General features: G+C 34.5%; 4 protein-coding genes and 1 non-coding gene across 19 annotated transcripts; 3 read left to right on the forward strand and 2 right to left on the reverse strand.

Moving 5' to 3' along the window:
• Nucleotides 1-5,637: 5,637 nt before the first annotated feature.
• Trnam-cau (transfer RNA methionine (anticodon CAU)) lies at nucleotides 5,638-5,710 on the reverse strand. Its single transcript has one exon. It is a non-coding gene; the product is annotated as a tRNA-Met (tRNA).
• A 1,633-nt stretch (nucleotides 5,711-7,343) lies between these two features.
• Nucleotides 7,344-8,252, forward strand: LOC128984918 (uncharacterized). The gene has a single exon (XM_054404287.1). The coding sequence runs from the start codon at nucleotides 7,344-7,346 to the stop codon at nucleotides 8,250-8,252; it is 909 nt and encodes a 302-aa protein (XP_054260262.1).
• A 3,438-nt stretch (nucleotides 8,253-11,690) lies between these two features.
• LOC128987974 (calcium uptake protein 1 homolog, mitochondrial) lies at nucleotides 11,691-62,779 on the reverse strand. Of its 15 annotated transcripts, none has more exons than XR_008490307.1 (16): nucleotides 62,622-62,778; nucleotides 59,669-59,770; nucleotides 53,756-53,916; nucleotides 50,028-50,208; nucleotides 46,328-46,502; nucleotides 43,384-43,421; nucleotides 39,079-39,108; nucleotides 29,911-30,025; nucleotides 19,924-20,084; nucleotides 19,414-19,530; nucleotides 18,720-18,844; nucleotides 18,346-18,473; nucleotides 17,407-17,496; nucleotides 16,590-16,851; nucleotides 12,896-12,951; nucleotides 11,691-11,864 (listed from the first exon to the last, which is right to left on the reverse strand). XR_008490307.1 is itself a non-coding variant. In XM_054409130.1 (16 exons), exons 2-15 carry the CDS (start codon nucleotides 59,768-59,770, stop codon nucleotides 12,936-12,938), a joined length of 1,572 nt encoding a protein of 523 aa, XP_054265105.1. In that variant the 5' UTR covers nucleotides 62,622-62,779; the 3' UTR covers nucleotides 11,691-11,864; nucleotides 12,896-12,935. The 15 variants fall into 15 exon arrangements, 7 of the variants coding, with proteins under 7 accessions (XP_054265105.1, XP_054265108.1, XP_054265104.1 ...); XR_008490304.1 differs by having other exon boundaries at nucleotides 14,760-16,851; XM_054409130.1 differs by having other exon boundaries at nucleotides 16,719-16,851; nucleotides 62,622-62,779.
• Nucleotides 21,578-29,075, forward strand: LOC128987976 (carbohydrate sulfotransferase 11-like). The gene is made up of 6 exons (XM_054409136.1): nucleotides 21,578-21,724; nucleotides 22,718-22,884; nucleotides 23,783-23,990; nucleotides 24,608-24,821; nucleotides 25,403-25,574; nucleotides 26,286-29,075. The coding sequence occupies exons 2-6, from the start codon at nucleotides 22,720-22,722 to the stop codon at nucleotides 26,523-26,525; spliced, it is 999 nt and encodes a 332-aa protein (XP_054265111.1). The 5' UTR covers nucleotides 21,578-21,724; nucleotides 22,718-22,719; the 3' UTR covers nucleotides 26,526-29,075.
• A 49,379-nt stretch (nucleotides 62,780-112,158) lies between the features above and the next one.
• Nucleotides 112,159-117,032, forward strand: LOC128987271 (gastrula zinc finger protein XlCGF8.2DB-like). Its single transcript, XM_054408031.1, has 2 exons — nucleotides 112,159-112,922; nucleotides 115,654-117,032. The coding sequence occupies exon 2, from the start codon at nucleotides 115,984-115,986 to the stop codon at nucleotides 117,019-117,021; it is 1,038 nt and encodes a 345-aa protein (XP_054264006.1). The 5' UTR covers nucleotides 112,159-112,922; nucleotides 115,654-115,983; the 3' UTR covers nucleotides 117,022-117,032.
• The last annotated feature ends 9,350 nt before the right edge of the window (nucleotides 117,033-126,382 follow it).

Below are 126,382 nucleotides of genomic sequence, written 5' to 3' on the forward strand. Positions count from 1 at the left end.
AAAAATGTTTCATTGCGTATAAATTACTAAATTATTAATTTAATACTAAATATTCTCCTGTATTTATTAAAGGAAAAATTTTGTTTTGATACTTTAAGTTGGCCGATTTGCATGGGATGAACATAAAAATATATGTTTTGCAATAACTTAATATATATTATTAATAAATATATTATTTTCCGATACAACGATATATAATTTCGATATATACGATATATAGTTTGCCTAAATTGAGACAGCGTAGGGGTTGGGCCGTGCGGCGCGCGCCGCACCGTGTGAATGCTCCCATAAGAACCAATGCACCTTCACCGAATTGTGCGGCGTGGACGCCGCGCGGCGCTGTCGTCCGGCTCAAGGTGCATCCGGCGGTAACTCGAGCGCCGTGCGGCGAATTCGCCGCGCGGCGCGCGCCGCACATAGTGTGAAAGGACTCATATACTCCCATAGCCCTACGCCGGATCCGGCGGGCGCCGCACGGCGCGCGCCGCGTCGTGTGAAAGAGGCGTAAGCCCTTTAAACTGATGTGCATATTGACCTATGCTTCTATTTAAGATTTCCTTCTGACTCCTTGTGGGACGTCCCCATGATATGACAGAAAATTGATAGTTCCTTAAAAAAGTTGATTTTTAAGTGTGGTGTTGATGTGCAAAATATTATTGATTTATCTGTTGTCGTTTAGAAAATATTAAACCGGTCCGGGACTTTTGGGACAGTCTGTATAATAAGTGAAGGCGATTTCTACAAAACACTACTCCTCCGTTAATAATGGACGGATTTTTACAAACGAAGTGTCAAAATAAAGTATTTTTTGTGTAGATGCCCCCTTTCACCAATTCATGTAATAAAAACTCTCGGGCTTTGGCCCACCACAGGCCATCAGAGTTGGAGTTTCTCCCATAAGATTAACATGGGGGAATCTAAATATTTAATTGGAATCTTTTTCCCCACTAATTTGAGAGAACGGCTGGGCGTAGAAACTTGGTAGATGTGTCCAATGAAAGGTCTTGGTCTGTAGATGAGTTATCAAAAGAAAAACTAAGCAAAATCCCGTAGGACTCTGTCCCAGAAGCCTATAAAGATCCCTCCCCAGAGTTGTTTACATTTTGGTCATGTGAATAGTACTTTTTAATGAAACAGCTGTTCATTTTAAATTGTATTTCAAACAACACATACTGAATTCAACCAAATAAGTATTTGCAATGTTATTTTGGATTTTAAAATTAGTTTTCTTCTTTATAATGTCATGTTTTTCAATATAACGTTCCATTACGAAATCAATGGAAAATCCTTTCATCACAGCAATTCTTAAATGATTTCTTAATGAATTATCTTATATCTATTGTAAGGGTTGGTGTCCGCCTTTTTCACCACTTTTGCCTACATTTAAGTATTATTCTACACATATCAAATATTTATGTAGAAATATCTGCTCTTATCGTGTCTAATAAAATCCAAACATAGAAACCTAGCCTAAAATGGTACCCATATTGAGAAATTATTTGCACCTGCCTATATTACGGACTTTGGTGCACTGGTTTGGTAACATTATTGAAAATAACACGACATTTTGGCTGTAAAATATGGTACAAAGAGAAAATACTATTTAAGCAGCTACTGTCATGCCAGAAAGGTCATATACCTTTTTAACTAGATCACATAACCCTTTATAAGATAGGTTGATTAACAATATGTAAACGTCAATATATACATAACAGCCAATTTACAGTATTTTTGCTTTTTGGAAATGTCCCATTGCTATGTCATCTGCATTATTTGTTGCCAATGAAGCCGCAGGACCATATAAACGAGGAGGTCCCCTAACCGTTCAAGAATAAAAGCCACCTTCACTTCAAGTATATTCCAATACACCTAACATTCCGTAGAGAGATTATATTGACAACTTTTTGTAATTGATAAGGCTAAGACAACTAACTGACATCCCCCCTGCATTAAGGAATTCTAGCTTTAACAGTAACCCCAAAACCAATTTCTCAAAACTGTGCTAGAGGGTTATTCATTGGCACAGAAGTACGATATGAACTGACGCGACTTGACGAAGGAAAAATCAAACTTACACTGTACGTTTATACCTCCCTTTGAAGTTAGAATATGTCTTCCCAACAAACAGATTTTTTTCTGAAATAAAATGGGGATAGATTAATCTGCGTTACACTGATGAAATCACGGAAGTGTTTAGCTACAAAAGATCCACCAATACGATTTTAATACTATTTAAAGATTCTTCCAAAGGAAGAGATACCAGATAACATACTAATAATAACTCCGATGACGTACAGTATGAGAAATATTTTATTCATTGAATGATCAACCATATTTGGTAACTAACGTAATTAATATCATTATTTTTTTACACTTATTACTCTTTCAACAATGCTATAAATGCTCAAAATATGTATATTTTTACTTAATTTATTGCAGTAAGGCTAATGAATTGGCGTAAGGCTTGAAAGTAACCGTCGATTTCGACGGGTTTCACCTAGTCTCAATAAATATTCCGTTACAAATGTTTGGTTATAAATGTTATAGGAAGGTTTCTATCGCATTAGCAGCTTGTGTCTTTTGTCAGCAGGCAGACAAACCGTCAAATAACTAAAAGAATGTCTTAAATATGAAACATGATTGAATTTTCAACTGATAAATAAAGAATAAATACTTTTCCTACAGTTTCCTAACAATGTACATGTTCTCTCACTGATTTGAGAAAGCAAAGTGGCCAATTCGCTCATCAGTGAGACAATGTTAACATTTTCTCACTCTAATTACTTTGTCTCACTCCAGATTTGCAACGTGAAGGCACGAAATAGTGAGCGCGTAACATGCAGGCAACGTCGTATGCGCGCGTAATACGTTGGCAGCACTGGCTGTAAATCAGCTGGTCAGCTGTTGTACTGTTGTATTTGTCACTTCACATTGTTATATTTAAAGTTCACTTCTGTGTAAAAATAGGCTATGTTTCTTCACAAATATATTTGTTTTATGGTAACTGTAGGAAAAGTATAATGTGCATCAACTCGAGTTCAAAGTACAATTGCCTAACTCGAGAAACCATTCCTGAGTAATGATTTCTCGGGGATGATGAAACTGCCCCGATATTTTAGGTAAGTTTTAAATGCTGAAACTGCCCCGCTCATAACAGAGCATCAAGAAGGGTCGCCTCGCCATACCAGAAATGCTGAAATCGCCCCGAGCACCCGGCTAGGTAGCCGCTACGGGTCTGGGAGAAAGGGAATTGTTGTTGTCCCTGCGTTCTGTCAGTGACTGCAGTCTTCTTATAACTACCACAAAATATCTGGAATTACTAGCTTATTTTAGGTTAGGTATTGGTACAGAAACAAAAAGAGGGGATTATTGTTGTTCCTGCGTTCTGTCAGTGACTGCAGTCTTCTAATAACTACCACCAATATCAGGAATATCTAGCTTTTTAAGGTTAGGTTAGGTTAGGTTAGGTTAGTTTGGGTTAGGTTAGGTTAGGTTGGGTTAGGTTAGGTTGGGTTAGGTATTGGTACATAAACAATTGTGGCTTGGCAGGAAAAAGTAGTCGACGGCAGCTTTAGAAGACTGCAGTCACTGACAGGTCACAGGGACAAAAATAATTCCCTTTTATCCCCAATCCTGTAGCTACTACCTGGCCGGGTGCTCGGGGCAATTTCAGCATTTCTAGTCTTGCGATGGGACCCTTGCTAATCCTTTTTAATGAGCGGGGCAGTTTCATCGTTTCAAAAGTACCCAAAACGTCGGGGCAGTTTCAGTACGCCCGATTTCTCTCGAGTGAGTCAATTGCTCACTTTTCTCACTAGTTGCACAAATAACTATTTCACCTCAAATATAATATTTTAAATATATATTTACAGGTATTACTGTATATTTACTTATATACAGGTATTTTTGCACGTAAAATATTATCCATCTCAAAAATATATAACTAAAATAAACTAAATATAACTAAAATATGTAAGCATATTCATATATTATCAATATTTTAGGTAGTTTGGTTTAGGTAAAAATTTTTACAAGGGTTAGAGACAAAAAGTATGTTTTGTTATAGAGAAACTTTTTCGTAAACGTGTTTAAAGGTTACTAGGGAAGGGACTATTTGAGCAAATATGTTGGTTTTAAAACATGGCATGTATGGTATACAATAGTTAGAAAACCTACGGAAATTCTAAGTTTGAATACACGCTGTAGAAAGACTTGCCAAACTGTTTGATAAACCACTAGCGCCTTTCGATATACTAAACGCATCACACTGAACTCAACTGCTTAACGTACAACATCATCAGTTTGAAGGCGTTACTAGAAACAGTCGAAACCTATTTGTATTTGAAAATATTTTGTTGATCTTTGGCTAACTAAAGTTTATTGCCAAAAGTATAGGCTTATTTTATTAAAATAGTACTATGTGATCGATACAAATTTTATTTTGGAATAATGATATGTTACAATATTTGAACATATTGATCAACTAATGCAGTAGGTAATTTGTAAGCTAAGAATTTTCTGCTCTTGGGATTTTGTCCTGACGTAAACAAATTAATGTTTAGGAGTTTGACAATTAATTTACCATAATTATGTATTGTATTTATTGATCATGACCAGTCGGTTCCTTTGGGATTTGAAAGAATTTAAAATGCCATGAAATGAAATATAGATACAACACAACAACTTAGGTATAACGAAATAGAAATAGACGTACCCCGTATTTGAAAACAAAACCATTGCTCGACCGACCAGTTAAAATTCATGATAAATTTATTGTTAGTTTATGAAATTTATCGTAAATTGTGGTAATTTAATTATTTCTGGAAAATTCACCTATGCAACTATGAAAACAAAAATCTTAAAATTAAAATAGTGTATATACTACAGTGTATGCTATATAATTAATTATTCTACGATACTCACCCATCCAACCGATCCCGCCATGGCGCCCATGTGCGAGCGGCCGGTCTAGCAGACGACTTTATCAGCTGGGGAAAGCTTAACAGCTGATCAACTGTGACTGCATAATTAATTGGTTACATCTTACCTCATGTGATGAACCAACAAACTGAAATCGTCTATGTGCAAGGCCGTTTACGCTTCATGCAATAATTGCAATCGGGTTTGCAATTTGTTTGGGTGAAACCATAGACTGACTATATATTCCCTTGCAGCCTATGTCTTAAAACTATTTTTGTTGTCACTCGTTTTATACTAGTGCTGTTTTCGGGCAAAGTGGTTGTTATGAATTTTGTTAGTTGTTGAAAATGTATTAGTTGTTATGCCGAATTCGCTTATTAACGATTTCGGGATCCGTGGGTAAGGCTATAAGTTTACAAATAACTTATACAATTAAATCAGGAAAATAACGACGATTTGTACCCAAATGAAATTAGTTAGTCGATATAAGTGTAGACTGATGAAATTTTGTACAATTCTGTAAAGTTACGGACAAAACATTAAAATAGGCTACGTGTTTTTAGGGTATAAAATTGAAAAAGTAATAAATGTTTTCTGGTTAAATAGTCTATAATACTACTGATTAGTACAAACTTTTTCCTCTTTAAAAAAGTCAATGAAATTTTAATTAACTACACAGTAATCAATTGGAAATGTTTTCGGTCATCAAAAAGTTCATGCCCCGGGTGAGGATCGAACTCACGACCTTGAGATTATGAGACTCACGCGCTGCCTACTGCGCTACCGAGGCGATGAGGTGCGAGGCAGGAATAGTCAATTTTGTCCTTGACCAACAGGCTTCTGACTGTTTGTTTCAGACCTGTTTGCTCAGACGCTCAGACAACAGGGCTCGGATAATCGAAATAAAGGCATTTAATATCAGAAATTCTTTAATATTTTCTTAAGGTATTCTTCATAATAATTTTGAAAGGAAATAAAATAATATTTATTTACCTGTTATCTATCTATATATTAATAGGCAAGCATGTTTCTTTCAAACTTTTTTTCTCAGCTTGTGTGCATCGCAGAGAAAATCTACGCATACTGTTGGAAAGATATTTTCCTGTAGATGTGCAGAACCCTTTTATAAATTAAAATAGGCTCAAAAATAAGCACACAAAATGAGTTTTAAATTTTGGAAAAATTAACATATATGGATCTAATGGGTTGCCATGCTGGTGACTAAATAACAACGAAAAACATAAAATCTAAACAAAAGGAGAAATAACAATCACATGTTTTATTTACAGCGTAGGGTGAAAATAGGGAAGCCTGTATTTGACTTACCATCCCCATGTTAAAGTTGTCGCCAGGTTTAAAATTAAATTAGTCGTAGTTTAAATGTATTCGCTTGTACAGGAAATACATTCCCTTATTGGGTCTAATAGCCAGACCCAATAAGAACCCTAATGATTTCGATTGAAGGGTCCAATCGAAATCGATCACCACTTACCATCTTTTTTGTATAACCGTCTTGTGAGTAACAGTATAAGCGTAAATATATGTTTCAAGTGTTATAAGACGAGTTTCTTTTATTTACTTTCCGGATCTTTTTTACCAAGTCAAACTTATGTAATGACTTATTATATGAGCTATAGCAACTGTTATGACCAATCAACTTTGTCAGAAGGAAAAATAAGGTAGAAAATATGATTTTTGACATGAATTTTGTGACTGGCTCATTCAAATACATGTTTTTTTGATAAAAAAATGTGACAGCTGATCCATTGAAGGAATGTCTACTTCAGTCTCCTATAGTCAAGTGCACATTACATATTTTTGGTTGAGTTTTCGACCACTAGTATTTTTTTATGCAAGCCTAAAACTATTTTTTTTCCTAATTGATGACTACAGTACACAGTAAGTCACCATAGATATAGATGATTTAACCTTTTTGTCAGAGGATTTGTAATTTCCTCTAGTTGATAAGGTGGTGTTTCATATCCTTTGTAGCCCATCATAATGTATGATATCGATATTTATAATATTTCCATCTTTTCATGTTATTTTAAATACTATCTACTGTATTTGAAACTAATAAAAATAGTACCATACAATTTATTCTTAAAAATGTATGTAGGTAAAGGGTGGTCCACGGGAAACGGACGTATTTGAATCGCGCGGTACTCGGCGACTGGTGGAGGGGGAGACTCGCGGTGAAGGTCATTCGACTCCCTACTCCGCGCCATTTAGTTGCCATCATGCCGCTGTGGACGAAAGATCATCGCGTGTTTGTATACGATACCTTTGTTAAAAGTGGTGAGTCTGTTATCGAAACTCAACGGTGTTTTAGGCGTCATTTTCGTATTGGTCGTCATGGTGAAGTCCCAAGTCGGAATACAATTTTAAGGTGGGTGAATGCATTTAGATCTAAAGGATCCGTAATGAAAACAAAGCCACCCGGCCCTTCTCGCACTGCACGTACTCCACAAAACGTGGATAGAGTGAGAGATGCGATTCAGCGCAGTCCTGGCCGTTCCGCAAGGCGTCACGCAACGGAACTTGGGCTGAGTAAGAGCACAGTGAAACGGATATTACACAAGGATTTAGGGTTTCATCCATATAAAATTATGATTGTACAGAAGTTAAACGATGCTGATTATCAACAACGCGTTATGTTTGCTGAAACAATGTTAAACATGTTTGAAGAGAATGACGACATAAAAATTTTAATGAGTGATGAAGCCCACTTCCATTTGGATGGGACTGTTAATAAACAGAACTGCCGTTATTGGGCCTTGGAAAACCCTCGTGAGCTACATCAGAGACCATTGCACAGTCAAAAAGTCACCGTTTGGTGTGCTGTAGGGAAATTTGGAATTTTCGGACCATTTTTCTTTGAAGAAAACGAAAGAACTGTGACTATAACTTCTGAACGATATGTCAATATGATGACAAACTTTTTCATTCCGGAACTTGAAAGACAAGGAATCGACCCCGATCATGTATGGTTTCAGCAGGACGGGGCTACTGCGCATACGGCCCGAGCCTCTATGGCAGCAGTTCGAGCATTGTTCCCAGGGCGACTAATCTCACGGTTCGGTGATGTTGCGTGGCCACCACGTTCACCGGACTTATCAATGTGCGACTTTTTTCTTTGGGGTCACCTGAAGGCAAATGTTTACAAAGAAAAGCCACGAACTCAAGAAGAATTGAAGAATGCAATTCGGTACCAAATTGAACTAATCAATGAACAGTTATTGATAAAAGTGGAAACCAGTTTTCGAGAAAGACTCAATATGTGTGTCAATTCAAATGGCCGTCATTTGGGTGATGTAATTTTTAAAAAATGAATCAAGGTACTTTTTGTAAATGGCATAACTTTACCTTTATTTCTGTACTAATAAAATTTGTTTATGTTTCTAGCTTTTAGAGCTATTGTTTTTTTAAATACGTCCGTTTCCCGTGGACCACCCTGTACTTGGAACATTTTTGTCCAAAATAAGTTTAAGTATATAGAAAATATTATATTTGATAGTCAAATCACATATTTATCTTCTGGTTCAATGGAGAGCTTAATTTACTTTTTTTCGACACAAGGAATATAGACTAGGCCCGTTTTCAAAAAAAGGCAATGCAAGAAGCATTTCATGTAACAATTGGGGAAACAACGTTTTTAGGGTATTTCGACCCTGCTGAGTACGAATCTGCCTGTTGCCAACGCGAAATTTGAACCGGAAGTGCGGTATCCAAGATGGCGGCCAAAACTCTGTTTGCCCCATATCTCCCTTGTTAGTTGGCCTAAAATAATGGTTTAAACGTGTATATAGGGGGTTTTCAGATGCCAAGCACATTAAAACACTCAAAATTAACTTAAATTAAGTTTTGAGGGCATATCTTCCAAAATGGCGCCCAAGATGGTCGCTAAAAACTCTAATTTACGCATATCTCCCTTGTTTTTTGGCTTAAAATAATTATTTAGACGTCTGCATAGGGGTTTTCTCGGATGCCAAACACATTGCAACACCCAAAATTTACTTACATTAAGTTATGGGGGCATATATTCCAAGATGGCACCCGAGATGGCCGCCAAAAACTCTTATTTCCATATATATATATCCCTTGTTTGTTTGTTTAAATTAATTATTTAAACGTCTACAAAGGTATTTTCTCGCATGTTAAATCACATTGCAACACTAATTATTTACTTTCTTTGAGTTTAGATGTTTCTAAGATGGCAATAAAAACATTATTGTGCTTACGTGATCTCCGTGCGTATTATTGTATTTAGTGTTTAAAACCAGTCAGATATCTATTAGTGGCTGAATATTTGCTACTATTTTTGAAATACTAATTGAAATTTAGCAATGTCAAAGTAGAAGGCAAATTGTTTAATGTACTCTGGTGGCACCGTAGATAACGCGTAGTATAACAGAACCTGTAATTAAGTAATTGTAGAATTAATTGTGTATGATGTTGACGAATCTATCACTTATTTAAGGTGTCCAGTTATGTAAATATATTTTAATTGTAAAATATAACGATGCCATACGTATGTTTTGTATGTTTTACGGCAATAAATAATTTGATTTGATTTGATGTTATTTGAACGTTTAGTCCAACAGAACCTGTAAAAATTATTGTTTAGACCATACCTAAAATATTGTATTTATCTTGTGGTACCACCCATCAATGGAGGTTTGTTTACCATGGGTCTCAATGGATGAAATAGATTTTTTTTTAGTTTTTTTTATGGCAGCATTGTGTTGGCTGCTCTGATCAACATTATTAGTAAACAATTCTTATTCTTTTTAATATCTTATGTTGGCCAACCGTCTATAAAAGTTAGTTTATGAAGAGAAAGTAAACAATTGTATACATGTGTACAAAATAATTGTTAATAAGGTAACATCTTTTGTTTTCCAACCGTCTATAAAAGTTTGTTTGTGAAGAAAAAGTAAACATTTGTAAATTTCTAAGAAATAATCATTTGACGTAAGTACAATTTGTATTAAATCCTAAGTTCATTCAAAATTAGCAATAGGGAGTTTTTGAACCCTTCGTTAAATAATCACGGTAAACGCAATACGTTATTTTCACATTTAATAAACGAGAAAACATAACGAATAGCGTTTACCGTGATTATTTAACAAATGGTTCAAAAACTCCTTATTGATAAGTTAAAATAAACTAAGGATTACAAATTGTACTTACCTCAAATAATTATTTCGTAGAAATGCATACAGATGTTTACTTTCTCTTCACAAACAAACTTTCATAGACTGTTGGGAAACAAAAGATGTTACCTTATTAACAATTATTTTGTACACATACAATTGTTTACTTTCTCTTCATAAACTAACTTTTATAGACGGTTGGCCTACATAAGATATTAAAAAGAATAAGAATTGTTTGCTGATTAATGTTGATCAGTGCAGCCAACACAATGCTGCCATAAAAAAAACTTTAAAAAATCTATTTCATCCATTGAGACCCATAGTAAACAAACCTCCATTGATGGGTGGTACCACAAGATCAATACAATATAACAGTACAGTATCATTGTTAATATTGTCACCAAATTGTTTATTAGGCTATTATTTATTAATGTGTTATAAAGAACCTTTGTTTAGTTTAATTTACATGCACCACCTCTTGCGGATTTTAGGTATGTTCTAAAAAATAATTTTTACAGGTTCTGTTGGACTAAACGTTCAAATAACATCAAATCAAATCAAATTATTTATTGCCGTAAAACATACGTATGGCATCGTCATATTTTACAATAAATATCTATTTACATAACTGGACACCTTAAATAAGTGATAAATTCGTCAACTTCATACACAATTAATTCTACAATTTCTTAATTACAGGTTCTGTTATACTACGCGTTATCTACGGTGCCACCAGAGTACATTAAACAATTTGCCTTCTACTTTGACATTGCTAAATTTCAATTAGTATTTCAAAAATAGTAGCAAATATTCAGCCACTAATAGATATCTGACTGGTCTTAAACACTAAATACAATAATACACACGGAGCTCACGTAAGCACAATGCAGTTTTTATTGCCATCTTAGAAACATATGTCATCTAAACTCGAAGGAAGTAAATAATGAGTGTTGCAATGTGATTTAACATGCGAGAAAATACCTTTGTAGACGTTTAAATAATTAATTTAAACAAACAAACAAGGGATATATATATATACGGAAATAAGAGTTTTTGGCGGCCATCTTGGGTGCCATCTTGGAATATATGCCCCCATAACTTAATGTAAGTAAATTTTGGGCGTTGCAATGTGTTTGGCATCCGAGAAAACCCCTATGCAGACGTCTAAATAATTATTTTAAGAGAAAAAACAAGGGAGATATGCGTAAATTTGAGTTTTTGGCGGCCATCTTGGACGCCATTTTGGAAGATATGCCCTCAAAACTTAATTTAAGTTAATTTTGAGTGTTTTAATGTGCTTGGCATCTGAAAACCCCCTATATACACGTTTAAACCATTATTTTAGGCCAACTAACAAGGAAGATATGGGGCAAACAGAGTTTTGGTCGCCATCTTGGATACCGCACTTCCGGTTAAAATTTCGCGTTGGCAACAGGCAGATTCGTACTCAGCAGGGTCGAACTACCCTAAAAACGTTGTTTCCCCAATTGTTACATGAAATGCTTCTTGCACTTTATAGAGAGGGATTTTTTAATTTTGGGCCTGGTCTAATAACCAAAGAATCATATCGAAACACAAATTGAAATTTGTAGCAGGTCTCAAGAATAAAATGGGTTTGTGGATAGTGAAAAATCTTTATTCCACTAAATTCATTAACAAGGGTAAAGTAATTCTTATTTACAAATTTTCAGCATAACTGTCGATTATAATAGCTATTTGCTAATAATTAATTTTCAATGCCTATATAAGGAGGAAACACGCAAACAATCCATTGAGTTCTTCTCTTATCTGAAATACAGAAAATAAAGTTAAATATAAGTTATAAGATCTAAATTTTCATTTATAAATAATGTATAATGTATACATTAAAATTTGTATTAAGTAACATTGTACTTATCATGAATAATTTTTACATCTTAAATCTTAACTACTAACAAGCGTAATCATTATCGTTTACTACATAAATAAATACTACGATGCTAATGTAAATAAATTTACATTGGAAAAATGTAAATTTGAAAATTTCATTATCAATGTATCATATTTATGTTCCATGATTTCAATAACTAGTAGATCCAAATGTGAATTTACTGGATTAATTTTAAAATAGGTATAAACCAAGTTTTAATTAGTGTTATTAGTTAAATTTGATTACTTTTGGCAGAGTAGTACTGTAATCAAAGGCAACTTCAGAGATTTGACGAACAAATTTTAATAAGATTGCTTCTATGTATACTAACTTAAATAAATTTAAACAACACAAATAATAGAACAAAAAATTATATTCCGGTAAATGAAGTAATACACCTCAGAACTTAAATTAAATTGTTAGTATACTGATGATTTATAACTATAACTAGAGACTGATTTTCTTAAATATAAACTTGACTACTAATTAAATTAAAGAAGTGGTAACACCCTTAGGTTTTGTGACTATGAAAATCCAAAAGGAATTATTAAATGGATGCATTCACGGATACTAATTTAAATATTTCTGATTAGTCTAGATTAGATCTTCAACTTTGGGAATTATAGGTCCTTAAAAAAAATTGTGATGATGTACTGACACAGATTTTTAAACAATCCATAATAGCAAACATTATTTGACTTTTGAAACAGAACGAAAGTATTATTAAAGTTTAAGAATATTTGAACAAAAATAGTTTTTTAGGATACAAACCTCCTAACAGAAAACTGCCTCTATCTGTCCTAATCAAATGGGAAATTGATCATATTAATCATATAATTATTAATACAATAGGTATAGGCTGAGTTTAAAAATGTAGAATGTTTGCAATAGAAAAATAAAATCAACATACTGCACTCACTGCACACCAGTTTGAAAGAGGTTTCAAGTTTTTAGCTTCTAAGAAACCTAAAAATAACAAAAAAAAGTTATATTCTCAGATTTAAGCCACTTGAATACTCAACAATACAGGACAATTATGATTTACCTAAAAAATAACAGACAAAATTTATTTAACAGGATATAGGATAGTTCATTAGAAATTGTATTTAAAGAGGATGATGCAACAGGATAATATACTTTGTGCGATAGTAAATAGTTAAATACAAATAAAATTAACATTACCTTTAACAACATTATTAAATAACTTCTCACTGTTATAGTCGCTGAAAAAAATAAGCTTAACTAGACTTTTAAGATCCGACATTTTATTGAACGGTATGACTGATAATCATGCATTTACATAGAGGATGTTACATACACCATAGTGCAAAACATGCTTACACCAGATTTCTTAATACAATTAAAACTTAACAGGAAACATTAACAAACTCAGCATACAATGAAATAGTAAATCACAGTTCATCCAGATGTATTTTCTATTTTTGGATTGTATTTTAGTGGTAAAGTTACATAAAGTATTTCTTTCTTTTGTTATTTATTAATGATTTTTTTCTTAGGGGGGCCAGATTTTTCAGTTTTAGGCTTTAAAAATACATGTTTAAGTTTGGACTAAAGCTTTGATTACAAAGAACTCCGTACAGCTTAAACACTTATGCATTTTTTTTGCAAATTTACGACTGTTAATTGCTACTATACTCCGTTCACAAAAATTAGGCGGTTTGGGGGGAAGCGATTCCATTCCCTCTACCTCAATCTAACATTGAAACACCAGCCGACAGCTGCTCAGCTGATGTATAAGCTAAAAACATGGAGGGGAGACTCAAAAAACCTTCCCCTTAAACCACCTAAATTTTGTGAACAGAGTTTCGTTCAAAAATATATTTTATTTATGAGTTCAAAATTCTGATAATACATTCTACATAATCATTCTGATAATACAAGATATTTTAAATTTTTACCTACTTTAGTGTCAGTTGTTCAAGTTTTTTTATCCAACCACAATGTTTGTTTACCTAATGTGCTGTTACCCACAGGCTTCACCCCGTTTGACTTGATAAGTATGTATTAATAAAACTATTGATTGGATTGGTTAAGTTGCTGAAATAAACAAAACAGAATGCAGTAATACAAACAAATAATCACACCTGATTTAAATGAAAAGTTCCCTGTATTTAATGTGATTTTAATGAAAAGTAGAAAGGAATTACGACCTTAAAGGGCAATTTATGAAATAATGGATAGTTTTGCGCAAGGTTTCTCGTCATGACGAGAGTATAAGTATATGGCGAGTTTTTAAGTATATGGTTTATGGGGTTGCGACTTGTAGTTTTCTCAAAAGTTCATGGGTACTTTGGGATTTATATATGGATGTACATCTAATGTATATGTAATGAATGTATTGGTTTAACTAACTGATTTGAACCGTATTAATCTTTTAGTGTCGTTAGGTTTTTATTTTAAACATCAAAAAAAAGGAAAAAGACATACAAGCCTGCTTTGCGTTGGTATTCCACATAATGTAGAAAATCATTGAATATATCATTTGGATGAACTGACGTTTACTGTAAAATAAATTATGGTAAAATAAATAACACTTACTAACAAGTTGGGAAACAATAAGGATACCCCATAAACATACAAAATACTCCAAACATTCGCATACTGTAACATTAGGTATGAGAAGATGATGTAACAATTCAGTTAAGATAAACATATACAATGCAATGTAAGATGTGGCCAATAAATTATCCTTTAGGTAGAAGTATTTAGTTCCCAAGTATTACTCGCAATACATCGAGCCCTTACATGCTTACATGACAAAGGTACGTCAACTCTTCAACTGTGCTTTCTTGACAGTGAAAGCAATAATGTCTCCGAGATAATAGCTAAGCAGTAGCGGTACCTACTTAAGTTGCGGAGAAGACTACAGGGGCTAAAGCTCCCCCTGGACCTGAAAAAAACTGATATTTTGTCCTAAAAACGTATCGGCTTTTTTTGGACACAGATCTAACCATTTTGTTAGAAAACAGTTGTGTCAGATGTTACAAATAGCTTTAGAAAGTCACCAAATAGCTTTAAACATAACAAATTTTCTGAAGGGGGAACCCCGGACCCCCTTCTTTTTTCCCACACCCCCTGGTAGCCCCCTTCACTTGACAAGGTCCTAGAACCACCACTGTAGTAATTATTATTATTAAAGTGATTATTATACAACTTAGAGGGTTAACATTTTCAAAACTTATTGGTGGCGCTAATATTTTATGAATTATAATACTCACTAACTGGCAGAATTTTTAAACCAAGGAATTTTTGATTTGAAGAGAGAGTCCCATATAATAATATTGTCGGTGACAGTATACTATTTAAGTTTGTGTGTATAGTATACAGTTTTGTAGAAACTCTTTCCCATTCTGGTAAAAGCCTGCTAATCCTCACAACAATCCTAAAAGCCCTTAACCTGGTAATGAGAAATCAGTTTTTTTTTAAAACGTCTTGAAAATTTTAAACATTTAAAAGTGCATAGCTTGATCGCTTTATGGAGTAATAAAGTGCTGAAAGACATGACAATTGTCATATTTGGGTGAAAATATCCACCTAGGTGGCGTCCCCATCTCAATTGATATTGCATAAGGTGAAGGATGGGTATATTTACAGACTCATTTATCAAAAGCCCAATGGTCCACATCTGGGTCCAGTTTAATAGTGTCTGTATATCTATTATATTATTAAAGTGATACAATCAAATTTTATGTAAACGGTTAAGGTCATTTACCAAATAAAAATATAGGCATATGGCACATCAAAATGAAGCTTAGAGTGTGTAGATTTGCCGAAAAGTATTGATATGGACGAATTTCCTAAGGGCTCTGCCCCACAGGCTAATGTCCAAAGGGCTACCCCTGGCATATTTCCAAAGTTCAAATGATATAATTCAATTTAGTTCATGAAACAGCTGGTCAGTGCAATAAATTAATGTTTGTTTATTTACTAGAAAAATGAAGATTGAGGAGGGTTATGTTTGGTTTTAAAGAAAGGTTGTATAAGTTTAGTTTAAGTATTGCTCAAAGTTTTCATTTTGTAATTTATATATTAAGCTACATGGAAAGAGGCTTGACTAAAATTGAAGAATTATGGTAAAACATGTCATTCATGAAGCAGCAATATGAAGAAATTGATGCTAAGGTATGTGTCCGTATGGAGGTATGTTCTTTTGGATCTATTTACATCAAAAGTAGGGGTTTGAAAGTAGGATTACACTTTTAAATCAGTTTATATTTTCAAACTAAATCATAGAGTTGCTGTATTTTAAAACACACATCAGCACCACTTGAATAGCTCTCTAGGTCACATTTTCTTCCCATTGCAAAGCACGGGTATAGCAGCTTGTACAAAATTAAACCGTTTTACATTTTTAAATGAAAGTACCGGTATCACAAACGTTTTTAAAGGAAAGCAGTCTCAACTAGTCAAATGTTTTGTAGACCTGCTGAGAATAAAATCTGCCCCTCTTGCACCGAAGGTGGTAACTAATTGGCTAGCAACAGCAACACACCTAAATCAACCATCGAAAAGCTACTGACTTTTCTCACAATCGAATCCACATCCTTCCACTAGGTAAGCCTTACACCCATCCAACTACCCACCTACAGTTTAAAGCTGGGTTAGCTTAAGCGAGCACATAGTAATCTTTCAGGGTACAAACGAGTGTCAAGAAAGCACAGTAGAGGTACATGTAGTAGTACACAAGTGTCTAGATGTCAAAGAGGACCGGCCTTGCTTCCTTGGCACACTTCACCACAGATTGGATGAGTTTTACAAAGCCCGTGTCTTTAGGCTTCTCCAGCCCTCGCAACAGCCTGTTCTTCATCACAGCCACAAACTCTCTGTTACTAAGCTGCCCGTCCACTGAAACAAGCAACAGTCATGAGTATAGCAGTAAAAGGTAACAGTGTGGAGGTTTTATGCTAGCCTTATTTCTAGAAACATATGGACGTTTAAGACCTCACAATTTACATAGGCTAATTCTGATCTTGAAATATTAAACACCAGCAGTATTGAGTTGATTCTCAGTACAGTACTTCATTACTTTGGATTTGATATACATATTTTTAAAACGTTTTTAACATTATTCATCTCCTAATAATCATGATAATGTTCAACAATAGTGACAACATCATAATCTAACAAGGTTGAGGGGAACTCGTCAGTTTTCAATCACGTATATTTAGAAGAGATCTTTCTTAATCATGTTTATAGCACAGATTTTTATCCTTGTGTTTATCTTCGGGGATTGATGAGAAGTCCACAAGGACAAAATATTTTAAGCTCGCTGAAAATTTGTGTATGTATAACAAGCTTGACTCTAGATTTATCAGACATCAAACTAAATTCCATCAGTTAAAAATCATACATTTGATAAACCTAATAAGTATATGATTCAACAAACTCTTATCCACTTACTGTTCTCATCAAAGATGGTGAAGACGACGTTGATAACATGATCGCTCAGATCAACGTGTGCTACAGTCTTGGCCACATGCTTCAGAGTAGCTAAAAACAGAAATAGATTGTGAAAACTTGATCATTGGAATTGAAAATGCCTATGGGAAGTATATATATATATACATTTATGTTTTTTATTAAGGATATCAGAAACTTATGTAAGAAGATCCAAAAAAAATATCTAGTTAAAAATGTGTTGGACCATTGTACCATGCGACCAGCATTTGTCATAAAACTTAGGGCAATAGGCATTGAGTGGCAAAAGATTACATGAAATGCCTGTCATGGAAGATACTCCACCTTAATTTAGCATTTGACCTATTTCATAATACAATTTTTGAAGTTAGTCAACAATTTGATCTAATATTTCTAAATTGTAAAATCTTCAATAAAGTCAATTTAAATTCTCATTCTACATTTTAAAAATAACAGTCAAAATACATTTTTATTACCTTATCTTATCATCTAGTGCTGGTAAGCTATATATTAGCGACAGCAAATGATTTAAATAAACCTAAAAATGTGGGCTTTAAAAATTGTAGTCCGTTATAAAATAGATTATTGAAAAAAATACATTATTAATCAAAACATAAATTAAATAATTTATAAATGAAATATAATTAAGATGAGGTAGGCAAACATCTGAATCAAGAGAAGTATACAATGAGAAGGGTTACAATATTACCAAAAAATGGCAAGAAAACATGAAAGAGGACATGGTGCTGAAAAAAAAATATTTTCAGCAAGCAGAAGAAGAGGATTTTTATTTAGAGAAACGAGGATGGAAACACTGAAGAACACATTAGGGAAATTGGAGCTACTAAATTGATGAAGATGAAGAAAATTAATAGTAATTGATCTATTGCTAACCACGCAAACATTACAATCTAAGCTGACCTTGATCTATGGATGCACCCGCGATGTGGTAGAACGTCAGGGCTGTGTCCACGTCATTGATGTTGTTGAGAAAGTGGAAAAACTTGAGGTAGTCGTCTCTGCTGATACCTTGGGCGTTCTCTCGAAATCTGTGGAAAAAGCTATTGTAAATTAAGGATTTTGGAAAAATGGGAATTACCTAGACATGAACTTCAGAACGATCATATAAAATAATATTTACTTTGAATCTCTGGTCCAAGACTAAAAGCTCAAGTAAAACATACAGCCCTGTTAGAGTAAAGAAAACCCCAATTATAAAAATTAAAAAAATCATACATACATGTATTTTGTTTAAAAAGTCTTGAGATTGATAATGACTACAATTTAATACTTACGTTTTCTTTACTCGTTTCAGCATTCTTGCTTTCTTCTTCGGTGCGTAGCCAGCATATGCCAATAGAAGTTCAGTAAAGTCGCCTTCTGAGATGTTTCCATTCTCATCTGGGTTCTTGCGTTGAAACTAGAAAACACATGGCACAGTTTGATAATCAAATTATAAAAAGTAAAAACTTTATTCAAGCTTTGAAGTAAAATAGAACAGAGGAATGTGTCATGCAGTTGGTTGTAATGTGACTATAATTATTTTAAACTATTGTAGAAACTGATATGATTAAAGAACATATATTCCATTTGAATCTGATTTATACAGTATTTAGGGAAGTGATAGAAGTTTTAAATTTATACTTAAAGTCCTTAATAGTAAGATAGGTTTAAACTGCTGCAGCAAATGTAACAACAACAAAGTATCTCTAGATTAACCTAATTCTGAACACAAAATAATTTATGAGTGATACTTTTAAGCGTCTATTATGAGCTCACACTAAAATACTAATACAACTTAGAAATTCAAATTCTTCATTTCTATGTTTCAAACTGCAAAATGTACTGTTCCGTATATTATTTTCTTTAGTAACCAGAATATTTGTAGCTAAACATGTACGCCCCTGGAAACCAGGATATAAAGCATTTGAGCTCTGGAATATTAGCTGAAAACGACCAAATGAAAATCGCTTTAAGTACACCACTAACCTCCAAACTAAGGATTTCTTTTTGCAGCTGAGCCTGGAATTCTAGGAACTTCTCTATGGTCAGCTTTTGGGTCATGTTTGGACCAAAAAAGTAAGTGGTCAGAGCTGAATTCACTCCCTGAAACAATGTAAATATAAAAATTCTAATTTAAATTGTTTGGCATAACACTTTATACTATTTTAACTGCTTAAATTTCACTTGAGAAGGAATAAGAATTATAAATCATATACACTGAGGAAGACTTTTATGTTTTATTAAACTAATAAATTTTCCAATATTTTAGGGTTGCTGAATCGTTCTTCATAAAGACATGTAGCTTTAAATTGGTTCAAAACTGGACCCAGCAGTCAGTTATTGTTACGGGGTAATTAATGGGCTAAAGGACTAAACTAGTCTTATTCGGCAACAAAGCTCCACAAGACACACTCTTAATTCTGCTCAAAATGACTGCCATTCTAATAACAAGTACAAGATTGTGTCATTTCTTAGTGTCATCTGCAGAAGACTTACCTTGAAGGTGTTTCCAGTGTTTGCGTGGTCACGGTGACGACTGCCAATGCTTGTTTGTTGCCGTATCAGCGTTGCAACCTTCTCAAACTCTTCTGAGTCCACGTCACCGTCGCCGTTCAGGTCAAACATGCGGAAAGCGATCTCAAAATGTCTACGAGAAGCTGTGAAAAGAAGGTAATTTTTATTTTATTTATTTATTTTACATATAAGGCTATGGTAATGTAATATATTTCTATGTAGTAACAGTTCTGTTTAATTATTTATTCTCTTTTAGCGAATTTCCCATATAGGGAATAAGCTATTACCGTAGTACTCATGGTAAGACCTGGACCCGAGACCGATCTAATTTTTCATTTTGAGGTCCCTAGAGGCCAAAAACACCATCCGTTCAAATTCATATATATATATATATTTATATATATATATATATGTGTCCGTTAGCGCGATAACTCGAGCAAAAATTATCCGATTTTGATGAAATTTGGTACAAACGTGTAAACCTACGTTTATTCGAACGAGTTCGCGATCCAGCATAATCGGACCATGGGAACAGGGGTTTATGGGGGGTTTTATGGGGTAAAAATGTGTTTTTCCCATTTTTTACCCTAAAAACAAAAAATTTTGCAATTTCTTTCTAAACCGTTTTGTAGAGCTTAAAAAAAGAAATAATTTAGTATATTGAAGCGCTGTTGTATGCCTAACGGTCACGGAGAAAATTAAAAAATAGTTTAATTTAAAATTCCCATGTTATTCTTATGGAGAAAATAAAAATTGTTGTAGTTTACTTGTTTATGGATATATATTGATAAAATTTGGCAAATTTATTTATTTCATCCCATACTATTCACGTATGATCAAAAAACACATTTTACCTTCCCCGTAGCAGCAAACCTAAGCACTTGTTAAATCTAATGTTATTTAAATAGGGAATAAATATGTCTTATTTATGGAAATATTTGAGTAAAAATATAATCAGACGAGTTGAAATTCGCTTAGTCTGCAGGTTTGCTGCGGCGGGGGTATTATTTATCTATATTAGACAAATTTTACCACATATTTCCCTCACTTGGAATTGTAATGAAAGATGATATAGAATTTTATATGAAGAAAAATGTTAAGATAAGGAGAATATAGTATTTTAGTCAGCTGATATTTAAAGCGATGACGAGATTTTGCTGACTGGACACATTTAAAAAAGAATAAACAAACAAAAAGTAGAAGATTCTTTTGATAAAACAAACTATATTTATACATGTACAATCATTAACATACTAGTATTTAGTTTTCATTAAATATACCATAAAAGCTTAACTTACACTTTTATTACGTAACTTTTTCTAAATTGCCAGAGTAGAAGATTTTATTGTGAATTTTAGCTATTAAAACAATTCCACCTCCCTCCCCCTTTATCTAAACCTGAGTATACCCGTGTTAAATATAATAATAAAAACCTTTGTAGTAATCAAGCTATTTTTGAACAAATAATAACTCAAATTCCCCTAAAACATCTGCAGAATAACTATACAAACTGTCAAGATTTGACAAACAGTAAATGTGGCCAAGTTCTCAGATTGTCTACCAGAGTGTGCTGAAGTAGGTGAATATATGGGTGGAAAATAAGGGGGTGAGAGGGAGTCGGAGGATAGGAGGGTGGTTTATTGATCATTGTCAGTAGCATCCACACTTAGCCCTAGCCTAGCCTAGCATCTCACCCGTAGGACTAGAACACATGTGAAATCCCTTCAAACTATGATCCTCTACACGTAGAAATACACTTTCACATTCCTATTTTTATGTTATGGTGAGTCATATTACATTTTCATTCATTGATTTGAGAACTGACCAAATTTAATGTTTTGGTGGTCAACAATCTTTTTCATGTTTGCCACAAAAAGTATTTTGTAAAGGTTTCATCAATTGAGATACACAAATTATTTAATAATTTAATAATTGGCATTGACTCTTAAAATTTACTGGACTTTGAGCAACATTCCCCAGTAAGGTAGTGGTTTTTATTTTTCATTGTATTCATTACGAAGATAAAATTTGTAATTCAATTTATTTTTTATTTAAGTAACATTGGCAAAAACATTCAAAAATTAACCTATACAAGACGGTTTTAAACAATCAAGACAAAGACAAAAATACACGGCCCTGATTTTTCACCTTGTTCTGATTTTTTATCCGAGGACGGAATTATATTCCAGATCCCAAAACGTGAAAATGTTTTTAACTAATCCTGAAGGAAAATATCCGCAATAATCTCTTTTAAATAAGAAAGAGATCATGTCATTACGACCATAAAAAATGTGTTTCTTAGTGTTTACTAACATTCTTATACCTAATTAATTAATGAACATGGCTAGTACAACTACATGTAGAAATAAATCAAATAATTGTAAAATTTTGCAAAATTTACCACAGCACAGGAAACCTTGAGCATAGAAGTGAGTGAGGCGTTTATTATTATTTTAAAGTTCTTGTAAAACTAAAAAATATCACTTTTAATAAAAACATTCTAAGGTTCTTTTCTTATTAGAAAAGTTTAAAATCAACCAATTAGACCCCAAAAAATAATTGATTAATTTTAGTCCTTTAAGGTTAAAATTAATCAATTTTTTAAGGGGTCAGTAGAAAGAATATATTTTGTTTTATCGTTTGATCTTTTTATTTATTCTGCGCTTGCAGTATTTTGTCCACAAAACATCTTATTGACTCTTCAGAAATATTTTCACTGTGGAAATCGAGTCAGTGATTTTAAGCCACGTGTACAAACAACAGTTACATGTTACAGGGATGGTAGTTAGATCTCGAAGATGTTTCCAGTTGAGCGCATTCTTCAAGTTTGTCCTTTTCTTCAGTTTCACAATAGTCTATTGCTACTTTGCCTACATTACACTACCCTCTACCAAACCGACCAGACCAACGATCACGTTCGCCACACGAAACAGGACTAAACATGTAAGATTGATAGAAAACTAGAGTTGAAATCGATAAAAGTATGAATCTGTATTGAGGTTAAGTTAACAGATGTTGAAGTTAATATAAAGATGATAGACTAACATTACACTATGTTACATTATAATATGTAAAATTATTCTTTGTAACATTATACTATGGGGAAGTAGCTATTATTGTAGGTGACACGGTAAGACCTGGAGCCGGGACTGATATACTTTTTCATTTTGATGTCCCCAGAGGCCAAAAACATTATTCTACCAGTTTTTAATAATTTTTATGTATAGCCTATATATATACGTCCGTGACGTACATATAACGTATGTGGACGTAACTTGAGTAATTTTTGTCCAATTTTGATTAAATTAGGTTTTAAGATGTAAGGCGGGATAAACTTGAATGAATTCCTGCAGGTTTGCTGTGGCGGGGTATTATTATATGTAACACTATTCTATGTTACATTTTACTATGTTACATAATACAACGTAACATTATTAAAATAAAGACCATCTTAGTCTTGCATTTTAAATTGTATAGCCTCCCTATTATGCTTACTGCGACTCTTCGATCTGTTAATTCCTAATCCATTTCTCACTTTACTCTTAATGGCTTTAAAACATATCATTTCTCCAGCTTGTAATCTGCTGTACTAGTGTAAAAATGAGCAAAACAGTGAGTGAACTCCTGTTCTGAAAATTCTGAGACTAGATAGTAAAAATATAGGCCTATGGATAGATTTAAAGAGGTTAACTTGCAAAATCTTTTCTATAAATAAAATGCATTTTGGAAAACACTACTTTCCAAATACCCAACAACTAGAACAACTTTAAAAAGTAACAATGTTAACAAGTTTTACGTTTCAACCACTGACATAACTGAAACATTGTTTATGCACATTTAGGTGAAGGAGCAAGACAGATATGATTGGACACTGGTAGAGCGAGATTTGAACGATCGTCGCCTCACACTTCAGGAGGCGTGCCTTAATGCGTGGCCCCGACTACCACCAAACGCCTGGGAGTTTGTGATTGATGCTCACCATAACCTCGTCTGGTGCAATGTGTTTAAAGCTGCGAGCTCCTCTTGGATGCACAACTTCAACCTTCTCGGTACTCTCATCAACTACAAATGTCTGTTACATATTGGAAGGTGGACAGAGGAGTTTTAAATAGAACTCAGGAATGATTTTGAGACGAATTGTGTGATGCATTTTTGGTTTAACTGTTTAACCGATTGAAAATATTGGTGTCCTTAAAAAAACAAGTTTGTTTGTTATCACTGAATGTTCTGGAATGGCGACTTTAAGATAAGGACAAAAGCTGGTTTTTTACAAGTCTTGCTTTTAATCGGAATTGTATAATAACAATTGGCTGGGACATAACTATTTTTCAAGACCTAAAACAGGTTAAAGCTTATCTAGTGAATGGGAAATATTAACACAGAAGACACTCAAAAATCAGTACTGTTATGTACGCCGTACAACCAATCCAGATTTCCTTGAGGAAATTCTGCACGGATACATCAATATAAACTACAGTATTTAGCATAAAAGCATATTATAGGGCAGTATTTCCATTAACTCACTGACACTTTTTAACACTAATACCCTTTTTACAAAATTTGTTTTATGTAGCCTACATGTTTTAAAACACTAGCAATTATCTATTAATTTATCAATTAAAAAGCGCTACTAGTAAGTTTGATATCGCATGTAACTTCTTGACAGGAGGATTCGCTGAGAACTTTCTCAGAGTTTCGCACAAGAACCCGATAACTCTGATGAGGTCTCGGTTCCCTCGACCCTCCGTGTCACAGCTGCTTGCGTCATGGCCGACCTCACTGTCGTTCCTCATCGCACGAGACCCCCTTCACCGACTGTTGTCTGCGTATCGCAACAAGATCGAACGAGTTCACTCCCAGTACTACAAGCGACTTGCAAGGTACACAATTTCAAACACTTCCGAGTTCACTCAGATGTAGATTTGTAGTAAGAACACACAATTATGATAATATTGCCCAACGGTCTATGAGAAAGTTCTCCAATCACTCCTAGTTAGATGGACCTAATCATCAACAAAAATTATCAAATAAAAACAGCTCATCCTGAATTTATCTCACATACAATTATGTTTTCTAATAGCTTAGTAGCAGTCCAGCAGATTCCCCCCTCTACATTACATATAGCTCAATAAATCAGATATACAATCTGATCTGTTGGTTTTTAAGCTGCTAAATAGCTTATGACTTCCACATCAATTTGTAGCATAATGCTCAGACAAGCCTTGTTGTGCTGTGTGTGATTAGTAATTATTATTGTTCATCTAATCTCTTAAAATATTTAAGTTTTGGTATGAACTCTGCCTACATTTTTGTGACACAGTCGCCAACAACTACACTGACACTGTTCATTGCGGCACTGAGTTGGTATTAATTGCACACATTTTGTATCAACTATTAGTTTGTATGATTAAGACTGAGTAAACTAGTAATAATAGTACATTTGAGCATCCTTGGTTTGCAGAGCAATCATTGTTAGATTCAGAGGCAAACTTCCTAAGGAGGATCACATTGGACCAACATTTGAGGAGTTTGTTCGCTACGTTACCGAGTCACACGGCCGTGCGGATGAACATTGGGCTCCGATCTACCAGTTTTGTACTCCCTGTTCCCTAAACTTCACTGTTATTGCCAAGGTAAGTTTATTGTTCAATGATTGTCAACCCTTTGTAATAGGTTAGTCAGTTGTATTATTTAGTGTTTGACGGGAACATCAGAAAAACTGTTTTTCCCTGGCTTTCTTTGTGCCAGATCAGAATTATTTAAGTTTAACCATAAAATCAAAAACAGTTTTGTAAAAAATTAAGTGTTTTGGCCACTAATACATGCTTTCGAAGTGTTTGATTGGTTTTTCAGTTGTCGGGCCACTCAAGTTATAAAAACAACCGGTGCAACCATTACTTCAGCTACTGTCCAAATATAGTGACCACTACACAGTTTCTTACAATACAACTTTCAGACAATATAATCTTTTGGATTGCAAAGGTTCACCATTGGACGAGTTTTAAACCCTCATTAGTGAGTACGTCAATGATATTTTTGCAAAGTACATAAAACCAATTTTAAGATACCTGGACAGACATTCCATTTATATGGATCAGCAGGAGCAAATTTTTTATTCAAATGGAATAGGTATAGTAAAATGAGCCACTCATAGAGTAAGCTTCCTTAAAAATTACATTTTCTCTCTTACTTTTTTTAGACTACAAACATTTTGAGGTTAAAAAGTTGGTGTAGACAACAGGAATCAGTGACATCAGCACATTTGTTCAACTATGTTTAATTTAAACTGGTTGGAAATGTTAAAGTGATAAAATATCTAGTTATATCCATTCAACTTTTTCCAGATGGAGACTCTTTCTCGAGACCAACAATACATAATCAACAAGGCAGGCATATCGGACATCCTGACGCCCGGGAGGATGCAAGCGCAGAACCGAGCGAACGAGGGACCTCGCACGTCGGAACTTGTAGCAAAGTACTATAGCAAGCTGAACAGAGAGCTGGTACATAGGCTGGTCCACATGTACACAATGGACTTCGAAATGTTCGGCTACAACTCCAGCCAGTATTACGACATGGTCTGATAAAACTGGATTTCACCCTGAAGTAGACATCCCATCTTAATGGACCTGCTGTAGCCAAGTTTTACTTTCTTCCCCTACAGCATATTGTTTTTGTAAACATTTTTGAGTTTGAGTTTTGGGTGGATATATCCATTTTAGGTCCCCCTGAAGCCAAAAAAGCGGTTTTTGGGGTGATATATTTGGTCTGTCTGTGTGGATGTGTACAGAGGTACATATCACACCTTTGGGTATAATTTTAATTTAGATTTTTAATGGCAATTTTCCCAAACAAACACATAAAACAACGGAAAAATCTGAAAAATATGATAATAAACGTAAATCAAATAAAATAAAAGAAAAATATATGGTATATCATTTTAAAATTTATTTTAAGTTTGCATTTTGTGGACAATATCTACATTGACAACTAAATGGGTATTGAAAAAAAATATTCAAGGAAGGGTAAATGAGCTAAATGTATTTGAGAATCGTAGACAAAATGTTCAACCTAGAGAATGTGAAAACAGTAAAATTTAATTTAAAAATAATTAGTTAAGGTAGGCTACATTTTATAATATGATTTGTATAATTTTTAATCGCATATTCTTACATTGGTTTAGAATACAGTATTTTTGTAGGCCTACTTTGAAAACTGTTAAGTCAATTATATACTACTCCTCAATTAATTACTATGTTAATGTTAGCAATTTATTCATATTTATATAGTTTTAGTAAGAATTCACAAGTTTGATTTTTAGAATCATGAAGTTGATTTTTAACAATTAATGCACATAAGTGTATTCGTGCAAGCACAAACAAAAGAAGATTGCAGAATTGATGACGTAAAATCATTACTTGATTCAAGCCAAAGATCTTTAAAGATTTTGATTTAAAGGTCTGTGATCTATAGCACAACGGTAATAATTAATTGAACGTGTTATTAAGCAATAATTTGAAAACAATTTGTTTTCGACTGTACTTTTGTCAATTTAATTTAGCAAGTATATAGGAAGGAAAAACTTACTACCATTTACTATTATTAATTTAAACTTACAGAACCCCCCCCCCCCCCACCAATTTAAGAGACTATACCAACAACCAAATGGAACACAACAAAAAAACAGATTGTCAAAGGAACATAAATGAGAGTACGAAACGAAAAGTAAAATATAACAGTTAAAAAGGCAATAAACCCATTTATCGTGATGTAAATTAAGTGTAACCATATTTATAATTTAAATACAACAACACTGGCGACTTTGAATTGTAACAGAAGCACAGCAAGCGTTTGGAAGTGGTTGAAAATTATGAGAATCAATAATTCCTCGGAAAAGGGGGTTCTGGTAAAGGCCTACCAGTTGTTTATATTATTAATCTCTTGATATTGTTAGAATACTGTAGTAGTAACCAAATATTGTTGTTTAGCAAATAAGATAAACATTATTGTTGTGTTGATGTCCATTTTTATATAGACATAGTTAAGTAACAATGTAAACACATTCAAATGACTCCATAGAATAGTCTCGCTCCATTTTGCACACACAAATGCCTTGCAATTCAATGTTAATTAATTATGGCTGTGATTACGTTAAATAGGCTTATGGATGGTGACGTAAGATCAATTTATTAAGGTCATCGTTTGATATAAAATAGTTTTTTTTTTATTTAATTTATATTGTACATTGTTAAAAAATAGGACACAATTTTAATGCTAAGGGTTTTGTTTGTTATAATTTTTATATGGTTATTATAAATTATAAAAAGTGTATAAAAATAGGTAAATGAAAAGCCTTAATGTACAACTATCAAATTGTTATATAAGCAGAAAACAGGTTACCCGGGAGGCTTGTAATAGTGTTATATTTTGGATAACATGTTTGTTAAATAATTGTTAGAAACTAAACAATATTTATCCAACAATTCAAATTTTAGAAATATAAGTTATTCTTTGACGGAATGTTTAAATAGTTACTGATTTCCTAAAAACTTCTGCAGTTTCACTTTTTTACTAAAAACATTGCTCATAACAACTTCTAAAAGTATTTACAACAAGTCTTTATGAGTGAGGACAAGGGCCGGATTTAGCGTTTTAACTTTTAATGCTCCAACAATTTTTCCGCCCCTAAATCTAGTTAAATTTACTTTCCTACAAACCTTTATTAAAAACTGTACTAGTATCAGGCTAATGCAATTTTATCATTGTAAGCTTTTTGAAGAATTTACTTGGTTCTGGCCTTTACAAAATGCCGTCTTACAGATAACGAAAAATATTTAGGCTGTTATAATACAATACATGGTAAGACTGCTGTAGTAATATTTTTCTTTCACTTATTTTAACAAATCAAAGGTTGATTTGTACTAACATTACTCAAAAAATTCAACTTTTTAGTTATTTTACACTAAATATTATTGTGAAATATTAATTTTTAATTAATTTGTTATCAATGGGTAATTAAAGATAGTTTACGTATATTGTGACAAAGAGTATGGTTAGATTTATTAAAACTATTTAAAGAATAAGACAAATTCACTTATATGCTTTTCAATTTTGTTTTATTATAATAGGCCTATCATTAAACCCAAGAGTAATTAATGTTGTTACTTTTTGTTATTAAATAAAATTTGTTTTTATGACTATTTCAATTTTGAATCCTTACCGAATCTTACATTATGGAGTATTTATCAATATTTCCTTTAAGTGCAGCAATGCATTTAAGGCACTTATGCCAACAGATGCATGTACAGTGTACATCCAATTTTCATCCCATTATACCTGCTGTTACCCTCCCACAATGAAATAAACACTCAATCCAACAACGTTTAGTTCTTAAAACAAGAAAAGTGTGATAAAACTTATGTTGATAAATTCTAAGAATTACCTGCAAAGCATTTCCCACAACTTTACAAAACGGAGCTGATGGTAATTTTTACAAACAATCGTGTGTTGATTTTAAACAAACCTCTTTATTGTGAGGGTTTGGGCCCCAAGAGTGAATTCATTTATTAACTCTTTACCGATGAGTACATTTACCTATTTTTACTGTGCTCTCCCATCATCTCATGAACTTGAACTAAGTTCTTATAAAACTAGTTTAAGTTTATCGCGAACACTGGAAACAAACAATCAAGAAAGTAAAAATTTTGCAAAACCGATTAATGTGAGGTGCAACTTATGAAGATTCCACCCATCTCCTTGTCAGAGACACACACAAAAAATACTCTTAAAGGTATTATAGTTGTTAACCACTAAACATTTGGTAAAATAACATGTTTGTTACCCATATATATTTAGAGGTTTGCACAGTTTTCCTTTAAAAGCGTTTATGATTCATTCATGCAAAATGCCACTGGCCTATATAGTAACAAAAAATACACATGACAATCAAAATATAACAAAAAAACTTACTCGATAAAACGGTGAGAAGAAATATGTAATCGGAGAACGTGATCAAACCAGAACTGCCTAACTTGTAGAATATGCTGTCTTCATCTAGCGCCAACTCCAGCTTCATGTGTACGTTCTGACACAAAGACAAAAGTTAGTTGAATGTTCAAAGAGCATAGTTCTAAATAGTTGGAGGTTTAAATAATCATGATATTAAGTCATGGTAATTCAACTAACATAATGTAAACTGTAGCTCGTAAACAAAATTTAAGCGGTTTAAGGGGTTAAGCGTAATCTTTATATCAGCTAATTAGCTGTTGTTTCAAAGTTAAGTTGAGGTGGAGGGGATCGAATCGCTTCCCCTCAAACTGCCTACATTTTGTGAGCAGAGTATAACAACACTACTCATTGATAATTATATACGGTAGACTCTCAATCAAATATTCGTTAAGAAAATCTACAGATTAATTGAGCATCTTTATTAAGCTAGCCTATATATCACCCAAGCCTCAGTAGTTTAGCAACTTAATAGATTAGGTTAATCTAGGCGAGATAGGTATAATTGATAATACTAAAAATAATTTAAAAAAATTATCCAGCCTCATAAATATACTACTAAAAACACAAGTAAAAGAGTGTTTTTAAAAACAGAATGTATTATCAAATCAAATCAACAAGTTTTAATAGTTTGAACACTTTTAGCCTTATGTTTTACAATCGGACATTACAGATAGGTTTAAAATGTTTCTTGCAGTTTAAAATCTTGATTTTATCCACTTTATATAAATTATTAACACTTACATTTCTAGTAAGAAAATACATCAGTACCTAAAGCAAATAGGGACATCGGAAAGACAAAAATAGGAACAAAACTGGAATCACTTTTATCATGCATTTAGCTCATGCATTAAGTTTATAATCCTAAGCTATTTACACAAAATTCCTAAATGGTCTTGACCAAACACAAAAACAACATCTGTCCGATATTATATCACAGGTTCTCTGCGGAACTGTATCCTAAATCACTATTTAGAGACGGGTAGGCAAACCAGGCAAGTCGTAAACAAAATATGCATGAAAATATGAGTTACAAGTCAGGAATGATTTAATTAATTTTGTTGTCTTACTGCAGCACTGCAAAAATAACTGTTCAATACATGTGTTGCGGGTTTAAAGCAGCTCTTTTTCCCTTGGGAGTAAAAAGCATTTTTAGTTCCTATGGAGTAAAAGTCAGCTGGTGTTAACTCAGTTGTTGATTTTGACTGTAGGCAACCGCATAATAAGTTGAGAAAGTATGTATCGATTGTTCCAATCGGTTGTAGCTTATTGCTTACTTGTCAATAGTTTGATATATCGATAGTATAATGAATACTAACACAATTGTAATAGACAGTTGCTTGTTGGGTTGGTACTGCAGGGGTGCCCATCCCCCACTACGCCCCCCCCCAATTGAGCAACAGCCCCCCCCCCCCCACCATAAATGATGTACACAACAAATGAGAAACATTATTCCCCCACCCAGCACTATTTTTAAAACTATAAAAGAAGTTTTATAATTTTTTTAGATATTTAAAATTCAAACCCAGTTAATCTATATGAAGATATGAATAAAGTTATAGGTTTGTCTGTACATTGCTCAGAATTATACATATTTTGGGTTATTTATGTTTTATACATTGAAGAAGTTGAAACAAGTCTTATCTCAATTTATGTCCGTCTGTCACGGCCCAGAAGGCATTTTATGCAGCCTACTCTAAAGAAAACTAGAGTACCGATTATGATTCTAATGGTTTAATTGTATCCACAGGATTGGCGAGAGAGTCCTTATAGCCATTAAAATATGGCCTCACTATTTTGGAAATAAAATAACGGACGATCAAAAACACAATTTTGTGTGATTTTTCTAGTTTATTTTCTCCATGTTTACTACATACATCAATAATTTATGAAATACTAATAATCTGTTAAGATAATTTCAAAATTACGAACAGCTGTTTTGATAAAGATTCCTTTTCCTAGCTGTCACTGATATGTTTAAATAAATGTTGTTGACAAATACTGTGTAGGCCCTAACCATTTCCGATCACGTTTGTAACCATTTACGATCACGTTTGTAAGCAAATCCAAAACCAAGTGAGATTAATAGTCGTGTGTGATTTGGCTTACATAACGGGTTTGATTTATCACGGGTACTAATATGTAACTGTAAATTAAATTAAATAACTAGAGCCATCATCCAGGTCGGGAACCGGAGATTCTGTGTGTATCAGGTTGTACTTGAATTTTGATTACAGGGAAAAGACCGTGAATCAGTGTTGTACAGGACTGGAAAACTTATCTTTCTATATAAATAAAATTAGAGTTTTATAAGTCACCACAATTTAAGGAATTTTTTATTGCCAGAATATCCATATAGCGTTCGTAACCTCTGCTTAACGAATTGTCAGCGTCTTTTCTCGATATAACAATCCCCTCTCCCTCCCTTTTGAAACATCACAGCTCCTTTGGTGAAAATGAAATGGAAACAACGCTTGCGCCAACAATCGTCTGCTCCGTTTTACACTTCTGTCTGATGTGCGCTATGTTACAACAGATGTCAGATACAACAGCTGGGGAATGATGACGATATAATGCTTAGTAAACTGTGATTGAGTGATTTTCAACCATGGTAACTTTAGTAAGGCTGTGATTGGCCAATGAGTAGGCCTAAATATGGCGACTTGTTGAATTTGTGTATGAATTGAAGAGAAACCTATTAAAGAACAAAGAAAAAGAATAACAAGATTGTTCTCGTTACATTCTTTTTTAAGAGTGTTTTAATTATCTCTAAATATAATTTTACACTTTTTTATTACTTATCTATCAATTCCTATGCTGTGATACAGCACCTATCGGTAGCCTATCTGTCTATCATGAGCAGAACCTTATAACACTTTCTAAAGGTTCCTTTAATATTTACGTTATTTATAGCAATGCAATGTTTGGCTAGTGATTAGTTGAGTTTGAGTTAGCTATAATTTTAAACGTTGCCGTTTGGACAACTGAACCAAGATAAATGATTTGAAATTTACAATAACGAGGTGTAAGCCCGTCCTACGTACGGGAATTCAGTAGTCAGTTAAAACCGTGTACAATTCAGATCAGCTAGTTTACACATATAAAGACAAAGTTTCTTGCAGTTTTAATGTGAAAAATAATCTTGTAAACAAATGTTGTGTGACCAAATATGTTTTTATTCCATCATAGGCCTATACGATATGCATTTTAAATCAGACAATTTTACAATAAAACAGCAATTCTGCAATGTTTACGATGTGAAAAGCGTTGAAGTGAGATTTGCAGCCGATTCGCACAGACGCACACTGATACACTGATTATAAGTAGCCTACAGTAGAGAGAGTAATAGTCAATTGAGAAGTGTATAGACCTAGTCAACGATACCGCCTTCCATAGCATACCTGCCTCTTCCATAATTATTATCACCACAATACAACTACTATACACAATTTCCAGTAGGTCTGAATAGAAACGACCTAGAATAAAACGATAATATCCAATAAAATTCACAGTACACATAATTTAACTTTGGTGTCCTAAAATCAAAACTAATCGTCACACCTATCCTTTAAATCAATTTCACTGCATTAATTGCTAAATAAATAAGTGTAAACAAAGAAAAGTAAAAACAATAACAGTTTGTTTTGAAACAGCTGTTTGGTTCAAATAACATTCATTTGAAAAAAGAACTGGTCACATGTAGCAGGAATATAAAAAGTAAACACGCTAGTAAAGCTAATGACGTAATTGTCAATGTTTATTATCCATACCGTTATCAGTTCTATCCTTGATAATTACCCACCCTTATTGAATAAATGTACATCGTAATTTCCCATATTAGTTAATTTAAACTACAATATATTCATGGTTGAAATAAAAGTGATATTTTCACGTTTGGGGGCGCTGATATAGGCGGTCCAAACGTAACCACAACTTCGTAATATATTTTGGATTGTCATCACGTTGAACACTGTTGCAATTACCTTTAGCCACCCCCCCCCCATTTGAATTTTTTGAGCCCCCCCCCCCCAAGAATTTCAATGACGCAGTCTGCGTCACAGCCCCCCCCTTGTGGGCACCCCTGGGTACTGTATTAGCAAAATTGAAAATAAGTTGGAAGTCGTTTTGAGAGGTTATCTTTACATGAAAAGTATTTTTGTTTTCTAACTTGAGTTTGTTAATGTTGTAATATGAAAAAACATATAGTTCATCACAAGGGGGAAAAGGGTCTTTTCAACCTTTACTCATTTTCTGTTGAGCTCAGGTTGATAAGATTCACTTTACGCCCTAGTGATGATATATACTATTTCTATCAGTACTAAGACCAACTGATGCTTTGGATAAATGCTTAAATTGAAAGCTCATAAACTAAAGACAGCTGGGTCCAATTTCAAAGCAGCAAAAGTCAAAAGCTTTCCTCAGGATTGAAAATCTCTTTACAAAAAGACAACCTCCAAAAGTTAAAGAGACAAATCATTCAAAGAACTTGCTAACCATTTCAAATCACGTACCAGATTTAGCCAATCTTTAAGACAAATTAGTAATTATTTCACCTGTCAAATAAAGAAGTTTTATATTGATTAACAATTTTTATCTTAGGAATAAAATGTTACCAACTGAATTATTTGTAAATACAATACAAAAACAATCTCCAGATGATCTTAATAATAACTAAATAAATATTAAAGAACAACAAACATATGACATCTTCTCTTCCCTTTTTTTAAAGACATGTTCTTCTTGGTGGATTTATTTGTCTACCAAATGAGGAAAAACAATTAGGCTCAGTTCCAGGGTCATCAGATGTTTTGGGTTGTAGTTGTCTTAGCATTACCCCGTTGCGACGTAACATGCCTTCGTTTGTCTTAACTGTGTATGATCTTGGAGCTACTTTATTAACTATCTTCCCATCTTCTCTCCTATCAGGAATATACACGTTGCATCCAATAGTGAATTGCTTTTCATCTCTCACTCCATGCCGTTTATTGAAGTAATCTGCTTGAGTTGCTCTATATAGTTTGTCCAATTCTCTAAATGTCTTGTGATCTACCATTTTAGGCTTGAGATCTTTCGTCAATGACGGTAGTCAGGTTCTTAGTCTTCTTCCCATCAACAATTCCGAAGGGCTGTACCCTGATGGACCTGGTGTTGACCTGTACTCCAGTAATGCAAGAGTGGGGTCTTTGTTCTTTGTAAGCATCTTTTTAAGCGTTTGGACTGCTCTTTCAGCTTCACCGTTTGCCTGATGGTGTAAGGGACTACAACAAATAGCTTTAAACCCAAAATCGGCTGCAAAGGCTCTCCATTCTGAGCTTGTAAACTGTGAGCCAGAATCAGAAATTACGATTTCAGGGATCCCATATCGAGCAAAACAGGCTTTCATCTTCTTGATTAGTTCATCTACAGTCATTGTGGACACATTTATCATTTCCAAGTACCGTGAATAATAGTCCACAACAGCCAATTCTTTGCCATGGATAGTCAGGAGTGTCTGATTGAATCATTTTTTCTGACTTTTGGTTTTGGTGTTTAGCACAAGTGTCACAATTTTCAATCAAGTTATGTATCTCTGTTGTAATTCCTGGCCAAAACACAGATTGTTTCGCTCGGAGGACTGTGCGTGTAGACCCGAAATGACCATCGTACAGTTTATTAATGATATCTTTTCTAAGTTCAAATGGGATAATAATTCTTTCTTTATAACATATCAAGTCTTCTATTATAGATAGGTCGTCTTTAAAGGTATACCACTTTCTCATACTCTCTGGCACATCCTTCTTATATTTAGGCCATCCATTTTCTGTGTATTTCACCAACATCTGACATTCTTCACACAGGATCTGGGCATTCTTTATTTGTTCCAATCTTGACTGTGTTGCTGGAAAGTTTAAAGATATTACCTTAATGTGTGCCTCTACCTCTTTTGTGAACTCATCTGTAGAATCTGGGATCGGCGCTCGGCTTAATGTGTCTGCTGTAAACATTTCTTTTCCGGGAATGTGTTTGATGGAGTAGTCAAATTTCATCAATCGCATTTTGAATCTCTGAATCCTAGCTGGTATTGTGTCTAGGTCTTTGCTTCCAAGGAGCGAAACTAATGGTTTGTGGTCTGTTAGGATTCTAAATTTTTTTCCGACTAAAAACTTAGAAAACTTTTCTGCGGCCCATGCACATGCAAGAGCTTCCTTTTCTATCTGGGCATATCGTCTTTCACAGTCCTGTAAGGTCCTTGAAGCAAACATCACTACTTTGGGAGATTTATCTTCAACCTGAAGTAACATTGCACCCAATCCATATGCTGATGAATCGGCTATAACAATAGCTTCAGCATTTACATCATACTTAGTTAAAGATATTGATTCATTGACGGTCTGTATAATGTCTGAAAGGGCTTCTTGATGTTGACTTGTCCAACAAAATTGTCTATTCTTTCTAGTAAGCTCACGGAATGATTCAGTTTTATCAGCTAAGTTTGGAATGAACTTGTTCAGTTGATTCAACATACCATTTAATCGTCGAACTCCCGCAATATCTTTAGGAGGGGGAAGTTCCTCGAGTGCTCGTATACGATCAGGATCGACCTTGATACCATCACAGTCGATCAGGTTTCCAAGAAACTTCACAGATGTTTGGGAAATAGAACATTTTTCTTTGTTCAGTACAACCTTTGCTTTTTTTAAGCGATCTAATACTTGAGTGAGCCGGTAATCATGCTCCTCTTGTGTTCGGCCATGTATAAGTATGTCATCCATGTGACATAATACCCCATCGATACCATTTAAAAGTTTAAACAACTGTGTAGTGAAAAACTCTGGTGCGCTTGTAATGCCAAAGGGTAATCTCTTGAAATAAAATCTTCCGAATGGAGTAATAAAAGAAGTTAGTTTAGCTGTGTCAGGTGATATTTTTATCTGCCAAAACCCTGACTGGGCATCTAGTTTTGAAAATATTTTAGAGCGCCCAATTTGCCCTAGTGTTTCTTCTACATCTGGTAGTATTATCTTTGGCCGTTTAACATTCCTATTAAGTTCAGTGTAATCAACACACAAACGTAGACTACCATTGGGCTTGAGTACTGGTACTACTGGTGCACACCAGTCAGTTGGAGACTCTACTTTTTCTATCACTCCTAAGTCCAACATTCTGTTCAATTCTGTCTCCACTTTTGAACGTAAAGGAATTGATATGTTTCTTGGAGCTCGAACCGAGTGCGGTTGAGCGTTTTCGTTCAATTCAATCTTATATTCTCCTGGAATGCTACCCAGACCAATGAAAAGCTCAGGGTGGCTAGTTAATACAGAGTCTAAGGTAATTGAGTTAAGTCCTGCAGTATCAGGTTTTCTGAGGGTTATGAGATTTAAAGATTTAATCGCAGGAATTCCAAGTAAAGGTTCATTTAATCCTGCAACAACATACACATTTTCTTTTACCATTTTCCCATCGTAAGCTATGTCTGCTATAAACATACCTCTTACATCTAGTTCCCTCTGATCAGCATTCCTAAGTATACGGTCAGATTTCATAAGTTTTGCATGAATTACATTTGAAGGAATGGCTGTAACTTCTGCGCCTGAATCAAGTTTCGCTTTAACTAACTGGTTATTGATAAATATTTCTACATACCAAGAACTGGAGTCATAGCATGAAGCATTCACAGGTCCTAAATATGCTACTGAAGCTTCAGTGTTGTCAGGCTTGTCCAAACGTCTTATTTCGTTGAGTCTCTTCGTGTTGTCCGTTGTTTTAGTCTCTAATAATCTGCTTCTGCAATGTTTGGCAAAGTGACCGATTTATTGGCAGTAATGGCATGCTAAATCTTTAGCAGGGCATAAGTGCCTGGGGTGCATTGGACCTCCACAGTTCCAACAACATTCTTTCCTAGCTGTCTTTAAATCATGGGTTTTGTTAAATCTTGCACTTTGTTTTTGGTCTGATTTGATTCGGTCAACTTCTGCATGTTTTCCTTGGCATATCATTTCTAGTTCAGCTGCTTGTTTGCTGATAGACTCTTTTTGTTTGCATTTTTGAACTGCTTTTTCCAATGTAAGATTTGAATCTTCTTGTAATTGGGCCGATAAACGTTTATCAGTTATACCCACTACAATTCTATCACGTAGCCTATTAGTTCTGCTTTAAGGTTCTTGAATGAACAGTGTTCGGCCATTGAGCTTATGTCTTCCAGAAATGTATCAAATAATTCATCTGGTTGTTGTGATCTTGAATTAAACTTTGCTCGTTCGTATATGACATTTCTTTTGCCAGTAAATATGTTGTCAAAGGCTTCTGTTACAGATTCATATGAGGCTTTGTCATCTTCTGAGAGGTGTGCTGTTGATAATATATCCTCAGAATCAGGCCCCATACAGTAAATTAAGCAGCTTACTTGTTTTACTTGAGGTTCATTGTCCAGTCCTGATGCAATTCTATACCTTTCAAATCGCTTAAACCACTTTTCCCATAATTCTGGATATTTTGAATCAAAAGGTTCAGGAGGTTGAAACATGACTGATGTAGTCCTATTTTGCTGCTGTCTTGGTTCTAGAACATTATGTGTTTCTGATGATTGATTTGATTTGTTTCCTCTGATTGATAATCTATTGTTTTTTGGCATTTTTTTTTTTAAACTAAACCGCTGCCACCATGTCAAATAAAGAAGTTTTATATTGATTAACAATTTTTATCTTAGGAATAAAATGTTACCAACTGAATTATTTGTAAATACAATACAAAAACAATCTCCAGATGATCTTAATAATAACTAAATAAATATTAAAGAACAACAAACATATGACATCACCCAAAATATGTAAGAAAGAAATGCCCTGATTAATATTTTTCTTCTATCTAATGTCCTTTTGGACAAATATTGTTTTATAAAATATTTCCATAATTCTGTGTGCTTTAGTATCATGCTGTTTATATACATTACTCTCATTCAGGACAGAAATCATGCAGCCAAACATAACATAGACAAATTGTGCATGCACCTGAATAGTCATAACATTCTAACAATTTAATGACACTCTTCTACAATAAAGGGGGAAATTCTCAAATCAGAGTTTCGAGTGATCAAACCCCAAATGCAGAAAATCACCCAACCGTGTCCAGAGCCAAACTGATATTTGAAAATACCTTAATTGAAAAATCACACTCATGAAGATCCTAAAATCACAAGTATTGATTAACATTATAATATGTTTTTGATAATAATGTATTCCAAACAGGTGATTCTGGTCAAATTTAAATTTAATTTTTTAAATTTAAGATAATGAAGTGATCAAGTGTTATCAACTGTTTATAATTTTTTAACAGTAAGTAAACATGAAGCATTTAATGGAGTTTTAGTTTTTATAATGTAAAAAGAGGTGTTGTGATTAGATTAATTTTTAGGATTTCACTCAACATAAGTTGCTCAATTAGATAGTGCTAAAACCAAAAAATATTTTTCACTTTTTGAGAATAGTATTTTTACAATATTGGCTTAAAAGAAGACCAATGACTGCCTTTTAATTTTTGTTATCATCGTCTTTTAAGTACTAAGGATGTACATTCAATTTGGACCAGCTGTAGGCAATGCTTTGTGCACATAGAATGGAGTTGAACTTGTAATCAGTTCAGCTACTCTGTGATAGTGTAGAGAAATAAGGTTTGGTAAAATGCAAAACATAATAAATGGAGTGTGTAGATTCGTTACAAACTAAGCTAAATCCACTGCATTCTGTACATCGGTTATCTGTGATACAATTATAAATTATTTGTTGGGGTATTGTATATTTTTAAGGGGGTTATGCACATTATAGACTGTACACGTATAATACAAACAAGAGAATTCAGAAGACCTAATAAACAGAAAAAACGCATACTGTGAGTTTTGCTTTGAGATTTAACTATAGTATAAAACTTCTACGCAAGATTACATTTTTAGATCTTGTCCTTTTTTTATAACGCTACCATCTACATATCTCATGCTTTAACTAAACAGGATAAAACGCCACCAGTTTAACACCGACTCCAAAAATAAATTTAATTCACTAGAAACTACCATCTATTTCTACATCTTTCCTTAAAGCTTAACATAAAAATGCTCTCGCCATAATCGTGTTCTGCAAATTAAACGACTTAAAGTTAAAAGCGAGACACAGTGTGCTTGAATAAATTTGAAACAAGATGCATAAGCGGAGTAAAAGAAGAAGAATAAGAAGTAACCAGAGTGAGTGAAAGAGATAGGAAGTACCTCATCATGATTCTGTGAACAGAACGGACGCGAACAGATATTAGTAAACCAGCTGTGTGAATAAGGATTAGTAGAGTAAATACATTGGTGTGTATGTGGATTGTGGAAATGGTGTTGAGAAACTAGTTGATTTAGATATAAGTCGTATCTGTTCCTTATCTAAATCAACTATTTGAAATTGCAGTTGTTTTTCAATTTGAATTAATGTATGAACAACTATAGGCCAACATGAATGACAGCAAACCCTGATTAATCTGGCAGGGATTCCAAATTGTTTGGATTTATGAAAATTAGATTAAATACAATAGGCTTAACATTGATTAGAACAATCTATGCCAGAACCGTTTAGGTATCACTTACAATTAAAAATCCTAAACAACAAAAAAGATTGATAGCGTATTCAGTATTTTAAAACAAAGAATAAGAAAAGACGATACAGTGTATTAAATGTAATACAGTAGAACGTCAATAATCTGGGTTATTCGGGACCGAACTCCAACCGGATTATAAAATTATTTGGATAATCAAAATTACTTTCAAAAATGGCCAACATGCACAATTTGAGTAAAAAACTGTTTAATTGTATATTTTCTATTAAAGGTACAGCACAGAGTCTAAAAGAGATATGAATTTCAATAATATTTTATGTTCAAGCACTGTTTTGTATTTAATTTACAGGTGTTTTGTGTATTAAATCCCACACTACAAATTTGAGCTTTAAAAAATGTATGACAGGCTTTTTACTGTGATAGTGGTTAGTTTTTTTACAGCTAAATTAAAAAAGGTACAAAATTGTATTTCTTCCTTGAGACAAATTTGGATTATTGACGGTCCAGTGTTTTGACATTATCGACGTTCTACAGTACATACATTTTTAATTTTATTTTATGGCTAACAGTAATCATGAAAATGGCATAGTTACTCGGGGCTCTCTATCCACCAACACCGTTGCCCTAATATGCAAAGTGACGAGAATGCACTTCTAATCAGAAAACGACGCAATAAGGCTGTGTAGTTTAAATGTGTCTACATTCCAAACATGAAGTATGGAATTTGTATACACTGTTAAATGGCTTTTTGAATCTGGATGTGAATTCCATGTTAATGGAGACATGATTAATGAGGGTTTAGGCATACTGTGTGATGTTTTCCATAAAATGGTCTATAAACACTAAGACCTCAGTGTAGAAAAAATAAACGTTTAAAATTATCTATATTAAAACTTGAGTTTAGTATAAAAAGTGGTAAGTAATTTAATTTATGTCTAATCAGTGTGATAAATTCAAGAGTAGAATCAACAGAAATAATTTGAAAATATAAATTGCACATTATTACAAAAGAGTTTTGAAGTTGTAATAGAATTGTGATAAAACAATTGAAAAACATCAAAGTAGACAGTAATTATATATACAACATATATGTATAATACAGCAGACATTCTAGTGAAAGCGTGTTATGCAGACAGACCGAACAGAACAACCATTCCACAGACAAATTTACTTTACTTTTAAGTTTATCACTGGAATTGGTTTATTAACTTGTATTAATTAATGTACAACCCTCCAAGTACTAAATATTACTACTTAAAATTATTGGACAACTTTAATACTGTCATAGTAGCCTACTAAATCACAGTTAAAATACTTCTTAGTAATTTTATAGAATTTTTACAGCGTTGATTTTTTTTACCTTGTGATTCAGAGAACTTTTAATTGAGTTTAGTCTAGTAGTCTTTTAAAATTTTCTTTCAGCTTTTCCTTCAATTATAAAATGAACATTTTGAATAGATAACTTACAAAATAAGTGATTTGAAATTATTATTTTTTTATCACAATTTAAAACTAAAAGTTAATATGTTTATCGTGTTACATGAAAGAAAATATAATAGAAATCAAATAAAAAATAATGATGCAATTAGGAGGTCAATATAGGTTAAATTTGTAAATGGCTTTTAATTAACCTTATGTTGAAAATACTTAAAAAATAAAAAAAAAGGAAAACTACTTGGAGGGTTATAGAAAGTTTTTACAAGACAATTTAGTTTAACAGGACAAAGTTACTTGGTTAAACAGTGCAATTTAACACTCAATTAATAACATTTAAGTAATTTCCCATATTTAAAACAACTGAATCATTCACTAAATATTTTTTTTATTTCACTCACACTAGACAAAAAATATTTCCTCTACAGCCTACAATGAGGAGCAAGATATCCTTTAATATACCGGTTCTGATATTGTTTCTATAATATAAAAAATAATTTAAAAAAATTAATATGGATGAAAAGTTAACATTCTTTAAAAATAAGCACGAATTCCATGTCTATAGTGAGCTTTAAATAAATGAAAATTATTATACTGTTCAGCTTGATATGATACATTTAACACCAACTTATTAGATTTTACGCAATAACTTATCTCACAAATAAAAACTAACCAACAATGTAAACCTAAAGTATTATAATAAAAAAAACATGATCTTATTTTATTTTTATTTTAATCACAATTTATTTAGGCAGCAACAGACCATTCAATATGTCATGGTTTGATGAGAAATAATACAATATTACAATTTTAAAAAACTTTTAGAATAGAATTTGTCATTGCAATCTTTTTTATCTGAATGTTATAATAAAGAGTGCTAAGAGAGTTAATTTTCATTGTTTCATTTTCATTCGTTTTCAAGAATTATAAGATATTAATAAGATGAATAAAACTTTAGGAATACAATTGTTTGTTATGTGCATAACATGTTTATGCATTAACATTAACTCATAAACAACAAACATATTTGCTGAGGGTAGCTTAGTCAAACTTTCTTTATTTACTTAACAAGAGCGGGTAACAAATTATGGAAAAATATTTTTTTACATCTTATCAGGCTATATGTTAGAAATGGCAGGTGAAATAGAAATGCCTCCTTAAACTGCAAAGCTTCACATAGTTTAACTTTTCAACAATGTTACAACTTTTGTTACAACAATGTTAAAACCAAAAAACACAAAACTGATAACAAAGTTTAAAATGTAAAAAACAATATAAAACACAAAGTGAGGAAAAAAATATTGGTCAAAAAACAAACCAAAAAATTTCTCAAACTCACTGTTCAAAAATAATTTTATCTTTAGTCAAAATTAAAAAACACAATTTAAATACAAAATACAGATTGTTAGTTATGTTAAATAACATACATAATAAACTCACCTTTGGGTCATATCGTTTGTATTGGTCCAAACCAAGGCCTGAAAAATTGTAAAAAATGTTAGAAATCAAAATCAAACTAGATCTATTAGTTTACGATTTCCTAAATATGTACACCTAGCCACAAAAGGCTAATTGATTAAAAATATATACTGTATAAAGTACAGTAGCACAGTTTTACTTAAAAAGAGTATTTACGATTATAAAGGTTTAAGGTCTTTATTTTTTTTTCATATACATTAAAAACAACAATACACTGTTGACTGTAGTAACATGGAGATCATATCAATAGTTAGCATCTCAATTTAAACGGCAAACAAAATGCCTTCCAAACAGAAAATTCCCATTTATTTTTTCAACGGTGGGTTTGTTCTATCCTTAAAAGGTGTTTAAGCCACAATTGTGTAAACGATTATTTTAAGAACGAAAATTTAAAATATAAATAATAATAGTACCTTTTACTTTCTTTAAGTGAGGTGCCCTATGAGAATCACATATTTTTTAATTATACAAGTAATTTAAGTTTTAATAATAATTGTGAAATCGAACTGCCAAATAATAAATCCTGTAAAAATTTCAAATGAAACTCCTTTTACTCTTTGACTGATAGAAAGATTAAAAAACAAACATTACTTCTTTATATTTACTAGGCCTACAAGAGAAAGATTCTCATAAAAATTAATAGCATTATAAATTTATAATAACTATTTCAATTATTTAACATTTTTTAGACTCACCAGACAAAATACAAAATATTTGTTAAGTTGAGAAACACTACACCCTGACAATCTACGTTAAGGCAAGCAAGCATTGTTTAGTGTGCAAAAAGCAAATGGCAGCACCAATTTCAATCATGCGTTAATCAAGCATCATTTAAGTGTTATTTTTAAAAAAAGCTAGTGCAAATCTCTATTTGTGCATTAAAACCAGTAACTAACATGAAACATTTTCAACTACTTACAAAAGGTGCAAAAATAATTGATACTACTCACTAAATAGACTATGGAAATAGAAAACATAAATTATCGATGGTCGGCATTTCACATCAGCTGCAAAGAAGCTAAAAATGCTGCACTAGAAATCAGCAAATAAAAGTTACACTCAACAACAGTGTAGAAAAATCAAGCAGAAAATAATCCATCAGCATATGGTACAACTTAATTAAAGCTAGGACCTTAAAATAAAATAATAAACAAAATCTAAGCATTTACAAAATGTAACGGTTTGGCTAAACTTTGGCAAGTGACTTTAAATTTGTTATTGGCGTGGAAGAAAGAAAAGAAACATAGTAACAAAATATCTAGGTTAACAAATTATAGTTTTAGTTTTTAATGGTTTCCTTTTTTTGTGCATCAATAAATAAAAAACATAGTACATTTAAAATTCCTATGTTATTTTTATAGAAAATAAGTAGCCGGTTGTAGTTTGCTTCTTCTCTTACAATTTATTACCTACCCTGTAGCAGCAAATCTAAGTAATCACTAAACCTTATGTTATATTAACAGGTCTGTAACTTTTAACGTCTGTAATTTTTTAGGAAAAATTTCAGTGAAAATCCAATCAGGAAATTTTTTGCTCAGGCTACAGGTTTGCTGAGGCAGGGGTATTTTAGCTTGAAAGTAAATTGATACCAAAGTTACACCAAACATTTTAAAAGCTCTATCAAATCATTGTATCTGGCTTTTACAATTTTTAGTCTAGTCCAGCGGTTCCTAAATGGTGGTACGCGAACCACTGGTGGAGTACTAGGGTGGTAGCATTCAAGTATACAAAGCTTCTGCCGATATAAATACATAAAATTATTCATTAGTTTTATAAAATTTAGTTTTTAAACTAAAAATATTATTATTCAAAAAAACTATAATTAATATTAGAATCTTAATATGTTTAAGAAATCACATTTTCTGTAGGAATTTTGGATTGAACTATACACTCCCCGTGCCATCCCTCATAGCAGCCGTCTCCGTCCCGAGTCTCAGTGGATGTGACTCATGTCTCGACGTTCCTCCCTCCCACCACCTCCCTCAATTTCTCTTTGTTTTGATGTTTTGAGTTTTTGTACGTTGTTTTGACACTGGTGATATCAGTTTAAAATAATTGACTGATTTATTATTAGTTTGGACTTTAGTTTTACGTTTTATTTGTCAAATTTGGAATCAATACTATTTTTTATAATTCTGAAAACAAATGTTCTCCTTTATTTTTAATTATACTATCTAACTAACATTGGTTTGCATTATGTATTTCATTGTTTAAAATAAACACACGGTACTTGATGTAAATTTATATTTTCTATTTTTTTATACACCACCTTATTTAGTTATTGAGGTAGTGGTACCGGTACTCCAACAATAAAAAAAATATCAATATGAACCCCTGTCTAGTCTAAACAATTTTTACCTTAACAAAAATTTAATTGAACCCATATTTGTGTGTACCTGTTTTTTTTTTTGTTTTTTTTTTACAATAGATTTAATGAATAACATATTCTCTTCTGTATTCTCACTCCGTTGCAAAGCACGGGCAGAGCAACTATTTTTATTAATGTTGTCAATTTTACTTCCACACAGCTCATAGAATTAAACTTAACTTAACTGGTTTGACTATCAGTAAATGGTAGGTATGTAACCATTTTCAACAGTATATTGAAATAGCTATGGACCATGTAACTATCTTCTGTGATCTCACTCAGTTGTGAAGCATGTGTAAAGCAAATGGTAATAAAATAAACTTCATTACACTTTGAAACCATACACACTCATCGATAGAGCTTTAAACAATTAAACCTAAGTAAAAATTGTCTATAAACAGAAAGTTAAAGCTATTGATATTGTAAATATAACTTCATCAATGTGCCACCGACAAATGTTTTCAATTTATTACTAACAATATGCTTTAACCTTCTATTTGCCAAACCTAGTTTCCAAGGAACATAATCAGTAAGTACCATCTGGTTGCTTGATGCCAGGGGTCATTGACCTGAGAAAGTCGTCAGGGGTCATAAACACTTCGTGAGACTCGGCCCCGGACGAGTGAACGTGCGAAACTTGCAGAGTGGCAAAGTATCGGAAAACCTTATCAGGCGTGGAGAAATGTCTTATGCGGTTCTCGTACTCTATAATCTGACAGCAAAAAAACATGTGAACGTATTCCACCATTAGTCAACACAGCTGACGAAATATTTACGTAGAAGATGTGCTGGGAATGCTATAAATAATAAATATAAGTAATGATCGAGATATTGAATGTATAAAATAAGTTAGTATAGTTATATTTATTGTACTACGTAACAAACATGTGAATTCTTGTTGATAAAGAACTGCCAGTGGACACAAAGAAGGGTGGACCTTTTCTGTTAATTCACCAACTCCAAATAACTTGTATGTAACAATACACAATCGAGGTTTAGTGTCTTCATTCTAACCCAATCTAACCACAAAACAATACTTTAAAGCATAGAAACAAAAACGTCAGTGATCCCAGGTTGGTAAGTGCACTTCTATGCCATCATGGATGAAACAGAAATCATCCCCGTTTATTTGAGTGGCTTAAAAGAGGTGTTTGATTATTGGGTATGTTTGGGAAAACATACCCAATAATCAAAAACATACCCAATAATCAAAAACATACCCAATAAATAATCAAACGCCCCTTTTAAGCCACTCAAATAAACAATTTCTTCCTCAACCATTATCATTAGAAGAAATCAAATCAATAGTTTTTTCTTTTAAAAATGAATTTTCTATTGGTTATGATGGCATCTCCACGCCTATTATTAAAACAGTAATTGACTATTTAAAATATCCATTATGTCATCTTGTAAACTCTTCTTTTATTACAGGTATTTTTCCTGAAAAATTTAATATTTCTAAAATTAAACCATTTTTTAAAAAGAAAGACCCCACTATACCTTCAAAATATATAGACCTACATCTTTATTACCTTCCTTTTCTAAGATATTTGAAAAAGCATAAAATTAACAGAATTTCTGTTACAACTTAATAGATAAAGAACAACATGGGTTTCAATCCGGAAAGTCTGTGATTAGTGCTAGTGTTAAGTTCATTTAATCAGTAATAGACTCAGTGGATACGAGAAATAATGTTCCTGGGGTCTTTATAGACCTGAGCAAGGCTTTTGATAGTGAGTCACACTCCAAGCTGGTAAATATCTGGTTTTGTTTGGGTATCAAGGGGTGAGCTTTAGCTTGGCTTCAATTCAATTCAGTTCAATTATATTTAAATACCCCCGCCGCAGCAAACCTGCCGACTTAGGGAATTCCCATTTGTCTGAATTGATTTTCAATGAAATCAATTTCAATAACATTAGGCTTATCGAGTACCTAGGTTTGCTGCTACAAGGAAACTAATAACAAGTTTTAACAATATAATTTAATTGTATAACGCCATTCTGGTGCAACATGTTGTACTCTTGAATAAAGATTATATGTTTATGTCTATGACTAACCAAATTCAACCTGAAATAACCTAATCCTAAATTGGAGATAGGGATAATTATAAAATTCCAACTGAAAAAAACGTAGTGAATTAACGGAAAAGGTCCAGATGGGTGAATAAATAAATAACTGGTTAGAAGTGACAAACATGTAGCTCAGTTGTAGCGTCTTGAGCTAATTAAATAGACATTAGCAATTCAAAATCAACCTAATGAGCTTGTTATCTGGTAAAGTCCACTGGTTTCATGAAAGTGAACCATTGGTTGTGAATTTTAGGTTCTAAACCAGTATTTGTCCAACTATATACAGGATCGCTCAACATTGTGACATCACTTTGGGTGTACAGTGTAAATATGTTCAAAAACTAATATACATTGTAGTAAACAAAATTATAATATATGTGGCACTGGATAGATTTATATATAAAGAAACTTCTTACAACAGATTTGGAAACAATGGAGTCAATCAGCATTCAATAGTGGAAGCCTTTACAGATTTTCTCGGTTCCACCTAAAAAGTTGGTAGAACTAATTAGTTCCAGACGAATAACATCACAATAGATCTGCACCTGTAGATTAGTTTTCCACCAATGCATTAACAACACCCCTATTGCTATAGAAGCCAATACAACTTCAGTTGCAACAGTTTCCAGGTTCACCTTAGAGGTTTGTTAAATTACTTAGTTCCAGAAAAATAGTACCATAAAATATCTGCACCTGCTGAGTCGTTTTACTGAGTCTTTAAACAACTGAGTTCTTTGCAGCCGAGATAAGCAGTTCCCAATTCAACCTAAAATCGTTGTTAACAAACAGGTTCGAGAAAAATAGCATAAAAAAATAACTGCTCCTGTTAATTTGTTTTACTGAGCCTTGACAATCAAAGCCTTTGCAGTCAAGTTGTAACAGCTCCCAGTTCCACCTACAAAGATAGTTAAACAACAAGTTCTGAAAAACAACATCATAAAAGAACTACACCTGACGAGTAGCTTCACCCAGCTAAAGTCATCTCTACAATCGGAGCATTAAATTGTTCCCACCTAAAAAGTTAATAAAAGCAAGGACTGGATAGCATTAGAGAGTTAGGAAGCACCCTCAACCAATTGCCGGTGCCTGAGACCTAACAGGTTGTAGAAGTGACTACATCATGCACAACCGAGGGAACACTGCTTTACCCTCGGGTTGTTTCATGTCCGGCGTGATAGCTCGTAGCAAATCCACCGGAGTCATGTATATCTCCGAGCTGCCGTCAGTCGTGGACATCTTCACCGTGGCGAAGTAGCGGAATATCTTATCGGGCGTGGAGTACAGTCTCATGCGGTTCTCATACTCTTTAATCTAACAATACTTTCTGCTTAGAAACATTTATATTTGCAGTACGGCATTGAAAAATTTATAGAAATTGAGACTGATTGGCCATAGATTAATGGACGTTTGTTTAAGAAAGGGTTGCAGCTATTTAAATTTGCCCTGAAACAGTTTACCCAGAAAAGAGCTTAAGGTACATACAGATATGCTAATGAAGCAACGAGATCAATTAGATATAAAATGTTCAAAGTGATCGCTAAAACATGATTATCAGCTTAACACCAATCACACTATATCTATTTGGTTTGTTCAGGCTCCAAGTTGTATATAGGGGTTTCTCAGTGTGTTTGATAGTTGTAATTACAATGAGTAAATGTTGTTACATAATTTGAACAAATCTGTCCAAATGATGGTGGTTGTAAAAGAACTCAGTTTAAATAGAGCCAGCCCTTTTGTAACAAACCCAATTTTGTGATTTCTATTGAGATTCAGTGTTTTAATAACAAACTCATAACTCTTTAAATGAGCAAAGGGTGCTCACAGTAAATTTTCTTAAGAGGCAAACTGGTGTAGGGTTATTGTTTTGGAGTGAGAGATGTTATATTAAATGCTTTAATTAAAAAAAAAAAAATCAGAATAGTATTTAAAAAGAGTTTACATTGTATATTGTGTTTTTTAGAGAACTCCAACTGAAAGGATTATAAGAAATTTTGAAGCTTTGGAGAAGCTTTTATGACCTGGAGCCTGTTTCATAATAAACTACAAATCATAAGTTGTAACTTGTAATTTCAATTAGATTTCCATTGGGCGATCAGCTAGTTTGTATTTTTTTATTATGAAACAGGCGCGACATCATTAGTACTGTAAACTGGGTTGTATATATTTACCTTACGATCTCTGAAGCCCACTTTTTCTTTGATGCGTTTCTTTTTCTTTGTTCCTTCTTCTTCTCCCTCTGTTACCTTCACTTCTCCATCAGACTGATCTACAACACGAGCTGCCGAAGCAGCCTCGACTTTGGGAAACTCGGGAACTTTTGATTTCTTACTGTTGTACAAGTCCACAAAGCTTGGAAAAATGGCAAAAAAAATTATGAAACCACAATAGTGCCTGGTTAACTCTAAATAAAAATACGTATTTACAGTCCACGAGAGTCTGCAGTTGAGGGGGGAACCTATTTCTCAAATGACATCGAAGGAGCCAATGAGGACTGTGCGTTGTTGCTAAATCTAATAATAATAGCTGATTTGTATTTATTGTTTAGTATATTTCAATTAGTGTCAAAAAGTAGTGAACGGGTGATGTTGCAACGTCGCACTAGTCCAGTCTTGGTATTGGCCTCCACCTACTGCAGACTCTCGTGGCCTCTAGTATAGATATGTTTCAGTCCATTCCTAAAAGTTAGAAAACTCTAAAGATTAATTGAATTTTTTTGACAAAAAATACACAATTAAAAAAAAAATACCTAGCCTAGTTTACCAACACATTGCTTTGCTAAGCCAATCTGGACACCTGACGTACGATGATTAATCATTGATAAAGAAAACCCCTCAATATATTTCATATAAGTTTGCCAAAAGACTGTTTAATAATTAATATATAAACAGTCATATGTTTTTCAATTGTTTTGTAAACAGAAAATATCTTTTTAATGGAGGATGAAATTACATTTTTGATGCCTGCCAAATGAGTATCCAATTGTTTTGATCGAGTATCTAACTGTGCCGAAATCTTTACTAGTAACATACTCACCGGGTCTGCTGGTGGTTCTCCTAATTTTGCCATTTCTTCTTAAAGTCCTGTCACGGTCGCCAATTGATATCGTCACTATACTGCACGTGATTCAATTCCTTTGATATCACGGACGATTAATATCAAACATTAGAAATGACAAAATAAATTTTAACAAAAACTAGGTATCTTCTTTATTGTTTTCAACAAAACAACATCCTAAACTATTTTCTGTTTAGAGGTATAGAGATCCTGCGTCAGACAGAGACGTTTGAGGACTCATCGGCCATCCCGGGAGGTATAGAGATCCTGCGTCAGACAGAGACGTTTGAGGACTCATCGGCCATCCCGGGAGGTATAGAGATCCTGCGTCAGACAGAGACGTTTGAGGACTCATCGGCCATTCCGGGAGGTATAGAGATCCTACGTCAGACAGAGACGTTTGATGACTCATCAGCTATCTTGGGAGATAGACAAGAGATCTTTCGACGGACAGTGATGGTCGAGGACTCATCAGCCATCTTGGGAGATAGACAAGAGATCCTGCGGCCAACAGAGAGGGTCGAGGACTCAACGGTCATCACAGGAGGTGCAGAAGAGATCTTGCGACGGACAGTGATGGTCGAGGACTCATCAGCCATCTTGGGAGATAGACAAGAGATCCTGCGGCCAACAGAGAGGGTCGAGGACTCAACGGTCATCACAGGAGGTGCAGAAGAGATCTTGCGACGGACAGTGATGGTCGAGGACTCATCAGCCATCTTGGGAGATAGACAAGAGATCCTGCGGCCAACAGAGAGGGTCAAGGACTCAACGGTCATCACAGGAGGTGCAGAAGAGATCTTGCGACGGACAGTGATCGTCGAGGACTCATCAGCCATCTCGGGAGATGAGGATGGGATCCTGCATTGGACCGATGCTCCTGGGGTCACGTCAACCGCAAAGGACACCGAGATACGACCTGAACTCAATGTTACGTCGTGTGAATATTTCGAGGAGGCCAAGGATACGATGAGAGGGAAGGAGCAAGAACTGAAGATCAGGCAGTGGGACAAGATGGTCCCTAAACACTGCAACAGGCAACATTGTCTGTTACAGTACCAACAAAAGGTGGAAAGGGAAAGGAAGACCAAAAAGATAGAATACCTTTACTTACAACTGAGAAATCGTCAGAAGTTGCGGCAGGTCAACCAGTCTGAGAGTTATGGTGAAGGTAGTGGAAGAGTAAGGAAAGAGAATGGTGGAAAATATGTGGAATCTGCAAGTGAAGAAGGAAGTAATGAAGAGGGACGGAGAAAGAAAGCAAGACCTTCTAAGAGAAAGACACTTAAAAAGAAAAACACCACATATTCCAAGAAAAAGAGGTTCAAGTGCAGAAATGACTCTAGATCCAAATTTAACACCTAGTTTTAAAATTTTCAAAAAAATATATTGAGGGTTTTGGGGGGGATGATTGACGTACGATGATTAATCATTGATAAAGAAAACCCCTCAATATATTTCATATAAGTTTGCCAAAAGACTGTTTAATAATTAATATATAAACAGTCATATGTTTTTCAATTGTTTTGTAAACAGAAAATAGTTTAGGATGTTGTTTTGTTGAAAACAATAAAGAAGATACCTAGTTTTTGTTAAAATTTATTTTGTCATTTCTAATGTTTGATATTAATCGTCCGTGATATCAAAGGAATTGAATCACGTGCAGTATAGTGACGATATCACACCACAGATTTACAAGCCAATTGTGTAAAAGGATTTGAGATGAATTAATTAGCTTTTCTCCTGCCTATGATCAAAAGCTAAGCCTGATGATCGAGGACAGCTGGGTCCAGTTTCGAACCATCAAAAAGCTACTAACTTTTCTCAGGTTTGAACCAGAAATCTTTTGATTACTAGGCAAGCACTATGACCACTCAGCTACCCTGATATCATAACCATCAACTCACACGATCGCGGAAAAAACAAGATTGCTACGAAATAGTCAATTTTTTATCGCTAATCTTCAGACACTTTCTTCACACGAAAATATTGGGGACTAGCAGACCACGATGACAGATTATAAGTCTAAACTCCAGACTAATTTTTTTTTAAGGATTAAGTACAACCTTAATATACAACTCAACACTTTTAGATCTAACACACAGAGCCAAAGTTACATATTTGTAACAAAATATAAAATTACATAGCTAACACTCCAGAATACTGTATATATATATCATTGTATGTTTCTGTAAGTTATTCCTCTTTTTATCCCAACATCTCACTTTCGCTCCATCCTTCTCCAGCGCCCACTCAAGATAGCGAAATCCTCAACATGTGACCAAGTATTTCTGTTGTGTCTTTAATGTGATCAATATAGTAAAAGTGTTAACCAATTACAATCCCGTTATTATTGATAACCCATAAACCAATACATGATTCCATATTTCCTCGATTTCACAAACTTTAGAAAAATATGAAACTGAAATTGATTGACCAAACAAAATTGATTGTAACTATAAGATAATACCATAGATAAAACATACTCCCTTAGTAGATTTGTCATCCTTATGGAACAGCTGAAGCCAATTTTATTGTTAGTTCTGTACGTTCAACTGTAGAGGTTATGTTTTGTTTACAATTTGTTTCCCGTTATTACGGTCATTTAAAATGTCGTTTAACCAAATAATACGATCTAATCATAAACAATAACTTGTCTCCTAGTTATATAACCAAACAGTAAAGCACAAATCAAGAAATTAACTCTAAAATAATAGAAACAAAATTGTGTCGACACTAGCGCCCAGTGTGGCGTACATGAACTAGACACGAAAAGCGTGCTTCAAAATTTACAATGGGATGAGAAGTCTACTTGTGTTGGTTAGTCTATGTTAATACTTACTAGTCAAAGTCTAGAATGGTACACAACATTGCGAGGCCAAGGAATGCATGCCACAATTTCCCGATAAATGGTGTAGGAGGCTCCTTGTGGTTTATGTTCTTGTAGTATCGAACAATGTTGTAGCTGGGTTCATGGGTTCGTTTCAATAGCATTGACTTGAACTGAAACAAATAATTTCAACTAAAGCTGCAAGAAATTTTCTACACAAACATTTTTAATAATTATTTGCAGTTATATATATTGCCAGATAGCCAATCAGTTGCTGTTGTTAGATTGCAGTGGCTTGGCTTTAAAGAAGAAATAAGAGCCTTGTGTTATCTTTGTTTTAATATATAGATTTTTTTTTTGAAGAGATACCCTACCTCAGTTTTTCACTTCATTTTAAGAAATGTAGAAAGAGTAGACCAGCACAGCAAACAAACACTTTTGTTCTGAAGGAGGAAACAGCTGTTTTGAATACATGCACTGCAAGGATAGGGACCGCGTCTTGTTGTACCACCGTCTAGTTGTTCCCACGTGTAGTTGTACTTCGTACCTTGGGACAACTAGTCGTAGGTACAACTAGACGAGGGTCTACCCGACAAGTTGTATCTTGCAGATTTTTAAGAGGTACAACTAGACGTAGTGACAACTAGACGTAGGTACAGCTAGACGTGAATGCCATGAGCAAGTGGTATCGCCCAGCTACCATGGATGCGTCTACTTGTACCTACGTCTACTTGTGCCTAGTAGTCTATGTGTCCCCTTCGATTTGTCATCTTTTTAAATGGTTACTGAATGAGTACCTAGTTTTAATGATACCCTTTTTAAATCAGAGACTGCATATTCCATGTCAATTGAGTAGCATTGAAAAACTTTTTTTCAACTTAGAATGAGGATTACCAAATGTTATTTATTAAATATTATCATGCAATTTCATACATTCGTTCCAAATATCTTTACATTTGTAGTGCAAGTTTACTTTGTTTAACTATCTTACAAGTTTTGTTGTAAATATATCAAGTCGTAATACAAATAGGCTATTAGTAAAATAGTTTTCTGGATAACTATCGTTGAGTGTTTTTGTTTTTAAATATAAAAGTTGTTAAATTAACCTCGAGCTCTGCGAATTGTTTAATGCAATATTCCCTGTAAAATACAATAAGAAAATTAAATCAAATAAATAAAATCAAAAGCAACTGAACTAGGCTATCATAAAAGAACAATAATTACAGTATGTAGGCCTAAATAATTTCTGAAAATTGATAGGGGGACATAGGCGAAGCCTGTGCATGGGGAACCAGTTGACATCAGTCATAAATTAATTGGCATAGTCTTGTAGCCTAATAAACCACCATTATAATAATATAATTATAACACACTTTCTAGGGAGAAAAAACGTCCAATTATTTCTAGGGAGCCACAACAGATAGGCATACGGTAGGCAATTTATCATTATAAGAATCAATCAAAAATTTCAAAAATTAATACAAGATTTATATAGACTGATGATGAAAATAATATTGGAACATCAATTTCACCAAATGCTTCTCTTATTTTTCACTTCATTTCTTCCAAGCTGTTGACTTTGATAGTATCTATTGAAACTCGATCTTTAACAAATCCTTAAACAAACAAAATCACAAGGGTTAATGCCTGGCGACCTCGGTGGCCAAGGTATGAGCCAAATATTACCTCTTAAAAATACACACACACGTCACAGCCAATCCAACAATTTGTTAACAAGATGTTACTGTTTTGTTTTTGTTCATCCCACAACAATGTAAGAAGAAGGTACCAGTACTGCTAATCAAAACAGTTGATTATAAATATTGTTGAATTTTCCTAGCAAATAATAAAAACTATACCTATATTTTATAAGTTTCTACCTCTAACACAGGATGCGTGAGACAAAGCTAAAATCTATTAGTTTTTTATAAACACCCTGTGTATGAACAAGCAAAACTACAAAAGTTAACTTTTATCCATAAAAATAACATAGACATTTTAATTTACAATTATTTTTTATTTTCTCTGTGACTAATATTTTACAAAACACTTCAATATAGGTACTAAATTAGGCCTAGATGTTTTTATAAGCTCTACAAAAGTAGCCCGGGCCTTAAACAAGGTGATAAATCTGGGTTCCCTTACTAGTCGTAGGTAGGTACAACTAGATGTAGGTACAACTGGTCGTAGGTACAACTAGATGTAGGTACAACTGGTTTTAGGTACAACTGGTTGTAGGTACAACTAGTCGTACGTAGGTACAACTAGACGCAGACGTACAGGTACAACTAGACGCAGACGTAGAGGTACAACTAGACGGTGGCGTACCTGACAAGTTGTACCTGCAGATTTTTAAGAGGTACAACAAGACGCATGCGCCACCGTCAAGTTGTATCTACAGATTTTGTACAAGGTACAAATAGACGCCTATCACCAAAATGCAGCAGGTACAACTAGACGCCAGTACAAGTAGATGGCGACCTCAAGGATAGAGTATGTTTTTTTTACCAAAAGTAAGTAGGAATAATAGTATATATTCAAGCTTTATCGAGGCGAAGCCGAGTTTGGAAAATGAGCGAGGGTTGAATAGCCACTATTTGCCCGTGTGATGAACTATATTTTTTATCATATTGCACCATAATTAGACAATAGACAATAGACAATAGACAAAGCTTTATTGTACATAACGCCTGATACAATAATTACAAAAGTAATTCCCAAGCTGGTACATGGTCAATTTATATCTAATTTATATCTAGGTTCCTTAATCTAATTATACCCTGACAAGAGTAAAAACTATTAAAATTTATCTTTAAAAAACGACTGAATTTTGTAATACGCTTTTTGGCTCAAAGTCTCTTTCAGTTTATATGTAAAATTTGATTTTGATAAAGTTCTGTATGAATTAGGTAAATGATTGTAGATTTTTAATCCCATGTAAAGAGGCACAGTTTCAAATTTTGTGTGCGAATGTTTGGGATGTTGAAAAGTTTTGTTATTATTTCTCGTTTGATAGTTATGATTTATTTTATATTTTTCATAAAAGAAAGGATTTGCATGAACATACTTTGCTATTTCAAATATATAAAGAGAAGGTAATGTTAAAATGGAATGTTTTTTGAAAAAAGGTTTACAGCTTTTTTTAGACTTCTGGTGAAAAATTGTTCTGAGAATTGACTTTTGGCAAGTGAACACTTTCCTGGCCTCTGCAGAGTTACCCCATAGAGTGACGCCATAAGCCAGCAAAGAATGAACATATGCATGATATACTGTCAAGCAGACTTCTAGCGGCGTGACCTTGGGCCCCCAGAGAGGAGGCAACTGTCCGGTGTTGGAATCGGCATTGCAAGTAGGCCACAGACATGGAGGACTGGGCATTGGGTCCCAGTGACATTCCTTTATCCAGGATGGAAGGGGTGTTTAGCTCTAGGAGAGATGGAAGTGCATCATAATCTCCAACCTACCTGTGTCTGTGGTTCTCTGGGCTTCGGCCTGCTTGTAGTGTGCGACCAGCATTCAGTGTGGCATATCCTCGACTCTGGAAGTAGCCTTTCCTGGAGGTGAAAACGGGCAAGTACCCGCAGCTCATGGGGACACTCAAGGGAAACGTAACTTTCCGCAGTGTGAGGGCAACGGTTTGTAGGCACTTATGCAAACTAATCCCTGTCTCTGATCACGGACGGTATGGTTATCTTGAGTGTGGGGGGTTCTTCCCGGAACCTCAATTGAGTTAAGGGTGTCGCCACCTTTGGTGGATAGGTTCATCCGGGTGGGTCCCACTTCTATACCTGCCTCCTTTTGGGAAACCCTGATGGCCTGGCAGTGATGTTGGGTCTGACGGGCAAACGAAGTAGATCGGGTGCTGGGTCCGAGCCCGCCAGGGGTATCCGGGGATCTATCGCTCTGGCTATCTCTGGTTTCCCAGCAACTGGGTAAGGCCTCGATTGGGTAGTGGTGTAAATGGGAGGTTGACGGTCCCCTCCTTCTGGCTATGATGGCGGGTTCTGCCTGTCAGGGATTAGATAGGTCCCGAGTGTCACTTGCACTAAATGCGTCGGGGCGCTCCAGTATGGTCCTCCAGGGTGTCGTACCTGGTGGAACCCAACTGGAGTGACGCTTAAACAAGTAGCCGGAATCCCTGGTTAGGATTGAGGGGCAACCCTCTTTCCGAAGGGTCTGCTTCGGCAGCCGGTGAGCCTGATGACCTTAAGTCATCCGCCCATGATGTGCTAAAGGTTGATGCGTAAGCTTCGGCCTACATCATGGGGCCCGGGTATGTCACATGATAGGTACCGGGTATGTAGTCAGGGGGCTTCGGCTCTCGTGACAAAGGAAGGAAGGAAGGAAGGCGTGACCTTGGATAGTACACTTAGTGAATACCTTGTTGACCTTAATTTTTTATTTAGATGATGAATGTGATCAGACCAACTTAATTTTGAGTCTAAATTTAGACCTAAAAACTTAACAATTTTTGTATTACTGATTGTGGTGTCTGTAACTCTGTTTCTGAGTTTAAATTGAAGAATATTAGTTTTACATTCATTTAATTTCAGGCCATGGCTCTCAAACCATTCATTGATTTTTTTAATTGTGCTGTCAAAAGTGAATTTAAGTTCACTTAGTGTTTTTCTTTTTAAAAGAGCAGTTGTGTCATCGGCATACAAAGTGAAAGCACAGGAATTTGTGGAAAGGCAATTAGGCAAGTCATTAATAAATATAATAAATAATAAAGGCCCAAGTATGGAACCTTGGGGAACACCATATGTAACGCTGGCCCAGTTAGAATAATATTTTATTGATTTTTGTATTACTATTGTGCGCTGCTTTCGATTGAATAGGTATGATCGTAATAATTCTAGTGCCATTCCCTCCAAGCCAATATTCTTCAATTTGATCAGCAGCAACCTGTGGTCCACACAGTCAAAAGCCCTGGATAAGTCACAGAAAACTCCTGCAGTCAACTGTGACTGATCCAGAGCTTCAAGGACACTACTAATATAAGTAAAAAGAGCATTATGTGTGCTTAGATTTCTTCTAAAACCAAACTGCTCTTGACACAGTTTTGAGTTACATTCCAGGTAATTTGCAATTCTAAGATGAATAATTTTTTCAAAAATTTTAGATACATTACTGAGTAAAGAAATTGGTCTGTAATTTTGACTGTTATTATGTGTTAATTTGATGTTACAATTACTGAAATAGTTTTCATTTAAAGACAACCTCCCAAACTACTTCTAGCTTGTTTTCAATTTAATTTGCTAAATGGAAACAAGCAGAGCTGTTTAGTAAGTGATTCAATAATTTTGTATATTACGATTGTGTTAGTGTAGGCCTACATTATACTCTCGATACTATTTACAATAAGGCTACAATTCGATCTTAAACAATCAATACCATACATAATTTCGATATATGCGATTGTTTACAATCAAATTTAAAACTGAGTTGACTACAGCTGATTTTTACTCCCTAGGGGCTAAAAACGCTTTTTGCTCCCTAAATTGGACTTTGGACCCACAACGCATGCATTAAAAACTGCTGTTCAGTATGGTGAAAAATCATTTTGGGCACAAGTAGTGTGATTTAGAGTAAGTATAAAACCTAATTTATCCCCAAATAAGTACGGTAGCCAATACACATAATACATTTCCACTAGGGATGTGTTCATTAGTTGGATAAAATTTAATTTCTTACTCAAAATTTGATTTGATACTGTCCACTTTATTTAGATTTTTGGAGTTTGTGTGTCAAGAATGATGTTTATTACGAGTCGTGAATCAAATTTATACAGCCAACATAACATTAATAGCCTAAACTCAACCATTAGTAGTATAGCAGGTTTTTTTTACCTAAAAGCATGTCAGCCTAGTATAGGCCTAATTATTATTCAACTAACTGAGGGTAAAATAGAATGGCAAAACCTACCTCAGATCGACTGTTTCCATTGCAGCAGATGGTGCGATAAATTACGGTTGGGTTTTCTTTGGCGAATCGCAATAGAATTCTGAAGGAATTGTAGTTTGCCATCTGAAATAAGTTAAACAGTGACTGTACAGGTGTGTTTAGAAATTTATGTCCGATAATCGAATCTCAACAGTAATATTTTGTCTGTGTAAGTTAAATCTAAGTACACGGTATCAGCAATTTGACACATAGTCCTACTTTCTCCCATTAGCTTGTCAACAACCCTTATGAGCAGTGGAAGTAAAATATGATATTTTATGGGGAAAATCACAAAATTTGCAATAACTTTTTAACTGTAACGGCAATGGGGGATGTACCATTTTCTTTAAAACCAAGATCATTGGTTTTTGGTTTAAATATGATGGGACTATAACATACTAAATTTTAGTCTAAATCGTTCTTGAGCGGTTTTTGTTACCGTACTTTATTTTAATGGGTTTTTATGTTAAAGTGACCATTAAATTAAAAAAAAAAACTGGAGATACTAAGGATTAGTAGCCTACTCCCCATACCAAATTTCATCAAAATCAGACCACAGGTTTGGTCGGTAGCTCTGTAGGCCTATAGGCCTACATCTAATAACACAGACATATACAAATGTTACTTCAAAAACCACTTTTTCGGGTTCAGAAGGACCCAAAACGGATATCCATACCCAAACCTCAAAATCGCAAGCACCTTCTTTAGGTACCTAGTGTTGCCGCCCTTTTTGTCACCTATTTATTCTTACTAAATTAATATTTACAGAAGAACCTCTTTAATCCGAACCCCCGTGATCCGAACGTCCACTAATCCGAACACCTCATTGCTGTACTTTATACACAGTACAGTAGTTCTCTATTGTATACTGTATTTAATGTACATTACTGTTTATTCACTATGTTAACTACTGTATTAAATAAAAACTGTAGGCTATTTTACTTTATAAAGCATTTTTTAACTTTTCCCGTAGCAATTACGATCCATTTTAGCCTTGTTTCAGCTATTGTTATGTAAAGACAACAATATGTTCTGTAATCCGAACTATTCAATAGTCCGAACTACCCCCGGTCCCAATTAGTTCGGATTAAAGAGGTTCTACTGTATTGCACTTTTTAGTTAGGTACGGTACACCTTAGCAGCCTTCTCTTTCACCCTTTTCCCTCTCTAGAACAGCCAAGCAAGGGTACTTAACTTCATTTCAAGAGAAGCATGAGACTTAAAAATAGCCTATGTATTTTTAATTTATTAGGCCTACTGCAAGTTAGACATTAAGTTAAGCAACACTCGGGTCCGTTTAGAAAACACAAGTAACTTAAAGGTAGGCCTACTAAGTAATTAAAATGGAAAAATATAATATCCTAGGTCAAGAAACCTTTCAACAGCCAAAAAACACGTGGATTTTTAACCAGGGCCGATTAACAGGGTGGCTAGTGAAATCACATTGAAAAATTCCCTGACTTTTCCCTGACAATTCCATGATTTTTTTAAACTTTCCCTGATCGACAAATTCAAAATTACAATTTTAATCCTGACCAATTCTTCAAAAGGACTAATCTTTATCTGAAGAATATCTTATGTTTCAAAAAAATACATAAAATCTATAGATACAGGCTAGCTTATATTCAAACTTTGCAACTTGCCTTAATAAAATTAAACTGAGTTTGATAAGATGAGTTTGATGAGTTTATAACAAAATTTAATTTGTACAAAAATACAAAATTTATTTGTACAGACATTTTTCTTAGTTTTCACCCACACGGCATACGTATTCTCACCAGATAGACCTTTCCTAACAATTATTAAAATTATTTTAAACATTTTACAATTTTCCCTGACTTATGACAAAATTCCCTGACTTTTCCATGACTTTTCCAGATATTTAATATTCCCTGACATTTCCAGGTTTTCCAGGTTTTCCAGGTCACTAGCCACCCTGGATTAAAAATAGATACAGTTGTGCTAGGCCTAGTTAAGCCAATCGTAAATAGCACTATTAAAAAACTTTAAATCCTGACCAGACTAAACATGAAAAAAAGCAAGAGGATACGCGTACGACGTGGATTAGGCGTCCAGCAGTTACTGTCATAACCTAACCTAACTAACCAGACTAAAAATCAAATTGAAGTTTAAATTATATTCATAAAATAAAATTATAAATGCCTCAAATTCTAACAAAAAATGTACAGTTAAGAAGAAATGGCATTATTAACAAAATCTTTGAAAACAAGTAAGACACCGATGGGATTTGATCTAAGTACCTCTTGAACATCAGCCGAGTACTATATCCACTACACCAAGAACACTGACGGCATTCCACCGTATCGTTGTGTTAATGGTGTTCCGGGCCATCACAACCCAGTGACGTCACTGCTGGACCAAATCCACGTTCGTTTACTGGACGTGTATCCTTTGCGAAAACATAAATCGTTAGTAAATGCTGGGAAGCATGTAATAAGCATGTAATAGCATGTAACTATAATGTTGTTATAAACTTGCCTGTCATTATTTGACCTTTTGTCATAATACCTTTTAATACTTTTTATTGAAATGGCGGCCATACAAAGTAGGTATTTTAATGAAAAAGAAAATAAGAAGCAAAGTTAAAGGAAGTTTGGGTGATTTTGAAAGCCCAGGAGTTTTTGTAAATATTTTTAACATCTATTTGTTGATTGGTGGTAGGCCTAGGACTAAATTTAATGTGTAGCATACACTATGGTAACAATAGAAAAAAAATTGCTGGAGGAATAGGTTAGCCTAGATGATAGGCCTAAAATAGTTTTAGGCCTAGGCAGGATCTTTTCATAAAATTATAATTTTTTTTTCGCTTACAAAATGGTACAAAATGGTGGTATGGGGGATGTTTACAATTTAGGAAATTAAAAAGAAATACAAAATAAGTTAAGACTAACTTAGCCTAACAGGAAGTACTTACCTTGACTTATTAATGGTAAAAATAAGTTACTTTGATAATGAGTAATACAATATACTTTATGTCAATATATGAGGCTTATAACTTAAGGTAAGTTCCAAAATAGAGATCGATGGTTCCAAGGAGATAGAGCTCTAACTTGGCCAATTTCGTGATAGGCCTATTATGACTAATGACTAATAGACAAATACTAGGCTAACATTACCAATACCAATGTGATGTTCAGTCCACTCCACTGAGCTAAAATTATCCAGTCCTGTTGTCTGCTGCTCAGTGTTGCCACCTCGATGGCTCGATGTTGCAATTTTACCCTAAAGGCGGGCTGAAATTACCCTAAATCTACTTTGGGCTACCCTAACATTAAAAATTATCCTAAGTGATACAATTTGGGTTTAATGCATTATACCATTGTTAATAAATATAAATCTTACATTAGGTGGTTGATTAGACTAATTTAAGTTTTAAAATCAATCAATATACGTCAAATACTTATTAAAAGCATGGCCAAATGTTGTACATTCACTGATGCGGTGCCTTAAAACTGTTGGTAACACTGGCAACAACAGCAATAATACAATATTGATACAATGATTTTATTTGGCCAATCAACAATATTGTTACAGGCTATGTCAAACCACGGCCACCTTTAACCATAGATAAAACATAAAACATACTTTAACTACAGGCCGGGGCCTTGTAGAATTGGCAACGTCGCAAGTGGTGTTGTTTAGTGACAGACGTCCCATAAGATAACATGGCAGACAGGTGCAGGTGACATAAGCTCATTAATTCGCACTTTATTGATTTAAATTTAAATATATGAATAACATGCATTTATTGAAAATATTGAAAATAAAACATATAGAATTGAAAACCGAAACAATATAAATTAAAAATCTTTATCTGTACATTTTAAGCGGAGTCAATATTGTCATAGTCCAGGAACCAATCTTTCGTAAAAACACTAATACTGTACCATTATTAGCTGCTTCCAAAGAAAACAGCTGTTACAACACCACTTGCGACGTAGCCACTTCAAAGGCCTCGGCCTCGAGTTAAAGGCGGCCGTGTGTCAAACAGTGTACAAGCATAAAATAAATATCAAGAGTTAAAAATCTAACTAAGCAAAAACCGATCAAAACCAACCATGTGCAAAAGATTTTAAAAACCATGCACAAAAAAATACAAAGCAAAGCAAAGCATGCCGTTCATAGAAAAATTGCATGCACTATGCAAAAAAAGGAATCAGACTGTTCACAGGAAAACTTACTTAACTAACTTAACTACAGTGTAAACAAATCTTTAAATTTGAAAAAAAGGATTTTCAACCAAGGGCCCTGTTTCATAAAAGGTGACAGGTGACAGAGGTGACGCGTATATTTGACATGTCTACAATTCTACAAATTTCTGTTTCATATAAGTTTAAAAATTTACAATTTTACGTCAAATATTTTTTACAAATATGTCAATGTCTTGACAAATTTGTCACATTTTTGTTTCATAAAACTTCTAGTGTGACAGGTGATTTTTGACAAATTGTCTAGGAATATGTTGACGTTGACAATATTGCGGTTTGGAAGTTTTCTTTCTTTCCAGGTTTCTCACATGGGAAGGTGATTGAAATAGTATACGTTACTAGTCCTGAAAAGTTTACCGGACGAGTGTGGTCGTTCCCGTGCGAGACGAAGTCGAGTCCGGTATACACATTTTGGACGAGTTACGTACGATAGTTTACGCCACACTCACACTACTAAATCTGTACAAATCCTTATATATTTCCACCAACTAAAGGACTAAAAATCACTAGTCATAGTCATAACCTAAAAGAGAGGTTATGTTTTTGTTTATAACCACTCATTGCCACCTAAATACTGTATAATCAGCTGATTGGTGTCCGGCAAAATTCATTACAGTACAGTAGTACGCAATGAAACCCCATTTGAATAAGCTGGCGGCAAACAGCTGTTTTCTGGACTAAATCCTTGCGTGGGAAGTTAGTCAAAATACTGTAATGTAGTGTGACGTCAAGTTTTATTCCTGAAACAAGGGCATGACCTAGCTCTTTTATCAGTTATCCTCGGGCATACATATATTTTTTTACTGCGTGTAATACAGTGGTGCATACAAATTGCATAAAATAATTTGTCACACTAACTTAACGGACAAAGAAATGGTATAAAACTGCCATTTTGGAGACTTAGTTTACACTAATTTTTCGGGGGGGTACCCCTGAACCCCCCAGCTACCCCCTGGTTCGCCCCCCCCCTTGTGGCTGTTCTAGATCCGCCACTGCTTAGCACTAAACCTAGTGTTATTATTTTGTACTGAACTAGTTACAGGTAAATCATTCATGCTGTTCTTAACCCTTTCTTTCCCAATTATCTAAATTTGAATCATGATTTTTAAGTGAGATTCCTGATTTCTGTGTCCCAATTACCTAAACGTGAGTCATAATTGAGTAGGGAATTAAGTTTATTTTAGGTTGGCAGCACTTTGGTCACATGTTAGTTTTAATATTTTTTCTGTCATTTCATTTGCAATTTGCATTTCATTTCATTCATGAGTTTTGGCATTTTGGTTTTGGAATTTAAATTAAAACAAAACAATGTGCCATTGTGGTTTCACCAATTAATCAATTAAATTAACGTTTGCATATTTTAATCCCACACCTTTAGCGATTAAGACAGGCATCTCACAGTACTTTAAACTTCGGGGGTTAAAACTCTTAAACAGTTTTAAGCCATAGCCAAGATTAAGTTTGGTAAGTAACATAACATGTAGGAATAGGATGGATGTTTGTCTATTGGGGATTGGCAGTTTGGATAGCTTACAGCTTCTTAAGCCGCGTTTACACCGGAGTTTCAAACAAAAAGTTGCAAACTTTGGGTACAATTTCTTAACTGGGCTATGCTAATATTGATTGAAACTATCGATTCGATTAGTAAACCTTCATGCGATTTTTTCACCATCAGCAAGTTTGGTTGGTTAGGTTAGGTTATGATAGTTTTATTTTATAATAGATATATTTCAAAATAACAATTATTGATCAATATTTTCAATTCGATAGTTTCAATCAATATTAGCATAGCCCAGTTAAGAAACTGTACCCCAAACTTTTATTGCAAACAGCAGTTGCAAACAGTAATTTCAAATAAAAGTTTGCAATTTTTATTTCATGGTTTTGTTTCCATGTTTCATAAAAAATGTTTGAAATAATTTTGACTTGACAATGGAATCATTCACACTGTAAGTTAGGAATTCTCAATCTTTGTTAGCTATAGATAACATACTTGTTGATATTGATATTGATATTCTGTTTAACCCTTAGAGTGCCAGGCGAGAAATAAAAGTAACGCTCAAAAAATGCCGATGATTTTTCCCGAAGGTCGCGCTAAAAATGCCGAGCGCGATCTGGCGATTTTTAGGTTAAGATTTCGTAAAAATCGAATTTTCGATATTTCGACCAACAAAAATCGATGTATCGCATCTAGTAACTTTCGACTCAATGTTAATATATGGGTTAAAAGAATGCGAGTATCCATTCGGTTGTTATGACAACTGTTCGATCATTACGAAACGTCCGGTCAGCCGGACGTTGGCACTTTTGGCTCGTTCTAAAAACGTCCGGTCGGCCGGACGTCGGCACTTTTGGCTCGTTTTAAAAACGTCCGGTTCCCCGGACGTTGGCACTCAAAGGGTTAATGTAATTTGACAATGCCTATTCCTGTATACAACCTGGTCAACGCCAATAAACTTTCTTATTCTTATTCTTATTCTTTGATTGAAATATCATTGATTAAAAAAAAAACTTCCACTTGGTTTTCACATCGTCGGCCCCGATCCAGACTTATTGCCCATTTTAGATTCTCTGTTAAATTGAATTATGAGGTTCCTCATCTTATTTTGGACCTCTGCTTTGCTTAAGTTCATTTCCCGTGAAATGTCATTCCACGCATAGTTTTTCTTGTTTTTGTTTTTATAGTCAGAAATAGTTTGATTCCAAAGCACTTCCTGTTCTCTGTACAAGCTAATTAACTTAATAATATTGTCATCTCCCCACTCCATCTCACTCAGTAGATTTTCCATCACTCACCACATGCACGACACGATATAAGTCACATCAAACACGAGGTAGCTAGTAGCAGTCCAGACAGGGTTAAATAACATAGGTAACACTGAGTCGAGACACAGGGTGGTGCGAGTGAGTGGAGGTGGCAGCTTAGGTGATGGCGGAGAAATGTTTCTGTTTCGTGTTTCAACGGCTCATATTGACCGAAACTAGACTTCAAGTGGAAACAAAAATTTCTGTTGCCAACACTGAAAAACTGTTTGCAACAGCAAAAAGTTTCGTCTAAAAATGGGCGTTTTTAGAGGTGTTTGCAATTTCTGTTTGCAACTCGTGTTTCAAACTCCGGTGTAAACGCGGCTTTTACTGGGCTACGCCAATATCGATTGAAAACTTTGATCAATAATCGATATTTCTAACTTAACTGATGAAATGAAACTGTCATAATCTAACCTAACTAGGCTAACCAAACTTCCTGATAACTTACAGTAATGAAAAACTCTAAAGAAGGTTAAGAATTGATGGTTTCAATCGATGTTAGTGTAGCCCAGTTAAGAAACTGTAGGCTACCCTGTAAAACTGCCAGGTTCGGTTCAGTTTTTAACTGGGCTTAGTTAGGCTAATAAGATATCGATTGAAAATAAAGTATTGATTCAATTAGTAAACCTACATTAAGTTAGATTTATTTATAGAATCATGCCTGACAGAGGGGTATCAAGATTCCTGATCAACATATCATTGGGGTTTTCCTTGAGTTTAAATAGGCCTAAGTTATATGCTCGAGATGGTAGACCGTTGATAGACTGTTATTTGTATGCAATTCTGTCATAGGCATAACTATCTTATCTCTGCTTGAATATTGTTGGTACTGGCCAGGAATGTTGTCTATGATTGTGCTAACTTAAAGTAACTTAATTTTATAGCAGTTTTCATTTTTAGTACCTATACAAAATGGTGCGGTCAATTATTTCATTGCTCAGTAATGATTGCATGTTCCCGTATATTGGTAACAGGATTGTCCAACCTCCAAGACCAATTAGGCTAGATTTTGACTTTTTATCTCGATGACATCATAAGTTATCAAAACTTTGGGTGAGTTTCTAGCGTTCCATCCCTAAGACACTTCAGGAAAACCATGAATTGTTGTTTTGGATGCCAGAGCTCTCATATATATGTATAAATCTTTTTTTAGTGTCAGTTGCTTGATCTTATGCCGTTCTGTGAAAAACTTAGTGCATTGCTATAGGCCTACGGCCCACTACTGCTAGCGTGAAGTGGCCTAGGCCTACCACTGGTAGGGTCTGTCCTAAGTTGCCGGGACAATAAAGTTTGATTTGATTTGACACAACCAATCACCATGTCCAAGGTGTCGTTGGATAGGTCTTGGTAATTTTCCATCAAGTAAAAAATATAAATTTGAAATAAAAACTTCACCAATATTTCTGAATTTTTAATTTCCCTAATGAAATTAAAAGTTCAGAAATATTGGTGAAGTTTTTATTTCAAATTTATATTAACTAGAGAACCCGTGCGGCTCAATGAGCCGCATAGTATTAAACATAATACCGAGGAAAACGTTATGCACTTCTACTTACATCTTAGAGTTGTTTAAACACTTGTTAGAAACTAATTTTAAATAGGCTATGTGTAATTGCGTTGTCAAGGTTCACCTACCTTATTTCTGCTCTCAGTTTTAACTGATAACTAACTTCTAATGAATGCTAAACGATCTGCTTCAATTCGAGTTAACATGATGCTACAAAGTTTTTCCAGCATTGTGAGTTGAAGAAAACTGTTGCCTTACTGATAACCTGTGTTAAATAATTTAAGTTGGGTAATTTTATTTCTTTGATTTGAGACATATCCTCCTAATAAAACGAATTTTCTCCGTAGAGAATCCTGAAAAGTGGGGAGATACAGTATCAACCATTTCATGTGCTTCATTTTTTACCCACAAACTCTGGGTTCCCAACTGGACAACCATAATCTGCTTTGAATAGGCTAAGGCAGCAACACCATTGAAAGTTGGTTAACGTATTTTAACGTGTTGTCTGTCAGTCACAGTATATGCCCCGCATCAGAACCACTGAGCTATAATTCTAACTGGAGGTAGCACTGAATATGCGTGTCGCCAGCCGCCATGTTTGCGTGGGGCGGGAGTTATAAGAAGCCATGTTATTGCTATGATAAGAAAACCCACTGCTATACCAACCTAACAAAATCAGCGACACGCTTTTGACAGACTTCTGCCATGGCAGTGCTACCTCCAGTTATAATTTTAGCTCAGTGATCAGAACGTTCTCACGTTGTTCAGTGGAGTTTCTCTTAATACCTGTCCAAAAGTTTTGAAAATATGGATTCATTTGTCGAAATAGGTTGGATAACTTTTGTAGCTATAAGATTTGGATAGCAATTTTCATTTTCTCTTTTTGAACAGCGTACATATTTGCCTCTCCTGAATCATCAAAATAAACTTGACCGTAACTACTTGATCGTTGAATACATAAACAATAATTCCTTCACTTTGGCAATATGTTTGGTCTAATATAGCCACTAAAACTTTCAAAAGCAAATGAGTTTTTGAAACTTCTTATTTTTAACTTGATATGTATGGATTGTGTTGGTGAATTCAGTCAAAAAACTTGTATAAGTTTGTCCGAGGAACTGGGAATATAACCTAGAAGTAAACAATCCGTTTACGTTTTTCCCAATTGAAGTAGAGCAAGTGATACAAAAGTTAACAATAAAAACATAAGGTCCGCCAAGATTTGGTATAAAACCTTACTACTTGAACTTATCATAGTCAAGGCATTATTATAGTTTCTACTAAATGTTTTGAAATATCTCGATCTGTCAATGTCAGAAGTAAACATTTCTTGCATGCATTCATTTGTTATGACATTAGGCAAGTTTACTTTACCACCATGACAACACTATGTGCTTCGTATATTTTATTACTTCCAAAGTAAGTTGCATAGCAGAGATGGCAAATATTATTCATCTCACCAAGAGAATGTGTATCTGATGGGTATCTGTTAGACCAGGCCTCTCTTTTTCTACTCTATCATAAGATACCTTATTATTGAGCGGAGCGAGCGAAGCTCTTATACGTCGACTCTTATGCATTTCGTAATACGCAAACTCCTCCTAGACGGATGAATCAATCGTTTTCAAATTTTGCATGGTGATAGAGACCATATCGGTGAGTGCCAACATCTATATGGCGTTAAAAAAGTCTCTCAGGAATCCGCCCCACTGGGTCTCAAAGTTTCAATGTAATCCTTATGGAAGCAGTATTTGACACATAAACAAAAACATATGATCAGCTGTTGACTTTTGAATGCAGTAGAAAAGAAATAGCTGATAGCATTAATCCACAGATATTAGAACAGAAACGGTATGGATCATAAATATAATCAAATGACGACACTAGCTTGAGGTCCGTGACGTAGGAAGTGGTGAAGGAAGTAGTAAAGGAGAGCAGTCTGGAGTGTGGAAACTGGTTATGACGATTAGATTTAGGTATCTGCATTCCTAAAATTTTATAGGAATGGAAGAAAACTGGTCCGCGACGTAGGAATTGGTGAAGGAAATAGCCAAGGCGAGCTGTAGGGAGTGTGGACTGTTTATGACGATTATATTAAGGTATCTGCAATCCTAAAATGCTATTAGAAGGGAAGGAAACAGGTTCGCGACGTAGGAAGTGGTAAAGGAAGTAGTAAAGGCGAGCTGTTCGGGATATGGAATCTGTTTATGACCCTTAGATCAAGGTATTTGCAATCCTAAAATGCTATGGGAAGGGTTGAAAACAGGTCCGCGACGTAAGAAGTGATGAATGAACTAGTCAAGGCGAGCTGTCCGGAGTGTGGAAACTGTTTATGACGATTAGATTAAGGTATCTACAAACTTAAAATGCTATGAGAAGGGAGAAAACAGGTCCGTGACGTAGGAAGTGGTGAAGGAAGTAGTAAAGGCGAGTTGTCTGGAGTGTTGGATCTGTTTATGACCAATAGCTTAAGGTATCTACAAACCTAAAATGCTATGGGAAGGGAGGAAAACAAGTCCGCGACGTATGAAGTGGTGAAGGAAGTAGTCAAGGCGAACTGTCCGGAGTGTGGAAACTGTTTATGACGATTAGATAAAGGTAATATTAAAGGCATTCCTAAAATTCTATGGAAATGGAGGAAAAGGGGTCCGAGACGTAGGAATTGGTGAAGGAAGCAGTAAAGGCGAGCTGTTCGGGGTATGGAATCTGTTTATGACCATTAGATTAAGGTATTTGCAAACCTAAAATGCTATGGGAAGGGAGGAAAAGGGGTCTGCGACGTAGGAAGTGGTGAATGAAGTAGTAAAGGAAATGTTGTTCAAAGTGTGGGATATGTTTATAACCAATAGATTAAGGTATTTGCAATCCAATAATGCTAAGGGTAGGGAGGGAAACAGGTCCGAGACGTAGGAAGTGGTGAAGGAAGTAGTCAAGGCGAGCTTTTCGGAGTGTGGGAACTGTTTATGACGATTAGATTAAGGTATCTACAATCTTAAAATTCTATGGGAATAGAGAGAAACAGGCCCGCGACGTAAGAAGAGGTGAAGGAAGTAGTAAGGTGAGCAGTGTGGAGTGTGGGAACTGGGAACCCTTTGTAGCAGTTAGATTAACTTATCTGCAATGCTGAAATGCTATGAGAAGGGATGGAAGCATGCCCACGACATAGAAAATGGTGAAAGAAGTAGTAAAGGCTAGCGGTGTGAAGTGTGGGCAATGTTTGTGGCAATTATATTAACGTATCTAAAATACTAAAATGCTATGGAAAGTGATGAAAACAGGTCCACGATGTAGGAAGTAGCTTAGGAAGTAGTAAAGTATGAGCATAATGTGAGAACCGTCTGTGGCAGTTAGATTAATGTATCTTCAATCCTAAAATGCTAAGAGAAGAGAAGGAAACAGGCCCTACGACGTAGGAAGTGGTGAAGGAAGTTTTAAAGGCTGGCAGTGGAGAGTGGGGGAACCGTTTGGGCAGTTAGATAAATGTATCTAATACCATTATATAGTCAATATACCAATATATAGTCAATTCTAATACTTAAATGCTACGAGAAGGGAAGGAAACAGGTCTATGGCGTAGGAAATGGTGAAGGAAGTAGTAAGGCTTGCAGTGCAGAGTGTGGGAACTGCCTTTGGCAATTACATTAATGTATCTGCAATCCTAAAATGCTATGGGAAGAGAGGGAAACAGGTCCACGACGTAGGGGGTGATGAAGGAAGTAGTAAAGGTGAGCAGTGTTGAGTGTGTGAATGGATTAATGTATCTGCAATGCTAAAATGCTATGGGAAGAGACTGTAGACTGTAGGTTAAAATGATTACAAAGCACAAATCGATACATATTTCGATACATGCAATCGTTTACAATAGAAATTTACAACTGAGTTGTTAACAACTGATTTTTACTCCATAGACGCTAAAAACGATCTTTACTCCCTAAAGAGTAAAAATGCTACTTTAGACCCGCAACGCATGCATTAAAAACGACTGTTTTTACTGCAGTATGACAAAACCAATATAGTATGAACCCCTGATGACTCCGCTCAATTTTGTGGATGCCTCTGCAAACGCCACCTAGTTAATTGTCTCATCCTCCCGTTTTCAATATTTCTTCTTTGAACTTGAGGCATTTTCTGTTCTTCCCACAACACTGATTAACTGTTTAACTTGGTCTTAACCTACTGAATATTACAAACATTAATTTTTACTCACAAAAAACTAATGAGTTTCTTTTTATAAACAGCTGTTTTTTGTTTTTAATTTTGTTCTATGTATTTCTTATGGGGAAACCCCGATCTTTGAGAGGGTCTCACGCCCTTAAGAGTAGGAATTTTAAAATTGTAAAACCTTATTGCAAAACTGCATATTGAGACGAATCTTTTGACACCTTAAACGTTGAAATTGGTCCACAAATAAGGGAGGAGTTGTGTTATCAAAAAACGGCTTCACGTATTATATACCTACTAGGTGAAACCCGTCGAAATCGACGGTTACTTTCAAGGCTTACGTTAATTCATCTAACTGCGATAAATTGGGTGAAATATACATATTTTGAACATTTAGCATTATTTAAAGAGTAATAAGTGTAAAAACAATAATGATATTAATTGCGTTAGTTGCCAAATTTGGTTGATCACTCAATGAATAAAATATTCCCCATACCGTATGTCATCGGAGTTATTATTAGTATGTTATATGGTATATCGTCCTTTGGAAGAACGTTTAAATAGTATTAAAATCGTATCGGTGGATCTTTTGTGGTTAAAAACTTCTGTGATTTCATCAGTGTAATATGATTTTATTTCAAAAGAAAATATTTTTTGGGAAGACATATTCTAACTTCAAAGGGAGGTATATCCGTTACAGTGTAAGTTTGATTTTTCAGTAAGTTCATATCGTACTTCTGTGCCAATGAATGAATCCTCTAGCATAGTTTTGAGAAATTGATTGTGGGGTTACTGTTAAAGCTGGAATTCCTTGACATAGGGGATGTCAGTTAGTTGCCTCAGCCTTATCAATAACATAAAGTTGTCAATATAATCTCTTTACGGAATGTTAGGTGTAGTGGAATACTTGAAGTGAAGTTGGCTTTTATTCTTGAACTGTTAGGGGCCTCCTAGTTCATATGGTCTTGCAGCTTCATTGGCAACAAATAATCCAAATGACATTGCAATGGGGCATTTCCAAAAAGCAAAAATATTGTAAATTGGCCGTTACGTATATATTGACGTTTATATATTGTTAATCAACGTATCTTATAAAGGATTATGTGATCTAGTTTAAAAGGAATATGACCTTTCTGTCATGACAGTATAGCTGCTTAAATAGTATTTTCTCTTTGTACCATATTTTACAGCCAAAATGTAGTGTTATTTTCAATAATGTTACCAACCCAGTGCGCCAACCAAGTTCGTAATATACGCAAGTGCGAATCATTTGTCAAGATGGGTACCATTTCAGGCAAGGTTTCTATGTTTGGATTTTATTAGACACGATAAGAGCAGATATTTCTACATAAATATTTGATATGTGTTGAATAATATGATAAAATGTAGGCTAAAGTGGTGAAAAAGGCAGACACCAACCCGTACAATAGATATAAGATAATTCAATAACAAATAATTTAAGAATTGCTGTGATAAAAGGATTTTCCACTGATTTCGTAATTGAACGTTATATTGCAAAACATGAGATGAAAGAAGAAAATCTATTTTAAAATCAGAAAATAACATTGCAAATACTTATTTGGTAGAATTCAGTAACTCCCAATAAATGTGTGTTGTTTGAAATACAATTTAAAAATGAACAGCTGTTTCATTAAAAAGTATTATTCACTTGGCCAAAATGTAAACAACTCTGTGGAGGGATCTTTAATGGCTTCTGGGGCAGAGTCCTAAGGGGTTTTGCTTGGTTTTTCTTTTGATAACTCATCTACAGACCAAGACCTTTCTTTGGACACCTCTACCAAGTTTCTACGCCCAGCCGTTCTCTCAAATTAGTGGAGACAAAGTTTCCAATTAAATATTTAGATTCCCTCATGTTAATCTTATGGGAGAAACTTCAACTTTGATGGTCTGTGGGGCGAAGCCCGAGGATTTTTATTACAGGAATTGGTGAAAGGGGTGTCTACACAAAAAATACTTTACTTTGACACGTCGTTTGTAAAAATCCGTCCATTATTAATGGAGGAGTAGTGTTTCGTAGAAATCGCCTTCACGTATTATATATAAGGATATAGATTTAAATATTGACAGCTGTTTCATTAAAAAGTAGTGTAGAATTATGCATATGGTCGTAATGTAAACAAATCTGAAGAGGCAACTTTAAAGGCTTCTGGGGCAGAGCCCCAAGGGAATTTACCTCGTTCCTCTTTTGATGGCTCATCTATAGACCAAGACCTTTCTTTAGAGACCCCTACCAAGTTTCTACGCCCAGCCGTTCTCTCAAATTAGCTATGACAAAACCCCCGTTTTTCCTCCATAAGAATAACATGGGATGGGAATTTAAAGGCCACTGGGGCAGAGCCCCAAGGTAATTCACCATGTTTCTCTTTTGATGGCTCATCCACAGACCAAGACCTTTCTTTAGACACCTCTACCGAGTTTCTACGCCCAGCCGTTCTCTCAAATTAGCTGTGACAAAGAAAAACAGTTTCAAATTAATATATAGAGATTTAAATATTACCAGTTCTTCTTGAAGAATTAAAAAATGTTTGAAATGTCATCGTGGGCACGGAGAAATATCAAGTCAAAGTTGTGATTTTCGCAATTGATTGAGGTAGGTGTTAAAAAAGATACATTTCTTTATTGTGGCAACTTGGACATGGTGATTGGTTGTGTTTAACCGCTTCAAAACAACTATTACAAAATTTGTGCTGGACTGAAGATAAATAGATCATCCCAACTAATCATTTAATTTTTTTGGAATCTATCATTTCCAAATTATGCATACACTTCTCCAGAAAAAAATATAAAAGGATTTGTAATATTCTTTAAATGCTATTTATTTATATAATCCACCGAAAACGTGAACTTGGACTATACTGGATTATATATATAATCTGCAATTTCATTATTGTGGCCATTTTGATCAGCCTATGTATAGTCCTATTTAAACTCAGAACTAATGGGTAAAAACACCGCTGACTAATCACAGACCAATTCATTTAATTTATTTCAACGGCACAATTGCCAATTTATACATGGACAATTAAAAATAGACATGATAACTGTGCAACAAATTTCACAAGCAAAAACAAAGAACAATGTGTTTAACAATACAACAAAAGAAACAATAACAGATCAGTCAACGAGAAATATCAATACATACAATAACAATGCAAAAAGTTGAAACAAGAACAAAAACAGAGCAATAAATTACAATAAATCAATTTACAATATGATAATAAACACTAACAAGATCTAAGCAAACAGAAACAGTGAGTTTTTCCATTGCAGCAGCAATATAATGCAAATAATAGGACTAGTATGAAACATGGGGGAGAAATTGCAAGTTTTGACTAGAAAATACTTAAGTTACAAAGAAACAGATTTCATTTTCCTACTACTGGATATTGAAGATTTAAATAATAAAATAACAGCCACCCCATTGGCAAACTCCAACCAATCTCAAAAACTTCCTCTGGATGTTCTCAAGCTGGCTTATCTGGCCGATTAAATGAGGAGACCAAACTGGACAGGCATATACGAGTAGTTGGCGAACAAGAGAGCAGAACAGAGTCCTAAGCGCCCAAATGTTGCTCAGTCCACGGGTCGATCGAAAGAGAAATCACAGAAGCCGGTTTGCTATGCTACATATATCATCAATGTGGTTGTCAAAGGTAAGATCCGCCACAAAAGTAACACCCAAATCTTTGACCACTGAGACTCGTTTCAAGATGTGAGTAATATTTTTGTCTGAAATTTAGTCACTTTTAGCTCCCACAATTACGACCTATGACTTATGAGTTACCAAGGTAATCTACTACTGTGATTGCTTTCTTTTTACCATACAACAACTTGAAAGAGAATCAACAGACTGTTGTCAACAAATGGATGCCATAGGCTGATGGTGGTCATTCATAATTTCCCAGTTCAATAAAAAATAATAATAATAATACCACAATACTTTGTCTTTACAATATACATTGTATTGACATTACAATTAAGTAATTCTTATCTTAGGTTTACGGACATTTTCCTTGTCATCATAATTCGCTTAGGCCTATACATTTCTCAGTTTCTCGTTCGGCTAGACACCAGGGTAAGTATTCCAGAATAGTAATTTTCTTTGATTTTTAATAGGCACAGCAACGTTTTTAATCCACAACAGGAAGTTCGGATTAGACAATGTTTGTATTTGAGGTGTTGGTATAGATTAGCAGGATTTTATTTTTAATGTTATTCTGTTTATGTTTATTCTGTAAGGCTCATCATCACCAACTCCTACCTTTTGACGATTATAAACGATCAAAACTGAGGGACAGCGTCGAGGGATTGTACCCCGATCGCTAATGGCGAATAATGGTAAATAAAGTCGACCAAGTGACCCGAGGTGTCAGGGTAGCGACCCTGGTTCCCAATCGATTTAAGTCGATCAAATGGCCCGGGGTGTCAGGGGCGCGACCCTGGTTCCCAATTCGATTAGAGTCGATCAAGTGGCCCGGGGTGTCAAGGGAGTGACCCTGGTTCCCAAACGATAGAAGTCGATCAAGTGACTCGGGGGGAAGGTATGGGGGTTTAGTGAGTGGGAGAAAATTTCGCGCCGTTCCGGCCAAACCTCGCATGCGGGGTTGGTTCGGCAGATTGGCCACAACCTAAACCCCAACTCTCACTTGTTAGCTGCGGAGAGCTACCTTCTGCCACTGGGTGTTGGTCCACCTACAGAACCAAGTGAGGGGGGCCCTAGACTAAGGTGTAATGCGATCCGTGCCAAGAGTCTTGTGGCACTGGGGGCCTAATATTCAGTGTCTTAACGGAGCCTTCTGGGAACCAGGGGTAACCCAGTCGTACGCACCCCTTACCTCTCTAATCGGGTCTTTGGGGAGGTGGACTTAAATACCCGGTATTCGTGAGAACAATGTAGACAATCTGACCCAAATGGAGGAGGAAGGTCTACTGAAATCTGACGATGACGACACGCTCGCAGAAACCGGAAAGGAACGAAAAACGACTTTCCAGGGGCGAGTTGCAAAGATGGAGGATAGCGGATGCTTAAGCCAAAGGCGAAAAGGTGCTATCCAGAAGTGAGAGGAGGCTGGTGTGGGCTGCCAAGCACCCTAACTCTGCTGCCTGCAAAGCCAGTTCCTCCGGGAGCTAGGATGCTGGGAAAAAGCAGAGCAAGGGTGGTACCCCCAAAGCTGACTCTAATGAAGCCTCCAGGAAGAAAGGTGGAGGCTGTGCTAACGCAGCCACAAAGGATTGGCTGGTCAAGCAAGTTCAGGAGCTGAGTCCTTTCAGGAAAATCTCGCTACGACTTGCCCCAGCCAGAGACCTTGTGAAAGCTGTGAAGGTATATTTATGTGCCCAGCCCTACAAGGTCTGCGTATGAGATCCCTCGTACGAAAAACGACTTTCCAGGGGTGAGTTGCAAAGACGGAGGATAGCGGATGCTTTAGCCAAAGGCGAAAAGGTGCTATCCAGAAGTGAGAGGAGGCTAGTGTGGGCTGCCAAGCACCCTAACTATGCTGCCTCCAAAGCCAGTTCCTCCGGGAACTAGGATGCTGGGAAAAAGCAGAGCAAGGGTGGTACCCCCAAAGCTGACTCTAATGAAGCCTCCAGGAAGAAAGGTGGAGGCTGTGCTAACGCAGCCACAAAGGATTGGCTGATCAAGCAAGTTCAGGAGCTGAGTCCTTTCAGGAAAATCTCGCTACGACTTGCCCCAGCCAGAGACCTTGTGAAAGCTGTGAAGGTATATTTATGTGCCCAGCCCTACAAGGTCTGCGGTTCACCAAAGACCTGGGATTTGACGGAGAATGAGGATCTGTGAACGAGGGTGCACAATAAGCTGTTCTAGCTGCGATGCAATCCCATGGTAACTTGTAAGCCTGGCCCTCTATTAAAAAAAAAAAAAAAAAAAAAAAAAAAGTGACTCGGGGTGTCAGGGGAGCGACCCTGGTTCCCCAAACGATAAAAGTCGATCAAGTGACTTGGGGTGTCAGGGGATCGACCCTGGTTCCCAACACGATTTAAACTGAGGAATAACGTCGAGGGATCGGGCCTCGATCGCTAACGGCGTAAAAGGTCGAATGACGTCGGTCAAGTGACCCGGGGTGTCAGGGGAGCGACCCTGGTTCCAAAACGATTAAAGTCAGAGAGATAGCGTCGAGGGATTGTGCCTCGATTGCTAATGGCGTATAACGGCGAATAGGATCGATCAAGTGACCCGGGGTGTCAAGGTAGCGGCCCTGGTTCCCAAAACGGTTGAAACTGTGGGATAGCGTCGAGGGATTGTACCTCTATCGCTAACGGCGAATAAGGTCGGTCAAGTGACTCGGGTTGTCAGGGTAGCGACCGTGGTTCCCAAAACCGATTAAAGTCGGAGAGATAGCGTCGAGGGATTGTGCCTCGATCGCTAACGGCGAATAACGGCGACTAAGGTCGATCAAGTGACTCGGGGTGTAGCAACCCTGGTTCCCAAAACGATTAAAACTTAAAGGGTTAACCTCTAGTGATAGTGGCCCTATAACTAGCTACAAATAGAATCGATGAAGTGACTCTGGGTGTCAGAGGAGCGACCCTGGTTCCCAGAACAATTTAAAACTGCAAATAACCTATATGCAAATCTAGAATACAAACAAAAGTATATCCTTCTTTTAATTAACGGAAGAAAAATAATACTTAAAGCAACGATCGAATATATATTACGTTATCGAACGTCTAAGCGAACGTAAGAGCGGTAAAGTGTAGCTACGGTATTACTAACGTGTAACCAAAGGGTATACTACACTCACCGGGGAGGATGTGTCTTACTTCGCTGGTGGCTAGGACGAGACTGACTCACTGAACTCTCCGTTGCCACTCGCTCTTGGCTTCCCCCACCCCGCTCGAGGCCCGACACTAGCGCCTGGCGAGGCAGCTGCCGTAACGAGAATGGTCTTGGAGTGAAGAGGGGTCAACGTTTACTTAGCCCAGTAACTTTCCACTAATTTTGTTGCTACTTCCATAATTCCAAATAAATAAAATAATCCTCTCTCCTTTTTCAATACGTCTTTTATTCTGTATAAGGTCAAACATTTTAAGGTGTCTATTTTTGACCGTTACACTACCTACGTGAACAGATTAATACATGTTTTTAATAAAGTATGATATTTTTCAGAAGTGAAGATAGATAACTTTCAGACATAAGAAGAGAGAATCTAATTTAAGCACAAGAAAACTAATTGAGATAATCATTGATACGTAACACTTCGAAGAGCAGCTCTAAATGCTATGTTTCCCCTATGTGGGCTTAAGTGAAAGTAAGTACGAAACACATTAAGTTTTAGCGAATTTCCCATATAGGGAATAAGCTATTACCGTAGTACTCATGGTAAGACCTGGACCCGGGACCGATTAAATTTTTTGTTTTGAGGTCCCTAGAGGCCAAAAACACCATCCGTTCAAATTCATATATATACTAGCTGTACCCTAGTATATTCTCCTAGTAGTTAAAGGACCATGTGGTCCTAATGTTCGCCTCAATAAAAAAGTATTTTCATTCATTCATTCATACCCACGGGCTTTGCCCCGTTTAACTTCATAAGTATTCGCATGGCTCAATCACGTCCCGGTTGAAGTTCGTTCGCTACGCTCACTCACCTTTAGGTTGGAGCTCGTTCGCTGCGCTCACTTGTTTTCAGGTTAGCTCGTTCGCTACGCTAACTCGCCTCCAGGTTGATGTTCGTTCGCTACGCTCACTCACCTTTTGGTTGCAAATTAGCTGTTGTCATAAATTTTAAAAAGTCATCCCTTTTATTGTTTATAATACTTTGATAAAGGTTTTTATGTTTTAATATTTAACATTGGAGAATTTAAACGTTGTTAAGTGCACAGGTGTGCTGCGATTGGGGTTTAATACATTTGGACTTATTCAAAAGTAAAATAGTTTTCTGTGCTGCACTCTGTAGAAACACTGTGGCACTATTTCAAATCATGACTAATGCTAATACAGAATGTTGTAATTATTCAAACCTACAAAACCAACTGAAAGTAAACATCTGCTTTTAAATTATATTTATTTGTAAACATTGTAGATCAAAAAGTCTGACATTGGCCCACTTAAAACCCTCTGGGGCAGAGCCCTTTTGACAGATCTGCACCAAACTTCACTCGAACCATCCTTGAAAGATGCTTAATAATGCCTGAAAGTTTCATTACAATCTGTCGAGCGGTTTCGGAGTCCATAACGTATATACATATATATATATATATATACACACATACATAGTTCCTCTTTTATAGATATAGATATGTGTCCGTTAGCGCGATAACTCGAACAAAAATGATCCGATTTTGATGAAATTTGGTACAAACGTGTAAACCTACGTTTATTCAAACGAGTTCGCAAACCAGCATAATCGGACCATGGAAACGGGGGTTTATGGGGGGTTTTATGGGGTAAAAATGGGTTTTCCCATTTTTGACCCTAAAAACAAAAAAATTTGCAATTTCTTTCTAAACCGTTTTGTAGAGGTTAAAAAAAGAAATAATTTAGTATATTGAAGCGCTGTTGTATGCCTAACGGTCACGGAGAAAATTCAAAAATAATGTAATTAAAAATTCCTATGTTATTCTTATGGAGAAAATTAAAACTGTTGTAGTTTACTTGTTTATGGATAAGCCCTATATATTGATAAAATTTGGCAAATTTATTTATTTCATCCTATACTATTGACGTATGGTCAAAAACACTTTTTACCTTCCTCGTAGCAGCAAACCTAAGCACTCATTAAATCTCTGAGCACTCATTTACACTGAAATGTCTCCTTAAAAATATAACATTTTTCCCCTATTTAAATAGAATTATTTTAACGAGTACCCTACTTAGGATTCCTGCAACAGGGAGGGTAAAACTATTTTTTTATTTCAATAGTTTAGTTAGAAATAAATGCATTTTCGAAATATGATCAAAATATATTCATAAACAAGCAAACTACAACAGTTTACTTAAGAGTTTACTTAAAAATAACATGGGAATTTTTAGTTTACAATTTTTTGAATTTTCTCCGTAACCATTATTTGGATAATAACTCTTCAATATACATACCAAATTATTATTTTTTTTTACTCTACAAAATGGTTTGGAAAGAAATTTTATTATTAGAAATGTTATTTTCTGATTAAAAAAATTAATTTCTTCTGCATCATGTCATGTTTTGCAATATAAAGTTCCATTACAAAAATATGTGGAAAATCTTAATATCACAGCAACTCTTAAAATTATTTCTTCTTGAATTATCTTATCTCTATTGTACGGTGTCTGCATTTTTGACAGCTTTTGACTATATTTTATTATATTACTAGCTGTACCCGCGGGCTTTGCCCCGTTTAACTTCATATGTGAGCTCGTTCGCATGGCTCAATCACGTCCTGGTTGAAGTTCGTTCGCTACGCTCACTCACCTTTAGGTTGGAGCTCGTTCGCTGCGCTCACTTGCCTTCAGGTTAGCTCGTTCGCTACGCTAACTCGCCTCCGGGTTGAAGTTCGTTCGCTACGCTCACTCACCTTTTGGTCGCAAATTAGCTGTTGTCATAAATTAAAAAAAATAATAGTGCTGCACTCTGTTGGTAATCCTTGTAACTTTAATGCTATTGAACATCATAGAACAGAACTAACTTGTTTAATTGAAACAGCTGTTAAGATTCATTTATTCCTTTTAAATATGAAAATTCATAAGGCTAACATGGGAAACTCCAGAGCCACTGGGGCGGAGCCCGAGAGTCCGATCAGAATAAAAACAACTTAGTTTTCCTATTTAATGCCTAAAGAATCAATGTACCAAATTTCAGCCTCCTAGGTAAATGGGAAGTGGGAGAATTAGTGATGAGTGAGTGTGTCAGTGAGTCAGTGAGGGCTTTGCCTTTTATAAGTATAGATTACACAACCAAAAATCGTTTTAATGATTGAAAACATGCTAGACAATAATCTCATAAATCTATGAAGATCTGTCTTAAATCTATATATATAAAAGGCAAAGCCCTCACTGACTGACTGACTGACTGACACACTTACTCATCACTAATTCTCCCACTTCCCATTTACCTAGGAGGCTGAAATTTGGACTCTCGGGCTCCGCCCCAGTGGCTCTGGAGTTTCCCATGTTAGCCTTATGAATTTTCATATTTAAAAGGAATAAATGAATCTTAACAGCTGTTTCAATTAAACAAGTTAGTTCTGTTCTATGATGTTCAATAGCATTAAAGTTACAAGGATTACCAACAGGGTGCAGCACTATTATTTATTTTAATTTATGACAACAGCTAATTTGCAATCAAAAGGTGAGTGAGCGTAGCGAACGAACTTCAACCTGGAGGCGAGGTAGCGTAGCGAACGAGCTAACCTGAAGGCAAGTGAGCGCAGCGAACGAGCTCCAACCTAAAGGTGAGTGAGCGTAGCGAACGAACTTCAACCAGGACGTGATTGAGCCATGCGAACGAGATCATCTTGAAAATTAAGAAGTTAAACGGGGCAAAGCCCGCGGGTACAGCTAGTACAATACAAAATAATACAAGTGCAGAAGGGCACGTTGCCCATATCAGACGTGTCCATATTTTGTTATATTAATAGTGGTTTACCGCAACTGGATTAAATTTTAATAATTTTATGTAGAAATAATATTTGCATGATTTAGAGAGTCATTAAGCTGTAAAATTGCAATTAACTGCAGAGTTTTCAGAGAGGTTTCTTCGATGTATTCATTCAGCTTAGTGAAAACATAATATAGATATGTATACAAGAACTTGAACCTTTGAATGTTATTAGAACGAAAAGGGCTGTGCACGTTTACTAGTGCTACTCAGAAACAAAAACCATTTAATTTATCTAAAAAAAATATTCTCTAATTGCACCGAACAGCAGCCTAAAATAGCACTAACTTACTCAGATAATTACATGAAAAATTGCCCAAACTTGATACTACAAAAAGGTTCAGGTCAAAGCCATTTAAATGCGCTTGGATTTTGACATTTATAATAATTCAGCATATATTTCTCTTAACCAACAGATTATTCATCTGCAGAAGACGATCATTGTGTTCTTATCGTGTCTAATAACATCCAAACACAGAAACCTTGTCTGAAATAGTACCTATCTTGACAGATGATTAGTAGTGGCTTATTACGGACCGTGGCCCAATTGCTGGTGAGATTGTTTTAAAGAACACTACACTTCGACTGTAAAAAATGGCACAAAGAGTATTTACCATTTGCAGCTACTGCCATGACAGAAAGGACATGTTCCTTTTTAAATATATCTCATCAGTCTTTATAAGATACGTTGACTAACAACAATGCATGTAAACGTCACTATTTACGTATCAGCCAATTTACAGTACCTATTTGCTTTTTGGAAATGCAGCATTGCTTTGTCATTTGCATTATTTGTTACCAATGACGCCGCACGATACCCGAATAAAAGCCAGCTTCACTACAAGTAAATTCTACTACACCTAACTTTCCGAAGAGAGATTATACATCGACAACTTTATGTAATTGATAAGGCTGAGACAACTGGCATCCCCATGTCTAGGAATTCCAGCTTTAACAGTAACACCACGACCAATTTCTCAAAACTATGCTAGAGTAGTATTCATTGGCACAGTAATACTAGCTAAGATGACCGATGTGACGGAGGAAAAAATCAAACTTACACAGCTTAAGGTTGGACCTCCCTTTGAAGTAAGAACGTGCCTTCTCAACAAACAGATATTTTTTCTCAAATAAAAGCATTCATTTTATCTACTTTACACTGATTACAAGATTTACCAATACGATTTTAATACTATTTAAAGGTTCTTCCAAAAGAAGAGAAACTAGTTAACATAGTAATAATAACTCCGATGACGTGCGGTATGGGAAATATGTTGTAACTAACGCAATAGTCATTATTATTTTTACACTTATTGCTCATTGAACAATGCTAAACGCTCAACATTTTTAAAATTTTACTCTATTTATCGCAGTTAGATGAATTAGCTCAAGCTTTGAAAGTAACCGCCAATTTCGACGGGTTTAACCTAGTAGATAATAATAAAGAGGGGGTGGCTGTCAATAGGAAACAAAAAAATTCACAAAGTACATCCTGTATATTTTTTTTACAGTCGATGTATTTAAATAAATAAATAAATAATTTATATTTAATTTATATTTGATATATTTAGAAAGAAATAATTCTTCTAAAAAAAAATTTGTCTTTGTTTGGTTCAAACTCAATTAAGTTACTGAAAAATTTTGTTCTATATTTAGATATTTATGTTTAGTTTTTTTTTTTTTGTTTTATTTAGAAATATATATATATAATTTTAAAATTGTATATACGAAACTGAACGGATTGTGTTTTTGGCCTTTAGGGACCTCGAAACGAAAAAGTAAATCGAGATCGGGTCTTACCATGAGTACTACGGAAATAGCTTATTCCCAAATGGAAAATTCGCTAAAACAGACCAACTAATTAATTATGAACATTTAAAAAATAAAATTACATTCAACACCTTCCCTTAATTGTATTTTTATACAAGGAACAAAAAAACAAAATAACTTGATTATCATCTTATATTCAAGATTTTGGGTAATCGTTCAAAGCTTTGCTGAATTTATGAAACTTAACAATGTTCAAGTGTTTTGTAAACACAACATTTTTTGATGCAAGAAGAAAAGAAATGTTTATTTTACCTTACCTAAACGCTTTCAGTAAAAAAATAGTAGCGAACATCAATATGTTAGCGCTTATTAAAGAATCCATTTTTACCAGGCTTAATAGAACTTAGGCTGTCCATGTTTAGGTTTATTTGAACATTAATTCCAGTCAACTCCTCCAAAAATGTTTTTAAATACCTACATTTCATTGACAAATTCTACCGCTGCAATATATTCTGCATCAGAACTAGACAATGCTACGATTGTTTGTCTTCTTGTACACCAGCTCAGTATACATTAAGACAAATCCAGTAGTACTTGTTCTTTTATGCTTGTCAAGTACCTATACTTTTACACACAAAATTTTACTCTTCATATCTTCTTCAACAATTAATTATCATCATGACAAAAACAATCCCAACTATTTACACAATAATGATCACCTGTTACCAATATAAATTAATTTAAATACCGAACATGTATTTATGAACATCTTATCCTTCTATACTATTATATAAAAATCTTAAGGTGTCTGTCTGTATGTCTATTACTATTTAAAGTAAAAACAACTGAACTGACTGAGCTTAAACTTTACAAAATATAGCTACAATACCAAGGATGGTCAGAGTTTCAAAGTTCATTTCAATGTTTACATTTGCTTTGACATTTCAATGTAAACAAAATAAACTGCCTAATTGCTTATCTCACAGTGGAAGGTTTAGTTAATCCAAAACTTTCTATGCCGGTACAAAAGATGTAAAGATAAAAATGTTCATATTTCATGTCCCCTTCCCGTTGCAAAGCACGGGTACAACAGCTAGTAACTATATAAAAATTAAATTGCGTTCAATGGAATTTAAATTATAATGAAACTTTTTGTTGTAGGTTATAGCAGTAAAAGGAATTAAAACAACAGATTGTATTGATTTAAAAATTTATATAATACAATATAATAATACAGAAAGACAATAGAAAAGGAAAATCACTCAAGTATATTGTAAAATACCTAATATGCATAGCAATATTTGAATATGAGAAGATTCAATGTTGAATGAGAGAGGTTGCCTATCATGTATCCGCTATGTACATTCAAGAAGTCCTACTAACAAGATTACTATTTAAAATACATACAAAGATAATTAAGTACAAAGACATACTCTGATTTGTTAAGTTTTCTGAATCGTTACTAGATTTAAGTAATAAGTTTAGCAGAGATAAAAACTGCAAGAGTAGAAATGTTAACTGGCACTAAAGGTTTTCCTCTCAAGTGTCCAATATGTGAGCAAGGATGTTCAACTCAATCAGCAATGAAGGTCCATTTATTATATCACACAGGAGAGCGCCCCTTTAAGTGTTTGACATGTGAGAAAACCTTTTTTCACCTAAAACAAGTAAAGTGTCATTTGTTGATACATTATTGGAAGTGTCCTTACAAGTGCACTTCATGTGAAAAATCCTTTGTGTCTAAAGCTGTTATGAAGAGACATTCATTGTTTCACACAGGAGAGAGACCTTTCAAGTGTTCTGCATGTAGCAAATCCTTTAAAACTAAAAGCCATATGAATGCACATTCATTCGTTCACACGGGAGAAAGCCCTTATAAGTGCACTACATGTGGAAAATCCTTTGTGTCTAAAACCGTTATGAAGAATCATACATTGCTTCATACAGGAGAGAGACCCTATAAGTGCACTTCATGTGGAAAATCCTTTGTGTCTAAAACCGTTATGAAGAGACATGCATTGGTTCATACAGGAGAGAGACCCTATAAGTGCACTACATGTGGAAAATCCTTTGTGTATAAATATAATATGAAGACACATTCATTGGTTCATACAGAAGACAGACCTTACAAGTGCACTACTTGTGGAAAATGTTTTGCATCAAAATTCAGAATAAAGCAACATACATTGGTTCATACAAAAGAGAGACCTTACAAGTGCTCTACATGTGGCAAATACTTTAAAACCAGAAGCGATATGATAAGACATTCGTTCGTTCACATGGGATAGAAGCCTTACAAGTGCATTTCATGTGGAAAATCCTTTGTGTCTAAAGCCGTTATGAAGATACATTCATTTGTTCATACAGAAGAGAGACCTTACAAGTGCACTATGGAAATCCTTTGCATCTAAAGTAGTTATGAAGAGACATTCATTGGTTCATACAGAAGAGAGACCTTACAAGTGTACTACTGAAAATCCTTTTCTTCTAAAGCCGTTATGAAGAGACATTCATTGGTTCATACAGAAGAGAGACCTTACAAGTGCAGTACGGAAAATTCTTTGTGTCTTAAGTCGATTTATTGGTTCGTACAGAAAAGAGAGACCTTACAAGTGCACTACGGAAAATCCTTTGCGTTTAAAGATGTTTTAAAGAGACATTCATTGGTTCATACAGAAGAGAGGCCTTACAAGTGCACTACGGAAAATCCTTTGCTTCTAAAGCCGTTTGAAGAGACATTCATCAGTATTATAATAATAGCTGTTATGGAATATCAACATCACGTTATAATAAATCTTAGGTTATCCATTACTTTTCTTGCTATTTTTGATCATGTTTGTTTTAACTCATGATCAGCTGTTACCAACATGCATGAACTTATATTAAAAATGAAATAACATTCAAAACCTTCCCTTAATTTATTTATTTTTATTAATTTTACTTATTTTTTATTTATTTTATGTTAATCGGGAATATGAGCTATAATCATGCCATGCCAAATTTCAGCCCAATCCGTCCAGTAGTTAATGCGTGATTGAACTTCAAACTTCAAACAAATAAACACACAAACTTTCACATTTATAACATTATATCATAGATAAATCATACTCCCTTAGTTGTGTTGCTTAGTCTATGATTATATACTAGCAGAGTACCCGTCCTTCGTACGGGGTTGTCATATAAGTATAAATGCTTATTACAGTTATGGGAGGAGACACGGTTTAAGAAAATTTGGTATTTTAATTTATATGGTAACATAGTGTAGCACACATCTACCATAGCCCTAATGTTCTACCACTGCACCTAAACCATGGAAAAAAGTTCTCATTGTGTACCAGTACCACAACTTTTTGTTACTAGTTGGTTCAAATTAGCTGTGGTCATAAATGCAAAAAACATAATAGTGTCACACCCTGTTGGTAAGCCTTGTAACTTTTTAATGCTATTTACCAACTTGTGCAGTTGAAACGGCTGACAAAATTCTTTAATTTTTTTTTTTAATATGAATACTCATAAGGTTAAAATGAGAAACTCCAGAGCAAGAGCCACTGCGGTGGAGCCTGAAAGGATTTTTCAGGTAAGAATATGTGTATATATTAATCGGGAATGTCAGCTATCATTAACAAATTTCAACCTTGTCGGTTTAGTATTTTTCGCGTTTACTTGTCACATCCATCCATCCAAACTTTCTTACTTATAATATTAGTAGGATAAGTAAACTGTTGTAATATTGCTTGTTTATGGATAGATTTTATCAATTAAACTTGGAAAATTTATTTATTTCACACTAAGCTAATAAAATTTTCCTAAAAATCACACTTTGTTACCCTCCCTGTAGACAGCAAACCTATGTATTCGTTAAACCTAATGTTATTGAATTAGATTTAATTGAAAATTAAGTCACACAAATGGAAATTTTCTTTGGCTTCAGGTTTGCTGCAGTGGGGGTATTATGAAATTGTAATTGATGTAGAAAGAAGACTTTGTGGTAGTACATGATTAACTCTAATTTATCTAAGATACTAAATAAATCAATCCTGTTGGTCACAATTAGTAGTGCCGGTCGCTTGTTATTTGAACAGCTACCGCAAACCAGCACTACTATACCATTCGTATTTGCTAGCAGCTATAACCGTGCCTTGCAACAGGGTCAGTATGCAAAAGAGACAATGTTGGTTCTTTGAAAATGCCGAATGGTTTCACTCCTACCATTTAATTCAGAAACAAAATTTGTATTACTTAACTTGATAATAGTTTGTTTTTGTTAACTCATACTGTGAATACTTACTTATTTAGGCTACCTGCGATACAAAACCAATGATAGATTTTAAGGTATAATAAAAGAATGTGTTTAATGGTTTCCACTGTAAACGAAAAGCTACCTATCACAATAGTTCAAACCCGAAAAATAGGAAAATAGAAATAAATAGGGTAATTTCCTAACATGTTTTAGTGAAGATATAATCAGGCAAATGGGAATTCGCTCAGTATATAGATTTTGCTGTGGCAGGGAGATTACTATTTACACAGAAATAAATCAAAAAAATTAACCTCATAAAACTCAGGATATGGGCCTAGGTTGATACGGCAATGATTATAGAATCTGAATTATTTCCTATATCCAAGAATGATTTCTTTTACAACAAATTATTCCCTGTAAAATATTTCATCACCATTACCATTTTAACATGGGTTAGTTACACTCCATCAAGTGCACTAACATGCAAAAACTTTTAAAAAAGTTGAACTAAAAACGATTTGGAAGGTCTATTGGATTAACTCTTTTTAGCCTATATGTAGCTTCACTAATTATCGAGGAGGTTAACTGCCAGGAAATTTGGATGGCTTTCTAATTTTCTTTGATGGTTTTCGCTTCGTTTTTTAATTTCTTCTCTAACATAGGGTAATTTTGTATCTTGATGATTACTTTATTTGTGACAAACCAAGGTGCTTATAAAATGTTTCTTAGTGTTTTGGATTGAAATCTTTAAATCTGAACTATTTCTATGTTTGAGTTGGAAGTGGTCCCCCAGAGTTGGATACCGTAGGTCCAAATAGGTTTCAATATAATTTTGTTTGAAAGTAATTTATTTTCAACAGATAATTTTGAATTTCGACCAATAAGCCAATTTAGTTAAACAAATGAAGTACCTGAAAGAATCACATACTAAAATGAAATTACATTAACATATGGTTTGACAGCTCAATTAAGTAATGTTAAATATGATGTTTACATTCGGGCTAGTGACATCATTATTTTAAATTTATAATTCTTACCCGCTCTGTTCTAATATTCGTGCAGTATTTAATATGTTTGGACCAGCTGAAGTAACTGAAAGAATAATATACTAAAATGAAATTGTTATGTTTTCAGGATTTCTTAAATCAAAAACACAGTTGAACATTTTAAGTTTAGATTTATTAACATCAAACCATTTGGACATTACTAGATTGAGAGTCACATTTTTCACATCAGTCATTGAGGTTATCCCGGAAGTCAGAAGCCTAGCATACTACACAGGCTGTGTAGCCAACCTTACAAATACAAATCACCAACAACCTTATCAGGATGGTGTTTATATATAACATCCCCCTTTACGAATGAATTAAAAAATACAATTTTATAATTTACCATACTTTACATATTTAAACACTTCTTACTGATAGCGATTAGGCTTTTTAACAGACCTACCACTCCTCGTTACATAAACCTCACCTGGCCTAGGCATAGGCCATTAAGAGATCTTATGTATGTAGCTATGTTTGAGTTGGAAGTGGGAAGTGGTGAGTTGGAAATCCAGTTAATCCAGTTATGTAGTTAAAGAGATCTTATGTAGAGATGTAGTTAAAACAAAAAACAATGATGAATTAAAACATAAAATTGAAGAAAGTCTAACCGAATTGGGAAAGTGGTTTGAGATCAATGGTTTGAAAATGAATGAAGAGAAAACCAAATTTGTAAGATTTTGTACACCTCAATCAGTTGCAATCATTGATCAATCCCAACCAACTGATGATAATGTAAAATTTTTAGGGCTTTATATTGATAAACATTTGACCTGGAGTAAGTGCATTCAGTCAGTAATTGGAAAATTAAATTCAGCTTGTTTTCAAATATTGTGCTTAAGAAATTACATAGATTTAAAAACTTCTATCATGCTATATTATGCATACTTTTACTCAATAGCACAATATGGAATTGAATTTTGGGGATTTTCCTCTGAAATTGAAAGAGTTTTTAAAATTCAAAAGAAAATTATAAGAATCATGACCTTTTTACCATGGAAATCTTCATGCAAGACAGTTTTTAGAAAATTGAATATTATGACTATTCCAAATTTAATAATTTATAAAACATTGTTAGCGGTGCAGTCAAATTTTGATGACTATATTAGTGAAAACTTTGACCACATTTATAACACCAGATTTAAGAATACCTTTCAATACCCGAGACACCGTTTGAAGCTGGTAGAAAAAACTCCTAAATATATGGGGAAAAAGCGTTTTAATAACCTACCCACAAATCTAAAAACTTTAATTGATAATAAATCTTTTAAAAGTAGCCTTGCTGATTTTCTAAATAGTAAAACGTATTACAGTGTAAATGAGTACCTAAACGAAACCAATGAAGCAATATGACGTTTATTTTGTATAAAGTTCTTATATGTCTTACTTTTCAAGGAAATTCATTTTTTAATTTATTGTTCAGCAAATTTTTACATCTTGTTTAAGGGTATTTTAGTGCATAAGACATATTATTGTATATTTTAGGTTAGTTTTTAATCTTGACAATGTCATCTGTTTTTTAGCTATGCTATGATTTAAAACGTTATGTGACAATAAAGAATTATTTATTTATTTATTTTATTTAGGCCGCTGTCTAAAGTTCACAGGTAGATCAACAGGGCAATTGTATATAGGTAACGGATCTAAATGTTCATTCACATTGAACTCATTTGCATTTTCATTGTTATTTACAATAGGGTTCTGAACTTTATCAGTTTCAACAAAAAGGTTATCATGGTTATTACTCTTAAAATTAGCTTTGTTTTGAGACTGTGTTAGATGAAATGAATTTCTAGTCAAAACTTTATTGTTTTCATTTCTCATCTTGTAGGAGCGGGGACTACTACATTTTTGAACAATCTGAGCAGGCTCTAGTATAACCACACAATCAGCAACTGCACGCTTGCGCAAGCGTGCGCCACCATTTAACTTGCCCAAGTGTGCTTCCAATGTAAACGCAGCCTAAAATAACCCCAATATTGAAGAAAGGTAATAGATTAGAAATCCCAAACTACAGACCTGTAGCAGTTTTATGTACCCCAGCCAAAGTGTTTGAACTTATTATCTTTGACCACGTCTTGTCTCATATGAAGCAGTACATCAGCCCCCGACAGCATGGCTTCATGCCTGCTCGGTCAATGAATACCATTCTGATCAACTTCGTTGATTTCACTTCTTTTGCAATGGACTCAAGGCTTCAAGTAGATGTCGTTTACACAGACATGTCTAAAGCTTTTGATAAGGTAGACCACTTCCTTCTTTTGAAGAAAATTCATTTTTATGGATTTTCAGCTGATATGATAGGATTGTTCATTTCATATCTCCAGAACAGGCGGCAGTACGTTTCATTTTTATGTTAAAAATCTGATACGTTTCTGGCTCCTTCTGGTGTCCCACAAGGCAGTAATCTAGGGCCGTTATGTTTTAATATATTTCATGATGGATGAATGGATGGATAATATATATTTATCAATGATTATATTTAATATATTTTTATTTAATATATTTATCAATGATTTAGCTTAAATACTAAAAAGTAATTTTCTTATGTACGCAGATGATTTAAAGATTTTCTCTGCAATTAAGTTGTCTTCTTATTGTACACTTCTACAAGACGATCTCGATTTGCTACCTATCTCAATGGTGCTGTCTAAATAAATTAAACTTAAATGTATCTAAATGTTCCACTATGTCCTTTTATAGATCACTAAATCCCACCGTTTTTCCTTATAACATCAATAGTACAATTTTAGAAAGACTAAAACATTTTAGGGACTTAAGATTTATCATGGCATCAGACTTGCAGTTTAATGATCATATAGAGTCATGGTACATGGTTAATAGGTCTTTTAGTACGTTGGGCTTCATAACTAGAACCTGTAAGCTATTCCACGATCCACTTACTTTCTTAACTCTTTATAAGTCACTAGTCAGATTAAAGCTCGAGTTTGCAAGTATAGTGTGGTCACCTCACACATCGTTCTATGTAGAAATGATTGAAAGAGTTCAGAAGCGATTCTTGAGGACTTTAATAGCGACTTTAATAACTGAGACTTTAATAACTTTAAGAGCGATTCTTTAGTATTTTAAGGCATTTGGGGTTCGTGTTTATCCTATTTGGTCAATAAGATATGAAGAGCTTCTACATTTGTTTGAATTCCATCGCTTAGAGGTCAGGAGGAAGGTGGCAAGCCTATGTTTTCTGAAGGGTGTCATGACTGGGTCCGTGGACGTTGCTGAGCTCTTGGCCGGCGTGCCGTGACATGTGCCGAGACGCGGTGGTCGCGCTAGTAGGCTACTGTATGCGGATTACGCTAGGACGGTGGGGCACGCGACTTCGCCTATCTTTGACAGCGTTCACTTTGATGAATCGTGTATCTGCTTATATTGACTTCACTACTGGACTCAGACAATTTAGGAAGTGTTTTGACATCATTTCACAAAATCTTGTTTAATAAGAATTTAATCTAGTTTTACTTTTGTTATCATACTTAATAATTCAACTTTCCTTATTTTGTAACATGTTGAGGTATTTTATGTACGTGTGTATTTGTGTATATTTCCATATTGTCTCAAATGATCATATTATCTTTTCATCCATATTTCTTCAAATAATAAACACAACTTGTTTTATTGTTAACTAGCTGTTGTACCCGTGCTTTGCAACGGGAAGAGGACACAAAATAGAAACATTTTAATCTTTACATCTGTTGCATATAATAGTTACACATCCGCCATAGCTTTTAGAAAAAAATTCAATTTTTATGGCCTTAATAGAAACGTTTAAGTTATGACTTTTAAATCTGGTAAGTAGTTGATACCACAATTTTTGTTTTGATTAATTTTAAATCTTGTGTAGGCTGATATGAGAAGAACTGGCCAAATCTTCGAATAAAACTTTGACATACCGTACATGATTAACCTTCATCTCTTTTAATTACATATCTTTTTATTTATTATTGACATTTTAAATTTCAAATTTGAAGTTGCAAAAATACTAATTACTAAATTTAAATAAAATTTTTTTTTTAAATTCACTCTTCTTTATATTAAACTAGCTGTACCCGCGGGCTTTGCCCCGTTTAACTTCATACTTGAGCTCGTTCGCATGGCCCAATCACGTCCTGGTTGAAGTTCGTTCGCTACGCTCACTCACCTTTAGGTTGGAGCTCGTTCGCTGCGCTCAATTGCCTTCAGGTTAGCTCGTTCGCTACGCTACCTCGCCTCCGGGTTGAAGTTCGTTCGCTACGCTCACTCACCTTTTGGTTTCAAATTAGCTGTTGTCAAATATTTAAAAAAATAATAATGCTGCACTCTGTTGGTAATCCTTGTAACTTTAATGCTATTGAATATCATAGAACAGAACCAACTTGTTTAATTGAAACAGCTGTTATGATTCATTAATTCCATTTAAATATGAGTACTCATTAGGTTAACATGGGAAACTCCAGAGCCACTGGGGCGGAGCCCGAGAGTCCGATCAGAATAAAAACCACTTAGTTTTCCTATTTAATGCCTAAAGAATCAGTGTACCAAATTTCAGCCTCCTAGGTAAGTGGGAAGTGGGAGAATTAGTGATGAGTGAGTGAGTCAGTCAGTCAGTCAGTCAGTCAGTGAGGGCTTTGCCTTTTATATATATAGATCACAAATCCTTCCATCTTCAGTTTCTTTACTCACTTCAATCATTAGCAAAACTAAGTCAGCTGTTATAAGCTTTAGAAATATTGCTGTGCCTTATCAATACAGTCTTTTGAAATATTAAAGAAACTATATCTATAGGTACTATAAAACATTTCAAACAAATAATTTAGTATTAAAGACAGCAGACAAAACTAATATGATTATCAAAGCATCAAGGACTAAAAAATGTAACAGCAATTACAGTATGTTTCATTGCATCTCTGATTGCATCGTCCTCAGACTTGCCATTAAGTAAACATAGTAACAGATATTTAATTTATTTTAGAAACAAAAGAACACTGTGTACTGCTTAGTTTTATAATATTTTCCGTGGTTTAATTTAATCAGTGGTGTGGCAAAACACAAATAATAAATGTATCAAATAAAGTAAATGTGAACTGAAAGCTATGTTAAGATAAAATAAGAGTATTTTGTATTACCATTTGATAATTAAATATAGTTTCACATATACAACAGATTTTAGAAAACAAAAATCAACGACGTACAATTTAGTTATTGATGATATTATTTAGTTTAATTTAAGCATAGGTTTAGCAAAACACAATAACTTAATTTACCTACCTAAATATACATACAAAAAACAATGTGATGTGCATGTTATGTTAAATTAATCTATCACATGTTAAGCAGTTATAATTTATTTAAAGTAGCCTCCAAATTCATACAAAACATCTATACATTGAAATTTTCATACTGTTTCCATGAAAACATATCAATAACACTATTTTAATTTTTTCATAACTTAGACACTTTCAAAAATCCAAAACAGAGCCAGAGTAGATAGAGCAACTGTTATAGAATCTTTTTTTCTACAATCATTGACATACTTTTAGAATAAATAATCCATGATAAAAGGTTAAGATTAAAATAAACCTACCTCATAGTTATGGAAAATTTTATATTTAATTTCTTTGTATCAGCTGTCTGAAATTGTGAAATATGCAGTTTAGCAGTTCTTGTTTGCATTTAAATGTCAAAGCAAATCTAAACAAACATTGTTAGTGTTCTCATCGCAGACAGGAGACCAATCAATATTTACTTTTAAAATCTTCACCTCAGAACTTTTAAAGCCAAAGGGGCAAAGCCTACGGTCAGTATCGAAATGTGAATAGTCCTACAATGGTCCTTGGTATGATAGCTATATTTTTATAAAATTTAAGCCCAGTTGGTTCAGTAGTTTTTGCACCTATTAGTAACACACATACAGACAGACACCATTAGATTTTTATATAATAGTATAGATTTTATTTTGTAAGGGTTCTTACGGGAGACCAAGTTATTAACATCGGGTTCCCCTATAACTGGGCTTTTGCCTGTAGGGGCTACCTTTTGCAGGTTTTAATAATACTATTTAGAATAAGTAGTCAATATTTTAACTTATTAAAAAACGTTATTTGAAAATTTGAAAAACGAAGAATTATAGATTGGTCTTTGCACTACTATAAGCCGTTTAGAATGCGTAGCTATCATTATTGGTTAATTCAAAAACAGTAATCTTGGAAACCTCTGCAAGCGCTTCTCGCGGCGCTGTCCAATGGTGCAACATAGCTACTCAAGCCCGAGCTGAGGTAAAGCGCATCCTTAAATAAAGATAACCTCGACCAGGTGATATTTGTAGGCCTATCGAGGAACGTGAACTCGGGAGAGTGACGTCACAGTATCGGCTGACTGGCGGTTCTTATTTCCAGTTTCGTTATTTACATCACAGAACAGCTGATAGGTGATCTTGTCTGAATATTCATCTCTTTTATTTAACATAGTTTCATTGCCATGTCCTCTCATATGTTGAAAAATAACATATGTAACTGTGACGTCACTCTCCCGTGTTCAAGTTCCTCAGTAGGCCTACAAATGTTACCTGGTCGAGGTTATCTTGATTTAACCGTGTGTATGCAAACATGTTTACGGTACCTGCAATTGCTAAACGCGTGTTATTTGTATATATCTGTGTGTACGTGTGTGTATATAAACTGTAAATAGTTGACAAACATCGTTTGATGGGATTTTTTAACACAAGAATGCTTCTGAAGATGAGCTGTAAGTAGCTCGAAACATGTACAGCATATGTAAACATTTGACACCTTCAGGCAAAAGTAAGTAAATCTTCCCTATAGTAAAAAAAATATATATTCCTGCATCTTGAGTACCTTTTGTTGTATACCTTAAGGGTGCGCTCTACCTCTCTGCCGCGGGCTAATGCAAGGGTTTAGGATCTTCGTCATTGTCAGCTTAGTTCTTAACCGATTTAAAATATATTTGTTTTAATTTATTAATTTCTTATATAGTCCTGCAGCTAGCTATACTTTAGTGTGCAAACTTGCGTATACTCAATATTCTTGCATAACGTTTTAGTTTGATGTCTAGGGAGTTTAAAAAACCTGGGTGTTTACCTCCTACCCCCCACGTTTTCCGGCTATGACGTAATCAAAATGGCGGCCATTGATTTTTTAAAAGCGTATACTTCGCAAACTATTTGTCGGATCGGAATGAACTTTTTTTTATTTGAAAGATAAGTTTAAATGCTATCTGTTTTGCATTTACACATTTGTTGTATGTTTAGTAAATTTTTCGTAATTTTGCAAAAACCTGTATTTTTTAATATTTTTGTGTTATTTTTGATTGTAACGTTTTATTGATACAGTATATCATAAACCACCAATGGAAAAAGTTGTAGAACATTTAAAAAGCTTTACAAAAATACCAAATTCGATATGTTTTACTCAAAATATTACGTCAGGAAACTAGATAAATCTCATAAAAACACCTATTTTGGTGCAAAAACGCCTATTAGTCCGGCATCTAGGGCAGTGCACAAGTCTTATATAGACAGTTTTACCATTCAATGTTGATGTATGTGTCTAAATAAGTGTTTTCAACTCGGGTGTCACTTCTGCACCCACTGCAGTTTCCGGTTATGACGTCATCAAAATGGCGGAAAGGGCTATATTAAAAATAACTATATTTTACATACCATGTATCGGATCGGAATGAACTTTTTTTTGTTTGAAAGATAAGTTTACATGCTATCTTTCATACATTTACACTTTTGTTGTATGTTTAGTGCATTTTTCGTAATTTTGCAAAAACCTATATTTTTAAATATTTTTGTGTTATTTTTGTTGATTACGTTTTATTGATACAATATATCAGAAATAACTTAAAGAGAAGGTTGTAGCACGTTAAAAGGGCTTTACAAAAACACCGAATTCGATATGCTTTACTCAAAGGATCACGTCAAGAAACTAGAAAAATCGTAAAAAACAACCTAATTTGGCGCAAAAACTCATATAAATCCGACACCGATGGCTGTGTACAAGTCATATATAGACAGTTTTACCATTCAATGTTGATGTATGTGTCTATAGAAGTGTTTTTAACTCGGGTGTCACGTCTAGACCCACTGCAGTTTCCGGTTATGATGTCTTTAAAATTGCTACATGTTACGATTTCACCAACTATTTTACTTAAAATAAGACCCTTACCCCCCTTTATGCAAATAAAAGTACAACAAATCAATGTAATTAGTCCATAGGAATGTTCCCACTATATAAATACCCCCGGTGCAGCAATCCTGTCGACTAAGCGAATTTCCATTTTCCTGGATTGATTTTTCAATTAATATATTAAATGAACATTGTTTAAGAGTACCTAGGTTTGCTGCTAAAGGGAAACTAATAAAGTGGTTTTTTTATTAAAATATTAATGGCTTAGTGTTGGATAAATAAATCTGCCAAGTTTGATCAAAATATATCCATAAACAAGCCAACTACTACATTTACAATATTGTCCATAAAAATAACATTGGAATTTTAAATGAAAAATGTTTTTATTTTCTCCTTAACCAATAACCGTACAAAAACGCTTTTACATACTAAATTATTTGTTTTTTGAAGGTCTTTCAAAAGGTTCGGAGAAAAATTGATAAATTTTGTGTTTTAAGGGTAAAAAAGAGAAAATCCCATTTTAGTCCCATAAAATCGCTCTTTGAACTCCGTTCCTATGGTCCGATCATGCTGGTTCGCAAAATTATTCAAATTAATCCCGCCTTACACCTTCAAACCAAATTACATCGAAATCATACTCAAGTCAAAAGTAACTCAAGTTATCGTCTCTACGGACACACAGCGTTTATAGTCTTCCCTTTTTCACCGTATTTTGAACACAGAGGTCTATACTGGAAGTCTAAGTTATTCATACACGAACAATTGAACGTGTTATTTACGAATAGTGATAAAACAATATATTATATGCCTAATATCCTAAATGTAATCCTAAGCAAAAGCTTAGCTAGTATCAAGCAATACCACTATTGGCCAATTAAGTTAAGTAGTAACTTATTTAATCAATTGGTATGTTACCTAAGTATCAGACGGGTAAAAAAAAAACAATCAGGACAAGTTATAAATTTAGTTGTACTTGATAGGTATTCAACAATGTGTATTGTTTACAGTCCATTGGTTGTGTGATAAGTTAATAATTTTTCCTAAAGATACCTAACAATGTACATGTTCTCTCACTGATTTGAGAAAGCAAGCAAAGTGGCCAATTCGCTTATCAAAAAACATTGTCTCACTCTAATTACCGTACTTTGTCTCACTCGCTTCAGATTTGCAACGTGAAGGCACGAAATAGTGAGCGCGTAACATGCAGACAAGGTCGTATGCGCGCGAAATACGTTGGCAGCACTGGCTGTAAATCAGCTGTTGTATTTGTTAAATGTTATATTAAAAGTTCACTTCTGTGTAAAAATATGTTACGTTTCTTTACCAATTTATTTGTTTTATGGTAACTGTAAAAAAAATATAATGTGCAACTCGAGTGCAAAGTGCAATTGCCTCACTCGAGAAACCATTCATCTCGTAAGTATTTTTCTCGAGTGAGTCAATCGCTCCCTTTGCTCACTAGTTGCACAAATAACTATTGTCTTTTAATAATAAAGTTGTTTATTAAATTAATTTGTATATTTATTTACGACAGAATCAAGTACTTTTGCACTATTAGTTGGACACAAATGGTGGAAGGCAGTTACGTGATTTTCAAAAGCACATTTTAGCAAATTTTCCACATTTGCAAGTAGCTATTACCGCAAGTCTCATGGTAATACCTAGGTCCGGGACCGTTTACATTTTTTATTTTGATATCCCCAGAGGCCAAAAACCTGTGTGTTCAAATCAGAGGTGCCCATCCCCCCTAAACCCAGAGGCGCAATCCCCCCCCAAGCCAAAGGAGTAGTCCCCCCAATTTATGTTGTCGTCTATTTCAACCTACCCTCCCCCCACCAATTTATCTGACAATTTCCCTTTACCTCATAAAACGAGTATTTAAAGTATTTAGTAAACTTGAGGTACAAAAAACAAACTTGCTGATTGAGAATCAAAATTAAATGTTTAATAGGAAACGTCATTTAACAATACATATCTAAGTAATGGTTGAATTAGAAGTTTTTCAATTTACAAAATTCCGAATTTGTATTGTCAGCCAACATGTGCTCAGTATTGCTATAGACAACGTCTTCAACACGTTCAACAATAGGCCTATACTCGGTGAATTACTCTACTCCAACACAGTACTGTAACTGTACAATATATTAGGTGGATTTAATGTTTAGAGGGTATTAAGAATTCAAACAGCTTTAAGTGTACTAATAATACTTTGGCAAAAAGTATCTTAATTGTTTCAAAATTATAGGCAGAGTCACGAAATAAGTCAGACTTGTTGCTCGCCACTTCCAGGCTGCCTTCTACAAAAATCGCCGGGCAAAATACCATGTTACCAGAACAAAAGGTTTTTGTGACGAAGTAATCTTATAATTCATTTTGATAGCCCCAGGATTGCCTTTTATGACTAAAATGGTAGGAACGTATTTTGTCAGACAATCCGTTTGTACACAAAACACGAAACGATAACAGATAGGCCTATCAATCCACGCGTGTATATTGCCAAGGGAAGGACTGGAAGTAAACTGAATCAGGTTATGACGGAAAGACGTGGTCTCTGGATTGTCGTCTGCGTTATCAAAAGCTGATATTGGACTAATTGTAGTGACGGAGTATGTTGAAAATATAACGGGATTCATAATTGAGTTTTCCATTCAAAACTATTGACAATAATAACCAATTTATATGCTGGATATAAATTATGGTCTCGAAATTCTATAGTACTGCACGAAAGGAAATTTTTAAATACTTTGAGGAGTTTGAAATATATGAATACATAAAATTGGGGACAGCACAACATTTTTGAGTGAAATCACTCAATTAATTATGAAAGCCATTATATTTTCAATACTCTTCTCAGTCACTATAACAATAGTCCAATATCAGCTGTTGAAAACGCAGACGACAATTCAGAGACCACGTCGGTCCGTCATAACCTGAACCCGATTCAGTTTACTTCCAGTCTTGCCGACGGCAATGTACGCGCGTGAATTGATAAGCCTATCTGTAATCGTTTCGTGTTTTGTGTTAAATGTTTGTAACGTATACTGACGACACCTCCAGAAGGGGATCTTTTGTAAATCCTGACTATGGTGGAGTTAAAGAACCAACAAAACATATGTAGCATGTAAAATTCTACACTGGTATGTTAAGGGTTGTCTGACAAGGTGCTTTACCATTCTTAGAAGCAATCTTAATTACAAACGGCAAAATGTTGGTGTTGATAGTGAGCTACTTTTAGTGAGAAACACTTTTTCGGACTGCTTGTACAAAATTATACAGCCATTATGACAGCTAGCAAAAATTAAATATCCCCCCCAAAATCCCTTAAAAATAGTCCCCCCCCAAAAATTCCTGTGGCGCAAACGCGCCACAGTACCCCCCTCTGGGCACCCCTGGTTCAAATGTTAGATTGTTAGATGAAATTTGGTTTGAAGGTGTAAAACGGGATAAATTTGGATAATTTCGCAAACCAGCGTGATCGGACCATAGGAACGGAGTTCAAAGAGGGGTTTTATGGGACTAAAATGGGATTTTCTCTTTTTTTACCCTTATAACACAAAATTTATCAATTTTTCTCCTAACCTTTTGAAAGACCTTGGAAAAACAAATAATGTAGTATGTAAAAGCGTTTTTGTACGGTTATTGGTTAAGGCAAAAAAAACATTTTTCATTTAAAATTCCAATGTTATTTTTATGGACAATATTGTAAATGTAGTAGTTGGCTTGTTTATGGATATATTTTGATCAAACTTGGCAGATTTATTTATCTAACACTAAGCCATTAATATTTTAATATAAAAACCACTTTATTAGTTTCCCTTTAGCAGCAAACCTAGGCACTCTTAAACAATGTTAATTTAATAGATTAATGAAAATCAACCTAGGCAAATGGAAATTCGCTTAATCAACAGGATTGCTGCACCCGGACTATTTATATAGTGGGAACATTCCTATGGACTAATTACATTGATTTGTTGTGCTTTTATTTGCATAAAGGGGGGTAAAGGTCTTATTTTAAGTAAAATAGTTGTTGAAATCGTAACATGTAGCAATTTTAAAGACATCATAACCGGAAACTGCAGAGGGTCCATACCTGACACCCGAGTTAAAAACACTTCTATAGACACATACATCAACATTGAATGGTAAAACTGTCTATATATGACTCGTACACAGCTATCGGTGTCGGATTTATATGAGTTTTTGCGCCAAATTAGGTTGTTTTGTACGATTTTTCTAGTTTCTTGACGTGATCCTTTGAGTAAAGCATATCGAATTTGGTATTTTTGTAAAGCCCTTTTAACGTGCTACAACCTTCTCTTTAAGTTATTTCTGATATATTGTATCAATAAAACGTAATCAACAAAAATAACACAAAAATATTTAAAAATATAGGTTTTTGCAAAATTACGAAAAATGCACTAAACATACAACAAAAGTGTAAATGTATGAAAGATAGCATGTAAACTTATCTTTCAAACAAAAAAAAGTTCATTCCGATCCGATACATGGTATGTAAAATATAGTTATTTTTAATATAGCCCTTTCCGCCATTTTGATGACGTCATAACCGGAAACTGCAGTGGGTGCAGAAGTGACACCCGAGTTGAAAACACTTATTTAGACACATACATCAACATTGAATGGTAAAACTGTCTATATAAGACTTGTGCACTGCCCTAGATGCCGGACTAATAGGCGTTTTTGCACCAAAATAAGTGTTTTTATGAGATTTATCTAGTTTCCTGACGTAATATTTTGAGTAAAACATATCGAATTTGGTATTTTTGTAAAGCTTTTTAAATGTTCTACAACTTTTTCCATTGGTGGTTTATGATATACTGTATCAATAAAACGTTACAAACAAAAATAACACAAAAATATTAAAAAATACAGGTTTTTGCAAAATTACGAAAAATTTACTAAACATACAACAAATGTGTAAATGCAAAACAGATAGCATTTAAACTTATCTTTCAAATAAAAAAAAGTTCATTCCGATCCGACAAATAGTTTGCGAAATATACGCTTTTTAAAAATCAATGGCCGCCATTTTGATTACGTCATAGCCGGAATACGTGGGGGGTAGGAGGTAAACACCCAGGTTTTTTAAACTCCCTAGACATCAAACTAAAACGTTATGCAAGAATATTGAGTATACACAAGTTTGCACACTAAAGTATAGCTAGCTGCTGGACTAATATCTGTAGGCTTGTACTTTTTTAATTTTTTGATAATAGTAGAATTTTAAGTGGAAAGTGACTGGCAAATACTTCTAAATAAGCGTTTTTCTCAAGTATTTTACACATACAAATACATTTTTAGAAGAAATTTTTAAAAAGTAGAGTCATAATTTTGAATCTAAGGAGTTAGGAACAATCTTTGGATGAAAAAATATTTTAAAAGATAAGTGAGTAATTTAAGAGGACTGAGGACTTAAACGTCTGCAAGCGCTTCTCGCGGCGCTGTTCAATGGCGCAGCAAAGCCACTGAGGCCCGAGTTGAGATTTCTGAGCTGAGGTAGAGCGCACCCTTAAGGTTCGTTTGACATTTACAACATTTTCATCGCTTGGGTTTATGTCGTCATGTATTCCTGATCATTGGAACGGCATTACGTTTGATTCGGGGTTTTCTCAGAACGTGATTTGTTCCGATCGTCGGCGATTTCGCCACGTTACGAGTGACGATGATTACATTTTTGCGATCGTAAAAAAATATCTTCGGTATTGCAGCCGACGATGATGATGTCTCCACCATTTTGAGAGATGTTCACGATGATTCCAAGAACCCAGGATGATGATATCTCTGTGATCACGGAGATCTTAACGCTTGCACCGTGCCCGATAGAAAAGTCAAAGATGGTGCTGCGTACTATGGTAATACTACAGTAAATAGCTTATTCCTTATATGGGAAATTCGCTAAAATTAGATAACCTGTTGACTCAAGTGAAAAACTGAAGTAAAAAACTAACACATAAGTTTTTCTGTTACAATTAATAGTATCTTTATTTTACTGAAGTACCTAACCTTTTACACACACAATTTTACTCTACATATCTTCTTAAACAATTAATTATCATCATAACAAAAAATCCCAACTATTTACACAATATCTATACTATTATATAAAAATCTTAAGGTGTCTGTCTGTATGTCTCTTACTACTTAAAGTAAAAACGACTGAACTGACTGAGCTTAAACTTTAGAAAAGTATAGCTACCATACCAAGGATGGTCAGAGTTTTAAAGTTCATTTCAATGTTTACATTTGCTTTGACATTTCAATGTAAAAATAATAAACTGCTAAATTGCTCATTTCACAATTGTGGTAGGTTTAGTTAATCCAAAACTATCTATACAAAAGATGTAAAGATCAAAATGTTCATATTTCGTGTCCCCTTCCCGTTGCAAAGCACAGGTAGCTAGTAATTATATAAAAATGAAATTGCATTCAATAGAATTTAAATTATAGACTAATGAACCTTTTTATTGTAGGTTGTGGCAGTAAAAGAAATTAAAACATCAGATAATATTGATTTAATAATTTATATGATACAACATAATGATACAGAAAGACAATAGAAAAGTAAAATCACTCAAACATATTGTAAAATACCTAATATGCATAGCAAGATTTGAATATGAGAAGATTTAATGTTGAATGAGAGAGGTTGCCTATCATGTATCTGCTATGTACATTCAAGAAGTCCTACTAACAAGATTACTATTTAAAATACATACAAAGCCCTCAGATTTGTTAAGTTTTCTGAACAGTTTCTAGATTTGTGTAATAAGTTTAGCAGAGATAAAAAGTGTAAGAGTAGAAATGTTAACTGGCACTAAAAGTTTTCCTCTCAAGTGTCTAATATGTGAGCAAAGATGTTCAACTCAATCAGCAATGAAGGTCCATATATTATATCACACAGGAGAGCGCCCCTTTAAGTGTTTGACATGTGAGAAAACCTTTTTCCACCTAAAACATGTACATAGTCATTTAATGGTTCATACAGGAGAGAGACCTTTTAAGTGTTCTACATGTGGCAAATCATTTGCAACCAAATGCGGAATGAAAAGACATTCATTCGTTCACACGAGAGAGAGCCCTTACAAGTGCCCATCATGTGGAAAATCCTTTGTGTCTAAAGATGTTATGAATAGACATGCATTGGTTCATACAGGAGAGAAATCCTATAAGTGCAATACATGTGGAAAATCCTTTGTGTCTAAAGCTGTTATGAAGAGACATGCATTGGTTCATACAGGAGAGAAATCCTATAAGTGCAATACATGTGGAAAATCCTTTGTGTCTAAATCTAATATGAAGATACATACATTGATTCATACAGGAGAGAAACCTTATTTGTGCAACACATGTGGAAAATCCTTTACAACTAAAAGCGAAATTAAGAGACATTCATTCCTTCACACGGGAAAGAGCCCTTATAAGTGCACTTCATGTGGAAAATCCTTTGCATCAAAACGCTATTTGAAGATACATACATTGATTCATACAGGACAGAAACCTTATAATTGCACTACATGTGGAAAATCCTTTACAACCAAAAGCGAAATGAAGAGACATTCATTCGTTCACACGGGAGAGAGCCCTTATAAGTGCACTTCATGTGGAAAATCCTTTGTGTCTAGATCCGTTATGAAGAATCATACATTGCTTCATACAGGAGAGAGACCCTATAAGTGCACTACGTGTGGAAAATCCTTTGTGTCTAAAACCGTTATGAAGAATCATACATTGCTTCATACAGGAGAGAGACCCTATAAGTGCACTACGTGTGGAAAATCCTTTATAACCAAAGGCGAAATGAAGAAACATTCATTGGTTCACATGGGAGAGAGCCCTTATAAGTGCACTTCATGTGGAAAATCCTTTGTGTCTAGATCCGTTATGAAGAATCATACATTGCTTCATACAGGAGAGAGACCCTATAAGTGCACTACGTGTGGAAAATGTGTTGCAACAAAATTCAGTTTGAAGACACATTCATTGACTCATTCAGGAGATAAACCTTATGAGTGCAATACATGTGGAAAATCCTTTATAACCAAAGGCGAAATGAAGAGACATTCATTGGTTCATATGGTAGAGAGTCCTTATAAGTGCACTTTATGTGGAAAATCCTTTGTGTCTAACACCGTTATGAAGAAACATTCATTGGTTCATTCAGAGATAGACCTTTTAAGTGCTCTACATGTGGCAAATCCTTTACAACCAGAAGTGATAAAAAGAGATATTCATTGGTTCATTCAGAGAGAGACCTTTTAAGTGCTCTACATCATGTGGCGAATCCTTTACAACCAGAAGTGATATGAAGAGACATTCATTGGTTCATTTAGAGAGGGACCTTTTAAGTGCTCTACATGTGGCAAATCCTTTACAACCAGAAGTGATAAAAAGAGATATTCATTGGTTCATTCAGAGAGAGACCTTTTAAGTGCTCTACATCATGTGGCGAATCCTTTACAACCAGAAGTGATATGAAGAGACATTCATTGGTTCATTTAGAGAGGGACCTTTTAAGTGCTCTACATGTGGCAAATCCTTTACAACCAGAAGTGATAAAAAGAGATATTCATTGGTTCATTCAGAGAGAGACCTTTTAAGTGCTCTACATCATGCGGCGAATCCTTTACAACCAGAAGTGATATGAAGAGACATTCATTGGTTCATTTAGAGAGGGACCTTTTAAGTGCTCTACATGTGGCAAATCCTTTACAACCAGAAGTGATATGAAGAGACATTCATTGGTTCATTCAGAGAGAGACCTTTTAAGTGCTCTGCATGTGGCAAATCTTTTACAACCAGAAGTGATATGAAGAGACATTCATTGGTTCATTAAGAGAGAGACCAAGTGGATTGCATTGGAACACTTTCTGTGGATTTAACAAACAAGTTATTTGTCAAAGTCACGGGGTTGTGCTGGAGGCAATTCCTCAGGTAGGTACATTTTCTTTTTCATTCACATAATAGTCATTCAAAATGTTACCATCAATTACAATATTTCACTATATTTAATTTTTTATTTGCTTCTTCTGAGTTAATTCCTGGTTTTTTTACATGTACGATACATTCCAGTACATACAAACAAAACACAGTTAATAGTTTCAAGTTGACAAAATGTTGCTTTACAGACTCATTATAATCTAAGTTTAACATTATTATTATTGGTTTTTTTTTTCATCTGTAAAACAAGTATATTATCTATTCTTTTCTGGGAAGTGCCTCATACACTACAATTGCATAAGACATGTGTGATTGGATATGGGAATGAAAACTATTTGTAATGTTGATAAATCACTTAAATAAAACATTCTTTTTGGGAGGCAGAATTTACCTTACGTACAATGCTTTCCACATGATAATCCCACCTAAGACATTCATCAATATGGATACATAACAATTTTGTACAATTAATACCTAATTAATTTGATTTATTGTGTTGTTGTTAATAAACATGAGGGCTACACTTATTCTTGTTCTGCTTTGTACTGAATGATATAAAATGTTTGTTTTTTTGAATTTAATATTAATCGATTGTTTACTAAAAATGCTTGGATTTGTGTTAATTCTATGTGAGCTGCTACTTCTAGATCAATCTGGCATTTAGCAGATACAATGAGATTATTATCGTCAGCATACTGTGGGAGTTTATAATTATATATTTCATTGTTACCTAGACATTTTAGCATATTCTTAACATAACAAATAAAAAGTAAAGGTCCAAGAATAGACCCTTGCAAGACGCCATGCTTTATATTTTTTGTTGAGGAGGTAATTTTTAAAATTTGAGTTGTAAGTTGTTTATATGACTGATTTCTGTAAAATGCTTTCTATTGGTGAGATATGACTTGAACCACTGGAAAGGAGTTTTTGTTTTTGAATCCAAAGATAATGTGATTTCTGTAGCACCCTTTCATGTGAAATACTATCAAATGCTTTAGAAAGGTCCATGAAAATACTAGCAACACTTTTTTGTCTATTGATTCTATAATTGATTCAGTAAAATTGATCAGAGCTGTGGTCACAGATTTAACTTTGCAAAAACCATTTTGTTCGTAATCTAAAAGACTATTTTGTTCTAAAAATGACATGAGTCTTCCATGCATGGCTTTTTCAAAAACTTTAAAGATTGAAGAGAGAATATAAACTGGACGATAAATCTTCAATTTGTCCGGGAAGTTGCCAGAAATTAAGGGTGAATTTATCAGGTATAATAAAGGCTTTATCAATGTAATTTTTGAAAACTTTATGACTGTATACCACTTACTATGTTACCAATTAGGTGGTACACTTTAATTTAAAATGAATCACAATTTTACTGGTAGTAGAAGTGAGATGAATTAAAAGACAAAGTAGGCCAAAGATATATATATATTCTATAAATTTCAAATTTTCACAAAATACACTTTCCTAATAAAATTCAGTTTCATTCTTATTAGTTCCAATTATTGTACTAAATAATAAAAAACTGGAAAGGTCTTACTTTAATCAGAGACTCTGGGTTTAATGGTCAGAACTGGCACTAGAAGTTACTATGAAACTAGAAGTGGTAGTACCAAGAAGAAGAATGAAAGAAGTGGTTGATATCTGTAATTTCTACAGCAACCACTTTCAATAGACCAACATTTCCAGTGAACTTAACTGACAAAAACTTGAATATCTTATCTAGTACCACTACCAACCTACAAAGTTAAATCCTTTAAAATGCATGACACTATTTCTTAAGTTTTTGTCTTAGCATTGATTAAATAGTTTAATTTTGTTTAGGTCATTTCAATTTAATTAATTTACCTCGGTACAACTATTATTGGCAATTTCATCATATACGTAAGAGTTTTTATTTTTCAAAGAATCAATTACTTTAGCTAATTTGTCCTCATTAAGTGGATTCCATTGGAACACTTTCTGTGGATTTAACAAACGAGTTATTTTTCAAAGTCACTGGCTGTGCTGGAGGCAATTCCTCAAGTACATTTTCAATTGTAAAATTGAAATTATCAGTATTAAGAATCTATTTTTCAGGTGTCTGTACAGAGACCGTAGTCTGTTCTTATCACTATTTGTTAGAAGTTATTAATAAATTGCAGGTTTAAGGATTAGTTTTTAATTTTCAGATTTTAATTTTTGTGTTAGGCAATATTGTATCCAAGTCTTACCTTGAGACCTACGGTAATAGCTTATTCCCTATATGGGAATTTTGTTGAAAACTATAAAATTGAATTTGAGGCATTTATAATTTTATTTTATGAACACAACTATTTTTTTGATTAGTAAACCTTCATTATAGCCAAAGTGCTCTCTACTACAGCGCTGTTCATGAAGGAATTTGAACTAAACTATGATGTCATCGATGCCTCATTAATATCTTTCGTGGCTGCAAGTCAGACCTAGGGGGGGCCTTGGTTAGACCCGCTTATTTCACAATTTGAGCCAGCTGATCCAAAGAAATTAAATATAATACATTACAAAACTATGTGGTAGGTTTGTTTAATCTTAAAATGACTGTAGCCTACAAAAGATGTAAAGATCAAAATGTTCATATTTCGTGTCCCATTCCCGTTGCAAAGCACGGGTACAAGGTACAACAGCTGGTAATTTTATAAAAATTAAATTTCATTCAATAGAATTTAAATTATTGACTAATGAACCTTTTTTTATAGGTTGTTGCAGTAAAAGGAATTAAAACAACAGATTATATCGATTTAAGAATTTATATGATACAATATAATGATACAGAAAGACAATAGAAAAGTAAAATCACTCAAGTATATTGTAAACCCACCTAATATGCATAGCAAGATTTGAATATGAGAAGATTCAATGTTGAATGAGAGAGGAAGCCTATCATGTATCTGTTATGTACGTTCAAGAAGTCCTACTAACAAGATTACTATTAATAATATATACAAAGCCCCCTGATTTGTTAAGTTTTCTGAAAAGTTACTAGATTTATGTAATAAGTTTAGCAGAAATAAAAAGTGCAAGAGTAGAAATGTTAACTGGCACTAAAAGTTTTCTTCTCAAGTGTCCAATATGTGAGCAAAGTTGTTCAACTAAATACGCAATGAAGATCCATATATTATATCACACAGGAGAGCGCCCCTTTAAATGTTTGACATGTGGGAAAACCTTTTTCCACCTAAAACAAGTAAAGCGTCATTTGTTGACGCATTCTTGGAAGTGTCCTTACAAGTGCACTTCATGTGAAAAATCCTTTGTGTCTAAAGCTGTTATGAAGAAGCATACATTGGTTCACACAGGAGAGAGACCTTTCAAGTGTTCTACATGTGGCAAATCCTTTAAAACTAAATGCCATATGAAGATACATTCGTTGTGTCATACAGGAGAAAAACCTTATCAGTGTACTTTATGTGGCAAATCGTTTAGAACCAAAAGCGAAATGAAGAGACATTCATTGGTTCACACAGGAGAAAGGCCTTATAAGTGCACTACATGTGGAAAATCCTTTGTGTCTAAAGACGTTATGAAGAATCATACATTGCTTCATACAGGAGAGAGACCCTATAAGTGCACTTCATGTGGAAAATCCTTTGCATCAAAACACTATTTAAAGAAACATACATTGATTCATTTAAGAGAGGGACCCTATAAGTGCACTACATGTGGAAAATCCTTTGTGTCTAAATATAATATGAAGAGACATACATTGATTCATACAGGAGAGAGACCCTATAAGTGCGCTACATGCGGAAAGTTTTTTGCATCAAACCGCTATTTGAAGAAACATACATTGATTCATTTAAGAGAGAGACCCTATAAGTGCACTACATGTGGAAAATCCTTTGTGTCTAAATATCATATGAAGACACATTCATTGATTCATACAGGAGAGAGACCTTATGAGTGCACTACATGTGGCAAATCCTTTACAACCAAAAGCGAAATGAAGAAACATTCTTTCGTTCACACGGGAGAGAGCCCTTATAAGTGCACTTCATGTGGAAAATCTTTTGTGTCTAAAACCGTTATGAAGAATCATACATTGGTTCATACAGGAGAGAGACCCTATAAGTGCACTACATGTGGAAAATCCTTTGTGTATAAATATAATATGGAGACACATTCATTGGTTTATACAGAAGAGAGACCTTACAAGTGTACTACTTGTGGAAAATGTTTTGCATCAAAATTCAGAATAAAGCAACATACATTGGTTCATACAAAAGAGAGACCTTACAAGTGTACTACTTGTGGAAAATGTTTTGCATCAAAATTCAGAATAAAGCAACATACATTGGTTCATACAAAAGAGAGACCTTACAAGTGTACTACTTGTGGAAAATGTTTTGCATCAAAATTCAGAATAAAGCAACATACATTGGTTCATACAAAAGAGAGACCTTACAAGTGTACTACTTGTGGAAAATGTTTTGCATCAAAATTCAGAATAAAGCAACATACATTGGTTCATACACGAGAGAGACCTTTTAAGTGCTCTACATGTGGCATATGCTTTACAACCAGAAGCGATATGACAAGACATTCATTCGTTCACATGAGATAGAGCATTTAAAAGTGCACTTAATGTGGAAAATCCTTTGTGTCTAAAGCCGTTATGAAGATACATTAATTGATTCATACAGAAGAGAGACCTTACAAGTGCACTACGGAAAATCCTTTGCATCTAAAGCAGTTAGTTATGAAGAGACATTCATTGTCTCATACAGAAGAAAGACCTTACAAGTGTACTACGGATAATCATCTGCTTCTAAAGTCGTTATGAAGAGACATTCATTGGTTCATACAGAAGAAAGACCTTACAAGTGTACTACGGATAATCATCTGCTTCTAAAGTCGTTATGAAGAGACATTCATTGGTTCATACAGAAGAAAGACCTTACAAGTGTACTACGGATAATCCTCTGCTTCTAAAGCCGTTATGAAGAGACATTCATTGGTTCATACAGAAGAAAGACCTTACAAGTGTACTACGGATAATCCTCTGCTTCTAAAGTCGTTATGAAGAGACATTCATTGGTTCATTCAGAGAGAGACCTTTTAAGTGCTCTACATGTGGCAAATCCTTTACAACCAGAAGTGATACAAAGAGATATTCATTGGTTCATTCAGAGAGAGACCTTTTAAGTGCTCTACATCATGTGGCGAATCCTTTACAACCAGAAGTGATATGAAGAGACATTCATTGATTCATTCAGAGAGAGACCTTTTAAGTGCTCTACATGTGGCAAATCCTTTACAACCAGAAGTGATATGAAGAGAGTGAAGAGACATTCATTGGTTCATTTAGAGAGAGACCTTTTAAGTGCTCTACATGTGGCAAATCCTTTACAACCAGAAGTGCTATGAAGAGACATTCATTGGTTCATTCAGAGAGAGACCTTTTAAGTGCTCTACATGTTGCAAATCCTTTACAACCAGAAGTGATATGAAGAGACATTCATTGGTTCATTTAGAGAGAGACCTTTTAAGTGTGCTACATGTGGCAATCCTTTACAACCAGAAGTGATATGAAGAGACATTCATTGGTTCATTCAGGGAGAGACCTTTTAAGTGCTCTACATGTGGCAAATCCTTTACAACCAGAAGTGATATGAAGAGACATTCATTGGTTCATTAAGGGAGAGACCAAGTGGATTGCATTGGAACACTTTCTGTGGATTTAACAAACAAGTTATTTGTCAAAGTCACGGGGTTGTGCTGGAGGCAATTCCTCAGGTAGGTACATTTTCTTTTGCATTCACATAATAGTCATTCAATAGTTACCATCAATTACAATATTTCACTATATATAATTTTTTATTTGCTTCTTCTGAGTTAATTCCTGGGTTTTTAACATGTACGATACATTCCAGTACATACAAACAAAACACAGTTAATAGTTTCAAGTTGACAAAATGTTGCTTTACAGACTCATTATAATCTAGGTTTAACATTATTATTATTGGTTTTTTTTTTCATCTGTAAAACAAGTATATTATCTATTATTTTCTGGGAAGTGCCTCATACATTACAATTGCATAAGAAATGTGTGATTGGATATGGGAATGAAAACTATTTGTAATGTTGATAAATCACTTAAATAAAACATTCTTCTTGGGAGACAGAATTTACCTTACGTACAATGCTTTCCACATGATGATCCCACCTAAGACATTCATCAATATGGATACATAACAATTTTGTACAATTAATACCTAATTAATTTGTTTTATTGTGTTGTTGTTAATAAACATGAGGGCTACACTTATTCTTGTTCTGCTTTGTACTGAATTATATAAAATGTTTGTTTTTTTGAATTTAATATTAATCGATTGTTTACTAAAAATTCTTGGATTTGTGTTAATTCTATGTGAGCTGCTACTTCTAGATCAATCTGGCATTTAGCAGATACAATGAGATTATTATCGTCAGCATACTGTGGGAGTTTATAATTATATATTTCATTGTTACCTAGACATTTTAGCTTATTCTTAACATAACAAATAAAAAGTAAAGGTCCAAGAATAGACCCTTGCAAGACGCCATGCTTTATATTTTGTGTTGAGGAGGTAATTTTTAAAATTTGAGTGTTCAGTTGTTTATATGACTGATTTCTGTAAAATGCTTCCTGTTAGTGAGATATGACTTGAACCACTGGAAAGGGGTTTTTGTTTTTGAATCCAAAGATAATGTGATTTCTGTAGCACCCTTTCATGTGAAATACTATCAAATGCTTTAGAAAGGTCCATGAAAATACTAGCAACACTTTTTTGTCTATTGATTCTATAATTGATTCAGTAAAATTGATCAGAGCTGTGGTCACAGATTTAACTTTGCAAAAACCATTTTGTTCGTAATCTAAAAGACTATTTTGTTCTAAAAATGACATGAGTCTTCCATGCATGGCTGTTTCAAAAACTTTTAAGATTGAAGAGAGAATATAAACTGGACGATAATTCTTCAATTTGTCCGGGAAGTTGCCACAAATTAAGGATGAATTTATCAGGTATAATACAGGCTTTATCAATGTAATTTTTTTAAATTTTATGACTGTATACCCCTTACCATGTTGCCAATTAGGTGGTACACTTTAATTTAAAATGAATCACAATTTTACTGGTCGTAGAAGTGAGATGAATTAAAAGACAAAGTAGGCCAAAGATATATATATATTCTATAAATTTCAAATTTTCACAAAATACACTTTCCTAATAAAATTCAGTTTCATTCTTATTAGTTCCAATTATTGTACTAAATAATAAAAAACTGGAAAGGTCTTACTTTAATCAGAGACTCTGGGTTTAATGGTCAGAACTGGCACTAGAAGTTACTATGAAACTAGAAGTGGTAGTACCAAGAAGAAGAATGAAAGAAGTGGTTGATATCTGTAATTTCTACAGCAACCACTTTCAATAGACCAACATTTCCAGTGAACTTAACTGACAAAAACTTGAATATCTTATCTAGTACCACTACCAACCTACAAAGTTAAATCCTTTAAAATGCAGGACACTATTTCTTAAGTTTTTGTCTTACCATTGATTAAATAGTTTAATTTTGTTTAGGTCATTTCAATTTAATTAATTTACCTCGGTACAACTATTATTGGTAATTTCATCATATACGTAAGAGTTTTTATTTTTCAAAGAATCAATTACTTTAGCTAATTCGTCCTCATTAAGTGGATTCCATTGGAACACTTTCTGTGGATTTAACAAACGAGTTATTTTTCAAAGTTTGTGGCTGTGCTGGAGGCAATTCCTCAAGTACATTTTCAATTGCAAAATTGAAATTATCAGTATTAAGAATCTATTTTTCAGGTGTCTGTACTATTCCAAAACATTAAAAATCATTGGAGACCGTAGTCTGTTCTTATCACTATTTGTTAGAAGTTATTAATAAATTGCAGGTTTAAGGATTCGTTTTTAATTTTCAGATTTTAATTTTATCCAAGTCTTACCTTGAGACCTACGGTAATAGCTTATTCCCTATATGGGAATTTTGCTGAAAACTATAAAATTGAATTTGAGGCATTTATAATTTTATGTTATGAACACAACTATTTTTTTGATTAGTAAACCTTCATTATAGCCAAAGTGCTCTCTACTACAGCGCTGTTCATGAAGGAATTTGAACTAAACTATGATGTCATCGATGCCTCATTAATATCTCTCGTGGCTGTAAGTCAGACCTAGGGGGGGGGCCTTAGTTAGACCCGCTTATTTCACAATTTGAGCCAGCTGATCCAAAGAAATTAAATATAATACATTACAAAACTATGTGGTAGGTTTGTTTAATCTTAAAATGACTGTAGCCTACAAAAGATGTAAAGATCAAAATGTTCATATTTCGTGTCCCATTCCCGTTGCAAAGCACGGGTACAAGGTACAACAGCTAGTAATTTTATAAAAATTAAATTTAATTCAATAGAATTTAAATTATAGACTAATGAACCTTTTTGTTGTAGGTTGTGGCAGTAAAAGGAATTAAAACAACAGATTATATTGATTTAAGAATTTATATGATACAATATAATAATACAGAAAGACAATAGAAAATTAAAATTACTCAAGTATATTGTAAACTACCTAATATGCATAGCAAGATTTGAATATGAGAAGATTCAATGTTGAATGAGAGAAGAAGCCTATCATGTATCTGTTATGTACATTTAAGAAGTCCTACTAAGAAGATTACTATTTAAAATACATACAAAGCCTTCTGATTTGTTAAGTTTTCTGAATAGTCACTAGATTTATGTAATAAGTTTAACGGAGATAAAAGTGCAAGAGTAGAAATGTTAACTCGTACTCAAGATTTTCCTCTCAAGTGTCCAATGTGTGAGCAAAGATGTTCAACTCAATCAGCAATGAAGGTCCATATATTATATCACACAGGAGAGCGTCCCTTTAAATGTTTGACATGTGACAAAACCTTTTTCCACCTAAAACAAGTAAAGCGTCATTTGTTGATACATTATTGGAAGTGTCCTTACAAGTGCACTTTATGTGAAAAATCCTTTGTGTCTGCAGCTGTTATGAATACACATTCATTGGTTCATACAGGAGAGAGACCTTTCAAGTGTTCTTCATGTGGAAAATCCTTTAAAACCAAAGGTGAAATTAAGAGTCATTCATGGGTCCATACAGGAGAGAGACCTTTTAAGTGCTCTGCATGTGGCAAATCCTTTAAAACCAAAGGTGATATTAAGAGGCATTCATGGGTCCATACAGGAGAAAGACCTTTTAAGTGTTCTACATGTAGTAAATCATTTGCAACCAAAAGCGAAATGAAGAGACATTCATTCGTTCACACGAGAGAGAGCCCTTACAAGTGCACTTCATGTGGGAAATGCTTTGTGTCTAAAGCCGATTTGAAGAATCATACATTGCTTCATACAGGAGAGAGACCCTATAAGTGCACTATATGTGGCAAATCCTTTATAACCAAAAGCGAAATGAAGAGACATTCATTCGTTCACATGGTAGAAAGCCCTTTTAAGTGCACTTTATGTGGAAAATCCTTTGTGTCGAAATCCGTTATGAAGAAACATACATTGGTTCATACAGGAGAGAGACCTTTTAAGTGTTCTACATGTGGTAAATCATTTGCTACCAAAGGCGAAATGAAGACACATTCATTCGTTCACACCAGAGAAAGCCATTACAAGTGCCCTTCATGTGGAAAATCCTTTGTGTCTAAAGCCCTTATGAAGATACATGCATTGGTTCATACAGTAGAGAGACCCTATAAGTGCACTACATGTGGAAAATTCTTTGCATCAAAACACTATTTGAAGAAACATACATTGAATCATACAAGAGAGATCCTATAAGTGCACTGCATGTGAAAAATCCTTTGTGTCTAAAAATAATATGAAGATACATACATTGATTCATACAGTAGAGAGACCCTTTATGTGTGCTTCATGTGGAAAATTCTTTGCATCAAAACGCTATTTGAAGGTACATACATTGATTCATACAGGAGAGAGATCATATTATAAATGCACTACATGTGGAAAATCCTTTGTGTCTAAAAATAATATGAAGATACATACATTGGTTCATACAGAAGAAAGACCTTACAAGTGCACTACAGATAATCCTTTGCTTCTAAAGCCATTATGAAGAGACATTCATTTTTTCATACAGAAGAAAGACCTTACAAGTGCACTACGGATAATCCTTTGCTTCTAAAGCCGTTATGAAGAGACATTCATTGGTTCATACAAATGAGAGACCTTACAAGTGCACTACATGTGGAAAATCCTTTGTGTCTAGATCCGTTATGAAGAGACATTCATTGGTTCATACAGAAGAGAGACCTTACAAGTGCACTACGAATAATCTTTTGCTTCTAAAGCCCTTATGAAGAGACATTCATAGGTTCATACGGAAGAAAAACTTAACAAGCACACTACAGAAAATCCTTTGTGTCTAAAGATGTTATAAAGAGACATTCATTGGTTCATACAGAAGAGAGACCTTACAAGTGCACTACGGAAAATGCTTTGCTTCTAAAGCCGTTATGAAGAGACATTCATTAGTTCATTATAGTAGCTGTTATGGAAAATCAACAACACGTTATAATACATCTTAGGTTATTCATTACATTTCTTGCTATTTTTGATCATGTGTGTATTTACTTATGATCAGCTGTTACCAACATGAATTAAATCAACAACTTAACAAAACAAAAAAATATACTATGAAAACTTTAACTTTGAATCCCTTCACTACACTTCACAACACAACACTTAAATCACAACATTAACAATTCAAGTAAATTTTTTTAATTCCTCAACAACTAACAACGGGCCATACGTTCAATATACTGATGGGGGGTTCTCTACCATTGCCGATGGCCTGTGATGTGAGTCACGTAGATGTTCCGCGACCACATGATCACATCAGAGACTATCTGGCGTCTAATGGCCTGGGCACAGCGCGAGGATATATTTAAGAGTTTTAATACTCTTTCGTTCGTCGTGTCCCAGGATCAAATCAAATCAAATCAATCAATCTTTATTCCGAGACAACAATGTACAAAAATCATACAATGCTGCAAATCATACAATATCCCAAGGAACCCACAATGAAACCATCCAGGGTGACGGTGTATCCCTTGAGGCGAAGCTCATCGGCGCTTTTGTGACTCGTTTGTGACGACCAGGTCGGGCCTCAAGGTGCTCTCAACACCGGGGACAGTCAGGCCATCCCTGGTGGTTCCGGTCCTTTCCGGGATTGATCCGGCTAAACGATGGAGGACGTTATCATGGCGCTTTCTCCAGCCCTCACTGGTTGGCTGGCAGTGGTTCAGGAGATGAGGCAGAGTTTCTGCCTGCTCACCACAGCGCCTGCACCTTCTATCGCCTTCTCCCCAACACCTGCAACCGTTCAGAGGGACAGTGCCGAGGCGAGCCTTAAAAATGAATTGCCAATCGGCAAATCGAGTGAACTTGCTGGCCCGGATGAAATGGTTAGAATCACGGCATCGGCAAGCCACGTCGAAAACCTTCCCCTGATCAGGCTTTCTAGTGAGACTCCTCTTCAGCTTCAGTCCATGGCAGTCTTCAATCTTGTGAAGAGATGGTTTCTTGCGTCCTCCGGGAATGGTCAGGCGAGGGAATTCGAATTTGGAACTCCTCCCTGTTGTGGTCAAACTTCCAGTTTTGGTGATTTTTGAGGTTATGTAACATAATTTAAGAGGCATCAATTGACCACGGCTAATCGAGGTTCTTATGAGGCAGTAAAGTTTTAATTTTGAACAATAATCCAGCATGCCAGACTTTATCAAATGCCTGGGCTAGTCTAAGAATGCAGATGAACAAAAATCATTGAGAACTTAAAACAGAGTTTGTTTATTAAAAAAAAAGTTATCTAGTTTGTAAATTGTCAATAGTTATTTTGTCTTCGACTAAATAGAGTTTATTTACTGTATAGATGTACAAAAATTGTATTTATCTTCTTAAATTATTGTGGTTGTCATATCAGTGTTAATCATTTTTAATTAATAAAAGTAAAAAGAAGAAGGAAACTGTAAATAAATAGAGGAGATGACTTTTGTGAATACAATGAAACACTAAAGTATTTAATTTTTTGTAACAAATTAGGTTTTTGTTTTGTAAAGAGATTTAAAAGTAGCATAGTAGTTTGGCTGCAGATTTGTTGGGACTTTCATGATGATTGTGATAACATGCTGTAGAGATAAGGAGTACACTAACACTGACTGATGGAAGTGATAAGAGTTTGGACTTGATTTTCCTTTAGTTTAATGAGCTGCAGACAAGCCATGTTAGGCTTTTGCAGCATGGTGTATGATGGCCTGTAAAAATGTGTTAAATTTGTTTCAAATAAATAAATAAAAATTATTTTCAAGATCTTCCATGTTAACATTCATTATTCTATACACTTGCTGGATGGTGGCATGTCTTTGGCGGAATCCAAACTGATGCAACAATTCTCTTTCATAAATTATACTTTTCCTACAGTCACCCGACAAAGTTGGCTTCCTTGTACTGTTTATAGTACAGAAAGCTGCTAATTGCTGCATATTTATACTTTGCCGCACATCAGGATTCCAACGAAACAACACAAAACAGCGTGGTTCTATTATGCACGTAATCCGTGTACGCTTGGAAATAGGTTGGCAACACTTAAAGATAATTACTATGAGCAGCTAATTGACTATTATAACTTCGATTTAACCTGTCATTTTGTGTTTATAGTTTCGGTATTTCTGAACTTTCTGGACTTTTCTTTTAAACGTTTTTAAAACATTCCTACGATCTTAATAAACAAGAAAATACCTTTAAAGCATTTTTTTAGGCGCGGAAACCACTTCAAATTACAAAAACATGCGGAACTATATTCTCAAAACGCGGAGCACATTTCTTGCCGAGGAAAAATAGCGGAGTGATACGGACCGCGGGTACTACTTTCTCTAGGGCACCATTTGTGTTGCCAGCTGAACCTAAAAACGTGTTGTATAGTGTTTGAAAGACTAATTAATTATATGCTTTATAGTGACTGTAGGAAAAATATAATGTGTAACACGAGTGAAAAAGGCCTTTGCTGCACTCGAGATCATTCCTCTCGTAAACATTGCTCTCGTGTGCAGCAAAGTGCCACTTTCACCACTAGTTACACAAATAACTATTTCCTACAGTCACCCGACAAAGTTGGCTTCCTTGTACTGATTATAGTACAGAAAGCTGTTAATTGCTGCATATTTATACTTTCAAATAAATAGTAAAGTCTTACCTTAGCAATCCTTATTATGGTGGTCCGATATTAATTTCAAACCCGTAGGTTCATTATCAGTCGGAAATTTAGGTAGACCAAATGTATGTTATAAAATCCACCCGATGGGTTTCGTAGAAATGTTGACATTTAACACGAAGACACACATTACAGTTGACATAAATAATACTCGTAGTTTAGGGATAAAAACCATGGTTTTATCCCTAAACTACGAGTATTATTTATGTCAACTGTAATGTGTGTCTTCGTGTTAAATGTCAACATTTCTACGAAACCCATCGGGTGGATTTTATAACAAACATTTGGTCTACCTAAATTTCCGACTGATGATGAACCTACGGGTTTGAAATTAATATCGGACCACCATAATAAGGATTGCTAAGGTAAGACTTTACTATTTATTTGATTATATAAGCAATCCAGAGGCTGAAATGATAGATTTATACTTTGTCGTACGGTTTATACTTTGGCGCACATCAGGATTCCAACCAAACAACACAAAACAGCGTGGTTTTATTATCCACTTAATCCGCACGCGTTATGCGCTTGGAAATAGGTTGGCAACACTTAAAGATAATAATACTATGATCAGCTGATTGACTATTATAACTACGATTTTACCTGTCATTTTGTGTTTATAGTTTATGTTCTATTTTTCGTTCAACGCTTGGTTTGAACACAACCTGAAGTGTAGTATTTTAAAGATGAATTATAAGTGGGCCTAACATGTTTAAAAATAATGAGCTCAGTGAAAGTGATTGTTAATATAATGGTAGACCAGAAATTGCAGAAACTGAAAACATGTTTCATTAAACCTGTTACCCGAAAAATCAAGAAAGAAGTATGAACGATCAGCTGGTGCAGTATTTCCCATTCCGTTCATGGCTTGGGTTTAACCTAACCTAAAAATGTGTTGTATAGTACTATACAACACGTGTTTGAAAGACTAATTATTTTTATGCTTTATAGTGACTGTAGGAAAAATATGATGTGTAATACGAGTGCAAAAGGCCTTTGCTGTACTCGAGATCATTCCGCACTCGCCTGCAGCTTGTGCGTAAACATTGCTCCATGTGCATCAAAGTGCCACTTTGCTCACTAGTTACACAAACAACTATTGGAGTCTTTGTAATACCGCATTGAAAAGTACTGTAAGGAAAACTATACCTTTTCTTGGCAGCTCCTTCAAAACTTTACCTGTTATCAGATCATAACCAGGAGGGGCTTTTTTGCAGCTTAAATCGTATTTTATTACTTTAGATACTTCAGATGGTGTAAATAATTTAATTGGAAAATCAAGTTGATTTGGAGACCAATATAAATTAATTTAAATACATAACATGTAATTATGAACAAAATTATGAAATTGCATTCAATAGAATTTGAATTATAGACTAATGAACCTTTTTGTTGTAGGTTGTGGCAGTAAAAGGAATTAAAACAATAGATTATATTGATTTAAGAATTAATATGATACAATATAATAATACAGAAAGACAATAGAAAATTAAATATACTCAAGTATATTGTAAACTACCTAATATGCATAGCAATGTTTGAATATGAGAAGATTCAATGTTGAATGAGAAAAGAAGCCTATCATGTACCGGTATCTGTTATGTACATTTAAGAAGTCCTACTAAGAAGATTACTATTTAAAATACATACAAAGCCTTCTGATTTGTTAAGTTTTCTGAACAGTTTCTAGATTTGTGTAATAAGTTTAGCAGAGATAAAAAGTGTAAGAGCAGAAATGTTAACTCACACTAAAAGTTTTCCTCTCAAGTGTCCAATATGTGAGCAAAGATGTTCAACTCAATCAGCAATGAAGGTCCATATATTATATCACACAGGAGAGCGCCCCTTTAAGTGTTTGACATGTCAGAAAACATTTTTCCGCCTAAAACAAGTACATAGTCATTTAATGGTTCATACAGGAGAGAGACCTTTTAAGTGTTCTACATGTGGCAAATCATTTGCAACCAAATGCGGAATGAAAAGACATTCATTCGTTCACACGAGAGAGAGCCCTTACAAGTGCCCATCATGTGGAAAATCCTTTGTGTCTAAAGATGTTATGAATAGACATGCATTGGTTCATACAGGAGAGAAATCCTATAAGTGGAATACATGTGGAAAATCCTTTGTGTCTAAAGCTGTTATGAAGAGACATGCATTGGTTCATACAGGAGAGAAATCCTATAACTGCAATACATGTGGAAAATCCTTTGTGTCTAAATATAATATGAAGATACATACATTGATTCATACAGGAGAGAAACCTTATATGTGCACTACATGTAGCAAATCCTTTACAACCAGAAGCGAAATGAAGAGACATTCATTCCTTCACACGGGAAAGAGCCCTTATAAGTGCACTTCATGTGGAAAATCCTTTGCATCAAAACGCTATTTGAAGATACATACATTGACTCATACAGGAGAGAAACCTTATAATTGCACTACATGTGGAAAATCCTTTAGAACTAAAAGCGAAATGAAGAGACAGTCATTGGTTCATATGGTAGAGAGTCCTTATAAGTGCACTTCATGTGGAAAATCCTTTGTGTCTAGATCCGTTATGAAGAATCATACATTGCTTCATACAGGCAGGGCCGGTTTAACCCATACGCGAACTACGCGGCCGCATATGGCGCCACGAAAAAGTGGCGCCGTGGCGCCAACAGAACAATTTTTTTCTAACGTAAACAACGTAATTTTGCTTATTTTTTCTCAGAGTTCAAGTATTCAAAGCATCACAGTAAAGGCATTTATTCTGTTTGTACCAACTAGCACTTGAAAAATGCGTATATTTGTACAGCACTACAACTCAAGGACTCGATGCCATTTGCAGTTTCGATCTGTAGTGAGCTGACGCTCGGCAGTCGGAGTCGGCAGCGTACAGCGCGGCGCTTGTCTTGTGGGTTTCATTTCACGACTCACTCACTAGTCGAGATAAGCAAGTGCGCAGCGCCATTTGTCACAACAAGAAACATCCCCCGCCCTTCCCTCCCTTCTACCACTGATCCTAGAGCAGAACATTACGTTGTATTGCACTCTTTTAGTTGTATACGTCATAAGTATACAGTATCGGTATCGTATTGGCATCGTTTTGATGATTCATGATTGTTGATGTTGATAAGTGAATGATTACGAGTAATTTAAGTTTAATTTATAATTAGCGCATTAAATAAGAAGAAAGTATAAACTGAATGAATGAGTAAAACATATTACGAGCACACTACTAAGAAAACAATGACAGAAAAAAAGAAACCGTCTAGCACTTATAGAAAACGTAAGCGAATTTGGAAGAGGAAGATAAAAAACAAGCCAAATCAATGAGTAGATTTTTGTTTAAATCATCTGGTGGCGAGTCCAGTCAGCCCAAAGAAGTCACGATAGAAGACGGCAATGACGTAGTTATCTATTTATTTATTTTCCAAATTAAAACAAGCAACTGATCACAAACAGCAAACATTACGTCATTGCCGTCTTCTATCGTGACGTCATGCTTGACGAGCATTACGGTCTGTTTTTTTTAGCGTGGCCTTGGTTTTGCTAAAGTTTATATGATGAGTAAAAGTGTAAAAATGTTAAATTTTTGCGAATAATAAACAGTCTTTTATTGCAAGTATTCTTCTAAACTTATAAAAAAGTGCTTCCCAAAATCATTGGGAAAAAATTCACAAATACGGTTAAGTTGTTCATGGAAGTCTTAAGTGGCGCTGATTCGGATGTTCGCTTAACTCTGAAAAATTCCTAGAACCGGCCCTGCATACAGGTGAGAGACCCTATAAGTGCACTACGTGTGGAAAATGTGTTGCAACAAAATTCAGTTTGAAGACACATTCATTGACTCATTCAGGAGATAAACCTTATGTGTGCAATACATGTGGAAAATCCTTTATAACCAAAGGCGAAATGAAGCAACATTCATTGGTTCATATGGTAGAGAGTCCTTATAAGTGCACTTTATGTGGAAAATCCTTTGTGTCTAACACCGTTATGAAGAAACATTCATTGGTTCATTCAGAGAGAGAACTTTAGTGCTCTACATGTGGCAAATCCTTTACAACCAGAAGTGATACGAAGAGATATTCATTGGTTCATTCAGAGAGAGACCTTTTAAGTGCTCTACATCATGTGGCGAATCCTTTACAACCAGAAGTGATATGAAGAGAGTGAAGAGACATTCATTGGTTCATTTAGAGAGAGACCTTTTAAGTGCTCTACATGTGGCAAATCCTTTACAACCAGAAGTGATATGAAGAGAGTGAAGAGACATTCATTGGTTCATTTAGAGAGAGACCTTTTAAGTGCTCTACATGTGGCAAATCCTTTACAACCAGAATAGGTGTTATATTATATTATATTTTAATCGGTGTGATATTTGTTTAACATTTTCAATTGTTAAAATTCGAATTACGATTTAAATAAGATTATATTTATACTGTCAGATTCTGCACTTAATGCAGATTCGGAATATATAACTTTCATTGCAGTCAACCTATTGTACGCACGGCCAGGAGCGTATTAACAACCCAGTGCACGGCTTGAGGAACTGACATATCTGCGTCGAGTCCACCTTTGTGGTGGGGGAAGGTTGATGAAACGGCGCGCTTTTGATCCCAAATCTCCTATCTACCCGGTGTTCCAGTTGTGTTATATAATTCGATTGTCTTACCTTGAGACCTACGGTAATAGCTTTTTCCCTATATGGGAATTTTGCTAAAAACTATAAAATTGAATTTGAGACATTTATAATTTTATTTTATGAACACAACTATTTTTTTGATTAGTAAACCTTCATTATAGCCTAAGTGCTCTCTACTAAGGCGCTGTTCATGAAGGAATTTGAACTAAACTATGATGTCATCGATGCTTCATTAATATCTCTCGTGGCTGTAAGTCAGACCTAGTGGGACCTTGGTTAGACCTGCTTATTTCACAATTTGAGCCAGCTGATCCAAAGAAATTAAATATAATACATTACAAAACTATGTGGTAGGTTTGTTTAATCTAAAAATGACTGTAGCCTACAAAAGATGTAAAGATCAAAATGTTCATATTTCGTGTCCCTTTCCCGTCGCAAACCACGGGTACAAGGTACAACAGCTAGTAATTTTATAAAAATTAAATTTCATTCAATAGAATTTAAATTATAGACTAATGAACCTTTTTGTTGTAGGTTGTGGCAGTAAAAGGAATTAAAACAACAGATTATATTTATTTAAGAATTTATATGATAAAATATAATAATACAGAAAGACAATAGAAAATTAAAATTACTCAAGTATATTGTAAACTACCTAATATGCATAGCAATATTTGAATATGAGAAGATTCAATGTTGAATGACAGAGAAAGCCTATCATTTATCTGTTATGTACATTTAAGAAGTCCTACTAACAAGATACATACAAAGTACATACAAAGCCCTCTGATTTGTTAAGATTTCTGAACAGTTTCTAGATTTGTGTAATAAGTTTAGCAGAGATAAAAAGTGCAAGAGTAGAAATGTTAACTGGCACTAAAAGTTTTCCTCTCAAGTGTCCAATATGTGAGCAAAGTTGTTCAACTAAATACGCATTGAAGGTCCATATATTACATCACACAGGAGAGCGCCCCTTTAAGTGTTTGACATGTGAGAAAACCTTTTTCCACCTAAAACAAGTAAAGTGTCATTTATTGGTTCATACTGGAGAGAGACCTTATATGTGTTCTACATGTGGCAAATCCTTTGCAACCAAATGCAAAATGAAGAGACATTCATTGGTTCACACAGGAGAGAGACCTTTCAAGTGTTCTACATGTGGCAAATCCTTTACAACCAAATGCGAAATCAAGAAACATTCATTCGATCACATGGAAAAGAGAACTTATAAGTGCAATTTATGTGGGAAATACTGTGTGTCTAAATCCCATATGAAG

Source organism: Macrosteles quadrilineatus, unplaced genomic scaffold, assembly GCF_028750875.1.
Source record: "Macrosteles quadrilineatus isolate MER2022 unplaced genomic scaffold, UCM_ALF_1.0 Scaffold_2__2_contigs__length_208266976, whole genome shotgun sequence".
NCBI classification, from domain to species: Eukaryota; Metazoa; Arthropoda; class Insecta; order Hemiptera; family Cicadellidae; genus Macrosteles; species Macrosteles quadrilineatus.

Bases quoted from the DNA above. Each gene is read 5' to 3' on its own strand.
- LOC128987974 (XM_054409128.1), bottom strand. From the start codon at position 59,770: ATGGCAAACTACAATTCCTTCAGAATTCTATTGCGATTCGCCAAAGAA. The intron at 43,422-46,327 runs GTACTTACTGAT...ACAATTTTTCAG, and splicing joins TGGCATCAAGCAACCAGATG to GCCTTGGTTTGGACCAATAC. The intron at 20,085-29,910 runs GTAAGTTTTTTT...TTCTTTTCACAG, and splicing joins TCTTCTCACCGTTTTATCGA to CTTCTCGTAGACATTTTGAG.
- LOC128984918 (XM_054404287.1), top strand. From the start codon at position 7,344: ATGAAAACAAAGCCACCCGGCCCTTCTCGCACTGCACGTACTCCACAA.
- LOC128987271 (XM_054408031.1), top strand. From the start codon at position 115,984: ATGTTAACTCGTACTCAAGATTTTCCTCTCAAGTGTCCAATGTGTGAG.
- LOC128987976 (XM_054409136.1), top strand. From the start codon at position 22,720: ATGGTAGTTAGATCTCGAAGATGTTTCCAGTTGAGCGCATTCTTCAAG. The intron at 23,991-24,607 runs GTACTCTCATCA...ACTTCTTGACAG, and splicing joins GCACAACTTCAACCTTCTCG to GAGGATTCGCTGAGAACTTT. The intron at 24,822-25,402 runs GTACACAATTTC...CTTGGTTTGCAG, and splicing joins TACTACAAGCGACTTGCAAG to AGCAATCATTGTTAGATTCA.